We start from the raw sequence: 107,043 nt of genomic DNA, 5'->3' as shown, positions 1-107,043 counted from the left end.
ACCGTCTTCCTGTGATCACAAGTAGAAGGAGTGAAATACTCACTTTCACCCAATAAGACTGAAAGAAAGAAGACCTCCCCAAGCATTATCATAAAGTTTTTATTGATTCATAAGAGAAAAAAACCTCTCCTGCACACTCCCTGGTGTATATTTCTGAATAACAGATTCAGTATTAATAAACCTTAAAGCTGGTAAAACAACAGTGAAACCTCCACTGAGATTCACGATTAAGAAATCAAGACAAATACGATTATATTACTGACATCAGGATTATTGAATCATGTTGATAAGACAACTCTTTCTAAACAAAAGCAGTGATGGCTCCTTAAAAAAAGTAGAACTAGAGAAGAAAATGGGGCTGTAATGAGAACGCTGGCTCATATTCAGCTCTGTGTGAGGCTCCGGGTTGGTCACGCCGGTCGCTGCCAGTTTCCATTACCTAGTGCAGAGTCCGAACCTGCTCCACTTGGGCTCAGAGTGCTCTGTTTGCACAAATGATCTTGGCACGCTAATGTCTCGAACACCTCACTCAACAAACACTGTGTCAAGGGAGCGGCCACAGAGTAACGTGTGTAATGGGGAGTTAGGATCACTTTGTTCATTGGCAAGGAAAACACGTCTTGTTTTCTCCAATCTTCCCTCGACCTTTATTGCTACCTCTGCCTCTTTTATTTTTTTCATGCATACAAACAACACAAAAAATGATTGATTCATTTTTTTGGACCAAATATTATCTAAAGATGGTGCTCATTCCTGATTTATTGCTGATCAGCCTTCTCCAACTGAAACCATTTTAATGAGAGGCATAAAAAATGTCTCCAGCTCACTTCATCAAAAAATACACTTTTTATGAGATATTTTAGTTGTTGTGTGCTTTTGTTTGCTTTGCTTGGCACAACACTGTTACCAGTACTCTGCAACCTGAAAAGTAGATTTTAGTCGCACTCAAACTGAATACTCAGGTAATCAATTTTGGGTAACACTTAACTTTTCAGATAATGATATTAAAAATAATATGACATAAATGTGACAATTAAATGCTCAGGCTAACAGAAGTACTGTTTACAGTTAGGTCCATATATATTTGGACACTGACACAAGTTTTGTTTTTCACCTGTTCAGTGAAACAGATTCCTGTTATAGTTATATAATAAACATGGACATAATGTGTAGACTCTCAGCTTTCATTTGAGGGTATCTACATTCAACTTGAATGACGGATTTAGGAGTTTCAGCTCCTTAACACGTGCCGCACTCTTTTTAAAGAGACCAAGAGACCACCTGACTCATGGGCAGGTGTGGGCAATTACTCCTTTATGTCATTATCAATTAAGCAGATAAAAGCCCTGGAGTTAATTTGAAGTGTGGTGCTTGCATTTTTAATATTTTGCTGTGAACAGACAACATGCAGTCAAAGGAGCTCTTCATGCAGATGAAACAAGCCATCCTTAAACTGTGAAAACAGAAAAAAAAAATCCATCTACAATATTAGGTGTGGCAAAATCTGCAGTTTGAGAAAGAAAGAAAGCAGAAAGCAGTGGTAGACTCAGCAATGCAAAAAGACCTGGGCATCCACAGAAGACAACAGTGGTGGATGATCGCAGAATCATTTCCATAGTGATGAGAAACCCCTTCACAACAGCCAAAGTGAACGACACTCTCCAGGAGGTAGATGTATCCATATCCAAGTCTACCATAAAGAGAAGACTGCATGAAAGTAAATACAAAGAGTTGACTGCAAGATGCAAGCAATGCATAAGCCTCAAGAATAGAAAGGCTAGATTGGACTAAAAAAAAAATCTTTAAAAAAAAAAGCCAGCACAGTTCTGGAAAAACATTTTGGACAGATGAAACCAAGATCAACCTCCACCAGAACGATGACAAGAAAAAAGTATGGAGAAGTCGTGGAACAGCTCATGATCCAAAGCATGCCACATCATCTGTAAAACACGGTGGAGGCAGTGCGATGGCTTGAGCATGCATGGCTGCAGGTGGCGCTGGGACACTAGTGTTTACTGATGATGTGACACAGGACAGAAGCAGCCGAGTGAACTCTGAGGTGTTCAGAGACATACTGTCTGCTCAAATGCAGTCAAACTGATTGGGCGGTGTTTCATAATACAGATGGACAACGACCCAAAACATGCAGCCAAAGAAACCCAGGAGTTTATTAAAGCAAAGAAGTTGAATATTATTGAACGGCCAAGTGAGTCACCTGATCTTAACCCAACTGAGCATGCATTTCACTTGTCGAAGACTAAACTTTGGACAGAAAGGCCCACAAACAAACAGCAACGGAAAGCTGCCGCAGTAGAGGCCTGTCAGAGTAATGAAAAGGAGCAAACTCAGCATCTGGTGATGTCCATGAGTTCAAGACTTCAGGCTGTCATTGCCAGCAAAGAGTTTTCAACCAAGTATTGGAGATGAACATTTTATTTTCACTTATTTGATTTGTCCAAATACTTTTGAGCCCTTGAAATGAAGGGATTGTGTCAAAAAAATGCTGTAGTTGCTCACATTTTTATGCAATCTTTTTGTTTAATACACTGAGTTAAAGATGAGATTCTGCACATTTGTTTAATTTACAATTCAATGTGGTAATGTACAGAAACAAAATTATTATTGTATAGTGGGGGCTAAATATAGTTATATAAGTGAAAGAAAAGCTTTGAAAATCTCTTCTTTTTGGTAATATCAGTAATGATGTTGCATTGGTTACCATAGTTAATCTAGTCAGAAAAGACTGGAAAAGTATAGAATGTATCAAAGAGGGTTGGCTCTGTATTGTGGGACACAACTATAACTACATATCTGTTGTTGTTGTTTTTTTCTTTAAAATATGTAGTGCAATATTAAACGTCATTCCTGCTCTCAGTTTCATGTATACTTGAGGAAATTTATAGTGTTTTCAACGAGGATGTTGGTGACACCGAGTTAAACCACAAATGAAGACCCTGGAGTTTAGTTGCAGCTTGTTTAATTGTCTCCATGAACATGTGGTGAAAACTGAAATGACAGAAAATAAACTCCATCTCAACAGGCAGAAGCATGTTTACATCAATAAAGTGCATTACTCTCACTAAAACATTCATGTTAGCAAATACACATTAATATCCAAAGTTATCTGTACAAACTGTCATATAAAGTAACTTACGGCGTTCCGGCCTGATAATTCGGAGTAGATGGCATTAGATTACATCTCCATACTGCCTTTAGCATGAGCCTGTTTCTCAGCAAAACCGAGCGCTTGACCCAAACCGGAAGTGCTCGACCGGAACCGGAAGTGCCCCGCCAGAACGGGAAATACATTTTAGCGATATTTTCCTTTTAACTAAAACGTATGTAAAGCATGAATTATTCATTTTAACAACACATTAATTTTTTTAATGGCAAATCTTTTTAGAATTATTTATTTCAAATTTATGAACCTATTTATTCAGAGAAACGCCTTAAGGGCAACACAAAATTAAACCAAGATTCGTTAAAAGATCAACAGATCTGAGGTGCCGGTAGGTTTTTGACTTTATTTTGTACTTGGTGGGAAGAGAGTTTGTTTGAAATCTGAATATATTTGTCAGAAGTGTGCTAACATGTTATTGTTCTGCAAATTTTGTGAAACAGATAAGTAGATCTTGGAACTTTTGTGTGACAAAGAAACCCCCGAGGGATAGATGAAACAGAAAACCAGCGAGAAGAAAAAGCCAAATACCAAAAAGATCTTTCTTTTCTGACTTTATGTATCTCAGCTTCTCCATGTTTCTTACTTCTAACTCTTTCTTTGATCCCATGTCTTTTGAGTAGACACACACACGCAATGCACGGGTCCAGTGTGTATTGCGTGTGCGTGAGCGAGTGCCGTGCATGCCTGCTCTGTAAGGCCAGTTGAACAACAAGATATCCCCCAGGAATCTCCAAACATGGCATCATGAATTTTTCAACACCGACATTCGCCATCTGCACCTCGACCAACACACACATGCACAAGCGTGCACACACGAGCACACACATCCCGATCCAGCATTCCTCGCACGCATACGTGCATCTGCTCTCTTTCAGTCCATCTCACCTCTCTCTCTTCCTCTGTGTGTTTTTGAACACTCTGCATCTGGTCGGAAGAACCCCTGCCAGTACATTTCACACTTACATAATGTATCCTACTGTCAGAATCTTTAAGAAGAGACGGAGAGAGGTGAGAGAGGAAGGAACAAAAAGAAGGAAAGAGAACAGAGCAACGGGGAGAGGTATTGATATTCCTGTTTGATTAGTATTATCGATAATGCAACAAACCATTTTTCCAGTCCAATGAGGCACGATGCAGAATTCGAGGCCGAGCTGAGAGTTGGACGAGGGAAAGCTTTGATATGCAGGATGTATATGGAGCAGCATGCCGAGATGGAAAACAAAACACAGCGATTGTGTTGTACTGCTGGATAAATGACCAACTATCACAAAGTAAAGAGCTGCATGACTTTATTTTCCTGGTGTCAGTGGAAATGATCAAGAAAAGAAAAATGCAGAGGCACAAATGAAATACGTTCTGCTGGAAGCGTTAGCTCGGCGGGGAACTGTTTTTGTGTCCTTGACTTTGAAATGACATACGTGCCTTTATTAAACCTTTTTTTTTTAAGTTAATCTATTATGTGTGTTTGTTCAAGTGTTTGTTTCAGACTGTGCAAGTGTATATAATCAGTCTACATTCAAGCTAGCACCTCTGTGAAGCCGTACTTTGGCTCAGCTGTGAATGTCGTCGGCATGCTAACATGGTGATGGTGTTGAAATGGTTCCAATGCTGCGTTTGATATATTAAAAGCCCCATTAGCTAATCGCCACAAAACATAAAGGCAACAGGAATGCTATTTGTTTGGAGAGTAACCATTAAAAAAAAACCCTAAAAAAACGAAGTACTGAATGAATTAAAGCTTGAGAGCTCATTTCATGGCTATCCACCAAATAGCTGTGAATATGTAGAGCAGTTTCTCTCCAAACCACAAATGTCAGCTCTTGACGAGAAGTCAAGGGATCACCACAGGCGGAGGGCTTCATCTCTGGGGACCTCAAGTATGAAAATTCAGTGACGATCCACCCACAGCGGCTTTTTCAGTCTGGACGAAACTGGCTGAGAGAGCTGACAGAGCAGTGCTGCCATCCATAGAGCCACGCTGCCAGCTTGGCTAAAAAAGTAAGAGTAAATATTGCTATATGCATTCAGGAGAGACACAAGCAGGTCTGAGTGCGAGATGATGACAATAATGGTGGAAGGGGAGAAGGTATTTTGTTTGCTGGAGTCTGCCTCAGTCCAAATTAGTCACAGAATTGGCTCACGCAAAGCAGTCTGATCCCAGGACAGTCTACTACAGCCTGGAGGGTGTGAACACGCATGCCACACATGCACACACACAAACTGAGTTGTGCAAACACATCTGCATAGGTAACAGCTCTCGTAGCACAAACACAAGCGTTCTCACCGGGTGTCCAGTTTGTAGTCCACGTGTTTCTGAACAATCAAACATTTTTTGTAATTTTTCCTCTGTGCATCACCACAGACAAAATCCTCTGAATGCTTTGCCTTGTTTCCTGTGAATGAAGTGAGGACTTTCAGCTTTAATTCAAGGGATTTAACAAAAAAATTAGTATTCACTTTTTACAGGAACCATTTTCTACACAGTCCCCCATTTTTCAGATGCTCATGGGTAACTGGAAAAACTAATATGATTATGATGATATAAGGGTGTTTTGTAAAGATTAGACGAAAATCATTTGAAGTCTCAAACCCACAAACATCACTAGATGTTTGTGGGTTTGAGACCACAATGTATGTGGCTACAATGTAGCTGCCATCACCAGTGTGTGAATGTGTGTGTGAATGGGTGGATGACTGGATATGTAAAGCGCTTTGGGGTCCTTAGGGACTAGTAAAGCGCTATACAAATACAGGCCATTTACCATTTAGATCCTCTGCTGGGCCACCTTCAGTTGCTGCTTATTTGTGGGTCTTTCTGCTTCGGTTTTATCTTCAGTAACTGAACATCTGCTGGTTCAGGTGACCGACTTTGCCACTGAAGAATATCCCGTTTCTTTACCTTGAGAAACTCTGGAGTTGCTTTTGCACTGTGAGCGAATGAGCAGCGATTATAGACCTGCTCGCTTCAGAATTCATCCTGCAGTCACGTCATTAGAAAACACTGGTGAACAGATTTTACTGGCAGCTTTAAGTGCACACACTGTAACACTGGCTCCACTGTGTTTGACAGATGATGTCGTATGCTTCAGATCGTCTTGGTTTCATCTGCCCAAAGTTTCCAAAACTGTTCCAGCTGTTTATTGGCAAAGTTTAATCTGACCTTCCTGATCTTGAGTCTAACTCTCTGTATTTACAGTAATGAAGGTGTCCCTACCTGTCCGAGAGTGTTCCTGACCAGGCTGGATGGTGTGAACTGGCCTCCCCAGTTGAACTGACTTCACTTGGGGTCTCACATTCAACATGACAAGGAAAAGCTATAGAATACAAATTCAAAACTTTGAACCAATTCAAAATCTTTTATTTGCATCATTTGTCTTGAAATAATAAGAGTATCTGCCTCACCTGGCCATGAAGCTGACTATTAGTCCACTGTCCAATTAGATTTGAGATACTGATAATGTTAAAAATGTTAAAAGCCCTTTCACTAGCTGGGTCCACGTCCTCATTTTAGGTTTTACAGCTTTCAGTAGGTAAAAGTGAATGCTTTGACATGACTTGAGCTGCAGTTTGGGGAAGGCCTCGAAGGGGAGTGGAGATGGCTCCTGGGCCTGGCAGATCCCCATGCACTAAATAGAAATGAAGAAGCTAAAGAATTGAGAACGAAGAGGGAGGCAGGGTGGGGAACGTAAATGAGAATGAACAGCTGGCAGAACTGGGGGAACCTATATAGATGACAACCGGAAGGAGCGTGTTTGGAGGCGTGGTCCTGCTCCTGAAATCCCGATAGATAATCTCCAATAAATTAAAGCTGAAAGTATGTGTACAGTATGCACATGCATACATACCAGTTATGCATACTATATCATCATATTTTGGGAAAAAACATGCTGCAAACACATTACAGCTTATCAGATGTGGAGATAGCTGATACAAACCTTTTACTACACTTATTGCATCCACCTGTGGTGAGTGTGCGTCAGTGGCCTGACGTGACCAATCACACACACGAACAATATAGAAACAGGTCGTAGAAATGTCATGACTCCCCCTTCTTCTGAGATGCACAGGTGGAAAGCACGGAGTCCCCTCTCCTTTTATGTCCTTTCACGTCCCCAGATGCTGATCCCCATCGTCTGGATATTTGCCGTGTTTCCTGCTGAGCTGACCTTCAGGTGAACAGTCCATTAAGAGACATAAGGACTTCTGAGTAAATGAAAAATTAACCAGACAAACTAAGGATAGCATTAAGTGTTGTTTGGAGGAACTGCATTGTATTGTACCACTGACCTCTAAGGCCTGTTGCATTCACTGTAGGACCACACCCAGTTTTACTGCTACGTGTTGGTGATGATCAGCTGAAGTCACCACAAGATTATCTCCTGGCTGCATCTTTTTTTTTTTTCCCTTTCTGTTTTTGAAGCAAACTTGTCACAGTAAGATTTCCTGAACCAGACAAGTTTAATGTTCCTGGGGAATTATGCCGATGTTTGAGAACTTTGAACCTCTGAATTCAATACCAGTGTGCAGTGCAGGGTACAGGAAGCGGTGCATCCAGCTTTCATGCAAAAAAAACCAAAGTTTGCCTCCTGTTACAGGCGGGCAAAACGTTTGATCTGAACATCCGTGTACTGGAGATATTATTAGAGAAAGACACAGCACTCAAGGAATTCTGCAACAGCAAAGATGATGGTAGAAATAATCTGATCTGACTGGCGATTCCATACACGCTGTCTTCATGCCTAGCTGACTATTGAATTTGAAGCTAATTTAGACAGTTCTTCAAAACAACTTCCTAAAAAAGTGGGCAAAGTGGTTTTGTTTCATTTAAGATCTAATGTGCCGGAATGCAAATCTTGCCCCATAGAGATGCACACATGCACATCACACAGAAGTGACACAGTTCTTTCCTGCAGCAAGGAGCAGGAAATAAGTTGGACGAAGATAATTATGGCACAGAGTGTTGCTGCACATATTCCACACAACCAGCCAGGAAGTCACACTGATCTTGCAGAAACATACACAGTCACACCCAAACACGTCAATACACGCACAAGCACGCACTCACACACATGCACAGATCCTTTCACAGTATAGCCCAATGTTTGCACTACCAGGTCAGGAGATCACATGTGTTTGCAGGCACTCAGGGGCCTGTAACCCACCGCAGGTATATGTACATGGCAGTTTTATTCGCACTGTGTGTCTGTGTGTGTGTGTGTAGGGGTCTGCTAGTAACGCATGTCGGCACATTCCCCTGTTTGTGTGTGCCAGTGTGTGAATAGGCGTCTATTTATCCGGCATCAACCACACCAGAGCTTCTCCAGACTCCCACATCACAGGGATAGGGTTTCTCCTTGTGCCGTTTCCTATTACTGAATAGATTAGTCAGTGCAGATCTGCAGATCGCTTCCCTGACTGACAGCTGTGTGTGTGTGTATGAAATCATTTAAACAAAACAGAAAACATCAGAATTGAATAGAAGATTCGAAGAAACGAACTCTAAGTCAATCAGTTAACTTCTTTTTTTTTACCGCTGCGTCTCATAGTTGACATCAGCAAGTAAAGTCTACTTACTCCTGATCTTGATCCTCCACCATGTCCTTGGCAACAATTAGGTTCAGTCTGCAACTGAAACATCTGATAGACCCGACCCGAATACCTTGAAGTTTGATTAGAAAAACAGTAAAGTTTCACAGTCATAAAAGCAGAATAAGGACCAGCAAAAAAAGCAAAGAAATGAATTAAATAGAACGCACTTTAAATCTTACTAAAACTAACTAATATTACTAAAACTACTGAAAAGATACATGCACAAGCTTTTTAAATGAGGCTCTGCAGCCACAGTTCGAAGTTTTTCTTCTTCCTCTTCGCCTCCTGCCTGACACCTCCAACTTTGTCCAGTATTTGTGAGTTTGATAAATCAGTAATTCTAAAATGGACATCGGTGTGGACGTCTTTGTATATGTTTATATGCGCCTTTAAACCCTGAATCGAATAGAAGACTGATGGACAACAAAAGAACTTTCATCAAAGCTACAAAGGAGTTTGATTTCCATTTCACTTCTAATAATCTGAAACAGCAATGATAAATGTCATGGTTATGGTGCTTGACATTTCTAAAGAGCAAGCGTTTGTTTCCAGACAAACAATGTGGGTATAAACCTACTGCAGAAGACGCAGAGATGCCAGTTGCTCTATTGACGTCCTACAGCAGGTGACGCAGCCACACGTGCGCTCCGAGCCAAAGACAAGGATTCGCATTCAAAGAAAATGTACTGCGGTGTGGAGTGCACTTCCCTCTAAACATCACTGTCTTTGGTGACCTCTTGGTTCTCCAGCATCCGTGTTCCCTTTAATGAGTAGGTACAGACAGACCCTTTTACTGCATTTCACTGCCACACATTGACAGTTTCCTCTGTAGCCTGTCCATAAAGCTTTATGCAGCCTTCCACACACCTAAAGACAAGACAGCGAGTACAATGGCACTCAGCAGCTTTTTATTTTTACCCTGCAGTGCAGAGTTGTAAAATGTGGTCCGTGAAGGGAGTCATCATGCCGGAGCGTGTTTTGTTGAGACACACCAAATTTGCACAGTATCGCTCTGGAGGTGCACGCAAGAGCTCAGTGTGTGTATGTGTGTGTGTCTGCACGCATGCACTGCATACAACGACGTATAGAACGTGCCACAAACAGCAGTAACTACGGAACTAGAAAATCATGTGTGTGTGTGTGAGTTTATACACTATGTGTGTGCGAGTTGCATCTTTAAAGATATAGAAATTATTTTACACAAAAAGCAAGACAGAAAGAGCTGGGAAAACACATCGGGCATGAAAGCCAGACGCTGCAGGTTGTTTGTCATATCCGACTCGTTTTATGTGTTTAGGTTAGGGTTGTTCCACATGAATGTTTACTTATTTTAATTTTTAAGTGTTTGAAGTGGAATAAAGGAGCAAGAAAAAAAAGGCTTTAATTTCGTGCTGGACTTAACTGCATGTGAGGTGTGTGTGTGTGTGTGTGTGTGTGTGTGTGTGTGTGTGTGTGTGTGTGTGTGTGTGTGTGTGTGTGTGTACAGTATCCTGTGTGAGAGACCGTGTGTGTGTGCAGTAGAAATAGCGGGATTGAAATTAACGGCAGAATTTACTGAGCATTTATGTAGCGTGACTGACAGGGTGCGTGTGTGTTTGTGCGCGCGCGCAGAATAATTGGAACTTCAATGCCCACAATCCCCACAGACTCGTCGGCTACCCCCCTCCCCGCCGCCGCCGCCGCCGCCACCACCGCCCACACCCATTCAATGGCCAAGCTGCACCACGATTGGCCCGCTCTCCTCATGACATCAGGACCCAACGTGGGGTTCCCTGAAGGCAATTGGTTAAAACAGGGAGACCCTCCCTCCAATCAGAACGCGGAGAGAGCCCCCAGTCAGAGCTGAGCTTTTAAGGTGGAACCGAAGTGTTGGGGTGTGAGGGATGTGGGGGGCGGTCCTTTTCTACAGTCTAAATTGAGATGTGTTAGCATGAAACTCGAGTTTCCCTCACCTTTACGGCGTGTTGTTACCTAACTAATAGGTGATCTTATTTGAATGTAAGTGTATTCAGTGTATTCAGCCACTGGACATTTTTAGTTCAGGCGTCGTGTAAAAATGCCGCCACTGCTAATTTGTCGATATTTTAACTGTCATTAGGTACCATAGTTAAGTTGGCTGCACTAAGTTTTGGTTGCTAACTCTATGACAGGTTTTTGTCTCATTGTGTAGTGTTAGGTTGTAGTACTGGTTATTTTCCATTATAGACCATGAGAGGACCATGTTTATCCCATGATAAACATGAGCCTGATCTCGCTCTGCTAGAAATGATTACCACACATATAAACAGTGTATAAATCATCTGTTGCTGCTATTTAGGGCTTTGGAAGCTGAGATCATAGTGTCATTGTTGTATCTCATCATGTGACTTTTTGCATCAGTCTGAAGGCGCTGACTCAAAGGCAAAGGTCAGTCAGAACACACTCCTACGCATGCGTTTGATATCCATAGAGAAACTGTGGGTTGTCCAGGGTTTCACCAGTCCAGCATTTCAAATTGGCAAAAGTATTTCTTTCTTGTGATTTTCTGTGTTAGAAGACATTCAGTTAAGGCTCTAACATGAGATGAGTAGGCTCTCTGTGTATCCCAGATAATATCAGTTGTTGTACACTAACAGATTATGCCTCTATGAATGTCACTGATGGACCTGCTGGACTTGGTACTGTGATGTGACTTGGTCCTTTTGGGCTAGTGCACCCTCATAAACCAGTTTAGCCCATATAGCGTTGCGTTAAAATCAGGTCGGCACTATAAATGCTTTGAACCGATCTGTACTGATGTCTGCATCTGTCTGTGTGTTTGCATGCTTAGCTATCTGTCTCTCTTAAACCCAATGTGAGGAGTCGGGGGAGTAATTACCTGCATAATCCATTCTAGAAAATTAGATAATGCTGATTAGTACAATGGGCTACATGGGGAATAGTGGTGGGCATCACTGAATGACAGTATGTGTGTGTCTGTGTGAAAGAGAACGCTAAGAAAAAAGCTATTTAGAAAGAGGAGAGAGGGAAATCAGAGGGAAAAATGTGTTTCCTCACTAAATGATAGCTTAAGCAGACTTAAAAGTTTTTTTATTTTGTTTTGTGCTTCCCTCTCTCAGAAGTTTCCTCAGGTGACCTGTCCACCTCTAGTCCTGCTCGGATTAATTGTTTGGATGTGAATAATCCGGATGCGTAGATTTGATGAAGAAGGTGATGCGCTTCTTTCTTAACCTTTGGGCTGCTGTTGCTTGATTGCACTCATGATTTCCATTATGTCTCAAACTCTGCTCGATGCTTCAAGTGTAAATTTATGGAGAATGAACTGAGAGAGTAAGGACAATTTCAAACACTGAAAATATAAGAGCTTCTGCAAGTTCTCTGTCCATTCATCCATTTTCTTAACCAGTTATTCAATTCAGGGTTGTGAAGGTGTGGAGCCTATCCAGACTTTTAAAAGACAAGAGGCAGGGCACACGCTGGACAAGTCGCCACTTCATCACTGAGCTAACGCAGAGAGACGGACAACTGTTCACACTCACATTCACACTTATGGCCAATTTAGACAAGCAAGCTAACAGGCATGTCTTTGGGCTGTGGGAGGGAAAACATGCAAACTCCACACAGATCTTTGGTTCATGTTACAGCTTAAATTTTGTATTATTTCCCATTGGTTAGTTAGCAATAGTAAGCAGAAAGGGGTCACTTTCAGAGTAGAAGTCATCCAGTATTATAGTGGGTAGAAATGCTTTTTAAAAATCTGGGCTTTTATTTTGAAAGGCATATGTATTGCGATATAACAGACATGAGACCACTAACCATAAGACATTAACTTGTCGGCTATTTTGGACATGTGACAGTCATGGCGGGAGTCAGTCAGTCGCACAGGCCTAGAGACTGGTCGTGAGGGGAAAAAGGAGTATGGCTGCGAATGGTTGCTGGCAGTCACTGGAAAAATGGTTGGTAAAGCTCCAGTCACACAGGCCGGTTACACCCCCCCATTTTTCTCTAGTGATCCACCTGTTGCTCTAGAAGGGGAACAGATAGGCAAAAACCTCGTTGTTTGCTTGTATGCTAGTCACAGACTAGTCTGCAAACACTGTCCAGCTTTTCTCTGAGCTGTTAGCTGTAAAGAGCAACGCACAACAGAAATGGGGACTGTTTGCCTTGAAATTAAAAGTTGGGCTTTTTGATACATTGATAGTACATTTCATGGTACTTATGGAGTATATGCAGACAAACATGAAAAACTACAGACAACCATGGCAATCACTAGCAGGATTTGAGTGCAGCACATTCTTTGCAACCACTTTTTCCAACTAAAGCCAGCAACCGCCAGGAACCACTGCTAACCAATCGGGGGAATAGACATTTACACCATTTAACCCTATAGAAATTAAAACAAATTTCATTAGAGTAATAAAGTGGCACTAGCGTTTCGAATAGCTAGCTAAACATAACAACAGTACTTAATCTACCCATGTTTTTTTTCCCTAACCCGTATTTGGGGGGCATCCTTGTGTTTTTGCCCCCGACCATTATTCTGTCCTTTAAATGACTGCTGGATAATATGTAGGAAACATATTTTATCACTTTTAAATTTAAAGAGTTGACATCAAATTATTTCCCTTTTTTTGGTGAAACAAAACACGAAGAGTTAAGATGAATGAAAGACAGAACATATGAAATGGATCCTATTTCTTCTTTTTTGTTGATTTGAAATCAGTTACCTTCCAAAATGATCTGAAATCAATTCCAGTAAGACAGCTAACAACTGAAATAATTCATTTATCATAACAACAGATTGGTGTGTAACATCAAGGCTCATCACTCCCCACAAATATGCTTTATATTAAATTAGGGAGTGACGAGTACAATCCCCCTGGAGCTCACAGGTGGATCCTGGGGTGATGGAGGGGTTTTAAACAGCAGGCGGTGAAGTCAGATGGGCGTTTTGTTGGGCGAGACGGTAAATTTTGCAGCTTAAATAGATAAATATCCAAATTCGGATGGTGTGTTTGTATATGACGTAAGGTGGCAGGGAAGTAAGTGTGCATGATGCATTGCAGCTTGCCTGAACTAGCTTGCAGGCTTCTCACCATTAATCAACAGATTGCAATTAACAGCAGAAATGTCTGGCCTCATCACCACCACAGCTGCCCGTCATAAATGTATAGTCTGCTGAAATTAACTGTAGAGCCTGGCTTAGTTTCAGTCAAATGACAAATCAAACATTTGAACAAATGTAGAACAATGCATTTCAGAGCGCACTGACAGCAGATTACTCCAGGATCTATAGTGTGTGGTAATAGGCTGTATTGGATAATAGGATGTCTGTATGTGGCCTTAATTTAGTATTTAGTATTTATTTATTTATTGTCATTGTCAAGAACAATGAAATTGCGTTTGGGGCTTCCATACAACCCAAAAAAAAAAGAAGAAAATAATAAATACCCCTTAAAACCCAAGTGTACATATTTAACCCAGTGTGACTCCAATGCAATAAGACAATCCTTAGCAATAATGTTCGTAGAAATTCAGACAAAGACCTGAGAAACATGACAAAATACAACAATGCAACCCATTCAATATTATTGTACTGTGAGATATGATATCAGATATGATAGTTATCTATTTAAGAAAGAGGGGGGGGGGCAGGAGGGGGAAGAGAATAAAGATATGATGCACCAATGCAGACCAGTTCATTGCTATTAAGAAGTTGGATATGGTTATTGTCCGTGAGAGGGGGGCAGAGAGTTCAGGAGCCTCACAGCCTGTGGATACAGGCTGTTGGCCAGTCTGGATGTTCTGGCCTGTATAGACCTGTACCTTCTCCCTGAGGGCAGCAGATGGAAAAGGTGGCGCGCAGGGTGATGTTGGTCCCGCAGGATACTGTGCACCCTCCTCAGACAGCGAGTGGGGAAGATATTACTGATCTCTGGCAGACTTGTTCCAATAATTCTGCCAGCTTCTTTCACCACCCGCTGGAGTGCTTGCTGATCGGCCTTGGTGCAGCTGGGGAACCACACTAGAAATCCATACGTCAGAACGCTGCTGATGGCACAGTTGTAGAAGTTCAACATCAGAGATCTGGGAATGTGTGCGCTCCGCAGTCTCCTCAGGTAGTAGAGGCGCTGTTGGGCCTTCCGTACAACTGAGGTGATATGGTTGCCCCAGGACAGGTCCTCGGTCACAGTTACCCCCAAGAATTTAAAACTGCTCACCCTCTCCACCGCCTCACTGCCAATGAAGAGAGGCAGATGGTTGTTATGACCCCTCTTCCGGAAATCTACAATGATCTCCTTGGTCTTTTTGGTGTTTAAGACCAAGTTATTGTCGTGGCACCATGACTCTAGTTGTTGCACCTCTGTCCTATAGTTTGTCTCATCATTGTTGGATATAAGTCCGAGCACTGTAGTGTCATCTGCAAACTTAACAATGAGATTGGACGCGCAGGAGGAAATACAGTCATGGGTGAAGAGAGTGTATAGCAGAGGGCTCAGAACACACCCCTGAGGGGCACCGGTGTTGACCACAAGGGTGGAAGAGGTGTTCTTACCCACTCTGACACTCTGTCTACGGTTAGTGAGGAAGTCCACAATCCAGTTGCACAGAGAGGAGTTAAGTCCCAGTTGGTGGAGTTTGGGACGGAGTTTGTATGGCCAGATGGTATTAAAAGCTGAGCTGTAGTCTACAAAGAGGAGCCGTGCATAGGTGTTCCTGTGTTCCAAGTGCTTCAGTAATGTGTGCAGCACTGTGGCGATCGCATCCTCGGTTGACCGGTTCTCCCTGTATGCAAACTGGTGCGAGTCCAGGGATGGTGGAAAAGCAGCTCTGATGTGTTTAATGACCAGTCTCTCCAGGCATTTGGCGGGAATGGGGGTGAGTGCCACAGGTCTGAAATCGTTCAGACATGTGACATTTGACTGTTTTGGGATGGGAACGATGGTTGCTGCTTTGAAACAGGATGGTACCAGTGAACAGGACAACGAGGTGTTATATATAGAGGTGAAGACGTCCGCCAGGTCCGCAGCACAGTCTTTTAGCACCCGGCCCAGCACTCCATCCGGCCCGGCCGCCTTCCTGGTGTTAATGCTCCGGAACACACGCCTCAGCTCATGAGTGCTCAGGACCGGAGCAGGGTCGGTTGAGGGGAGAGGGGACAGGACAGGGTCGGTGTTCTCCCTGTCAAAACGGGCATAAAAGAGATTTAGATCCTCAGCCAGAGTAGAACTGTCGGCTGAGGGTGATGGTGTTCTTCTTTTGTAGTCCGTGATAGCCCTGATGCCCTCCCAGACCTGCCTTGGGTTTGTGTTGTTCTCAAACCTGGCCTCGATACGCCTCCTGTGCTGCTGCTTGGCAGTCTTGATGCCTTAATTGAAGCTCTGGAGCTGCCCTCTGGCTAACCCACTAGTTATCCAATGCAGTTTCTGTCTTACTGGAAACCCTCCACGGATGCCAAGACCGACTGTCCGATTCTACAGCGCCGGATTAATGGCTGTTTGATCAAGTTCAAAGGCAGAGCTGCTCTGGATAAACTCATTATAAACTGCGCCAAAAGACGGCTTGGCCACACTGTCGTACTGTACGTGGAAAGGCTTTAAATACCAGGTCTTAGTTGGTCCAGGTCCATTCTGGGCAGTCCTGTAAATAACAGGTGCGCTGGAGCCAAGAGTCAAAAGTAGGCAGGGAGACATTTTTATCTTGCTCTAGCTTGGATATTTCTGGTGCGTTACGCTGGTAATCCTCCAGTTACTCGACGTGTTGATTTAGATGGCGTCTTTGGCGGGAAGTGGACGTAACTGTAGCGTTCCTGCTCTGAAGTTTTGACAAATGTGGCCATAATTATCCATTTTAATTCAGAAGTCTCTGCAGGTGGCACGTCTAGTTGTTTATTCCAGCTGAGTGTTCTCGTTAAGGTGCAAGTTCTGACAAATAGTCTGTTTTTTAAACTAAATCTTAATGCCAACGTGTTTTTTTAAATAATATACTGTGAGTTTCTGTTCACCTTAAGAAACCCATGGAGAAACAATAGATCAGAATTCAGAACCACCAAAAACAGTTCTGAGCAGATTATTTTTAAAAAGGGGCGTATGTGTTGTGTTTAGAGTTTTAGGCCCGTTGTAGAACATGATAAGGCTCTTGCTGTCTGCACCTTTAGTGTGGTAGCCCTGGAAAACTTTATCATTATGAAGTGTACGCCAAGCCCTTCTTCCACCCTTCTTCCAGGTGAACCAGAAAGCAATATGAGACACCTCACTGGGTTGTATCCTTGTATCCCAGCCCGTGCTTTCATATTTAATCATTACTGCAAACACGCTCACAGCCTTTAGACATAAACGTGATAACTTTACCGTTACAGTGCGTACTTCCGTGGCACTCTTCTGTGTTAGAGAGGCTGTAGGAGCAAATGTATGCGGTCTGAACTCCTGGATGCAGTGCTTCTCAGGCCTTTGAGGTGTGAGGAGTCACATTGGTAGCAATCTTCAGCGCAGCCTGAGTGTGTTTACACCTGGATTTGTGCGCGAATAGGTGTGATTGGATTGCTGTCGCATCGTCCATGCCGCATTTTAATGCGAGGTGCAAACTGCCTAATAAACTTATCACTGTAATTGTTGTGTGTGGTTGGTGCTGCACATCGAGTTTGTCCGCATAGCTGTCGAGCGTTTTGTGTGTTTGAATCTCGATTCATATCAGTTTGAGCCCGACTCTTTGTGCATGACTGATTGCTTTGTGTGTCTGACCACAATTGAAAAGAGATCCATCTCTCGCCTCTCTCTCTTGCTGCCCCTCTGTGTGCGACTGGGTGTCTCTATCTACTCAGTTCCACCTTAAGAGGAGCTTTAGCAGGCTGTCGTGTTTGTGTTGAAGCCAACAGGCACAATATATTACAGTCTAGGGCTTGCTGCTGAAAAGCCCGCTGGATCCTCCACTGACCTGCTGTTCTTTCCTGCTTTCCTCTTGCATTTTTTTTCCACATTTAGATTAAAAACAAAGCTCTCACTCTCTCTCTCACACACACTCTCACTCCCGTCCCCTCCTCCTTCTCCTCCTCCTCCTTTTTCTTCTTCTTCTTCTTCTTCTTCTTCTTATCCTCCTTCTTTTCTGCGGCAGCAGTCAAGGCAGAGGCTTCAGTGTGTCACAGAGAGGGCGAAGAGGAGGAAAAAGCAGAGAAGAAGACTATTTGATCGAGCTGAGTGTTTGTTTACGTTTGTGTGTTTCGCCATTGGACGGCTGGGTGAAGGGGCAGGAGGAGAAGAGGGGCGAAGAGTAGGAGAAGTGGAAGAGGGGAGCTTGTCTGGATGAAATTCTCTGTGTCATGTCACTACGTGTGGACCCTGACTGATCACAGGGTGAGGAGAAGGCTGAGAGACGCTAAGGAGGAGAAACTGAGACTTTCACTGTGGAAAGGACAAGAGAGGAGGAGGAGGTAAAGTCCGCTGCTCCGTTTTGTCATGATATTATCGGATGAAGGAATTGACAGACTTCTTCTTCAGTTGTGCGTCAAGAGGAATATGCAGTAAAAGATAAATATATATATATACATATATAGGGAGAGAGCGCGCGAGAAAAAGCAAAGAAGAACAGAAGAGTAAAGACTGCTGCGTTCAACCCTGCCAAGGAGCAGGAACTGGACTTATTGACTGGTGAGAGTGTGCGGGGGTTTGTGTGTGCGTGTGTGTGGCTGTGTAACCGGTGGAGGGCAGAGGAGTGGAGGGCCAGGGGACTAACCTGGCCATCAAACGGACTGGCAGCCTCTCCTCTCCTGGGATCATGTACCCTCAGGGCAGGCATCCGGTATGTACCTCCTTATGTCTTTTTTACCTGTCTGTCTCTGTCTCCCTTTTTATGTCTCCGATTGCATTGTCACTTTTTTTTTCTTCAGTATGTCTCTTATCTTGCGTCTTTCTGATTTCATTTTTCTTTTTTTAATTTCCTGCTGGTCTTTCCTTACGTCCCTCCTCTTCTCAACTCTCACCTTGTTTATGTGTCTGTGTCCTTCTGTCTGTCTTTTTCTGTCCCTCCTCCTTAGTTTTACTGTAACATGAGGAGTGAGACGTGATGGGAGGGGAGGGGGATGTTTGGGCTAAGAGATTCCCTGTTATGCACACACACACACACACACACACACACACACACACACACACACACACACACACACACACACACACACACACATAGACATAGGCCATTTAATTTATAGTTAAATTCTACTTAATTCATTTCCATTACAACTACGAAAGGTCGTGAGTGCACAAGTACTTCCCCTTAATACCTCTTTAAAATCCCTCCTTCAGTTTCACCCTCCACCACCAGTAAGAATTCGCCGTTAATTTACCTGCCGGGGTAAAATAAAGGTTAAATACGTAGACTAAAAAGCACAGAAGGATGAATGACAGCTTAGGCTCAGTTTGGCTTAGGCCATTCGTTTCACAAGGGCCCTGGTCTGGTTGCTATAATCAGATTTGGTTGTCAGTCTCTTTGTATCTGCTACAAATGGGTCAGTGGCCACTTTGCCTCACAGTCAGCCAGCAAGCCAACCACTCAGTCAGTCAGCCAGCCATCCAACCAGCCAGCCAGCTATCACACAGAATTATGAATGACATTTCCACAAGAGGAAGGCATGAGGAATCAATTATACGTACAGAGAGAATGCTAATAAGGCAGCAGCGGGAAAAGAAGGGAGAAAAAGACGCTGGAAGAAACAGAGGAGTAAATACAAATGGAGAAAGTGAAAGATGTAAGAGCGAAGAAGGAGGAGGGGGGGCAAAAAAGGCTAGAAAGAATTCTTTAAAAAGGCACGGCTGGGGGTGGAAAGAGAAATGAAAATGAATGAGAGATGCGAAAGAAGAATAGAGCGCGAACATTCCTCTGTTCTCTCCTTTAGAGACGAATCAGAAAGCTTCCTGCTGCGATGCTCTGCCTTTCTGATAAAGTTCAATGCCAGATTGAGCCAACTCCAACCGATCAATAGTCTCCATCTCGCTCTTTCTGTCTCTCTCCCGTCTTTCTCCTCCTCTCTCGCTTCTTCCTCTGCGGCCCTCCTCTGCCAGACGAACTTTATTTCTGGTGTTGCTGTGAAATGTGATCTGTGGAGAGGTGCGAGGGTGCAAAGAACGGTTACGTGTGTGCGCGCATGTGTGTGGTTGTCTGAGTTTTCATGCGCTTGTGTTTGTAGACACTGTGTGAGTGTGCTCATATGCATATACACATGTGCTCAGTTCAGACTTACTTATAATTTGTACTCTTAGCTTTTTAGCAGTCCGTCAGCTTTTCCACATGCAGGAATGCTAAATATTATTATTTTTCCCTGTTTTCATACTAGTTTGTTGTTTAGATACTTGAATTGTGCCTATGTGAATGGGAAAAGGTTGTAATAGGTATAAATATATACTCCCTTCAATAACATCAAGCAGGTTTCTAGGAATGAGCTTACATTTAAAAAGTGTGTTTCTAGTTTAGAGGCAGATTTCCCTTTTTTTCAGTCAAACATTAGTTTCCATTCATTTAAAAGAGGCTTGAAAGTTGCACGAGTCAGATCATCTCTGACAGTAATCGCTGTATTGCCTTAATTGTTTGTGGTAAAGAAACACTTCTGTGTTGCTGTCTTTTTACACGGATCCCCATCAAACATTCTCCTCAAAAACTAGTCGACTGCATCAAACAGCTGATGAGTGTCACTGGTAAATGCAATCAGAAGACAAACTGTAAGGAATGTGAAAGTAAAGTACGAGCTGTGTGTGTTTTTGATCACACCACAACAGTTTACGAAATCTGTGTGAAACCTGCGTTACCAAGAGCTGATAATGTAACTTTGAATGGTTTCATGTCACGACCAAGTTAGGTTATGAAGTATAACTTATTTGAAAGTTTGTCTGAAGATGTCTTAAATATACTTGATTTCTTCATCTAAAGTGGTGGTTAAGTCATGATTGATGATGTGATTTTTCCTCTTCAGTCTGACATGTCGGTTTAATTCCCAACAGGCTGCCTTGAATGTGACATGTTCCGACCCATGCCTATTTGGAAGTGATGTCTTCAGATTAATGGATAAAACGAGGATGCAAGGCTTGAACTGCATCATTACTGTTGTTGTCATTTTAATTGTTTTTGGAAAAGTCAGACTTTGTTCTGGTTCTCTGGTGGGAAAGGGTTAAAAACTGAGGGTTGATTTGCCAGGCGAGCAGAGCTGTAATTGGTTCCACTGGATTTTTGTGGCAAGCGTTATCAGAACTGTGTGTACAATTTTGTGTGTGTGTGTGTGTGTGTGTGTGTGTGTGTGTGTGTGTGTGTGTGTGTGTGTGTGTGTGTGAGAGGGGGGGGGGTTTGTGCGAGGTGTGTTTCTGTTTAATGTGTGTTTTGCAGCGCGTGTGCTTTTTCTTTTAGGTGTCTATTTCCTTTTAGTGCTTTGCGAGTGTGCGCATATTTGTATTAGCTGTGTGTGAGTGTGTGTCGCCTTGTTTGTTGACTTAGATGTGTGTTTCTCAGTGTGCATTTCTCCAGTGTAAGGTTCAGTGCTGTCTTACGTGCGTTTGTGTGTAACCATATGCATGTGCTTGGCTGTAATGCTGTTAGTTTTTATTTATCAGTTAAATGCTCAAGAACCCCTCGTTCTTTCTGTTTATTTATTTTTATGGTTCACGTTTGTTTACTTGCTGCACATGGAATTTGGGACCAATCAGACAGCTCTATGCCAGTATTGCAGGGTGGATATGAACCCCCAAACTTTTGCATGTGTGTGTGCTTGATTTGGAAGTGGAAGTGCAAAAGGAGAGCCGTGGCGGTGTGTGTGGATGTGTGTGTATGTGCCTACAACAGTAACAATAAATATTGTCCCAGTTCGACCTCGACTGCTGCTGTGAATGTACAAGGCCTTGATTGGCTGCCACACCCCAGTGAGCCAGGGGGAGGGAAAGAAGGGGCGAAAGGGAGAGATTTCCAGTTTATTTTCACGGTTAACAGAGATGTCAGGGACTCCTAGCTTGTAGAGGGGATCATGATTAGACTCAAACTGAAATATACACGCGTACTTATCTTCTACGTCATTATATACAGTGTATTTCACAGCCACACAAACTCTCTGCACGTTTCTTTAAAGGTGCAGAATCTACACATTTTGGCTGTGTGTTCACCTTAAGCTGCTTCCCTGTGTGTGTGCTACAAATTCTTCCTTGGATCCCACATTTGCGAAGACTCTAGTGTGGAGGACAGAAGCATATGCAATTAGAAGAGAAAGAGCAAAGCATGGTCGAGCCAGGAAGAGAAAGGTGTTGAATTTTCCACAATTGTAATAATAAAAGGTTGCAAAAAAAATACTGGAGATATTTAACCACATCTATCATGATGTTACAGTTATTAAATTGTTCAATATTTGCCTTTCAATGAGTTTCCAGACAAGTAAAGGGGAAAATGTTTGTTGCAGAACTTAAAATGTACAGTCATCTCTGTGCATGTATGAAATGAGCTTGCTTCTCCTGTGGCCATGAACAGACTGACAAACTAATTGCAATAGACGGCCACAGAAAGTACGTATGACTCAGTAATGAGGCGAGAGACGCCGAAGTGTTTCTGTGCAACTTAAACTCGTTTGATGAGTGTGTGTCAGACTAGTTGAGATGACTTCATTGCGTTGGCAGTAATTAAGTAATTGTTAGTTTGTTCTGCAGACATACAAATATGCAGCGTTTGCTTTCACATGCACACACTGGCCCTGCCATTTCTTCTTCTTCTTTTTTGCCAGCTGTGTTGGGTAGTTTGTTTTTTTCCAAACATTTGTGGCTGTAATGACATCTACGTATGGTAAACAGCACAGAGGATTGCTGTAACCTCCCACAGATGACATTCTCGCCTCCTCCCGAGACATTGTCCTTGTGTTGTTTACATTTAATTTCATTCAGCATTTCAGAGGCAACCTTCTAAATGGCAAAAAGTCAAGCAACAACAATACAGCTGCAGTGAGACGACCCGCAGGATAAGCAAAAAGTCAAACAACTAACCAAGCAGCTACTCCTGATCAGCCATCAGCAGCCACCCAGATTAAGGCTCCTCTCTGATTAAAAACAGGCCTTTTTTCATCCTCAAATCCTGCGTTCTGTGTTCTTTTCTTTGCCATTAAAAGAAATGATCAGAGCGAGGCTTGGATCGAGTCCAGAGACTCATTTAGCTGCCAATCTTTCCCTTATTTGTAATCCACCTCTGGCTTAACGGCTGACTGGTGAGCTGCAGCTTTAACTGGCTTGCTTTCTGACTGACTGGTAACTAGTGGACTGACGGGCTGATTCAATGTCTATTTCACTTTCGGGCTACTGGAACACTGACTGACATTGATTAGATCTTATTGATACAAGCAGCGCATTTGATTTAGCTTGCAGTTGTGTTTTGTTAAGTTTTTTTTAATTGATCCTCCTCTCGATTGCTGAAAAAATATTTTTTTTGTTCTTTATTAGCATCCACCCAGCTGGGTTATTATCTCAGAGTGAGCTGAAGCTTTACTACAATGAAATTGAAATAATTATTGTACCACGTCAGGGTTTTTCCTCGCTCAGAATGTGCCTCCGGGGAGCGACTGTGCACTTGAGCGCAATTGGTCTGTGTATAATTCTGGGACAAAGTCTTTGTTACCTGAGTTAACAGAAGTTTATAGAGTTTAAAAGAAATAAGCTTGACTATATCAAACTGTCCAAATTTTTAGTACTGATGATTTTTCATATGGAAGACCAAAATATCCCAGATAGATGAAAGGAATTTCAAGCTTGAAGAATGCAATTCTGATGCATTAGATGATTTTTGTGCCGGTTCTCAGCCGGAAACAGTCTTGATTCAAATTCTTACCGACTGTAGCTGTTTCTGAACCTCATGGAGGAGTATGTGAAAATCCAAATGTCCTACTCAGTCAGACCCCGGCATTAAACAGCCTAATCCAAAGGCTGTGTAATGACCAATTGCGCTGATTTGTGCCATTGTGAAAATGCTGCGGTTAAAAATCTGCACGCTCCTTTCAGGCGCTTTCTTCGACTAAACCACACTGAGAGTCTCCAGTAGGGGGAATGCATCTGAAGTGGATTTTCTCCTGCTGTGTGATACGTGTGAGACAAAACCGCTTCAGACAATGTCCCAACCCGTTTTCCCTAAACTGTCCGGACTGCATCTCCTTAAGTGTTAGTTTGTTAAGATTTAAGCTTTTAAAGGCTTGAAAAACCAAATAACTGTTAATAGCAAAAGATGTCCCCGAGTTCTCAGCACAAAGAAAGAGCCAGAACCTCTAAACGGGACTGTTGGATGAGTGTTTTTCTCTTAGTAATAAATACTTTTGAGTGGAAATGCAGGGACAGACTTACAAAAATGAAACTCTGAGGGCTTCATAAAAACCTTGCTGATATGTAGGTACGTTACATTACCATCCTTCCCTTAAGCCTCTATGTTTAGCTTTTCATCCACACACAGCCTAAACCAAGGAGCTGTTCCTGATGTTACTGCTCACTTCAGCAGACACAAATACTCAAGCTCACACATATGCAGGCGTGCGCACAGCACACACACACACATATACACACATGCACAAGGGGCACTGACACTCCTCTGCCACACTTGGCATTTCTCATCTATTCGTGTGCCTTTTTTCCTAAATATTTCACCAGCCAATTATTATTTCATGTGCTATCTGAATGTGTCTCTGCTTGTCTCAGACAGACACACAGGGGAAGGGGGGAAAAAAGAGGGAGCAGGAAGGATGAGTAAAGAGCGACAGAAGAGAAGAAGGAGGGAAGAATGAGCCTGAACGGCAAGCGAAAGGGCACGAAAAAGAAAAACAAAAGAGAAAAGTGTTCTGTGGGTGTTTTGGTTGAATGAATGCGTCCATGCATAGGCATGCCTGCTTATACCGTGCGAATACTTATGTGATGGTGGAAAGTGTGCCAGGGGCTAAACAGATAGGTGGAGGAGACAAGCAGACAGAAAGAATCATTTCATTCCCAGACCTGAATCTGTTTCACAGTTGCCTCTCGTGCAGCAGCTATCGGTGCTGGAAGAACAGGCAGCAGCTTGAACAGAAGACAGACAGGCAGAGAGACTGACACAGACGCAGGCTGACCTGATACCTGGCAATTTAAAAAAATAACTGAAAAAGTACAGAAAACAGACGTGAATTGAATAGTTGGAAAAAGTATTCATGCGCAAATTCACAGTCTTTAATACTTTTCCCACAAAAAACGAGTGCCCGTGTGTGTACCCTGACATTGACTAGTGACATTTACTGAATGACAGTTTGTAAAGGCTACATGAGATTTGACGATGCTGAGTTTTTCACCTAAGAAATGATTAAATTAATTAAAACACCAGAGTAATGTGTGTCTTTATTCTGTTTGTAGTATCCACACTCAAATTGATGCTGGCACCAAACATGGGTGGCGTGATTCACGTCCCGCAGTTGGTTTTTCTTTTATTTTGACTGATATGATGGTGCAAGGTAGTTTGTTTGCGCCTGATGGAAATAAGCAGGCATAGAAACAATGCAGGATTTCAATTATTTAAGAAACTGCTTTGTAAATATTTTATGATATTTCTGAAGAAGCAGATCATGCAAATCCACCAATTTTACTGCGGATTGGAGTTGCTCATTCTTACTCGCTCACCTCCAGAGTGTCCCAGTTCAAGCTGGAGGTCAACATCAACCTTCAGAAAGTCACGACACCAGCCCACCGAAACTTGGCCTCACCTAGAAAATCTGTCAGGGCTGAGGGTCGTTATGTCCTTACAGCCCTTGCAGTCAAACTCCTGACAGGTGGATCAGTTGACAGACAGGTAATAGTTGCGTCCAGCAGGTGGGTCCCTCCCCCGTGCCGTCTCGTGACACGGTAAAATAGGCTTCAACCACCACTCCCCTCCCCTCGCTTCCTACCATATACATAATCCTTCCTAATTCTCTGCTTACCCGTGCCAGCTCGTCCAAATTGTGATTGACTGCTGGCCCACATGGTGCATGTGTGTGTGTGTTTATGCACAAGTGACCTTTATTTCTCTTCCTCTCCCCTCTTCCACCTCCACCTCCTAGATTAACTGGATCAGTTTTGGGTTTCAGGATCCCCTATTTCCCACGTGTGGGACTAATAAAGGTTATCTTATCTTATCTTATCTTATCTTATCTTATCTTATCTTATCTTATCTTATCTTATCTTATCTTATCTTATGCTGGATGATATGGTGCTCTCTCTGAAATGCACACACGCACACAGACACACACAGTCACACATAAAAACATGGGAGGCGTTAGGCTGTTTTTTGGCTCATCGTGACGCCCTACTGGACCCCTAACAGTCTGGTCTGCCATCTGTCACAATATAGGAGAGAAGGCTCACACATACACTCAAACAACAGTGTTTGTTTGGTGTACATAGAGCATTGCTTGCTGATGCTTCTCTCGCAGAAGTTCAATCTTACTCTTACTGGCTTAAGTGTCCTTGAGTAAGACACTAAGTCTCCTGTTATTACATTTAAGCATGAACTATTTTCATTCCAGCTTCCCATGCTGGTCTCTTCATTCTGACAGAAAGAGCTCAGCGCAAGCGTGGAATATTTCTCCTTTTGCCTCGGGACCTTATAACTTTTTTTTGTTGTATTTTTCATTTCCTTTTTCGTGCATAAGAAGCTTTATCGCTCCAGGCTCTTTGAAACTCATTCAAAAAGGTGCAACTGGCAAATCAAAAGTAAGACATTTTTCGAGTTTTTGTCCAGCAGATGAAAGGATTCAGGTCTCTCTCATTAGCGCGCAGCACAGGACGCCGTGGCGACACCAACGGTTGTGACTCGCAGATCTCTTGTATAATCCCAATCTGTGACTATGGGCTTTATTATGTGACTTAGTGCTGCTGAGCCAGCAGCACTTTGTCTGTGTGCTCATGTGTGCATGGCAGCAGATGGTAGAAGCAGTATTACCACAGGCCGACGGACAGGGTAGAGAGACCGGGCTGTGTTGACTACAGCAAACACAGCATCTCTCTCTCTTTTACCCGGTCGGTCTGAGTCTGTGTCTCTCTCTCCCTATGTCCTCTTCCCCTCGCCTCAGTGTCAGACGGATGAATGGCTGGCTATCTCTCTCAGTCAGCAGCCACACCACTTTTTCATCATCTGTCTCTCTGTTCGTTCTTTCATTCCTCTGGAAGAATGTCAGACTAGTCTATCACACCCTCCATCCCTCAATCCATCCACCCCTCTGTCTGTCAGATGAGTATCTATCTTTCTTCTGACCCCCCCCCCCCCCCCCCCCCCCCCCCAAATCAATCCATCCCTCTGTCCCTACCCTCCCTGTGTGAGTTTGTGCGTCGTTTGTGTGGCACTGTGTACTTAAATTGTGAACCTACATGCACAGTGTATGTTTGTTTATGTGTTTTTCAATAAGCTTATGCTGTGTGTGTGTGTGTGTGCCAGATCATGGTCTGCAAGCCCCCCCTCCCGACACACACACTCCCGCCTCTCCTCCCCCACTGGGTGTCTGTGGTGGGGATCTGTTGGCAGACACCATCATGTATCCCATCTATGCCCTCCCTTATACGCGCGCACACACACACCCTGGGGGTTTGTGTGTATTGCGTCCGTCCACCCATCTAGACGTCCCCACCATGCCTGCCTCAGTTCAGTTAAGCTCGGGCTCAGCTTGGCTCCCCGGATTAATTACTGGGTAACCCACCGCGTCTTTGACCTCCACCGTCGGACTAATTGAAATCTAATTGAATTGTGCTTGTCTAGACTAATGAAGAGCCACCACTGAAACCGCCAATCTTTTAGCCGTGGCTGTTGCCCGATAGCCACCCAACTGCGCCATAGCGACAGCACCAGTCTGCTCATTCTGATTGGATGGATGACTGCACAGAAGGACGCGTGGATAGGTATAGAGACAAACAATAGTTGATTTGGATAACCAAAGCAACCAAAAGAAAGCTATGAAATAAATATGATATCAACAAACTTTAACAAGGGCGTATTAGCCTCTGCTTAATAACCACCGTTAGCCTTTTGCTCCTGCAGTGCAGCCCTGAACTTTTAAAACTTACGGTACTTGACAAAGGTGCAAATGTTTGATGCAATCTGACTGGACATTAGCTGGTACCTCCTTGGTACGAAGTCCGTGTGATTTCAGATTGCAGAATGTCAGGACGGAGCTAATTTTCTGGTGCATTTACCACTAGTGTACAGCAGAGCTCACCTAAACCAAACAAAGCAAACGTGTCCGAAATAGGCAGCTATGTGTGATTCTCTCAAAATTGTCCCTAGTGCAAGTGTGATAGTTGTGATACAGGCAGAAAAGATGTTGGCATTGAGTTATGCACCTGTAGGACAGCGGAAGACTTAGCTCAGTTTACACTTCTGCGCGCCTGTGTTGCTCTGCAGTCTCCCTGACGAAATGCTACTTGGCGCTTCTCTTCAAGTTGATCCGTTTTCCTACAGTTGATTGGGAAAAATTGTGGCTGCAGGCTGCAACGACGTGACGTGCTGTTACTTTTATAGCAAGACGCACATCGGGTTACAACACAGGCTTTTGGGTTTTTGTGCAGCATAGATACAACACAGAAGCATAAATTCCCCTTTAGTCTCCAAACACTACAGGAATCTGGCTTCTGTCCTCAACTGCCATGCTCTTGGCTTTGGTGGGGGGGCTCATGGTCACAGCGGGGATTATTTGCAGCCTGGAAGCAGATGAGTTGTCCTTGTCAAAGGAATTTAAAGGGGATAGTGGTGAGACTGCACTCTGACAGGTCATAAGAAGTGCGAGCCTAGCAGACTGCCAGGTGCCAGTCTGCTAGGCTCGCAGTGAGCGTCATAATACAGAAAAATTAATCAGTCTAAATTCGGAGGAAGTAGGAGAAGAATGGAAAAAAAAAAACTGGTGTCTTCTTACATAAAAATGTCCTCCGAGGATTGACAGTGTCATTAAAAACACGCTCGTGCTCTTCCGCGTACTCCAGCCCCATCCCCAAACAAAACAACTTCTGCATCGAAAAACATCAACACTGGCCTCGTTTCTCAAACTTTGCGAAGACTATGGAGAAGCAGGGCTGCTGTCGAAAGCGTTTTAGACAGGCACGGAGGGCTGGTGGTGGGGGACCCTTGGGAGATGCTTGTTTTGTTGGGCCTTCTTTGGCTTTTAGCAGGTGAGAGACGATGCCGTGATTCCCTATAAGTTATTCATTTGATGTTTCCTCCCTTCTCAGCTCTTTGTAGGCTGGAATACATTAGCAGCCTGCCAGAGTGAAGAGGATGCTAATGTGGAAGCGAGGGAGAGCGAGAGGAGAGGAAGAAAGGATAGGGGGGCAGTGGAGAGAAGGAGGCAGAGTCATTAGAGGAGGAGGAGAACAGAGAGAGAGAGGACAAGGCTTTTATGATGTGTGGGAAGGGGAAGTGACCTTCCCTCTCACTTTCATCTTGGCTTTTTTTCCTCCTCGTGCATTGCTCCCTCACACACAAAAACACACAAACACACTTACAGTTTCTCGCACACACTCCAGTATGCAGGTTCACATGCACCTGCACATTTACAGCAGTGCTTACAGTCTGCTCTCGAACAGGCACACACACATTCACACCTCTCTATCTGTTTTTCAACCACTCTTTGTTCTGTTTTCTCCCCTGTGCAGGTCCCCTTGCAACCTGGCCAGTCTTTCAAGTTCACAGTCCTGGAAACTCTGGACCGAATCAAGGAGGAATTCCAATTCCTCCAGGCTCAGTATCACAGGTACCCAAAACACATTACACAAATCCATTTGTGCATGCGTGCAGATACACAAATTTATTTAAAAACATAAATATTGTTGGGAAACGAAACAAGCTTCCTGAAGAAGCTTGAAACCAGTAACGCTCTTCTAGTCTTAATATAGAAACAACAAATTGTAATTCAGTTCAAATAATAAAGATAGAATGGCTGCACATGTGTCCTTTAATCTTTATAAGGAAATATGGGATGCCTGTCATACCAAATTCTTTCTCTTTAGCTGTCTCTACATAAGTTTCAGTCTAATAGGCATCCGTTTACACTAATTTGGGGAGAAATATGCTATCATTGTGTCTGTCCGTATCAACCTTAACACGATATTAATAAGAAATAAATATATCACATCTAATTTTAAAATACTGCATTTTTTTTCAACAGTATAACTGAGTTTCCAACATAAAAAAAGAAAGTTAGGTAATTCAGGTCTTTTATTTTTAACTGCTGGAGGTGACTGATCAGCTTATCACGGCTGGTTGACCTGAAATGACCTCAGCTAATAGAGATAAAGAGTTAGGTTAAAAAATAAAAGCCTCTTTCTCACACCTCAGCGGGCAGGTTGAACAGCCTGCTGTGATACATTAACAGTAATTCACTGCAGGGTGTGGTGGATCTGTGCAAAACACACACATATCTACAAAATCAAAGAGCATCACTAACGCCTTTCATAATAATGACCCACTGGAACTTTCTTCGTTTAATCACTGTTGATTCGTTTTAAAACCACGCACTCTAAATATCTGTCACGTCTAGAAACGATAACAATAATAAAAATGCAGAGCAAATGTGCAGTTTAAGCAGAATTGAAAAAACGTTGCACTTGGTAGCACCGAATCGGACACCTTCCCACACACGTGTTGTTTCTGTGGTGAACTGCAGTCAAGAATGAGAGACGCCCTTCTGGCTGTTGCTGCTATAAAGGTGAACATTTTCTGTGCTACTTTAAGCAGACCTTAGACCTTAAATAGTATTTTTTTTGGCATGTATGGCATAGCAACCTAAACTATGTCCTGAGTCCTGTGTAAATTATTTCACTGGATTCAAGTAAACCATTTCATTCATGTGTTTGTGCTTTTTCTCACCCTCATGCAGCCTGAAGCTGGAGTGTGAGAAGCTGGCCAGTGAGAAGACTGAGATGCAGAGGCACTACATCATGGTGAGTCCAGTCACATCTTTACCAAAGCTATATGTTAATTGACTAGTCTGACCAGGGCTCTCGGCTCTCTGAGAGGAGTCTGCTGGGTTAAAATCAAATAGATGGTATATATCGAGGGAAGTATCTTAAATACCAATAACAGCAGAACACGCTTGCACATTTGCACAATAGTCTTTGCTATCGAGAGTTTTTCTCACACGCCGTTTATCTCGCTCTCTCATACCTGCCTCCGTATCTCTCGCCATATTTTATTCCTCATTCAGACCTTTTATATTGTCTTTTTCTTTGGCTCTTCTTTTTCTCTGTTTTCTCCCGTGTGCTAACAGCCTGAGCTCCTCGTGTCGGTGTGTCTGCGCGACTAAAGGCTCACATGTATCGTAAGCCTTCGTCTGTGGTACAAAACCCACACAGAGCCGACCAGAATACGATATGCACCATCTGCTAAGCTGCTCGCATTTCATAAACCTGGGAGAGCAGGCAGGATCAGGGCCGTAAGCTAGATAGACACACAGATGGAGAGACATAAAGAGGGAGAGAGAGAGAAGAGAAGCAGACTGGCAGATAGACTGACAAAAGAGAGAGAAAGGTAGAGAGAGAGAGCACTAAACAGGCAAACTGGCAGACAGACAGATGGATGTAGATGGCCACAGACAGGCAGGAGATCAGCAGATAAACACACACCCACACCCACACAGACACCCACCCACACACAGGATGTACAGGGTACTCGTTCATTCATCCATACTTGCACACGACCTTGTTCCTCTGTCCTTACGAGGACCTGATACAAGTGCATGCCAAATGCTGTAACACATGCATTTCTCCAAATAAAACAAAATTCCTTTTTTTTAAAAATAAAAGAGCATAAGAACACTCTCTAGCAGTTGCTATTCTTATTACGTACAGTAGTTTGGTAAGGCCTGACAGCCTCTGATCGCTAAGGAAATAGTGTAATTCCTGACCAGCTGGAGAGGTGTTGTTAGGGGTTGCTAGCTGTCGCTAGGTTAAATTAGTCGCAGAGACTGCGCTACATATAAATGGTAAATGGCCTGTTTTGTATAGCGCTTTTACTAGTCCCCCCTAGGAACCCCAAAGCGCTTTACACACCCAGTCATCCACACATTCACACACTGGTGGAGGCAAGCTACAGTTGTAGCCACAGCTGCCCTGGGGCAGACTAAAAACCTCCATGCAAGTGCTTTGGTCGTAAGCACAACGAAACAACCTGTAGAGTGCATGGAAGATGAAAACTAGTCTGCAAACTGGAAATGAAAGTAAAAGAAGAAGAAAATGCGCCATTGTTCAGCTCACTGCACTTGGGTGGCTTACTGCTGTGACCCTTACTTCCGTCCAGTGTCTCCTAATAGTTCTTTCAGCTAATATAGCATGTTTGGACAATTGTGTGATTGAAGTCACTGAAACTGTTTTCACGCATGCACTGCAACCCTGAACATTTCTGGGCGATACGTGAGAGCACAACTGCCTCGTGCTGTTGGATCAGACGTAAGCCAGTCAACCTGTGAGCCAGAGTCTGCGTGATGTCATTTTGTACCGATGTGCAAATAACACAGATAGTAGTACAGTGTTCCCCTCCTGCACGCACCATCCAGGCTGCTGCCAAATGACACAGAATACTTCCAGTTGTGCCAGCGCGTCTGAAGCAGGCTATATCCTGCTGTGAGAAAGAACAACTGTGGAAAATAGCCAACCTCATTATCTCAAAATTGGCTTGAGTTCATGTGTGAAAATGTCTTGAGATAACACGCTGATTGTACAATTCTTTTGTCTAACAAATATTTTAGTTTCACGAGAAGAAGACTGAGTGTTTCACCAGCAGATTTGCATGTTGCTCAGGTCGCTCACTCAGGTTATAATGACATCTTTAAAACGACTGGAACAGAAATCCGCTGTGCTGCTTGCAATCTAAGTGGCTGTTCAGCAAAAGGTATGCAAGCTCATATTAAAGTTATTTATTATTCACTTATTCTGATTTACAATTGAGTTATAACAGAATTTCTGATTTCACTTAATTGTATTTCCATGATTTGTCACTTACTCCCAATACGGGAGCCTTTTCATTACATTTTAAAGTTATTGCATTTTCTGGCAGCTGCATAAACACTATAAAACTTTAAATTAATGGCATACTGCATATCAATAAATTCAAGCAACTGGATGACAAAATGCTGATTGAGGATTCCAAACAACACAAAAGCATGTGCATTAAAGATGAAAGGTTGTCAAACTGACCTCATTATAAAGTTTTTAATGTGCTTCTCATTATAAAAATCAAGAAGATGCATGCGCACATAAATATGGTGCGGTACAATGTGGACAACTTGAGCAATTCAGGCACTCCCCATTTTAGCTTCACACATTTACTGTGGGGAAGAAAAAGCTTAGATAAACATCCGTCTTCCCCAGTGTAAATCTTCACCACCCTTTCTTATACAATAGGGGCAGCGGCATGCCAGAACAGATACATTTCCGTGTCTTTCAATAGTCAGCGGGATTTAATCGAACTTGTGCATATCATATGTCACAACCTCTGTGACCGCTGTGGATGGAGGAGGAATGACACACAGTATCCGCTGCTGTGTGTTTAAACACGGGGCTTTAACGGCTGCCTTTTGCAGGAGGTCAGGGAGCTGCAGATGCTGATGACATACCCATATAGGTTAGCATAGCAGAGCGTTAGCACCGCAGGCTATAATATTTGAACAAGGGCTCACTGTATTGTAGTGGATGGCTAACGCAGTGTAATGCTACTTCATAGGCATGGCTCAGAAATGAGAGGGAGGGAAAGAGGGAGAGAAAATGAGAGAGAGAAGAAAGAGAGGCTCAAAGGGAAAGATAGCTTGAGAGAAAAAAAGGCTCAGAGAGTGTCAGACAGAAAAAAAAAACAGGGAGCTGCTGAGGGAGGAAGGGATACAAAAGGAGGCAGAGATAAAGAGAATAAAAGAGGAGAGGGAGAGAGACGAGAGAGAAAGAGTGTGAAAAAAAGCTGAAAAGGAATGAGAGAGAAGAAATGAGAAAGAGGGATACCAGGGGACGGAAAGATGGAGACTGAGGAAAAAGATGCTGCGAAGGGATGAAATGGACAGAAAGGGAGAGAGAGAAAAAGAGTATGCAACACAGAGTGCGAGAGAAAGAGATAGCGATGTGTTTGTGTGTGTGGTTGGGGGGGGGCGTGAAATGAGAGGGCGAGAGAGATGGAGAAGGAGAGAGAGGGTGCACGCACAGACACGTAAATAATGTGAAGCAACAACGGACTCGCTGCGCCCACAGAGGAGATAACCCAGAAGGCTATATTTAGCTCGTTAGGCCTGTCATCCACACTGAGGCCTGTTTCCACAGGCTGGGGCTCTGCGCACCATGCTGCACTGCTCCTGCCTTTACTATTCATCAGTTTTAAGCTCTTTAAATACCAGGGTGAGGGGTTGGAAAGTAGGAAGGTAGTTACACATAACTGGAGCGCGTGTAAGTTCTTGTAAACTGTAAAAGCTTTACATTCAAGATGACATGACAGTTAAGAAACATATACTTTGTGCCTAAAGGTGGGAGGTCTGGGTGTCTCTTCGGCATCAGAAAGCCTGCTGCTTGTTTCATACAGGCAGTCACTTTAGAGCGGTTAAAAAAAAAAGTATACTGGTTAAAAAAAGACATGCAAGTTGAAATACGCTTCAGTCTTTGTTTTAAATTGCTTTCCTAGTAAACCATTTTAGTAAACCTCAAAAATATTCTGTGAGTACTTTTTGGTTCCCGTTGATTTGGTTTTAGAATCAGTCAGTCGGTAATTTGTTTCCTGAACACGAACGAACCACATCAGAAATGTTTCCGTTTACTGCATTCTCAAGCCAATAGTCTCACACCACAAAAAAGATGAAAATAATAGTGTTTGCACAACACGCCATCATGCCACGATTGAGTCAACCCAGGTCGGGCTGTTGCTGCGTGCTCGCATGTCCGTGGGAGCGCCATCTCTGATCTGATTGTTCTTGGCTCTACCTGCACTTGTCCCTACCTGCACTTGTCCCATTTTCGGAGCAGCATCTTGCTCTGCGGTCGTTTCAGCAGGACAGCGCCCACCCACAAAGTACCAAAATAGCTTGCGTAGCCAGACTTCAGTCCTGATATGTATCTTATTGAGCATGCCTGGGACATGCTGGGCTGACATGTTCATCAGAGGCAGTAACGATGCAACGTACAGCTACAGGCGGCACTCACTGAGGAATGCAGAGCAATTCCTCAACAGCAGATGCGGATACTTGAGAAGTTCATGCGCAGATGGGTGACTGCTTGTATCACATCCAGGGGGGGCATACCTCGTATCAAACATCTTGCACATATAAATTTTTCTAGTGGTGGTCTATAACATGTATTTACATTACTTTTTTTGCCTGCTATAATGTCTTTACCCAGCATGTGGTGGCGTTGCTTGATTGGCCATTCCTCTGGTAACTTCTCAGAACTGCAGCATTTGTGCATTTATCACAAATGAACCGGTGTTATGATTTTTGCTTTGGGACATGTTGAAAACAGGTGTTAACTGAGCTGCTGGTGTACGAAATTACATTTGAAGGACAGTTTTTTTATGTGGAAAACCACAAATAACTCCTTTATTCTTGTAAACACGAATTCTTTTATTCAGTTTAATCACAGTGTGGTTGGGAATTGCAGGTTTTACAAATCACATTTCTTTATATTAATCATCTTTAGGCTAATGATAATTGCTAAATGGAGGTAATAGTGCTGAGAAATACTAATTGACTAATAGCAATAGACTGGAAATGCCCCGTGTTCAAACTATTTGAGAGAATGAGGCACAAACAAATCAACACGAAAAATAAACTGAAGTTAGAAAGTAGCTGTAGTGTGTGTGTGTACACAGAAGGTGCAAGTTTCACTGTGCTGCTAGCTCTCTCCTTATGGCATTAAACTTTTGGGGAGATGCTTTTTCCACACATTTACCACTTTAATTCTATAGTTGGCAATGGGTACGTTTTACACATTTCACGCTTCAAGAGATGATGCCATAACCCCCTCAAATTGCTCCTGTTTGTGGCGTGTTGCCGCAGTAAAATAACACAGCCAGGTTTGGATGTAGTATATTTCTATGTTTAGCAGAGCGAGTCTCTGTAGCTCTTTGGATGGGATATATGTTTTATGTTGGCTAAGCTACTGGGCCGGCTCACTGGCAACGTGCACACACACACATGCGCACACACAGACAAACATCAAGACGTGCACATTAAGTGTCTGTGGGAGTCTTGCTCTTATCCGGCAGTTGCATTTATAATTCATGGCTCTCAGATTTCACTGCTCTCCTGGAATTCCACTGTGTATTTTTAAATAAGGTTACATTGTAGCCCTGGTTAATCAGCGGGCGTAGACATGTCGGTCACATGCTCGCACGGTGCGCAAGCGAGACTTCCACCTGAAGAGCTGCGTTCGCCCAGCGTGGCCTGAGGTTGGATCTCGCAAAGAACAGATGAAAGAGCGCGAGGCTCAGAGGAATTTGAAAGGAAAGGAGTGATAAAGTTGTTTTCTTGCGTCATAAAACTTCCAAAGTCACCTACGGTTTAACCTCTTGTTTTAACCTCTCCTCTCTCTCCTTCCTTCATGGCTCTAGGCAACATGAGGGTAAGAGAGTGGGATGCTTGTGGGCCTAAGATTGGAAAAAACTCCTTGATGATGATTTTATGGCTGAAAGTTTTACAGTCAGTTCTAAGTCAGTTTTGCCCTCGTCTTCTCCATTTTCTTTTCTTTGTAGGAGTTAATGCCTTCAGAAGCCTTTTTTTTCTGCACAGAGAATTGCCTTTGCTGCAGCTCTCCTCTCATCTCTACTGTCAAACACAAGACAAAACTCTTACAGAGGGGTGGACTGCCCAGCCCCTTTAATATAGAGTTTAAAAAAGACATGTCTACTGGAGGGTGACAGCTCGCAGTTGGGAATCACATTAGGTGGCCTCTCCATCACTGCGTTTGTGTCTATGTGTGTAAGTGAGGTACAGTGGAGCTGCAGGGGTCTAGGGTTAATGAAGAGCCATGCTGCTGGCAAGAGACAAAATATTGTTGCATTACGTTTCATGATAAAAAACAATCGCAGGATGAAGCGCTTGGTATGAAATTATATATTTTATAATTGTGTTTTCCCTTCCTGTACGAGGGGACTGCGAACAATAGAGCTGTCATCATTTCAAGCTACCGTTGAAACATAAAGCGATGATTTTAAAAAATTCAAAGTGCCTTAAGTGTCAAACAGCAAGTGGAGACTCGGGATTCGAAGCCAAAGCATTCGTTTCATAATTCAAGAAGCCTAAAAATTAGACTGAACATGGCAAATACTGTAGTCACTACAAATTTTACACAGGCGATTCTTAATGCAGATATCTAATCAGCCAATCACACGGCAGCAACTTGATGCATTTAAAGCATGTAGACCTCGTCAAGATGTTCTGCTGAAGTTCAAACGGAGCGTCAGAATGAGGAAGAAAGTTGATTTATGTGGCTTTGAATGTCGCTTTATAGTCGTGTCGGAGTTTACAGAGACTGGTTTGAAAAAGAGAAAATATCCAGTGAGTGGCAGCTCAAAAAGCCGTGTTGAGAATGAGCGTTTCGAGCTGACAATACGGCAACAGTAACTCAAATAACTGCCTTTTACATCTAAGGTATGCAGAAAAGCATCTGAGGGTACACTTTGCATGGGCTCACCAAAACTGGACAACAGAAGGTCTTGATTTCTTTGAATGGTAGGGTCAGAATTAGTGTAAACAACATGAAAGCGTGGCTCCATGCTGCCTTGTATCAACAGTTTAGTCTGCCGCTGGTAGTGTAACGATGTGGTGATTTTTATTTTAGCTAACCGTGTCCCTGTTGGTACCAACTGAGGATCATTTAAGTGCCACAGCTTAGCTGAGTACTCTAACTGATCAAGTCCGTGCCTTTATTACCAAAAGGGAAGTGTAACCATCTTCTGATTGCTGCTTCCTGCAGGATTACTGTCAAAAAGCTCAAACAAAACCAGTTTCTTGAACATGACAGTGAGTTCACTGCGCTCAAATGTCCTCCTCAGTAACCAGATCGCAATCCAGTAGAGCACCTTTGGGATGTGGTGAAACAGGAGATTCCCATCGTGGATGTGCAGCTGACAGCAGCTGTGTGATGATATCATGTCAATAAGTACCAAAAATCTGAGGAGTGTTTACATCATCTTGTTGAATCCGTGCCACAAAGAGCTGAGACCGTTTTAAAGGCAAAATAGGGTCAAACCCAGTACGAGCAAGGAGTAACTAAGAATAACGTGAGCAGTGATTATAGCTTATTGTTTTAGTGCATGCTAAGCTTTTGTGGACAATAATGCAACAGTGAAAGACGTGGTTACTCATATTATATCCTCAATAGGCCTTGTTTGATGTTACACACCTGCTTTTTGTGAAACTGATCAACAAGTCTGACAGTATCAATAGATAACTTCAAAACTAAGCTAAGCCTCCTCTAGTGGCTGTAGGCTAGCATTACACCTCCTGCTGTTTTATGGCAACTTTTTGAAAAGCTTTTACTGCAGAAGTTTGCATTTTAAGGATTAGTTGGCATTCATTACATTAATATCAAAACTTAGAAACATCATGCTACTCAATTTTCCAATTTAAAACGATTAAAAGAAAACTGAGATAGAAAAAACCCACTGGTTGGTCACAGTAGTAAATAAGTAACATTTAATACTATTGGTATTTCATTTCTTACATAATTTATTACCTAGAAAGCTTACATTAATGGGGTTTCTTTTAGAATCACGGTGTGTATCAGGCTTTTCATGCTTTTGCTCATGTTTTGTCTCATGCAGTCATTTTCTGGAGCATTGTGAGGATGTGTTTGTGCATGGTTTCTCTGTCTTAGTTTGTGTGCGTGTGTGTGTGCAAGTATATATCTGTGTGCATTGTCCGTTCAGCCCCTCAGGCAGGGACTATGTGTGTGTTAGTGTGTGTGTGTGTGGATTAATGCAGTGCTCTCAGCCTCTTACTCCACTCCCAGCTCATCTGTCTGATTCAGGATGACACACTGTGTTCTCTTCAGCAACATTACAGTCACAGACTGCTTAGGAAAGGGGGGCGGTGGAGGATGTAGAGAAAAGGAAGGAGGGCGTATAGAAGCAATGAGAGAGAGATGGGGACAGTGAGATAGATAGAAAAAGGGGTGAATAAAACTGAGATGAAAGAGAAATATGAGAAAGAGGCCACAAGGGCATTGGCAGAGAGAGAGAGAGAGAGGGAGGGGAAAAAACAGAGCAAGGACACTGCTGAAGAGAGAGGGACGGAGAGAAACCCAGAAAAGGAAGAAAGTGCAGATTTTTCTACACGAGGATGATGGAGGAGGGTTCAGAAAAAGAGAAATGAGAAGAATCAGTTGGAAGTAAAAAATAAATAAAAGTGATGTGTGATAGGAGGAAGGCACAGGGCAGAACCCGAAAAGGGATCGGACCGTGCTAAGCTAAATGTTGCCCCACCATCCACGAGTGGGAGTTGGCCAGGCAGGGATTTAAGCATGGCCAGATGTAGGGAAGGATTGAGTCCGTTTTAAGAATCTTAAACCTGTCTGAACTGTCTGGAGCGAAGTAAACAAACAAGATAGGAGTATTCATAAAGACCGAGCGAGTCTCTGTTGCAGAACATACTGTACACATGTGTTTAAGGATAGAAACCCCTGAAATTCAAGGTCAGTTATCCGGCTGTTGTTGTGACTCTCTTTCTCTGATGAAACTGGCTGCAAGAGAAGCTGCAGTGAAACTGGATGTCGGCTGTGACTGATTTAGTCGTCACCCGCTGACAGGACACAACAGAAAGTCAGCGTCTGCTAACATAACCTCCGATGTGGGTTAGCACAGCGTGCTAATAAATGTTTTAACATTGGCGGTATGTGTGTGTGTCCAAGTGCGTGTGCGTGGGCGGGCAGATGAAAGAGACAAGCTCGCCCGAGAGACATCGGTGAACAATGCTTTTGTTAAGGCTTTTTCACACACACACACACACACACACACACACACACACACACACACACACACACACACACACACACATGAATGTCCCATTTAGATAAATCACCTTGGATTAGACCCACTTCCTAAAGCTCATTTTAAAGTCTGCCAGCGTTCTTTGCAGAATGCATAGAGGAGATAGAGGGGAAGAGAGAGAGAGAGTCTGGCACTGTTGTCTGACACTCTCTCAGCACCATGAGGGTGGAGGGAGGGAGGGCGGGCAGAGTGGGGGAACGAAAGAGCAAACACTCCCTGAAGAATGGAAGAGTGGAAAGGAGGAGGGAAACACAAGAGCGAGGGAAGAAAGAAGCAGGGAGAGGGAGAGCATTTCATTGAGAGAAATGCAGGAATGCTTTTTGTCTGTTTGTGCCCCGATGATGACAGTGCAGTCCGTATGTTATTAGCAGGAGATGGATGCTAGATATGAAGTGTGTTCAGAAGAGTGGGATGTTACAGTTCGATCAGATAAACAAGAATTACACTGCTACCTCATTTATCTAAAGTAACCCGCCTGCTGAACTGACATAATGAGCCGAAAAGCAAGCAGAAAATGAAGGAGTGATAATGGAGTGAGTGAGATGTAGACTCAACATGAGTATACAAGTATTTCCTCTCTCCCTCTCTCTCTGTTTTTGTCTTCTTCTTTTTATGTTTGGCTACACTGGGAATTGAAAACATTTTTAAGGATTCGCAGATTTTATTCTCCTCAGCTGTATGGGTGAAAAGCTTCACTTTAAGGAAAAAAGAAAAATTGCACACAAGTCAAAGAATTAAGATTTTGCTTTCTTTTCGAAAGGATAAAAAAGACTTCAGATTTGTAGAAAAGTAATAGTTTGCAGATGCAACTAAGTGTTTAATTAAATTAAACTTGCTCCAGTCTGTTACAGTTTTTCTCAAATGTTAAAACACAAAAGCCAATCCTGTAACCCAAATGACCAGTAGTCTAAACACATTTACTAAATGTAGCCACCATATTCCAGTACCATAAACACATGTCACATGAAGACACAATTCACAAAACACAACCCTCTGTACTCATAAATCTAAACACATTTTTCCTTGCTAAAACACATGTTGCAAAACAACTCTGCTCATATCCTCAAATGAAAGCCCATGTGATGCAAAATGCTTGCCACAGTCACCAATCTTTGAACACAGGGAACACACCTGGCGTCATTCACTACACACGATGACTCAAAATTGAAGACACTTGTTGCTAATGCTGTACCCACATGTAAAAGCAAGTTCAGAGTGCACAGTATGCTGAAGATTCCAAACAAACACAATGGATGAAGGCAGAGTCAGGGGAAGAGGAATTTGATGCAGAGGAGGGAGAAGAGCTGGCCCTGGAAGAAGAGGAGCAGGCCAATGAGGAAGAGGAGTTCAAATGAGAGGAGGAAGAGGAGCGACCAACGAGGAAGAGGAGAAGGCCAACATGGGAGAGGAGAAGGTCCAGGAGGGAGAGCAAGACAACCTCGCACCATCATTACGGACGAGATGCGAGCAACAGCTCAGCGACATGATGCCGCACAGTGATTGTGGTGTGTGTGGTGTGAATAACGTAAATAAAAAAACTTCACACCCTGTTCATGTTTTCAAGATTACTGTTGTGTGCAATAGATTCTGTTTTTGCATTGAGTTGTGTTACAGTAGTGTACGTACATGCAGGATTTTCTATAGATTTATACTACTCATATGAAACTCACAAATCTAAATGCCTAATCCTCTGCAGAGATCTACGACGATCCGTTACTGTATAGTTTCTAAAATATGCATTGGCAGTTATGAAACAAAGAACCTTCTCACAAATTGAGCATTGTGTTTTCAATTGTTTTGCTGTAGTGTGTAATGCTGTGTATAGTGTTTACAGTTTTGACAGCTTCGAGCTGCTCTCTTGGTGTGGGAGTTTGAGTTTTGCAGTGGGAAGGTGTGGTTGTGTTTATGTAGCTTTAGAGAAGGGTGTTGTGTTTGGACATTGGGGGACCTGGTGGTAACGTTTGTGAAATGTGTTTTAGCATTTGAGAAAAACTGTAATTCATTCCTGTTCAGTTTACTTCCAGTAGAGGTCAGTTTTCATATTAAATCAAGCCAGTATCTTAGAAGCAAAGTTGCCTTTCCATTCACAAAGAAAATACTTTCATGGAATATTATTAAATTTACTCAGTCTGTGCCAAAACTAATATATATAAAAGATGGATGTAGCCACTGTGAAGTCACTTACGGGTTAGCGAAATCCTGGCTCAAAGCCTCGGGCCGAGCAATTTGGCTGTCGACACCTTGGTGTTTTGACACCGGACGTGACGAGTGAGGAGAGGATCTGACTGAGAAGCCGCGGTGCTACAATCGGAGGTGTAATGGCCGTTAGAAAGAGTGCAGATTTCTTTGTTTGCACACATGCTGCTAAAATCAATCTCTTAATTCCGAGATAATAAAATTGCATGTTAATACAGTATTTATCAAATTTTGGCTTCAAAACAAAATGAAGCAAAAAATAAAAACAACCCAGTTTGTTACCCAAACTATTCTGCAAACAATAATTATGTATTATTGTTCACGTTACCTTGGGGGGTTGATGACAATTTCGCTTTTACCGAGGTGAACTTGTTGTTTTGTGTTAGTGTTGCTAATGGATTGCACCTGTGTTGTCCGTTTTTCATGTTTTGTGCATGCGTGTCTATAATTTTGCGAACGCACAAGAGCACATTTAGGTTAATGCAGCCATGGACACCGATAACAATGTCTGCATCACATAAGACGCTCTCATTAAATGTCATTTGGCGATGGATTCACTTTAATCTAAGAGCGCTGTGAATGCCTCTGTGGCTATGTGCTCATGCCAATTTCAGTCTGTTCTAAAAATAGAAAATATACATAACCCAAGTAGATTAGTCTCACTTTCCCAAGCTCTCTGTTTGTGTCCTTACAGTTCCCATTATCTTCAGATGAAGCTTCACTGTCTGTTACAAATACACACACCACAGTACACGTGCGCACTTCTCTGTCTCTGCTCGCTGGGTGGGCAGTGCTGGGTGTTCTTGGTAAGTGATGTCAGCCGGTTGGCTTAATGCCCCTCTGCCAGGCTTAACATACCACACACATACACAAACACACATGCTCATCCAGCGCATGTGCCTTGCACTGTGTGCGACACACACACACACACACATGCCCACAAAGCCTGCATACACCATAGATCTTACACTGAGTGCTGAATGAGATTGCAGTGGCACAACAGAGGGATTATATAAGGCAGAAGAGCAGGCATCAGTGGGTGTAATTGGAGGTTGGAGGGGCAAGCAGTTAAGAGGAGATGAACTTATTAAAAACAGGACTACAACAGACAAAACATACTGTAGTACAACAATTTCAACTGTTCAGACAGAAGCGTTATTAGTCATATTGTGCAGTCATAGTGCAGCTGTTATCCCCGCCTACTGTAGGGGACCGTGTGGTGCATCTGTTACTACTGGAGTGCATATGCACAATGCAGTCCCACGTTGTGATATAATTTTCCATCTTCAGTTCTACAGACTATAGTTAAACATATTTGCGAAGTGGTTGACTTTAGTATTATCAAAACAAAGACATTAATAGTGGTCTGTACTGTAAGTGCCAATCACGTTCGTTTTAAATCAAACTCAGCTTTTAACTGCTTCAACAGACCAGGCTCCCATAGGGTGCTGTCGCTGCCGCTCTGCAGAGATCGCACAAAGAGTACAATAGTCACTTTACTGCTGTCTGGCCAACTCCCACTGGACAACTGTTACTACATTTCAGGCTCCTCTTTTGTGCCTCTTCAAAGGAAACCCTGGCTGAGACAAGTTTTGGACCAGTCATTTTACAGTTTAAAGAGCCTATTTCTATTTGGAGCAAGTTACCAGTGTAAATCAGCGATGCTCTAAAAGATACGCTGGCTTGTGGCTTGTGTCCCATTCAGCTCTTAGCTTCTTATCATCTCTTGGTGTTTAAAATCCTGCAGATTTCTATGTGTGGGAATTCCTGTTTTATTTTCTTTATACTGACTTAGATTTAAGTCCTAGTAGTTTATATTTGGCATGCACACCATACTGAATAATTATTTGCTGCTTACGGAGGTTTTCCTTCCCCTGTACTCGTTCCTAAAATGTTTAAAGGTAATCCGTGCGTTCATGTCTTTTCTAATGAGCCAGGAGTGGTAGAAACATTTTAAACAGTGCACTCAAAGTATGAAAAAAGTAAAAGAAACCCTGTAAGACCCAAACACCCTGCAAAATTCAGATTTTTTTGGAACTGAGATGTTTACTAACCCTTATAACAAAATCCACAATTTTTGTTTTTGCTATATCATGTTGTGTATGATATATTTATTACATCGCATTTGATACATTGGGTGTTTTTGGCAACTTTTTGTTAACAACAATGTTAATTTTAGACAAAAAAAAAGAGTTTTGTCCATAACAAGTATTGATCATGTTGCTGAGATAGAGGTCTCAGAAACTCATGTATCAAATATGATACAAAGGGCATTATTTGTGGGGTCAGATATCCTTATAGGGCAGCACGGTGGTGAGCAGTTAGTGGGATCGGGTAAATGGATGGTTGTAGATTGCCCGTATGTGTGAATCTTTGTGCTAGCCTGGCGACAGGTTAACGATCTGTTCAGGGTGTACCCCGCCTCTTGCACTGTAGTAGCTGAGATAGACTTCAGGTTTTGAAAGTTTTAGCCACTTTTCCTACAAATCAATAAAAAGTTGAAAAAATTTATGCTTTCCTGTTAGTTTTGGGCACCAAAACAACCCTAATTTAGGAAAAGATCATGGTGTGGTTTAAAATAGACCTTTTCATTTTGCTTGGTTCCTCAAGTGACGAGTCTCATCCCTACAGTATGCCCCCGGCAACTGCCTTTATTATAAAAATACTACATTTTAAACCGTGGACCAACATAGCTATTACATGTTTTGCTTTTGGTCTCATGCAAGCTAAAAAACATATTAATGAGAATGTGAGCAATCACAGTTGCTCATACCCTGTAATACTGCAAAAAGAAATTTTAGGCTGTGGCTTTTCTCAGTGTGTCTGATTTTCATGTGGATGTTAAAGCACCAACCGGTCCTAACCTGCGATGAACACAGGGGGCAGAAATCCTCTGTCAGCCAAAAGCACAAATAGTGATACTTACAGATACCTACAGGGATACAGTACATAGATCCAAAAACAACTGCACATACATTTATGCAAATAAAGCCAAAACACTGACAGGAAAAATCAGTATCCATAATAAGAAAAGTACCAAATGTGATATTCTGTATCATGCAATATAGTGAGTGATCAAATATACACATTAAAAAGCTATAAATGCATATAAAAAGCAATCCATTAGATGACCCTACATAACTAAATTGTTTATCATAGGGCCTGTGGTAAGACATAAAGACCTCTTAATGAGCACAACAATAATTCCTCATTTCATCCCGGAAGATATACTATTTGCACAGATTTCTGCTTTGTGCTGTTCCACTGCAAGATTTTGCTTCTGCCCAGTTTTATCTGTAACTTTTTCTTGATCTCAGTTCTCCCGCTACAGTGGAAAAGCTGCAGGTTAGCTTGATTTCAAAGTTTTAAATGTGAGAGAGTTTATCGAGCTCTGAACTTTCCCTGTCATTAAAGGCTCATTTTTAAAATCCGTTAGCTGTGGCTGTCTTTATTTATTTTTTCCACTTTACTGTAGGCCGTTTGCACATGGGTACCCTGCCTTTTGCATAACGTACAACTGTACAATCAGCTACTTCGTATAAGTCCAGACTGGAGTGTCCTTGCAAAGGTCGGCTGCTGAAGTGATCTGGCAAGGTTGTATTCAAATATAGGAGCCCCAGTTGTAGCACTCAGCTATTTGTGTAATGGGAAAAATGTTGATTACTACTTTTTTTTTTGTAAAAGAGGAAGATGTAAGAGAGGAGGGAAGGAAAGAGTAATGACAGGTAGTGAGGCTGATGGCAGCGATGGAGGGAGAATTAATAAAGAGAGACAGACAGGAATCGAGTTAAAACGATGGGATGAGCTGAGGGGAGGTGTAATGATGGAGAAGAGAGAAGCTGAGGATAGATGGAGAGAGGGGGAGAACAAAGAGAGATGTCACATGTCCTTTATGTTGAGAGGGGCTGGAAAGGGAGACACCTTCATGCAAAGACCTACTCACATGTGTTTGTGTGCATTTGCTTTCAGCAAAGTTTGTTTGCATTTTCACAGGTGAACGAGATCGCAAGATTGCATCTGCTTTTGTGCACATGACTTCTTTTTCTTTCTTTCCTTTTTTTTGGCCAGAAATGGAAAGAATAGAGAACTAAATACACAGCGGAGGTGAGCTCGACAGAGGGAGAGAAAGGAGAAAATGTAGATATAGCACTCAACAAGGACGAGAGCGGACAAAATACACAAAGCAAGGGAGCCAAGTAGAAAATGGCAATAGAGCGCGAGAGCATGAAGCGGGGCGAGAACATAAAGGAGAGGGATGATTGATAGAAATTACTAAAAGGGGGAAAGAAAGGCTAAGAGAGTGTAAGGGATGGAAACAAAAATGATACGGCAGATAGATAAAACAAGGGGGGAGGGATAAAAGAGTGTAATGGGGAGAGGGAAAGAAGGTCAGAGAAATGAACGAAAAGGATAATTGGCCAGAAAAACAGAAAAGGCTTTGGCAGCTGAGAGCGAGAGAGGATGCAAGGGAGGAAGAAGGTGACAAAGGAGAGACGGGACAAAAGGGTGACAACAGAGGGAGTCAGGTTTGGTCGTGGTGGGGCACAAAGATGACTTATGGTGATCTCGACTCCTGCAGTTTAAAAAAAAAAAAAATCCATTTCAACCTCTTTCTAAGATGTTTTACAGTAATGATGTCACTCTGTGTCTGCCATCGTTCCTGGCAAGCCAGTAATAATTCATACAGCCACTAGAGGCCCTGATGGGTAAATTGTACTGATGTGCCAATGTGATTTTCTATGCGTTGATTAAGGACGATCTGTCAACTCACAGTGGTGTCTTTTCCCCAAATAATAGCTATATTTTATGGAATGGAATCACTTTTATATAAATGAAAAGGTAAATTCTTTATTTATAAAGGTGGCCACTCATTTCTGAACTAGAGCAAAAATACCAAGAATTTCACACATGCACAGACGAAAAGCTTAATGACGGAAATACTGACACACCGAAGCAGCAAAATGTGCCACAGCATATCACTACCTGAGGGGAAAACCAGGGAAACTGTACCGAGCTTCTTCAAAAGTCCTCCTTTTGCTTTTGATCTTTAGTCGTTCTTGCAGTACGCTAGTATGTAACCCTGCAATATTGTAAATATATTGTAGTAATGCAAAAACTGCTTGTTTTTTAAAACACTGTTCTTATTCTTCTTTACATTTTCCGAGTATGTAATTTGAATTCGAGATGGATAGGTGAGTCCATGGGTAGAGACAGATAAAGGCAAAGATACAGAGTTCAGTAAAATGAGACAGGAAATAGAAAAATACACTGAAATGGAGAGTGAAAGAACATCTGACAGCTAGGAAAAAAAGGGAAGGGAATAAGTAGAGAGCAGCATGAGAGAAAAGATGGACTGACAACCCCTTAAAAGATAGAGATTGGAGTGAGAGGGAGGGACTGAATGAGGCGGGGAATAAATGGAGAGAAGAGAGAGCGATCGAGTGAAAATGAGCAAGAGAATACCGAGAGTGGGGGGGAAGAGAGAGAGCCGTGTCTCACTCTCATCAGTCAGAGCGTTGCTCATCCACCGGCAGAGGATGCCTTTGTCACCATGACGGATCCTCGCTGTCTGTGTGCCGCTCGCCGCCAACACCATTACAGAACATTACTGATGTACACACAGAAACACACAGAGGAGAGAGAGACATATTTAGGAAGGGAACACATGCAGTGGTGATAGCACACGGCATTTAATAAGAAGAGGCGCAGGTATTGTGTCAAACATACAAAGGAACACAAAACATACTCACTCAGGACAGGAGCCTGACATGCGCTGGTATTGATATGTTGTGTTATTGACCTCTTTAGATCTTGTTTTGATGTGATATGTGCACATTATGCACAACACGGCTAAAGCTGATAATAGTTTCTATGGTAGTCGGTCTGTTAGTTAAATAATAAGTCATTTAGTCCAGAAAACGGAGTAAAACGATGCAATAATTATTTGCATATAAATGCAGAAGACACAAGTTATTTAATCATTAAAATATTGCAAATGATTGACAGTCAGCTGAATCCATCATTAATCAGTTCGATAGCTTAAGCTTTTAGCTGGATAATGACATCTGATTGGAGGCGTTACATCTTGTGTCCCACATCAAGGGAAGCAGTGACGCTTTGCGGGCTCCTGTTTTTCTCTGTTAAAAAAGGGCCTTTGAAATTGGCAAAAAGCAGGAAGAAGGCGTACATTCATTTTTTTTTCTCGTGGCCACACTGTCTGCATTTACACCTCACCTGTGTGCTCACAATACCAGCTTCCAGATGTGGTTTGGCCAAGGTTGTAGCAATCCAGTTGCATTGTGTTGTGCGTGCATTTACGCCATGCATTGCCAGATGTTTTTTACTTAAAATACCCGGACAGATATTTCATGGTAATCCAAGGTGTGGAAAGAGATTTTGTGCCTGTAGAGTATTTGACACACAGACTATACACACACCGAGCACAATATGTTCACAGTAAGCATTCACAGAGTCTTATTATTTGGATACAACGCATAGCTGTTCGTGCGCATAAAACCAACATCCACACAAACTGTGAGAGAAAACAACATGCAGTTAACACACACAAGCACACTCATAATGTCATGCTCATTTGGCAGCTGTGCACAAATAGTCAAACTGTTAAAAGGAAGAAACCCTGACACACGCACGACACGCGCGCACATACAAATGCTCGTGTAACACTGAGACGAAAATATCTCATTACCTCCACGTAGACAGACACGCACTTGTTGTGCATCCCATGTGCGCTCTTCATCTTTTCCGTCTTTTGGCGCGCTCGTTTTCTTTCTGTCGTTAAAACCGCAGTGACAAACAGCAGCATATGCGGCTGTACCGAGCAACAGCTGTTCAATGGGAGATTTTGTGTAAGAATGAATGTTAACGTGGGCTGTGAATAAAATGCTAACAAAGCTCCGTGTGTCTCTGTGTGTGTGTCTCCGCAGTACTATGAGATGTCCTACGGTCTCAACATTGAGATGCACAAGCAGGTAAGAAACTCTGCATGTAGTATGATTGGATTTCTTCCAACCTCCAGGTAGTTGCTGTGTGTTTGGTTGCCGTTCATATGTGTACAGAGTAATGTGGCTGGGTTTAAACTGTATTTTCTTGCGACCTCTATGTATGCAAACAAATAGGACACTTATTGGTTAAATGTATGGTTGTAATGCTGGTTAATGCATACCACCACCACTTCAAAATGTACTTTGCATATAAATACACACAAATATTTCTCTTGACTGAATTTTTGCATGATATTAGTATTCTGATAATGTATATATTTGGAAGGCATTGGGGTATTTTGTGGTTAGGAGTGTGTTCACACATCTTGGTTAATTTGTTCCCGTATTTTAAATGATTTTGTGCACACGCTTTGGTTTATTCGTGTGCTTGTAAATGGAGAGCCTGCACAGCAGATTAGCCTTTCTCCCCAAAGCATTAGGTGAACTCTGCCTGCTACTTAGTACAGAGTTGTTAAAATACAAGCACCGTCTGTTTCCTAGAGTAGTAAAGCACACAGCAAGCTACAGTCAAGTGTTTGTGAAGTGATTATGCTGACGCTACTCTGACTGAAGATATCGGACATTTTTGTATTATCTCGGGGCTCTTTGCAGATGGTCCACGTAAATTTGTCCTGCTGGGGTCGCACGTAGAAATTTCAGTAAGCCTCATCCAGCTGACCTACTGTCAGAGTCAGTTTGCAAAAAACACCCAAACCAAGCGAAACCTTTTATCCATTTATCTTTTTCTCCTACTACTATTATTGCTCTTTAAAACTGCAATGAAAGCAATAACTAAATATATGTAGCTCCCAGCTGTGTTTCTGTAGATAGGTTATGAATAAGAAAATTTAGCTGGGTACCATTTATAAGGCATATGATGTTAGTTATGCTCTTCCTTGTGTTTTAACTCCACAAAGGACTATAATGGTGCAGCACGGTTATAGAAAACCCAGCTGCTGGATTCAGACTGGCTGCAGTAGAAGGAGTGAAATATGCATTAATAAAGTTCAATAATTTGATTAAGAGTTCAAATACTCCACGGCCATGTTGGAGTTTAATTTCAGAACCTCACAGCTGCTCTGTCACTAGTAAATGAGTAAAAAGTGGCCTTGAAAGATTTTTCGCTCTATGGTTACTGACAGGCTCCATAGACGGAGTGATCCCAGTTTTTCCTCCTCATTTATGAAGACTAATAATCAGCCCAAACGTAGCAAGTTGTTTCAAAAGGCTGAAATTTTAGTAAAGGTCACTGCCCAACATTTCAGTTTGGAGCTGCAGCGATTCATCGAGTAACTTAATAACTTAAAAGTTTTGCTTTGATACTTTAAAACCGCGACTCTGCAGCGCTCAGTTCTCACTGTGTAACAGTTTAACGTGTCTGTCTGCACACACAGTGTTTACACACAAGGCTGATATCAGGGGTCCTACTATCACTGCAGTATGCAGGGGTGAGCCTGAAGGGGGGCATGAGGTGTACTACACCATGTTTATTTTAAGGCTTTAGTAACATTACTTTTGCACATGTAGTTAATATAAAATATAGGAAACACATACACATGAACATACACCAACTCTACGTATAAATATTGTCCGTATTTTATTTTATGGCTTTGTGTCGGTCCTATGTATAACTATTCTATTTAACATCACTGTACTTGTGATTGTTTATTTATTTTTGCGTTTTTAAAAAAAGTTTTCTTTAAAAAAAGATTTTAATATGGCAATTAAATACAACGAAAGAGTTTAGTATTTGTGGACAGATGTTGGACACATTGCAGTTTCTCAAATGAAAACCAGTGAGTGCTTCGTTTTTTCCTCTTTGACTAACTAATAACTAGTGTCGCTCATGAATAAGACAAAAGTATTTTATGAGATCACTTGATTCATTGGAAAATTGATGGAATACTCAATATACCTGTGCATGCATCAAAAGCAAGCGCTGCAATCTCTGTATGAATGAAAAAGTCATCGGTTATCTCAAAATTATGATAACCTATGAATGTGTATTTGTGTGCATGTTTTGCTTGATCATTATAAAGCAAAACAAAGAATAATGTGTGCAAATGAAAGAAGATATAATTACTCGTGAGAGACAGCTGACCGGCACAAAACGGTGACCTTAGCAATGATGAATGTATGTTATACAAAACTGGTATTGACAGATTGAAGACAGGTGACACTAGCTCAATAAGGATTAGCTATAATCTGCAGCATGTGATATGATCAGGGTGTAAAAATCATTCCCCATGGTTCTCCTACACTGTAAAGAATACCATGTAGAGAGTAGTGTAAATTGTGCAGCGTTTCCACTTGTCCTTGCTGAGACTGGGTGTTCCTGTATGAAGACGTGTCTAATGAGCAGTGTGTGCTCTCAGGAGCCAGTGACTGCTTGAATTCCCACACTTGCTGCTAATTTGCTGTCTGTGTCACGTTACAGGAGAGAACAACAGTCAAACCGCACGTAGAAAGACGTGCAGACAGTGAGATAAATGTCTTGGCAGACGGACAGACGTTGAGACCTGAAAGCTGTTTTTTTCTCCGTGTTGATAGAATTATTATCCGTGATTATCCACCTTAAAGACATTTCCTTTAAGAAGCCTGCATTTTCCCCCCACCTCCCTCTCTGTATATCTATCAATCTATCTGCGTCATGCTAACTCTCTCCCTCGCTCTCTGACTTAGACACTGTCATGGAAGAAAAGACAAGAGGGGTTTATTATTTTCACGTTTCACAATGGGCTCTCAACCTGCCTGTTATAGCCTTTCAGAAGGAAGCTCATTGTTTGAAATAATCTCCAAAACGCCTTTAAATGAAAGCCTCTGCACTTCAACCTCGTAATCATCGTGTCATTTAGCCATCAAGGCAATTATAGCGCAAAGACATCCAACAATGGCTCCACATGTCGAGTACTGTGTACATATGTGCTCCAAATCCTCTGCTGGGTGTCGTTAGCAAAGAGAAAACACATGTTTAGGGGCAAACGGGGCATATGTATCGATTGATCTGAATCAGCTGTCTTAATTTGAGTCGAGATCTTTGTGTAAAGCATCCATCAAAAACACTGCATCGCATTCTGTTGTTGCACTAGAACTTCCTCTTAAATCACGTTGTGAGCGAACAGAGTGCAGCACAATACGTCTCTTTCCTTTGGTGAAGTAAGGATGTGTTGTGGATTGCCTCTTATGTTGTAGTGTTTTTGAAAACTACAGTTATACTTCAGCAGCCTATTCAGTGTTTGAGGTAGGTGAGACTGCCCATTTTTTAAAACTGTAACACAGAAATGAAGCTATCGTCACCTCGCTGAAAGTTCATCAGCTTGGTTCCTGTTTTCTTGTAGATTTTTTTAGGCCTACAGTCTGCATATCAGATACGTACTTAGATTAGTGATATTTAAGACATTATGTAACATGCTTGTGAGGCACCTTCATGCTAATTCAAATCCAGCCTCCACATCTTCATTAAAAATCATTATTCTGGTCTGCTATCATACATTATCTGTTTTTCCAGTGCACAATTTCTGCTTTCAAATATAAAACTAACACTATCACGCAAACACTCAGAGTTTAATGGATGCACTGGGGGCAATTTGAGGTTAAGTCTCTTTCCCAAGTACGCTCTAACATGCATAGTCTTCCAAAATTTAGCATATTTCTTTCTACCCTTCCTCAGCCTTACAGTGGACACTACTACATGGCACAACTACTGAGGAGCAACGATCAGAAAGAGTGGAAGACTGCAAGAGATGAAAAAAAAAAAAACAAGAAGGGGGGCTAGAGTTGAAAGAGATCGCAGTACTGTGAAGGTTTTGTGTTAGCAACCATTTATTTCATAGAGGAACAATTCGAACTACAGTAGGATAGAGAATGATATAATGATATGTCAGCTTTTATTAGTCCAACTGGTGAATTAAATATTTAAATAATAATACTTGAAACAAATACGGTAAAGCCAACCACTGAAATGCAATTATCTTTGCTTTCCTTGACATTTAATGCTACCCCCCTTTTAAATGTATTTTGGGTAAACCAAACGAAACGCAGTGAAAGTTTTATGTTAATCACAAAAAGGGAAACTATTACTCAGCAGGAAGGGAGAATAGATAAAGAGAGGCAGAGCGAGTGGGGAGAGAGAAATGTGGCTGGCAGCAAAAGCCAGGCAGAACTGGACTGTCAGCTTTTGTCGCCAAAAAAGAAGAAATGGACTCGGTGCTGGCTGCACCTCTGAGAGATGAAGAGAGAGGAGGAGGGCGAGGAGGAGGATGATAGGTGGGGAGGATGACAAAGAGAGACCAAAGGAGAAGTGAGTGAGGAAAATAGGAGGAGTGGAAGGAGAGATGGGAAGAAAAGATAGAATGACAGGAGGAGACCAAAGAGCCGGAGTGGGGCATATGAGAGTGAAAAAGAGAGAAAGTAATGAAGAAGAAACGGTCTGGTGTCAGGAACCAGCGAACGAGGCTGCGAGAAGAGCTAGCAGCCAGAATATGAGAGCGAGGAAAGGTGGAAACAATTTATGATTGAGCAGCGGGAAGGAGAAGTGCATATGTGCAGAAAGAAGGAGGGCGGTTAAAAGGGATGGGATAAGATGTAGGAGAATCGGCGTGAGAGGAAATGTGAAGCAGATAGCAAAAGAGTACGCACGGTATCACGAGTAGAAAAGGAAACAGAGAAGCCCAATTTGACAGAAATAGAATAAAAAGAAGGTGGTGGAAGGGAAAGTGGTCTAGCACGGAAAATTAGGGAAGTACTGTAAAAATGGCATCAAAAAGAGAGAAGATGTAAGAATTTTTGAGAGAAAAGAAAGTGGACACAGTCATTGCACAGAACGAGAGGTTGTGGAGGATGTTACAAAGGGAGAAGGGCTATAAAAGTGAGTGGAAGAGTTTGAAAAAGTAAGATCATTTATAAAATTGGGGACTGAAGACATAAAAGTACAAGTGCACGTAGAAAAAGACTGTCAGAGTATGGGAGATAGGGAAACTTTAAAAAAATGGCAGGGAGAGCCGATGTTGGAAAAAGTGTGAGAGCAGTGATGAGAAGGAGAATAGGAGAGAGAGATTAATTGAACGGATGAAAGAGGAGAGGGTAAACAGGAAGGATGGAGCCTCAGAAAAGACAGATAAAGACCTCATAGAATAGATGAGGGGAGGGGGAGCGACAGAGATGAAAATGAGAGCAATGGGGGGAATGGGAAAGAAAAAAAGTGGGAGAGCAGAAATAGGGAGACATAGAGAGAAACAGAGACATCAAGAGAGGGAGGGGGGCTTTGAGCTGCAGCATGAAATAATGAATCATGAATAGATTTAACAGTATCTGCTCTTATTTCCTCTCCACACACCCCCACCCACCCTCCAGCTTCCTCCTAACATCCTGTCGAGATCACTGCTATTGCCTCTCTCTTTCTCTTTCTCCAGCGCACGCTCTGTCATTATCTGTGGCAGGGCCATCTCATGTCCTGGCATTAATTGAGCTGTAACAGTCATCTCTTGCCTTTCTACCCTTCCTTTGAGTCTCTTTTGATTTTTTTTCTCCCCTCATCTCTCTCTTTTCTGTTCTTTTACAATTTAATTTTCACATTTCTTTAAATTTCACACCGCTTTTTTTTTATCTCTGCGCTTCTTTCTTTCACTCTCTTCCTCGTTCTTTCTTTCTGCTCCGATGGTAGCATCTCCCTCCTCTTAGGCTGTATGGATACACTGACATGCATGCACACACGCACACCATCACATTATCTCACTTCCATTATCATATCATATATATATATACTAGCTGTATCCCCAGGAGGAGCGAGGGAGGCTGTGAGAACTTTACGCTGCTCTCCGTGGTTATTCTGTATTCATTGATATAGCACTTTTGGGGCTTGAGTAGTTATTGCCTGTACCCCCTGCTGTGCACAACATGTATATTCAGTATATTTTGTAATTCATCCATAAACTGTGAGCTCAGAGTTGTTGGCAGAGGGAAGCTTACAGATGCAATAGTGTGCTGTATGTCTTGAGATGTGTTTTGAACAGACTGAAACCTGTTTTGTATTGATGCTTAATTCTGGAAGCAGATTGATAAGTTGGTGGGATGGAAGCTGTGTTAGACTCGTTTCCCACAAGAGCACAGTGCAGTCTGGGAGACTGTGAAAATGTGAAAGGCAGGAGGTTAATAAGATAGAGCCAATACTTGTTTGCTGTAGCAAAAAGACAATCGCAGCAGAACTAACCAGCAGCTTAAGATTCATAACTACGGTGAGCATTACACGCATTATCGGTACTTAGCAGACAAAAAGCTTCACAGGTTAGAAGTTCACGGTTTGATTATGATGACGTGAATACAAATATTTACTAAAATAGTCACAAGAACAACCTGGACAGACACAGTCTCAGTCGATAAAAGTGTCATTTTGAACGGATGTCGTGTATTTGAACTGAACCGGAGCGAAAAAGAGCAATACTGGCAGTAACGTGACACGCCACCATTTCACAAGCAATATACTATTGTTCCTTCAATTCATTGTTCATCAAAAATGACTGACTTGAACACAAGATGATACTTGCATCCCATCTTATATGATTTACAGGATGGGATGTAAGTAACGGGAGACAGACGCCCTCTCTACTTTTGAGATTAGCTGTAAAAATGTCTTGTGTGTCTTTGTCCTGCCTCTCTCCCCTTACTCATAACCAGTCACGGCAGATTCCTGTGATTGTCACTATAATGACTTACTGGAACTCCTACTGGAACTCAGCCATCATTCATTTCACCAGTCCTTTCCCCGCTATGCTGAGTCAAAATGTCTGCAAAGACCAGAATTCTAATCAACCAGTGAGTGAAACCGTCTATTTGACGGATCATTAATTGTTGAAGAAGCTGTAATGTAAAGTGGCACAAACATTAGCTGTGCAACTCGAACATAAAGCACATCAATCTTTGCGTGCTGGTATGCTGAGGTGTATACAGGAGTGTATCACTGAAATGCCAGTAAACCTGTGATACCTACATAGGTGGTCGATGGTGCTAGGTGCAGAGAAACGCCCCGCCTCCTAAACAGACTGCATCTTCTGCACTATAAGCTGGCTAACTGAGACTATTTTGGGGGTTGAAAATGACAACATATTCATGTATCTTTCCTCTATTTTGTAGTACAGCATTGAACGGTGCATCCTCACAGTTTCAGTGGTAATATGCAATTTCAGCAGTAGGCTCTATTGCTTCTTTGCTGGGGTTCTGTCCCCTTGAAAACCCAGGGGGTCTGCAGGGGCTGTGGCAGCATTTCAGTAACTGCCTGGGTAAGTGTTTCTGTATGACTGGATCGGGATCTGACAGTGCCTCGCAAAAAAAAAAAAGAAGCTCAGATGACTTCCAGGATTCAGCCTTAGACTGCCTCTATATCTTCACCTCCTTCCTAACAAAAATAAACTCCACACATTAGTGTCTAAATTATACCTGGAAAGGAAGCAGGAGTGGATGAAACGCACATGGCCTAAGCTTATGTTGCATCATGTAGCCGCTCTCCTCCCTAACAGTCACTCCACAATCTTATCACTGGAAACAGGAAAATCCTGCCTTTGACTCCAATTTGGGAGACTTGATCTCGTTAATTCATTATGATTATGCATGTACAATGATCGCTGCTTTTAGGTGTGTATAAATGTCTGCCTGATTTATTTAGAAATCAATATCCTAAGGAAGCAAATAGCAGCCTTTATGAGTCAAGCTTGCGTGGTCGGCTGATTGAAATCCGTGATTTTTACATAAGGATCAACACTGAGCCGTGACAACAATTTTAACCAGTTTGACGTTTGAAAAATTATTCACACTGGGAAGCTGGGGTTGAAACTGCTTATTTGTTTGCATTTAAACAGCCTGATAGAACGCGATGCTACGACACAAGGCTACTGGGCAGCAAGGGCAGTTAATTAGGGATTAAACAGCAGGAAATTGGAGGAAAGTGTGAAGTTAAAAGCCGGGTCACAGCTGAATTTTTATAATGGTGCATACAATACATTGCTTTCATGGCAGAACACATGCATTTACCAACTCGTCTTTTTCTTACAAATACCTGTATTTTGCTTTCTGGTTACACTCACACGCAGTGTAACCCTACAGTGTGATGTTTGCAAGCCTTTAACAGCAGTTTTAAAAGACGTCTGCACCAAACTCATTAAATATTGAGGTCAGTTTAACTAAGTAGTGTTTATTAGCAACAAATAAGCACCTGTTTTATCCTATAGGATAAAACCTGTTTTGCACCTGTTTTATCCTATAGGATAAAACAGGTGCTTCCTCTTTTCTGCGTGACTACATGTATGTTACAACCATGTTACAAGCAAGTAAAAATAAATCTGCATTATATACCTGTCATATAAGTGGCCCTGCCATTAAATTCCTCCACTGTCAGATATGTTTTGAAATATCCTCTGTAATAATTTTACAGGTTAAGAGGCAGAAAAGGTGGCCAAGTGGTGAGCGAGAGCATCCCATTAGTGAAAGGTGTCAGTGTGTCCTTGAGCTGGAGTGAACCCCTGGCTGGTTACTAATTTTAAGCCATTTAGGATAATAACAGCGTGAGATAAAAGCTTTAAAATTAGTAGCTGGGAATTGGGGAAACCAAACCTAAAACCTCAAATACTTATTAAAATATAAAAATTACACAGTAGACCGACGGCCAGCGTCTTTCCAGTCATCTTTCCGAAGTTTGGTTCCTGAACTTCAGGATGAGACTCAGTGAAATAAATACTCGGCACGAAGGGGACGCTACGTTATTTCAGCACACATTTCCCCTCAATAAAGAGCAGCGTCGGTAAGAATGCCAGATTCCCGCACTATATATGGCATATTATAAGAATCAGCGATGCATACATATATATAGCCTTTACATAGTGTTTCAGGATTCTAGTTAAAGAGATTGTGTGGTGCACAGAGCAGGCAGGATATTATAGGAGGCTGTGTTTGATAGTCAGGATGCTCAGCAGCCAGACTGTTTCCCCTGTGGACTCCTGAGGACAGATGAAGCAGCTGGCTGTCCTTCCTTCCTGTTCCCTCCTTTCATTTCACCACCACACATATGAGGCCGAGGGTGTGGGAGTGTGTGTGTGCGAGCGTGTGTGTGTGTAGGCGCGCTTTTGTGTGAGAGAAAACAGCGAGTTTCCCAGTCATTTTTGTACTCCCATTTATGTGGCGGGTTATGTTATAAAGTAAACAATTTTATATTTCTCAGCAGTGAAAGAATAAAAAAACGAGCCGAGTAGTGGTGGGAAAACCTGAGAAAAAGACAGGAAAGAGGCTGAGCAGAGAAATAAACAGAGAAGATGAATAAAACAGAAATGGGGACTAAGGAAGATTAAGAGAGAGTACAAGCAGGAGAGAGAGATCACACGGGAGAATATTTATCTGCTTGCGTCGTGTAAAAAATTGTGTGCATGCGCTCATCCTCCAGCCTAATTAGCCCGGGCTGTCTGGCCTTTTTATGCATGTGTTTGTACACATGCGTGTGTGTGTGTGTGTGGTATATTTGGCTGAAGTTGTGACCTGAATCCTCATCTCAATGGGGAGAGGGAAGAGTGAACGAGAAGGAGAAAAAAAGGGGGGAGAGTGTGAGCAGGAGATGCCTTCATATCATCTCAGCGCTTTGGTTCATAATAGGATTGGGCTTCCCTCTCTTTTCCTCCTTTTTTCCCCTTCTTCTGTCTCACTCTTTCAATCTCCTGTGCCTCAGATTTTTTTTCTTTCATTTTCACCACCCAGTCAGTGCATAATCCCATGGTTGCGGTTAGATTTTTATTTAAAGTGGTTTTATTTGAAGGGCTGGATTAAGATGAGGCTGGATATGTGGGTCAGCTGAAACAAGCTTTGGAGAGGTCAAATGACTGTTTGTGTGTTTGTGTGTCTGTGTGCGTGCGCGCGTCTGTGTTTGGACTCTCTTTGATAGTGGTGGTATAAGCAGTCTCCTCTTTTAACATGTTAGCATCTGTGCCCTGTGTGTGTGCGCGCGCATGTGCAAAGCTTTGATGTCTCACACTCTCTTTCCTTATCTCTCTCTCTCTCTCTTCAAACCGTGTGTGTGTTTGCTTTTGTATACATGTGTTGCAGAGCTCATTTGTGAATAATGAAGCATAGACAGCGAGAGCTGGCTAGTTTGATATAGCCCTTTAGGAATGATAGAGTAGAAGTTGAGAGAAAAAGAAACACAGTGAAAAAGAAAAAGAAAGATGAGTTGAAAGATAAAAGCATGTGATTAAATTCCCAGGGAGCTAGCCTTTTAAGATAAGATAAGATAAGATAAGATAACCTTTATTAGCGTAATAGCTTTGTCACATTGGCAGAGGATCTCTGGTTGCTTCACAGACTATATTGCCTATAATTCTGTGTGTGTGTCTGTGTGTGTTTTGACATGTGCATATATATTTGAAAGGGCTGTATGTTGTGCCAGCGACCTGTGCTTGAACTGGAATAAATAAGCTGGCTAAATTCGGAAGACACAGTTGTAGTTTTCACTATAGATAACATATTCTGGTGTTTGCTTCATGTTTCTTGCTTCACGTTGTTTTGTTTAAAGACATTCTTGTAGCACAATGAGTGAGACGTTGATTTTAAATACCAAAGTAATAATAAAAGTATGATATTTCTGTGTTCCACTATCTTTCACTCATCATGAAGTTCACATTTTAAAATCCTTTTGTATACTTTTACAATTTTAAATAACTTGGCGCCTAGTTACCTTACTGACCTCATCGACTTGTATCGCCCCAAGAGAGCACAGATCCTCTAACCAACTGCTCTTAGTGCAACCAAGGCCCAGACGAAAGACTAGAGGGAACTGAGCTTTTGCAATTGCCGCACCCAAACCGAACTATTGATGTTCACACATCCGAATCCATACAATCATTTAAATTGTGCTTAAAAACTCACTTGTTTAATCTAGTTCGGACTTCCACCCGGTCTGCATTTGTGCTACATAACTGTAACTGTTACTGTAACTATAACTGTTTTTGTTATCTTTTGTTGTAACCTGCGTTCCGGCACTTGTGTGAAGCACTTTGATGAACACAGGTCCTTTTTAAATGTGCTATAGAAATAAACTTTGATTGATTGACATTTGTTATTTTGGAGGTAATGATTCAACCGATTTTAAATGAATTGCAAAGAAATTTGCTTCAGAAGTGCAACTAGACAAATTGATAAAAGGATGAAGAATTTAAGTACTGTCAAGTTAAACTGCTAAACATCAACACGTTAGCATGTTGATATAAACATTTAGCGTAAAGCATGGCTGTGTCTTTGTACTGAATTCGATTTCCTTCAGCACCACGGCTAGACTCTAAAGTTTAAGTAAAGTAGAAAAGTCAAGCAAAACGAATTCAAAGTTTGTCTGTGAAGTGATTGTTGTTATACTGACTAATACCGCTATAGGCAAGCTCATAAGTCTTGGCAAGACTGTTCTGATTTTCTGTTGTCCAATTTTGGTGAGCCTGTGTGAATCGTAGCCTCAGGTTCCTGCTCTTTGGTGTCTGAAGTGATACCTGCTGTGGTCTTCTGCTGCTGTAGCCCATCTGCTTCAAGGTTTGACATGTTGGCGGTTCAGAGATGCTCTTCTGCTGGTTGTAACAAGTGGTGTTTTCAGTTACTGTTGCCTTCTCTGACCTCTGACATCAACAAGGCAGTTAAGAACTGCTTCTCATTGAGTAGTTTCTCAGTTTTGGCCATTCTTCATAAACCCTAGACGTAGTTGTGGAGAAAAATCACAGTAGATCAGCAGTTTCTGAAATATTCACACACGTCTGTCTGTCAACGACAACCATGCAATGTTTAAAAGTCACCTTTTCTCCCCCATCCTAAATGCACTGAGTTGCTGCCATGAGTTTGGCTGATTGAAGAGTTGCGCTAACAAGCACCTGAACAGGCATACCTAATAAAGTGGCTGGTGCGTGTATAGAGTGACTGTTAAGCAGATGCTGAAAAAATAAAAAGGCTAAATCTAAGAAACTGTGTCCCACACCATAGAGCATATGTTTCAGCATCTCACAGACCCGGCAACAATGAGATACATAAAAGCAACATTCATTAGCGTATATGTAGGTGTCGGTGTGTGTGATGCGCACGTCTTTGAATGCCTTTTCATGCGTGCATACTCTGCAGCCAGCTTTGCTACTCTGGCTACTTTGTGTCTGATTGCATTGTGGATGACATGGGTTTGAAGCCGTATGCAGTCTGTCAATGCAAGCTGGTGAGCTGGCACAGTGTGAATATGACTAATAGCTTAGTGTATAATGGAGTCAGAGAGCGCAAGATCTAGAAAACTATCAAATTTCAACCACAATTGCAAGGCAGAGATTTTGAATCTCATTGTCACAGGCTTGTGTGTGTGTGTGTGTGTGTGTGTGTTTGTGTGTTTGTGTATTTCAGAAGCATAGAGGGTGTAAGGACCGTGCATCTGTGCGTCTCGAAATTATCTATGTGCCTTTTGTGTGAAGTTTTTGCAAGTACATGTTTCGTACTGTGTGGCACCTCCATGTATGATTGGATACGTGTGTTCATGAGAAAGTCGAAGTGAGCTGTCTGTCTGTATTTTTTATTCTAAATGATTCTGCTGCCCGCTCCGCTGCCTATCTCGCATTGGTTCTGCACTGAAGGTTGAATCTGTGCCTGTGTGTATGTGCTGGAGCAAGTGTGCGGGTGTCGGTCCCATGCTGTGAGGCTGCTTGCTCTGCACACAGCTCTGTGTATGCGTGCTCCTATGTTCTGTTTAGATTGGTTTTCTGTGTGCTCTTGTTGCTCGGTCCGTGTGTATGTGCGTGCACAAATGCTCGCGGTGGCTTTTGTGTGCGTACTTGTGGGCTCAGTTGCGATATGCACAATTCCGAGGGTGCGTGCATGCTCGTATGTGTGTCGTTTTGGTGTATGTGTCTGTGTGTTTTGGTGCCCCCCTCCCTCTTTCTTTCTCTGTTTCCCTTCCTCTCCTTCCAGAATAGTGGGGCCATCAATCAGAGGCAAGGGGGATAGAGGAAGGGAGTGAAGGGTGGAGGAGGCGAAGTGGAGGAAAGGAGCTGGCTGGGTGCCAGGGAAGAGGAGCTGGCACGCTGCCCAGAGGAGAGAGAGAGGAGAGAGAAAATAGGAGGGTAGAGGGAGACTCTGGGAGAGAGAAACAGGGCAGAGAGATGGAGCAAGAAGGGGAGAGAAATGAGAGAGAATAAGAAGAAGGGCAGAGAGAGAGCAAAAGAGCAGAGCCAAGTGCACCGAGGGAAAACAGAGGGAGAGAGCAAGAGAGACACCGTGGAAGTGGGGAAAAATGAGCCAGCAGAATAGATAAAGAAGAAGGCTGATTGCTTGGAGAAAAAGAGGAAATATGGGGAGGAGGTGGGGGGGGTACTGAAAGGGAGGAAGTGGGAATGGTTGTTCTCACCGAACAGCGATGTGTCTGCCACCCCAATCAGTGGGTGATTAGTACGTCATTGGCTACAAATATTTACCATAACCCTCAAAAGTCACCACACTGCTGCTCGTAATGATACCAACTTAGACTTAGTTCCTCCTGCGCTGGATGGCGGATTGGGCGGCAAGGGATCGCCAACGAGGTCGGTTTGCAGCCACATCTTCAGCCTCGTCCCATGAAAGATCGACCGCTTTCAGGTCCTCAATGAATGACCATCTCCATGTCTGTTTTGGTCGTCCGTGGCTCCGTGACCCCTTGGCGGGTCTCCACAACATGGCTATCTCCGGTAATCGTTTCCGATGTTGGCGAAGAACGTGACCGGCGAAATGGAATCGTCGCTCCAATACCATGTCCGCTAGCGGTCGTGAGGCAGTGTGCTCGTTGGTAACTCGATACGAAATCTTGAGAATCCGTCGGAGGCTGTGCTGTTGGAAAACATTCAGTCGTCGGATAATTGTTGCCGTCGACAACGTTTCACTCGCATAGATAGCCATCGGTACAACTATCGTATTGAACAAATGGACTTTAGATGATATCGAGATGGTGGTCGATCTCCAAACCGGTTTCAAGTTGCGCATGGCCGATGCTGCCTTTCCGAGCCGACAGGCAATGTCCTTCTCCGAGCCACCGTCCGGTGTTATCACACTGCCCAGATACGTGAACTGATCGACTTCATCAAGCGGGCAATGGCCGAAGAGTACCGGAGTATCGGACGAGTACCGGAGTCCGATACTCTGATGCCAAACGATGATGATTAAAATGTGTTTAGTATTACATAATATTATAAATTTTGAGGATTTTCTCTTTTTTTTAAATAAACTGGATCTTTTACTTTATCAATTACTGGTTTCTGTTATCTTGTGTTGGAAGTAGAGAGTGTATTTGAATGATTATGAGTCCACTCGCAAAACGCATACGCTTGCAAAAACTTGCACAAATGTATACGATGCTTTTAGAACAACTTTAGTGCCATGAACGCAGTAAGATGAGCTTTCACTGTGATTTACAAATACTATGAGCCACCACTTGTATAAATTACGAAGGTCAGAAGCTCATTACTCTTTCTGTCACCACAGAACAGTTTTGTAAAACCTTTTATATCGATGTGAAAATGACTGGATATTCTGTTTTCAGTAGCATCATCTGCCACGCTCACTGTGGAATGCATTCAATTTAAAGTTGCCCGTTGCCTTCGGTGCTCCACTCTTCCTTTTTCCAACCAGTAACTATTCCAGCAACAAGCAAGAGGGGGAGCAAAGAACAGAAACGGAATAGGAGCTAAGAGAGGTGGCAGAGATTTTTGTTAGGAGCAATTAGAGCGAGTAGAGGGGTATCACTCACACACTTATGCACACACACACGCACGCACACACAGACACACAAAGCTGGCTTGCTCAGCCATAGTGGGACTCAGAGGCTGGCACAGCTGGCAGTGCCAGAGCACACTGGGCACCATCTTCCTCTTCCCGTGCCAATCTCAACCCATGCTCATCACATTCAAATTCACCAAGCTTTATTGGCAAGACGAAGGCGGTCAGTGTTGCTCGCTGTCATGCTGAGAGACCAAATTGAATGCTGATCTTTCACAGGGAAGTGGCTTCCCCATTGTTCCAGCTCAAGTTTACTTTAATGTCAAAAGTGAAAATGTGTGTGCTCGGAGAAATGGGACTTTCAGTTTAGCCCTTCATTTGAGTTTCTCTGCATTTAGTCTTCGTCGCTTTGTCTGGCGATATGTTGAAGCTACACAGGATGAAAAAAACACAAGATGCTTTGCCATTCTAAGCAAACAGCTGCGTGCAGATTGTAACACGTAACGCGTAACACAACCTCCCTACGAAACAAACTTTGGCTTTGTCAGAGCAAAGCCAAACTCTTGCACTTTTTTTTTTTTTAAGAAAATTGCATAGGCAGATACGCCATCATTCTGCAGTTGCTTATCTTGTGAGTGTTATAATTTTCTTTTTAGAGTACACACAGCCTCATCTTCCCACCTGTCTGGACTATTTCTACTTCAGTTAGTCATTTTCAGCATTTTCCAGAATGCATTTTGACAGCCTTCATAGAACAGACAGGAACATGTTGCGTTTATCGTGTGGGTTAAATATGTGGGTGGACGGAGAGCAGCAGATAGCAATTGCAAAGTAAGTGCGGGAGAATGAGGTTTTTTTTTTTTACAGTCAAACTCTAAGAATTACACCTCTAACTCAAAGCGTCACTCTTGCCTCTGCATTATGGTCCACTGAGCCGAATGCTGGTGTGGAAACTGTCCCTCCTGCCTGTCTTTGGAGTTCCTCCTGACTGACAGCTGAATGTGGGTCCAAAATGTTGGGTCAAGGACAGTTTATTGGCATGTATGTCTGACTTGCATTCAGATTTTTAATCATGATGTCAAATCATGTGCTGCTGACCACTTTAAAGAGAAACATCAGCTCAACACATCTGTCTTTTTATAGACTAAACTCTTCACTTCTGCTGAATTGCAGAGATATCATCATGCTGGATGTCATGTTTCTGACAGTCTTTGATGTGACTTAGTACAGTGTGCTGTGTCTAGGGTACTGACATTTTTTTTTAGTGGTTTCACGTAGATATTTATGTATTTTACAATATGTGGTATATAATCGATGCGGAATATACCTGCATAAGCCTGGTAATTGCATAGTTGTTTTAGATTTGAGAGGATTGCATCCTGTCAGCGATGAAAAGCCTAGGTGTGCTTCTACTGAGTGAGCTTGTCTGTTACATGAAGACACCGTCATACATGGAGCATGTGTGTTTTTATGCCTGTGGCTCGAACAGTCCTCAGGAACAGACTGTCTTTGTCCCAGCATTCCTTCTTCTTCCTTGTCTTCATTTCTTTCAATTTCCCTTCCTCTGTCAGTCTGTTTATTCTGGAGACTGTTTTGGTAGATTTTTGCCCTTGTGATTGAAAAGCTATTCCCTCACCTATATTTTCTCTCTGTTTCATCTGAAGCTTTTTTCTCTGTCTCGCTGTCTGACTCCATGCCAGCTGGCAGGGTATCTGCCCTCAGGTGTTTATTGACCAGTCCCTTGCTTTCCTTTGTATCTATCCATCCATTCATCCCTCCATCCAGCCAGTCTTTGCCAGTCCTCCCCGGTGGCTGTGCTTCGGTTGGACAGTGGAACGACAGTGTGCTGTGTTGTTTCTGAGACCCGGCCCGGCTCAGGCTGCTTCAGCAAGCTCGCTTTCGTCCAGTTGTAAAACCCATCAGTTATTGGTATCTTGTGCTTATAATACCTACTGTCTCTCAGGCATAACGTGGAGTTTGTTTGTTTATGATCTTCTCTTTAACTTTTGTTTTTTATCTTTCCAGTAAAGTTTGTTTGTATGTCGTAAGATCAAAGTTATGGGGACAGTAAATAAGAGTGGCTTCATAGACCAACCATGTTCAGGTCAGTCCCTTCAGATTGTATTTGGTTATCGGACATATGGTTAAACATCAGTACTGTCAGATCGGTTTCCTACTGGCCAAACTGAACCAGGTCATCTGAATTGATCTGATGGCTGAGCACAACCTGTTGCATGATAAGCGGCAATCTGGCATAGTTGCAAAGATAATTAATGGAGGAGAACATTGAACACTGAAGTGTACTGAACTATACCCTGCATAATTAGCAAAAACTCAGTGAGAAGTGGTTGTGAACCATCTCACAAATTACAAAATGACAGTTAATCCTCAAACATGTGTCCACTTAGAGCAATTTGTGGATCAAACTGTTCCCAGAGTGTGATCTTTTTTAATTCATAAGAACTTGTTTCCTATTTCTAAAGCTGTTCGTGTCAACTCAGAGCAACAACAGATATACGGTACTGTGCAACAGTCTTGAGCCACCCATTATTGCTTTACATTTTGCTTCCAAGCAGCCAGACTTTCTTCTAATGTTTTACTGAGGCCTTGAGGAATAGTTCTTCAGGCCATCTGAAAGTCTTTCAAGATTTTTCTTTTGACATTTGCTGCTTTTTTTCTCTCATTTTCACTCCCGAAATTGAGGAAGAGTCCTTGTACCGGACTATGTTCAAGGAAATGTTTTCTTAACACTGACCCGTGAATTATTCAAGCGTAAACAAGTCACCTAACTCCAGGGATGAACCACTTTAAATTCTGTCTCTAGTGTCTTTGTTACTAGCACAACACATCATTTTTTCCCATTTCTTTAGTTGAATCTAAATGCCATGTTTGACTGGCATAAATGATATTTTTACACCAACAAGGTGATTCCCAAAGAGCTATTAGCTGAAAACATGGCACATCTCAGCAATTTGAAATTTCTTTTTTTAACATTATCAGGAAAGAAGTACAACAATAGTCCCACAGACAATGCAAATGCTGTAAAAGCATACTTGGATAGAAAAAAACACAGTGGAACACAAACGGTTATAGGCTGGCCTTCCTCGAGCGCAGACCCGAAGCAGTGTGGGATCATCTTTACAGCGAATGGAATAAAAAGCAGCCAACATCCAAGGAAGAGCTTTGAATGACCTTCAAGAAGCTATTGCTGACGACTACCTAAAGAAATTACAAGAAAGCTTGACTAAGAGAGTTCAGGCTGTGTTAAAGAAGTAAAGATTGGCAGAACTGTACAAATGCTCATGTTTCAATATTTCCCTGCTTCTATTACGAGTGCTTTGATTTATTTCCATCTGCGATCTAGTTGGACAGATTGAACGAGCAACAGGCTAAAGTATAGTCAAGCAGACTGACCAAGGTTTCAGAAGAACAGATACCACTTGAATACAGAAGAACGACTCCCTTGAGTTTAATGTAGTAAAAGTTTCACATTGGCAGCAGGCGGATAATATACTTCCAGTTATAAAAAATATATTCAGGTTTGCCAAGTTCTTCTTTCTAACTCTTTGTGGTCCTCACATACATACAGACACGCATGCTTTATAGAAATACACCAAAGGAGCTGAGGCACAGTCATCTACACATGAATGCATAGGTTTACACACGCATGAAGCTGTGTCTGTCCTTGGAACTGAGCCGGGTGTCTGGTGCTAATTGTTTACGAAGCCTCGTTGAGAGTAACCGAAAGGCTGGTTGAATGGTGCGTGTCTCTGAGAGCCTTTGTATGATGGCATACACAGCCCCGTCAGTCCTGCGCTGCCCTCCATTGCCACGTCTGCTGTCTTTTATCTATTCCTCTTCAACGCCTCTAAGTGCCAGCAACATGTGTTAGTGAGGATGAAGTGATGCAGAGAGAAAGAGAGACTGAAAGCAGGACGGGCAGATGGAGGAAAAAGGGGGGAAAAATAAGACTGTTGGAGAAAAATCACCAAAAACATGAGAGCGACTGATGTTATAGAGGAAGAATAAGAGCAGCTGAGGGAAAAAGAGGGCCGACAGATTATAAAAGAGAGGAAATAATATAGAAAAATAGAAAGATGGGGAAATAGACAAAGAGAGCAACTGAGGGGAGGGAGATGAGAGAGGAAGAGAGAGGGGGAGAGGGATGGGAGGAAGAGGATGAATAGGGTAATAATGGCTCAGTGTGAGAGCTGTTGTAGAAAAAGAGAGAACGGCTGAGTGAAGAAGAGAACAAAATGAGGCTGAGGGCACTCAGACAGATAGAATTAGACACACCGCAGAGGTTCACTGTGCGTGTGTGTTTGTGTGCAAGGCTGAGAGGGAGTGTGCTTTTGTTTCTGTGTGTTTGTGTGCACTGGTGTAGAGTGTGTGTGTGTGTGTGTGTGTGTGTGTGTGTGTGTGTGTGTGTGTGTGTGTGTGGGCAGCAGTTTTCTTAGGAAGGGCACTATTGCTGCTGGTGTGAATGATGGATGGAGGATAAGGGGACCAAGAAAAAGCATTTTCGTGAATTTTCACAGTTTTCGGAAATGGACAAACATAATAACATGAAATAGCCGGCTGAGACAGGTGGAGAGCTCGGGAGGAATCTTCTGAGGTTTTCGGCTCTCTGTGAATGTTCGTATGTTTATTGTTGGATCGTGAGGACAAGCTGAGTGAAACTAGTGTGAAGGTGCTAAAAGACCCAAATGATGAGCGTAGCTCTAATGCTGCCTCCATCCCACCACCTCTGCTGTTCGCTCACACAATCCCCCACATGTTTCTTCTCTCAGTCTCACAGAAATGTCACTGACAGAACTTCTTGCTCATTAAGAAGGTGTTTAAATGCAACAAAGGCTTAATGTGCTGTAGAGGTGTATCATATGCTCTGTGCTCATTGTGTACTTATGATCCTGCAATATGCAACATGATTATATATCCCCTACTACTCTCTCCTTCTGTCTCTCACTCTCATTTCTCTCTCTTTCCATCACAGGCGGAGATTGTCAAGCGTCTCAGTGCCATCTGTGCTCAGATCATCCCTTTCCTCTCTCAAGAGGTAAGTGTTACTACAGCCAGAGACATTTACACATGCACAAGCAACATGCTGGCACAAAAAAGGGGAGAAAACCACTCATACCTCAGACACTTCCTCACAGAATATCAGAAATCATATACTGGATACAGCAGCGGTCCCCAACTTTTTTTGCACCACGGACCAGTTTATGCCCGACAATATTTTACGGACCGGCCTTTAAGGTGTCGCAGATAAATACAACAAAATAAAACTAGTACCGGTACCGAAAAAAAGAAGATTTATTCATAACACACGTGAAAAGACCCAGGAAAACCGAGTTAACGATAAAAACGATAACAAAATAATGCTGAAAACCGATAAAACCCCTGAAAACCACACATTTCACACCTGAGCCGCAACTCTCGCGGCCCGGTACCAAACGACTCACGGACCGAGGCCCGAGGGTTGGGGACCGCTGGCATACAGGACATTTAACAGTTGAAGAATTTAAATACTAATCCTGATTTGCTACACAGATGTTAATTCATCCAAATCCTTTACATTTTAAAGTAAGCATATTGATAATGGAACGTTAACTTTCAGTGGAATGTTGTCACTTGGACAGAATTCTGTATTATATACAGTTAGATCCATAATTTGTTGGATAAAAACATTTAGTGTTGCCTCTGAGTCCCACAGTTTCAGGCTTAATGTCAACTGGACAATGTTGCATTTGTATTTCACTTTATTTTCACTGTAATTTTGCCAGTGAATAATTCCACCATCGGGCTGAAAAAGCAAAATAAACCGAGAGAAAGCAAAAACTTTACGAGTGGCCAAATCTACAATTTGGTTTATTCTTAAAAATAAGGACTCCACTGACCAGCTCAGCTTTTTTAACAGCAAATCTGTGAGAAAAGTTGGAGGCAATGTTACGGCTGCCAGTAGAACCATGTCAGTAGTGTTTACTGATGATGTGAATGGAAAATGAACCAAAGCAGACTGAAAAAACAACCCAAGAGTTTATCAATGAAAAGAAAATGGGTACTTTTTAAAGGCAAAAAGTGATTCACTTGTTCTCAAACCAATAGACCACGCTTTTCAGGTATTTAATACAAATCTTAAGGCAAAGAACCGACAAACAAGAAGCAACTAAAAGCAGCTGCAGTAAAAGTCTAGTTGAGCATCCTGAGGTAGGAAACACAGCATTGATGTTCATGGGTTCTAGACTTTTTGCTTCTGAAAATGTGGAACTGTCTATAAAAATATCAGTAAATACTAAACAGTTGAATATTTCTTTCTTTTTTAACGACTTGAATTAAAGCTGAAAGCCTGCACTTCAATCATGTCTTGAGTGTTTGATTTTAAATCCAATGCGGCGGTGCACAGAGGCGGCATTATTAAAAACGGTCTCCAACAAATTATTGATCTGGCTCTGTTAGGCGAACACAACAACTGGCTAATTTTTAAGATAAATAAATCAAACCAACAATAATATATAACAATAACAATTTCACAGTTAGTGTAGCAGATGTGATTGATACTTCTACATTTCTGACTTGAAGGGGCCACCATGTCATGTTACAGTCAGCTAATATTTGCTACTATTATTATTATTATTTAATGTAATGCCCCATGGTGAAAACAAGGTATTACAGTCATATGCATTGTATGTGTTTCTGGGGTTATTTACTAATGAACTATCCAATAGCGAATGGCGCTGATAACATAATAAATCTCACAACTTTCAGTGTAACTGGAGACAAAGCAGAAGTCTTTAGCATAGACGCAGCTATACAGCACATCATGAAGTAAGCTCTCTGACTACTCTAAGTTAAATACATACTTTTTTTAAGAGCTTCAGGGCCTCTTATCATTCAGAAACATTATCACCATTCCTGCACGAGTGTTTTGCTTCATTAATTGCTCCTTAAAGCCGTAATTTAATTTGTATGTGCTTAGAGGAGCAGAATTATTGATGATATATTGTTACATTGTTGCTCTGACTTTGGGCGAGACAACAAAACAGATTAAATGAGAGGAAACCATTTTTATAGTTTAATTCTACTGCGTCAGTGTGATTTTTACTGTACATTTGTGTGTGCGTGGAGGGTTTTTTGTGCAGGTGTGTACATTGTGTAAATACAAACCTGCAGACACCCTCCTTTTTTTTGTCTCCAAGTGTGAGTGTACACTGAGTGCGCTACCTGGAGACAGCAAGGTCACAGCTTTGTCAGTTTGATCAATATTGACACTGTGTGTATTCTGTGTGTAGGTGTGCAACAGCGGCACACACATGTATGTTTGAGTTTGTGCGACTGATTACATTGGGATTTTGTTCAAACAGAGCTGAGGTTTTCGTTAGCCTTGCTCTCGGTGTGTGTGAATGCGCACGTATCTGTACGTGTCTGGCTACAGTGTGTGCGCTTCCGTTTTTTTGTGACGTTCTCTCAATGTTTGTGTTGTGTGAATGCATGGTTGCCCCATCCAGACCATCTTATTTGCACTACCTGTACCGGCTTTGGATGGAGGCAGCAGCGTTTCTCTAGCTTGTTTAATGTAAAAGTCCCCGTTGTGTCATTACTGAGTGTACATGCAATATACTCTACATCACATTATGCTTACAGTATATATCCCAGTACACACCGTGGATGATTATGCACTGTAATATGTCTTTCTTTCACTTTCTCCCTTTATGTGTATGTGTAGCACCAGCAACAGGTGGTCCAAGCTGTGGAGAGGGCCAAGCAGGTCACTATGGCTGAACTCAACGCCATCATCGGGGTGAGTCACCTTGATTCATCAACACAGAGGAACTAAGAATGATGGGAATTAAATTATTATTCATTCTTAATGTCTATAAATACAAACGTCTGTGATGAGCAGTCCTGTGAAAATGATTCAGTAGCTTGCAGAACCACCTTTAACAGCAGTAACTTTCCATTTTTCTCACATCCTTATGGAGAAGTTTTGCCCCCCCCCCCCCCCCCCCCTTCTTTACAACTTCACTTCACCTCATTGAGATTTGCGGGCATCTGTTTATGCACAGCTCTCTTAAGGTCCCGTATCAGCATTTCGATCAGGTTGAGGTCTGGACTTGGACTCCACTGCAACACAGTCATTCTTTTCTTTTGCAGTGATCCTGCTGTTTGCTTCCTCTTGAGAAACATCAGGTGGTCACCCAAAAAGTTGATTCACAATACTTTGAATACTAACTTATTAGACTTATCAGAGTATTTTTGCATCACCAAAAGCACGCCCTTGCACATTTGGCTATATTGTCCTGAGTATGCATGTGCCCCACTGCACATTAGGGCTGCCACGATTAGTCGACTAGTCACGACTGATTTAATAGTTGACACGCCGTTTGAAGCTTTGTAAGATCACAAAAGACTCAGGAATAAGTAGTAGGATTTAAGAGTGTAATAACGGACTGAAACAGAAGATGGCAGCACTGCATGTACAAGGATGCCAGTTGCCATTAAACCCCAAAGAAGAAGAAGTAGCTCTGTCCCAGAATTCATAGCGCAGCCCAGCTCAGTTTCCAACAATGGCGGCAGCTGGTTAGTTTTAATATTACTCTTATTACTCTTTCTGGGTCACAAAATAAACGTTTAACATATTTTCAGGCGAGAATGTAGCTGTGTAAAACTTAAATATCTGCTCAGTTTATCAAGACACCACATATTTTCAAAAGCGCTCCAACGTTTTCAGAGACGTCTGTTACCCACTAGCTCGATAGCTAGCCGGGGGCAAGGCTAACTAGAGCCCGTGAGAACACCAGACTCTGGGCAAATCGTTTTCAAACCCACCGCCGTCTGTCGCTACTCAGGTTAAACATACATAAGTCACTTAAATGTTATTGTTTGGCTTTTTTTAGAAGTGTATTTATTCCTGAGTAAATCGGTTTGGCTGAAGTTATAGTTTGTCCTGTTATATTTTAGATAGCAAGGAGTTTATTAAACTTCACCCAAACAATGCAAAACTATCATCTTGTCTTTATTTTTAGTTAGCACATACCTTAAACACTTAAAGCTGTAAGCTAATGATAGTTATATAAGAGCAGATGCATGCTGGTGCAATAAGCTGTAGTTTTACGTCCAATGGATGCATGATCTGATTAGTCGACTAATCCCAAAAATAATTGGTGACTAGTCGACTATCAAAATAATTGTTTGTGGCAGCCCTATTGCACATATATGTACGTTTCCTCATTTCACCGTGAGATGATATTGGTCGCATCTAACCGGCGATGCCCTCATCATTTTTCATTGCAGCGGCAGCTTAAACCAAACTAAACGCTCGCCGTTAACGTGTGGGAGCTGTGGCGCCAGCATCGTTCTCCTCCTCTTCTCCACCACTGTTGTGGAGCTATGTTTAGCTCACAGGTGCTTCCTCAAATTTGAAGGGGGGAGCTTTTCGCAGCTGACAGACACTTTACACCTGGGCACAGTTTGCATTTCCCTGTGATCTTCCTGCCATTTTCACCCACAGACTTAAAATAATGTGGATACTTCCAAAACATAAAGGCTTTCATCGCTGCCATCTTACTTGCAGAGCTACATGCACAGCGAGACCATTTGGCAAATGTTGATCATGTGAGCGGAAGGTCAGCGAGTAGAAGAGGTCAGATTGAACAGGAATGGTTTATTAATCTGAAGATTTGACACAACTAAATAATGAGTTGCCTGAATCATCAATTCAAGAACTTTACCAATGCTCATATTGTGCATATGATCTGCTTGTCTGTATATACATATATATGTACGCACAGAGAGACACAGTGATGCTCCTGAGTGCTGCAGTAGATGGGGCTTTCCACAGCTTGTCAGAGCACTGATCACATTACTGTCTACTTAAGGCCCTTTGTTCCTCCCAGCACTACAAACACTGCTGTCTCTAAGGTGTGTGTGCTTTTGTGTGTGTATGTGTGTCTAATACACCGGCTTGACAAAACAGCACACAAAAACACATCATAATGCTCCCCTCAGGATAATAGCCTTTCTTTATCTGTAGCTGCTCCTTTGCTCTCCTCTCTCTCTCCTCATTTTTCTCCATCTCTCTTTTTTTCTTGCCTTCGTCATTTTCTTTCTGGATTTTCCCCACAATCTTTTATCGTTCTCTCCATCTTACATCGGCCGTGTCCTCATTTCTTCTCTGCCATCATTTTTTTTCTCTTACCTTTTATTCTCCCTGCTGCACACTTGCCTTCCCTTTCTTCCTGCACTCATTTACTCTTTCCCCTGTTCATGTAATTCTCCTTCACTTTTCATTGCTTCCTATGTTATTTCCTTCTGTTTCTCCTCATCATTTGCTCTGTGACTCAAACATTTTCATCCTTCCCTTTAATCCTCCCTGTGTTTTCCCATGGCCCCTTTTCTACCTTTTTCTTCTCCTTTATAATAAATCCCATTGCCTCGATATCTCACTCTTCTATTCACTTCTTGGTTTCATTCTCAACTGCCTTTGCTTCCTGGGTGTATCATGATCATTCAATTTCATTCTGCCTTTCTTTCCTTGTCCTCTTTCCCATCCTTGGTCTCCATCCTTTCACCTGTTAATCCTCTAATCACTTTCACATCCTGTCCACTTTCATCTTAACATCCTTCTTCACCGTTTGGCTCTCCATGTGTGTTTTATTTAATTCGCCTTCTCCCTTTCTCATGTTTTTCCTCAATTCTTTTTCCAACCACAACACTGCCTTCCCCCTCACTTCACTTCTCCCGTTTTTCATTCCCTTTTCTTCTTTACCTTGTCTTTTCTAACCACACACTCCCTTGTATCTCACCCTCCCTCCCCTTACTCCTTACCTCCCCGCTACTTTCTTTCCCTGTGGCCACAGCAGCAGCAGCTCCAGCACCTGTCTCACCACGCCCCTGGCATCCCCCTGACGCCACACCCATCAGGGCTGTCCCTGGGCGCAGGGGGCTCAGGACTGCTGGCACTGACGGGGGCTTTGGGGGTCTCAGCCCACCTTGCCTCCAAAGATGAGCGCAACCACCTGGACCCTGAACATCTCAGAGGTAAAGAAGCGTTTATCCTCTTCGTTCTCAGTTTTGACTGTAAAATCAGGATTATGTGTTTTGGTAGAGTATTTGTCATGAGGATATTCTGAGTGAGCAGCTAGAATAAAAGACTGTGACTTTGAGCAGCGTTAGTCTTTTCTACTATTGAAACCGGCTGCCTTTACTTGCACTCACACTCATCAGAACATCTTGTTTCTTAATGTGGACGTTTTTACCCCTAAAAATCCCTCCAGCCCTGAAGTGTACCACGGTTGTTCCACAGTGAGAATCAGTGTACTTGTTTTTGTTTCAGGTTTACACAAAGTGCTTGATCGATGATGAAATCAATGACAGTATTGAACATTTTGAGCAGATTTGGTTAGCTAGTTCTGTACATGTGAGGCTGAGGGAAAGGCTGAGGGAAACGGCGCGTGCACCTATCGAATGTCAAACGCGCAGAGATGATTTTTTGCTTCCTAAAATGTGTCTGTTTTCCAACATTTGCATTTCTGATTTTTGTCTTTAATTGGCTTCATTTGTCATCCTAGAATCGGCGGATAGTAACTCGTGACAGCTGCAGAATAAGAAAAAGATCATTTTTTATCATTTTTAACCACACAAAATGTAGTCAAAAATGCAAAGCAGCACTATACATCATCTCTGACAGGCAGCTGCTTTGTAATTTGTCCAGGAACTCACCTTTTGGACTCAGTTTGAACTTTCCTGTTTCGATTGCTGTCTTACCATGACCAGATGTATTCATGGCCTTTCTGTAAATGCAGGAGAAACGCTCTCTCCCTATGAACTTCCTTTCACCCCGATAGAATATCTTATCTTTGTGCAGTTTTTCCGGCAGCGAGCCAAGAGAGACTTTCTCATGAATAAACTGAGAGCTAGAAAGAAAAATGGAAGGAATCGGTGAGAACAGAAACAGGGGAAAGATAAAGAGGTCACTGTGTTCGTATTGTCACGTTAAGCATCTGTGTAAGAGCTTATGCATGTCTGCAGCTGTGTGTGTTTCTGTTCTTACATATGAGACGAAGAATGAGGGAAAAGATGGTGAGCGTTGATGGCAGCAGGGGAAGACAGCGAGCTTTGTCTGCTTGGAGAAGAGAGAGAGGGAAAGATAGAGAGGATAGAGGAGGCTGGAGTCGGGCACAATAGTGGGTTTGTATCTTTATTAGACAGAAGTCGTCGTAGTTCAGCCTAACCTTGGCTGACTGGGGACTGTTGTTGTTGTTATCGGCACTGACGTCAAACTTTCTCTCTTCTCCCCATTTTCCCTTCTTCATCGCTCTCTTCTTTTTCTCTGCTCGGTTTTCTTTCCTTCCCTTTCTCTGCCCCAACCCAGAGGGAGCGCCCAGCAGGGTGAGTAGTGTTGCATGTGTGTACCTTGATGTAAGTGTTTTGTACGCCCACGTTTCACCGTGTGCACGCGCGTGTGTGACAGTGATAAACTGAGAGAAATGGAGATGCGCCGCAAAGTGGCCTCTAAAAAAGGCAGTGTTTTGCTGGAGCTCAGCCAGGAGTAGCACTGCTCAACACCGGCACAATAGCAGCTCATCACCATCAACCTTGAGCTTCTCAAGGTTTTCCACATTATACTAACGTCTGAGCTCGCTGCATTCGACCGTTATCTGGAGGAGCCTACGAACTGAGTTAATGGACTGTTTCTTTATCAGCGCCACAAATATTCGGGTAATCTACAACATATACAGAACATGAGGAAGGATTATATCTGAGTTAATGTTAAATGCTGCCCAAAATACCCCAAAATAAGAAATGCAAGTAAAACCGCTAAATAGTGGCCGTGAATCGCCAAATATTCCTGAACAGCAGATCCAACAGCGATTAGATGCTTCAGAGTCGAAACTATCCTTAGTTAATATTAAACCTAATGTGCAAAAGTGCCGTCGTCACCATGAAGTGAAATCGCTGCACCAGAAAATCAAAATGCTGTTCACCATGAATGGATGAACAGTTCAAAGGCTTATGGAGTTTCTAGCCTGCAGGAAGTAATGTAATGTTTGAACTAGGGCTGCCACGATTAGTCGACTAGTCACGATTACGTCGACTATCAAAATCGTCGACGACTGATTTAATAGTCGACGCGTCGTTTGAAGCTTTGTAAGATCACAAAAGACGCAGGAATAAGTGGCAGGATTTAAGAGTGTAATAACGGACTGAAACAGAAGATGGCAGCATTGCATGTACAAGGATGTCAGCTACCGTTAAACCCCGAAGAAGAAGAAGAAGAAGCAGCTGTGTCCCAGAATTCATAGCGCGGCCCAGCGCAGTTTCCAACAATGGCGGCAGCTGGTTAGTTTTAATATTACTCTTATTCTTCTTTCTGGGTCACAAAATAAACGTTTAACATATTTTCAGGCGAGAATGTAGCTGTGTAAACCTCAAATATCGGCTCAGTTTATCAGGACACCACATATTTTCAAAAGCGCTCCGACGTTTTCAGAGACGTCTGTTACCCACTAGCTCGTTAGCGAGCCGGGGGCGAGGCTCACTAGAGCCGTGAGAACACCGGACTCCCCGCAAATCGTTTTCAAACCCACCGCTGTCTTTCGCTACTCAGGTTGAATATATATGAGTCACTTAGATAACTTAAAATGTTATTGTTTGGCTTTTTTTTTTAGTATTTTATTTGTTCCTGAGTAAATCAGTTTGTCTGAGATTAAAGTTATAGTTTTTACACAGCTGAATAAACATCAAGCAGACAGCTGATTATCAGAAGTGTGAGATGCTCCAGAATATACTCCGGTGTCCTGTTATATTTTAGATAGCAAGGAGTTTATTAAACTCCACCGAAACAATCTGAAAACTTCATTAAAATTTAATAAACTATCATCTTGTCTTTATTTTTAGTTAGCACATACCTTAAACACTTAAAGCTGTAAGCTAATGATAGTTATATAAGAGCAGATGCTGCTGGTGCAATAAGCTGTAGTTTTACGTCTAATGGATGATGATCTGATTAGTCGACTAATCGCAAAAATAATCGGTGACTAGTCGACTATCAAAATAATCGTTTGTGGCAGCCCTAGTTTGAACACATGTTGCTCTAAGAGCAAAAATGATCAGTTTACCAGCCCGGTTCCAAAAAAAGTTGGGCTGTTGTGCAGAATGGAAATAAAAACAGAATGTGTTGATGTCCAAATCTGAAAAAGATGTTTTATTAACAGCAGAACATAGGAAACATGAGTGGATGCATGGTGGACGCAACATGTTTCAAAAACTTTGAGATAAAATGAACCAGATGCCAGAAGATTATTCGACATGAAACAAAAAATATAAGAAGTTTGGGTTAGTTAGTTTGTTCGGGTTTGTGGTTGTTTGACAGTTTTTACATGTACAGTAACTTATTCTGAGTTTCATTGGGCACAATAAGAATAAACCAAAGTGACACAGATGACATTACAGTAGCTGTCTTTTCTTTAAGGTGACATTTCACTACAGCACTGACCTGTTGGAGTTTTTCCATCAGAAGCAGCAAAATTATTTGTATGAAAACTGAAAAAGAAACTAAAGAGAAGAAACTTGAAACTGGGTGGAGGGGAGAATGTGCTGGCAGCGGTGGGGTGTTGTTAAAAATACCAACAAGTCTTTCTTCTAGCTTTATTGTGAAATAAAAATGATTTAGGGCCGCTGCTGACTTTACTTTCCCTCGCTCTTTCTGCAGTGAAAACCTTAGCATAATTTAACTGCGAGCACAATGCCGATTGTTAAGCACCAAGAAAATATTTCTCTCATGAGCGGAGGTTTCTGCTGAACTTAGCCAAGCATTACCGCATTTGGGGAAGAAAGGGAGGAGGAGGAGGATGCATATCAATTGACATTTATCAGAGAGCCCCACGCTGGCAAAAACAAGTTTGAATTTGAAATGGAGGGGGGGGGAAAAGGGACAGCGAGAGGAAGTGAACAGAAGAGGAGAAAAAAGGCGGAAAAGAATGACACGAGGGAAATTTGCGGAGCTGCACTGAGGTCCATTGTGCAGCCTCTTCTCTCGTGTGTTGTGCTCCTTCCTGCCGTTCCCGTGGGCTCCTTCCTGTGTGACTCACTCGTGTGTTAAACCCTCGCTGTTCTTGTCCTCCCCACGGGGGGACAGAGAATGACAAGTGGCCCTCGCCGAACCTCCGGCCCTTGCCCCAGTCCTAAAACAACACAATGCTTTGATCGGATTTTCAGAGTGCTGAGCACCAGGAAAGGCTTGTAAATATACCTGCACAGCTTTATTGGCCAATAATGAGACTCATATTTTACATGAAGACTGCTGTGTCGAGGGAGAGCAGTAATTAGCTTTATAGGCTGGCCTGTGCGCCGCTATGACCGTGTCTTAACCTGTGCTTGTGTTTTTCTGTGTGTGTTTACTTTGCTGTGTTTGATCATTTGCAAGTGTGACGTGAATCTGCGTGTCATGCCCTGGGCGGTCGTTACCTGTGCTTTTGCTGTGAGGTCGTGTTCACGCGTTCATACTTTTGATTGTGTTCCTGTCTTTTCTTTTCCCCCAGAGTAAGTCGGTGTCATCCACAGACAGCCAGCCAAATGAAGAGCGTCAAGGCCCATCAGGAGGTTACGCCTCCTCGCAGGGAGGAGCTGAGGCCAAGAGAAGGCGCTGTGACGACAAAGAGTCTCTCCCGCCACATTCCTACGTATGTGTTTGTTACCTTCACCAATGTTATTAAGGGTTGGTTCAGTAGTGAAGGACTGAGGGGGCTGCGTAGGTGGTGAATCTCAGATCAGATACAGAACTGGATCCAAGTGTTTTTTGGGAGGATTCTTTTCCATTCTTTCAGAATTTCTTCACAAAAAGCATATCGACATAAAATTTAAAAAAAATGTATATATAGTCTTGATGTTCTTAAAAAAATTGCAGTGACCCAGATTCAGATGTCCTACACCAGGGGTGTCCAACTCCAGGCCTCAAGAGCCAGTGTCCAGCAACACAGCTGATTTAAATGCTTAAATTACCTCCTCAACATGTCTTGAAGTTCTCCAGATGCCTGGTAATGAACGAATTATTTGATTCAGGCGTGTTGACCCAGGGTGGTATCTTAAACCTGCGGGACACCGGCCCTCGAGGCCTGGAGTTGGACACGGTGTGGACACAATCTCGGACCCAATCCAAGCATGTTGCAGTGGGAATTTTCAACCTTGGTGACAGGAAGTGTGTTATGTGACTTTGTGCTTATAATCTGAGCCTGAAACGATGCCACTGAGAAAAATAAAATGCAGCAGCGGAGGTAACAACCAACGGGAGGAATCATAAAAGTTACATGTAAACTAACAACTTTTGTTCTTTATATCAACCAAAGATGTCTGTCTGATGTGTGGTTGTGTGTGTCTGTATGACATTGCCTATGACATTACGGGCCACCCGGGGGTCGGGGGCCCGTGGCCAATTAGAGTCGTGTTTGGTTTGGATGGGTCCAGTGGGGAAGAGCAAGCAGCCAGAGGCGATGTAATGCCAGAAGAGAGATGGCCAAGGCAGATAGCTGTAATGAATTAGATGGCTGTGTGTTTGCAGTCTGGAGGATTGATTGACACCGGGAGTCTGTCTGTGCAAGACGGCCTCCAGTTAAGTCAGTTTGGCATCAGCAGCAACAGTCCAAATCTTCCCATTAGTTCAGAAAGAGAACAAGCATAGAGAGCTTCCACTTTCTGAATATTTTTCCTCTCTTTCCGTCTGTCGAGCCGAATTACGCCTCCCATTTCTCTCTGTTTGCCTTTTCCTATTCTATATCTTTCTCTGTCTCTTTACCACTGTTTCTCAGTTCCTCTTGCTTTTTCGCTCACGCTCCACGCTCTACTTCTTGTTTCCTTTTCATTTTTATTCCATCTGTATTATTTTCTGCCCTTTTTTCCCCCCCTTGAACTTTTTTCTCGTCCCTCCTCACCATCATTTCCACACTCTCTCTCTCGTTTCATCTCTTGCTGTTTTTTTTGTGTGTGTGTTTTTGGTTTTTGTTCCAGGAAGGAGGTTGTAGACATTGTCCTGTTTTGGCTCTGCATAATAAGGCACTGATGTCACTCCACACTGATGTCAATAGGAATATCAGGCCATGATCACATCAAAGCGCTGTTGCCATGGTGACTAAGTGCCATCGTTCTCACCCCAGAAAAAAAAAGGAGAGAGAGATGGAGAGATGGCTAGACGAAGAGGGGAAAAATGTGCTGTGTGTGTGTGTGCGTATGACTGAGATCAAAAAATCTTTGTAGAGGGGGATGTTTGGTGAGAATATATGATATACAATATCTCTGTGTTAAATGTTGCATGGACGGTGGACAGAGATCGAAAGGAAGCAAAGAGCAGCCAGTGATATTGATATATCGATCTGTGTGCGCACTTGTGTGTCTTTATTATTTAACTTCTCCATGTACACACGCAGCATATTGTATCTCTGTGCTGGTGACTGAGGAGGGAAAAAAAGCTGTTTTATCTTAATGGATCTTGAAAAATCATGTTTTCCCCTTTCTTCTATCTTCTTTGCTCCTCAGGACAGCGATGGAGACAAGAGCGAAGACAATCTTGTAGTGGATGTCTCCAATGAGGTGAGACGCCAGTCTTTCTAAATGATTTTGACAGCACCTTGATGTGGCTGTTATCAGCAGGTTTTCATGAACGCATATATGTAAAAGAGGTCGCTTGTAGTGATGAATCCACAGAGAATTGTCACTTGACTCTGCTTTTCCACCTCCACTCTGTGGAGCTTTTTAGAAAATTGTCTGCTAATTTTTTTTCCCTTCATGTTCATCTTCATAGGCTGTATATAAGATGGATATAGATTCTGTGTGTCAATATAGAAGCCAGATAGAGCTGCATTATCTTTAAAGGCCACCAGGGGGCAATAGCTGTGGTCGCAGAAAGATTTATTGTCTGTGGGGAAAACGGCTCTCTGCCGGGACTTTGGCAAACACATTGCTTCTCAGTTTATGGCCTCTATCACTCATTTTGGTTCCCACTGAATAAAACATAAGACCTGCTCATTACCAAATGGCAAACAGCAAAAGTTAGCGGCTGGCTTCTGAATTTAGCGGCTAGAGTCCGAAATCTCTTTCACAAGTTAGCAGTCAAAAGAGCCAGAATCACAGTAATGAAGAAAATATCTTTAATTGGTAATATTAATGAATGCATGGTGGTGGATGACAGTTCATTATACGGGATTTACAGAATTTTTTCTTCACTTTCTTGCCAGTCAAAACTGGTAGAGCGCACACAACGACCAAACTCTGAAAGACCACTGGTTTCTTATTAATAGAAGTTCAGTCTAATTTGTGAGTGACCTATCAGGAAAATACAGACTGAGCTCTGTGCAACAAGTACTTAACATTTGTTAATAGTCAAATCTAATTAAACATCTCAGAGAAATGAAATTTAATTTTTTTTATAATTTTTTATATTTTCTTCAAAATATTTTGCTGTTTAAGAGTCATTGAAAGCATTCTTTATCCAACACAAGCTCTGTGACACAGAGGTGCAGCCACACGTGAATAAAGCATGAGTCCAACATTGGAAGGACCAGTGTTGCTCAGGGAGCCTACTGCCACCTCCTCATAACCCTGCGTTTGTATGTGTGTGTGTGTGTGTGTGTGTGTGTGTGTGTGTGTGTGTGTGTGTGTGTGTGTGTGTGTGTATATATATATATAAACATTAACAGCATAATTGGCCAAGGAATAAGAAAGACTTCATATTATTAATATTAATTTGACTTGATTATTTCATTATTTTTGGTTTGTTTATTATCATTTGATTAAAATGTTGCACTCCAGTTATTACTTTGTTCAGACTAATAGAGTAATCCTTTTATTTAAAAGTAGTTTTTGTGTTGTAAAACATGTTCACCAAGATATTCATTTTACGTTTTACCTTTGAAACATCAGATTTTTTTTGCATTTTCATAAGAAAAATTTAAAATTTGTCAAAGTCTAAACATCTTTGCATTTCAGTGATTTCTGTTTGCTTGCTTTAAAAAAATATTGTCCATCTGGAGTAACCTTGGTGTGTGTGTTTGTGCATGCGCGCGCGCGTGTGTGTGTGTGTGTGTGTGTGTGTGGGGTGCATCTGTGAAATGTAAAACGAGTCAGCAGGTATGTAGCTAGTTCAGCTTTCTGCTGCAGCTTCCTTGTAAATAGGAAGAGCTCCTATGTAAGCTCATTATCAGCTGCCACTGTTTATGCTTTCTTCTCGTGAACCAAGTCTGTACACACACACACACACACACACACACACACACACACACACGCGCGGTACTCACCTATTTCTTCTCATTTACCTCTTCTGTGTACATTTGCATCCTGTAGCTTCTGTTCTTCCATCTCTCCACTTTTCTCTCACTCATTCTTTTCCACTCTTCTTACCCCGCTCCACCTCCTTCTTTCCACCTCCTTCCTCTCATTAGATAACTGCAGTCGGCTTCATTTAATATATGCAAAGCCGTTTATGCCCCTGGAATATTTTAGTTCTTTAAATACTTCACGCAGTGTACCAAAATATGTTTCATCTAAAGCCTTCTGTATTTTGATATTGCACACAAAAGCAGAACCAGCCTCTTGTGTGATTTGGAAACTGGTACAAAAGCATAGAGGAGAAAAAAATTTGACAAAAGTGGGTAATGGAAGAAAAAGGGGAGGGAAGTGTGTGTGTGTGTGTGTGTGTGTGTGTGTGTGTGTGTGTGTGTGTGCTAGAGAGACAACCTACATGCATAGGTTTAAACATACATGTAAGCTTGTGAGTACGTGTTTGCCTGCAATTAGCAGATGAATATGTGTGTGTGTGTGTCTGTGGCTTTTTAGTATTTAGTATTTATTTATTTATTGTCATTGTCAAGAACAATGAAATTGCGTTTGGGGCTTCCATACAACCCAAAAAAAAAGAAGAAAATAATAAATACCCCTTAAAACCCAAGTGTACATATTTAACCCAGTGTGACTCCAATGCAATAAGACAATCCTTAGCAATAATGTTCGTAGAAATTCAGACAAAGACCTGAGAAACATGACAAAATACAACAATGCAACCCATTCAATATTATTGTACTGTGAGATATGATATCAGATATGATAGTTATCTATTTAAGAAAGAGGGGGGGGGGCAGGAGGGGGAAGAGAATAAAGATATGATGCACCAATGCAGACCAGTTCATTGCTATTAAGAAGTTGGATATGGTTATTGTCCGTGAGAGGGGGGCAGAGAGTTCAGGAGCCTCACAGCCTGTGGATACAGGCTGTTGGCCAGTCTGGATGTTCTGGCCTGTATAGACCTGTACCTTCTCCCTGAGGGCAGCAGATGGAAAAGGTGGCGCGCAGGGTGATGTTGGTCCCGCAGGATACTGTGCACCCTCCTCAGACAGCGAGTGGGGAAGATATTACTGATCTCTGGCAGACTTGTTCCAATAATTCTGCCAGCTTCTTTCACCACCCGCTGGAGTGCTTGCTGATCGGCCTTGGTGCAGCTGGGGAACCACACTAGAAATCCATACGTCAGAACGCTGCTGATGGCACAGTTGTAGAAGTTCAACATCAGAGATCTGGGAATGTGTGCGCTCCGCAGTCTCCTCAGGTAGTAGAGGCGCTGTTGGGCCTTCCGTACAACTGAGGCTTGGAGTAGAGGATGTTATTTGTGTGCGTGTGCGTGTATAAGCACTAAAACGTCTGTGCTGATCACTGTGACCCAGAGAGAAGTGCTGACACCAGCACTTTGCTCTGGGGGAGGCAATGCTGGCTCAACAGCGGCTCCAGCCAGTGATGAAAGCATCCGTAACAGCAACATTATCTCCAGGTCCACACACTACTGCATCAGCAACACCGACAACCTCTGCTGCTTCATGTGGTGTTTCCTGAGCTCTCTCTCCCTTTATAATCCAAATAAACTCAGTGACAACAGAGTTGCTGTTGGCTTCATTAGGCTACTTAAAAATGAGAAGTAAGTTAAGTGCAGATGAGGATCTGCTATCTCAGGAAAACACACATTTGTCTTTTAGAAGTAATGGTAACTGTAGTAATTAAATAAAACTTGAAATAAAGGTCAAGACAAAGCTTGAAGCTGTCACTAAGAGCGACAGCGTTAATGAAGCCCCAGGTACCCCAGCAAAAATATTTTACTGGCACTATTGTTGGCCTGCTGTCAATAAGCATCCTGTCATCTGTGCTACTTATCATCTTTTAGCATTATTAATTGTTAAGTACTAAGAAGTTGATCCTGGAATTGACTTGGTTAAAGATTGCTCTGTTCTTCCAGTCTGTTCGGTCCCGGTACGGTTCTGGAGTGACAGAAGTTCGGGAGATTTTTGTTTGTTTGTTCGATTTTTCCTTTTCTTTTTTCCTGACGGCCTTTTGGCTGACCAACTGATCTCCAGGGCTGTGTGCATAAGGCCTCAGCTCGCCTCTTTGGTTAACGATGTGCACTTCTGATTCACTGAGATGTTTCACTGTCAAAAAGAAAGGCTTAAAATTCAACGTAATTTTTAAAGATAAACCGCCCAGCCGACCCCTCGGAGTATCTTTTAATGCAACTATGACACTCAACTATCATTCAGAGCACTTTTTCACACGTGCACGTTGGCTTCAAAAAGACATGTATACATATATTGGTAAAATTGTTATAGAAGAACTGCAGAAATGAGGACGAAGGTCACATCCTGAAAGACAATATGCCACAGTGGAAGAATGCAGCGCTTTGAAGATCAGGATAGAAAGAGAACAAAGAAAGCATTGTGCGATCAGAAATAAGATCTCTTTTATACTCATGTAGAACATTAAATATTTTCTCACCTCTCTTTGTCGCTCAGGAGCCTAACTCTCCCGCAGGCAGCCCTCCTCACTCACCCCATGGGAATGGGTTAGACCGGGCCCCCACTCTGAGGAAAGAGCTTCCAGGGTCCTCGAGCACAGGAGAGGCACCGTCCACGCCAAACCCCCGCAGCCCAACCACAGGCAAAGCCAAGGACCCTGGACAGGTAAGATAAACAGTTGCTATAAAAATCCCTACTTTGCTTACAAAGCACTGTAATTTTTAACATTTCCAGTAGAAAATCTCTTCACTTTTTACCCTTAGGCCATTCATTGCTGGCGTATATTACGCTATCATATAGTTTTGCTCTGGGGTTATAAAAAAGCTCACACATTACTTATTTATGCACACTAAATGGCTCTGATACAAAACAAAAGTTTTGTTTTTTTTTCACACCGAGAATGTTTAAGCAGTGCATTCTGGAGGTTACTGCGACAGATCGGCCATGTTCCTTTTTTCCCCACTTTCTTTTTTATTGTTTGACATCTCTGCAGATGGATAAGTCCCAGTCCCCGTTGTCTAAGTCTGGCACCCCGTCCCCATCCCACCGTGAGGCCCTTACCCCAGGAACACCAGGAGCTCCTGGTCCCAGCACCTCCTGCCTTCGCCTAGTCAGCAAAGCAGCAACCAGTGCAGATCCCCTTGGTGAGACTCTCCTGACTGACTGACAAGCCTGCTGTAATTTAAATCTAAAATAACTGGTTATTATAATTTCACTGTAGATAAAGGCCCTCTCTGTTACTAAGCTATGGTGACACTGTTTTTTAGTATTTGTAAATTGTACAGATCATCACAGTACCACTGCCCTTGACTTTCAAACTGAGCTGCTTTACTGCAGGTCTTTTTCATACAACCAATTGGGTCAAATCAATCTTTTAATTCAGGCTTTGTACCCAGCTGACCTCTGCCCTTCATGCATTTTAACCTCTTATCCCACTTTTTTCATTTCCACATTTGTTTATACTTATATACTGAATAATCTTGCTTACTCTACGGTTTTGTTGCAAATTTGCTTAATATGATCAAAGCAAAGTTGATATACTTAATAATGTGGATGCAGTGTGGATTTGAGCGCTTCTTGGTCTGGTGTCAAACTCGGTGTATAAACAAAGTTTAGTGTAAAGAAACATTTTCCATTCTTCTCAGTCCCTCTGTGACTGTGTCTGTGCTTGTATACTGTGCATTGTTCTTCCCTTCATCCCATCCTTCAATTCCTCCTTCCTCTTTCCCTCCCTCCCTAGCTCTCCGCAGTCCCATGTCTGTGCCCCCCGGTTCATACCCGGCTCATTTTGGCGTGGTGTCCCACGCAGGACTGAATGGGGAGCTGGCCAGCCCAGGAGGCTTCGGAGGGGCTCTGACTCTCTCCCCGCAAATCAGCGCCGCGGCCAGCGCGTACTCCAGAAGCCCCATGGTGTGTAAAGGCCAAATTTATCTTCTCTGTCAAGCTCTGATTTATTGTTCAGATGCAAACTTTTGACTTTTGTAGCACTGTTCAAAAACTTGATGAATCACTTCTGCGCCATCAACTGCATTCGTTATATACTCGAAGCCGTCACATTTACATCCTCAAGTTCACTTTCATATAGTGCTACAGTCATAGAGAAGAGAAACTTTACTACAAAGAGTCTTGCCTTGATGGATTGCATCTATGTTACATATCAGGAAACGTGGGTGAACAAGAAGGAGCTGAAAGAGTCCAGTTAAAGTCTGATGTAGAAGAATAAATTCGTCCCTTCTAATCGCTTTACATTGCAACTATTTTTATTTATTTGGAAAATAGATTCTACTGGATAACTTCTTGCACCTTTGGATGATAATTGGAAATCATTCTGAATCTTTAAAGTAGCCTTTGCCAGTCTGTCACTTTTTTGTTCACGCTTTACTTTCCACCAGGTGGCGTATGACTCTCGGTCTCACCTAAGGGCCCCGGGGCTGCCCTCCTCTCTCCCTGGTTCCTCTGGTGGCAAGCCGTAAGTCAGAGCTTCTATCGCGCACTAAAACAAGCCCAGATTAGACGATGCTCAAGCGTGAAGAGAGATAAAATATAATGATTCAATGTGCTGCAAATTTTATCTGAAGCTGAGTCTTTTTCTGTTTTGCAATTAAAACCATCTACAGTTTTGAGGCACGTGTAATAGCATTAGTATTGTATTTATTTTGCATGGATGTGCTGTATAATTGAATGAAGCAGTTACATTTTTAATCTTATTTTTAGCTGATGGTGCTTATAGAACAGCAGAAAAGGACAACGACACAACAGGAACATACTTCAAATATTAGCTCAGTGATAACCCACAAATATTTGCCTTGGATGGGAATCAGGATGAACTGTAGCTGCTCCTCTTTGTGTTTTTAAAAGAAAATAGAGAGCATTTCAAAGATGTCCATGAACCTTTTTTGATGTCTGAAATGCTGGTGTGATTTTTAAATGTCCCGGCACCTACTCAGACAAATTTGCAGACTGAGGAATTGTGTTGTTTTTGTCATTCATTGCAGAGTGGCAATTCATTCTTGCGGCGCTAATTTGAAATCATAAAGCAGCCTCGCTACAGTATCGATCAGCCATTAGCAAAGCCACGCTGACTCTGCCCTGTAATATAATCTGCCATTATGCATTCCTGCCCGTAGCTACGGTGAGCCCAGTAATTGCCAGAGTTCGGGGAAATACTGCTGGAGTTTCAAGGCTATTATGGTGTTGTCACACGTCACACTGCCCACTGACATATTTGTGGTCATTAATGAGTTGTGTGTATTTACCCCTAGCACTCTGCTTTTACTTGCTCGCTAACTGATTGATTGATTTTCATCTTCTCTCTCTTGTCTTCATAGCACCTAGGAGTCCAATTTTAGTTTGTTTTTTAGCTGTTGCTCTTTCTGCCTGACTGTATTGATTTATTTTCCCTCCTCTCTCTATCCCTTCTCAGCGCCTATTCGTTCCACGTGAGCGCGGACGGCCAGATGCAGCCCGTGCCCTTTCCTCCCGACGCTCTGCTGGGTCCGGGAATCCCTCGTCACGCCCGTCAGATCCACACCCTGAGCCACGGAGAGGTGGTGTGTGCCGTCACCATCAGCACCTCAACTCGTCACGTGTACACCGGAGGGAAGGGCTGCGTCAAGGTGTGGGACATCAGCCAACCAGGAAGCAAGAACCCCATGGCCCAGCTGGACTGTCTGGTGAGACGTGAAAGAAAATGAGGCACACACAAGTATTAAAAAATTGAGAAGAGTACTCTCGTAACCACTCGCACGTGAATCCATGAAAACCAGTGCATGCATCCACAGAGCAGATTTGTTTTTACTGACCATGTCGTGTTTCCTCTTCCACTTTGGTAACAGACATTAAAACGTCCACATTAATTTCCTGAATGTCCCTAGTGTTGCCATCTGTCCTGTAAAGCCTCACGCACTTTCCCCCCCCTCCTTGATCAAGTTACAACAGCCGTAATCTGACTGGTTTCTTTATCTTGTCAAATCAGAACAGGGATAACTACATCCGCTCCTGTAAAATCCTCCCAGACGGACGAACCTTGATTGTTGGAGGAGAGGCCAGCACGTTGTCAATCTGGGATTTGGCCACGCCAACTCCCCGCATCAAGGCGGAGCTGACGTCGTCCGCTCCCGCCTGCTACGCTCTGGCCATCTCCCCTGACAACAAGGTCTGCTTTTCCTGCTGCAGCGACGGCAACATCGTCGTCTGGGACCTTCACAACCAGACGCTCGTCAGGTAAGAAGGACCTCTGCAGGTAGACTGTAGTGAGACGAGAGCAGAAAGAGAAAGGTGAGAAAAAGAAGGTAGAATATTTCAGATGGAGGAAGGGAAGATAAAATATGTAAGAAGAGAAAGCGAGTGAGAAATTGTTGCAGTCTGTGGCTTCTTTAACTAACACCAAGGTCAGGTGCAAACAAAAGGGATAATCTAGCCATAGGGGATGTGAAGAGGATAAAACAGCTCTGTTTTAGCAAAGCTGGGCTTAAATAAAAAGGAAATGAGATGCGGAACACTGTCGGTTCTACGGGGAGGCAAGAATTAAAACATATTTAATCTGACACCTCTACCAGGAAAGAAGCAGAGAAACAACAGGGAGGCAGAGTCCGCTTTGCTTGTGTATTCAAAGGGCTTCCAGTTCGGTTCTTAGACCCTCTTTTGTGCGTGTTTGCGTGGTCGTTGTCCCGGCAGGCAGTTCCAGGGCCACACGGACGGAGCGAGCTGCATCGATATCTCCAACGACGGCACCAAGCTGTGGACGGGAGGGCTGGACAACACAGTCCGCTGCTGGGACCTCCGAGAGGGACGCCAGCTGCAGCAACACGATTTCACTTCACAGGTGTGCGCGCACACACACAGACACACACAGACACACACACAGTAATCATATTCTGCTCACGCTTTTTAACATGTTGATACAGGTACAGCACTTAAATGGTAATAGATCCCTAATATTGCATCTGTAATAAGATTCACCTCAATAAGGGATCGTGCACAGTAAATACAACAATAATCTACACACACACACACATTTTGTCTCTCATTCACTATTCACTGTGACGACAGGACTACAGCTGACCACTGGTGTCAAATGAGTTTCGATCCACAGTATAATGACTTTCTCTGTCTGCCATCTGAGGTCTGTTTAGTTCACTCTATATTTAGCTCGTTTATATCACTCCACTCTTTCATTTTTCCTTTTCCCTACTTTCCACCTCTGATCTTTTGTTGTCCCATCATCTTTATCTCTTCTCTTTAATATCCTCCGATCCCTAATTTTAAGTTCTTTTATCTGTCCTCCCTACTTCCTTCCTTTGTTCTCTTCTAATCAACCTTATCTTCTTTCCCGCCCCTCATGTTGTTTTTCTTTTCACTTTTTTAAAAATAACTTCTGCGCCCTTGCTGTTGTCGCTTCTAATCCTTCTGTGTTGCCCCTCATTTTGCTTTCTGCTTTGCTTTATTCATCTTCTTTCTCCCTCTTTGTCTCCAGATCTTCTCTCTGGGCTACTGTCCGACAGGCGAGTGGTTGGCTGTGGGAATGGAGAGCAGTAACGTGGAAGTCCTCCATGTCTCCAAACCGGACAAATATCAGCTGCACCTGCACGAGAGCTGCGTTCTCTCCCTCAAGTTCGCCTACTGCGGTACAAACACAAGCACTTTATTCCGTTCCTAAATCGATTGAATTCCAGCCACTGACCGACATGTGTCCGTCTTCTCCACGCTCTTGCTTTGTAGTTTGTTTTTCCCCTTTAGTTACTCCTTTCTCGTTGATTAACATGTGTTACTGTTGCTTTGTTGTTTCAGGGAAGTGGTTTGTGAGTACAGGAAAAGACAATCTGTTGAATGCATGGAGGACACCTTATGGAGCTAGTATTTTCCAGGTGAGAGATAAGCACCGATGACTGGCTCTGATGACGTGTGTGTGTGTGTGTGTGTGTGTGTGTGTGTGTGTGTGTGTGTGATATGTCTTTTGTCAGTGTGCCATAGGGAGAGAGTCTCTGCAACACAGAGCCTTTAAGGCAAAAGAGAGAGAGATGACAGGGTTCAAAGGGAGAGAGCGTGATAAACCTCTATTTTTTTTTCACTTTCAGATTTGTTGATCCAAGGTGACTTGTGGAGATTTATCAGATGGTGCAGACTGACGCGCACACACAAACACACACAGTGAATCAAAACACGACAAACACCATCTTTCCATTTCGTTCAGTTGCTTCGTTGGAGGAAATGTTGAAACATGAATATGCAGAGAATATTTTTAGCTGAGCGAGTACATCTGGGTGTGAATGAAACTCGAGAGACGAAGGCACATTTAAGCTGAGCAGTGTGTGTGTGTGTGTGTGTGTGTGTGTGTGTGTGTGTGTGTGTAAAACAGTGTGGTTGTCATATTTCTGTAAGCTACAGTGGGCAGCAGGGTTGGCGGCTCCCGTCTTTCCCCGTGGACTGAAAGGAGAATACCGGCTATCTTGCTTTGTTATCCAAATGCCAAATGTTCCTCCTGCCAAACAGCTCCCTCCTGTCACTGTGTTAAACAGAGCTGCTCTCTCTCTCTCGCTCCTCTTCATCGCTGTCCTCCTTGCCTCTTTTCAAAGCGCCGTTTCGCTCTTGTCTTATTTTTCCTCTCTGTTTGTTGTTGTCCTCCCTCCCTCTGCTCATTTTTATCTTTTCCTCCAAATCTGCCTGGATCTACTTTCTTCTTTGACCTTGTCCTTTTTATTACTGTCCTTTGCTTTCATCGCCTTCCTTTATTTTATTTCCTGTTTCCGCCCTCTTTCTCCTCATGCTCGCTTTCATTCACGTCCTTTAGCTGGTGTGTGGCATCACTCTCTTTGTTTGCTTTCTCTCAAGGGAAACTGGAAAAGGACAAAGGTCATAAAGAGTACAATCCAATCAAGATATGCAGACTGAAAGAAAACAGATGGAACAGTCCGATGAGTCTCGAGTTCAGAAAGTTTAATGAGGGCGACTTTTGTGCAGTGCAAAAAGTTGTTCTCTTAAATCAGTGAGATTAGAGAAGCGACTATTTGCGGTGCACAGGGAGAACACAGGCATCCACTTGTTTCACTGTCCAGCCGGTATTCACACCATGAAGGTTTCCCCTCTTCCTTTTTTCAGCTTTTATTGAGCTGTTTTTCGCACCGAAATGCCAAACATGCTCTCATCCTTTCAGCGGTATTGGCTCAACAAAACAAGCTGTGTTATCATTCTGAAATGTTGCTTTTTATAAATGTTCATTCTCCCTGCTATAAATTTTAAATATGACAGTTAAATGGCACATTAGCTGAAAATCTGTGCTGCCAGGTACATGCCACCGTGTTCACGTCACATGGTAGCATGCAGCTTCACATTTTCAATCACAAAGATGTTTTTTTTATATACAAGTTCTTAAATAATGATACTTATTTTTAGCTCGTTCACTTCGTAACTAATGTGTTACCGAACATTTTAGGCTAAAAGATGAATCAAATAAACCCTGTGACTCTTTTTCCAGAAAGCAGACAGTGTGAAAAAGACAAAAGTCACAGACATCCAAAAAGTAAATCAGAGTTTTAAGTTTCTCTGGGTTTTTCAATGTCTTCTTTACTTTTCTCATCTTCAAACTCATCCTTTAACCTGTCACTGCCCCCCCCTCCTGCTATCTTGTTATAGTTTGAGGATTCCTGTGTGAAATGGCCTCTCACCAGTGCCCTGATGATTGACAGCCCCGCTGAGCTTGTAGCGAGGAAAGGAGGAGAGGGCAGAGAAGTTTAGAGAGGGAGAGGAGGAGTCGACACGAGAGCTGGGGCCTGAGTGAAAGGGGAGCCTAAGAGGATAGAGAGCGGTGGTGGAGGAGGAGGAGAGTCTGGGAGGAAAGGGAGGAAGATAAATGATGATGGAACAGTAGGGGGGAAAGGAGGTGAAAGGGGGAGGTGGGGTTTAGAAGTAGCTTTAGATCATCTAAAGCCAGGTGCCCAGGTCTGGCTTTGGGATACAGGGGGGGAAAAGAGAGCGAATAAAAGGGAAGGATTGTGCATTTTTCCAGTTGAGGCTACCAGGCTTATGCTGCTTAAAACCTGGAGTTAATGTGGCAGTGTCTCACACTGGAGCAGACGAATGAGTCAGCATCCTGGAGCTGTGGAGTTGTCTGTTTGGAAATAATTGCCGACTGTTTTGAAATGCAAATATGTCTTGTATGATTGAGTATTAAATGATGAGTCACATCTTTTCTAACATCTCTTTGTGTTCCTTTCTCTCCATCTGTCTTCATCCATTTATCATCACATCCCTCTTGCTTTCTCTCTCACCCCACCCCCCACCTCTCGAACACTCCCAGTCCAAGGAGTCTTCATCAGTGCTGAGCTGTGACGTCTCCCCAGACGACAAGTACATAGTAACTGGCTCTGGGGACAAGAAGGCCACGGTGTACGAGGTGGTGTACTGAGGGCCGGGACAAGATGGGAAGAGACAAGGTGGAGATTTTAGGGGCGGGACACTCTGCCAACCACTCCTGATCCTCATTACATCAGCAACAGCAGCACCTCCGTCTCAGTCGTCTTGAGTCCTCCTGACTCTTACCCCCAAAACATCACTCCCCCCCCTCTCTTTTTTTTTTGCTGTGATATAAGCTACTGTGGAAGCTCCCAAATGCCATCTCCCCTCCTCCGCCTTCCACTTTTAGCCCAAGGATGAGGCATGATAGCAGAGAGAGAGAGGCAGAATGGGGAGCAGCAAGATAAGAAGGACAAAGGAAAAGGGCGGTGGAGCATAAAGATAAAGTTTGGAGGAGAAAGAGGGAAAGATGAGGAGAAGAGAAAGAGTGAGTGCGGAAGGAAGAAATGAAAGGGAGGAAGAGGACGATGAGAAGGAGGAGGAGGGAGGCAGGGTAATTAGGGCTGTTTCCTGATTAAGAGCTCAGTGGAAGGGAGGCCCCCAGAGGAGGTGCGGAGCGGCACTGTGGGAGCGCCAGCCAGGAGCACTGATACCACACAATCGATTCATTAGCCAGACAGTGGAAGCCTTAATGAGGCTGACGCCGCAGCTCGATCTCCCCAGCGAGAGGTGTCAGGAGCTGGGGAATGATGACGCTCCGAGACGGAAGGGGGCTGCTTCAGATATCCACATACACTGACGTGAAACATAGACCTGCTAATACACACACACGCGCGCGCAGCATCAGGCTAGAATACACACACACTCGCTTCCACCCCCTTGAGGTACTCGTATGAAGAGAGAAACACACACAACACATAGAGCACCCAATTAAACATTCACTGCAGCGCTCCCCGTCTCACTGCTAATATCTATTTTATTTTGGTCTGACAAAGGCAGCGTCTAATGAGCAGCGGAGTCAATGGGATTCTCCCAGGGCCCAGAGACACAAACAGAGAACATCAGCCGAGCTGTTCATTCTAATTCCTCTGGATTGTTCTCCTGACACCGGGCGCTGCACTCACTCTCATTAAAGGCACTGTCAGCTAGATGAAGTAGCAGCACGCCAGCTTCACTGTAAGGCGGACGAGGGGGCAAATTAACACCACACGTTTACGCTATCATCAGCAGCCAACTAAGCAGCGACTAATCCGATTCCTTTCAAATTTTATGCAACTAGTTGCTGTTTTCATTTACAGACGAGATTACATGTTTATCAGAGTCATTATCTCCATCTCTGCCTGCCTGCTTACGTGCTAGTGTTCAAGTGCTCGGGCTAATTCTTGTTTCATAAGCTATTGATTTCTATTAACTGAGATGCTAAACACCTTAAAGAATTTTTTACATTTTCACTTGCTCACTGAGATTACGATTAGAAGATTTATGCCACTCTCATGTCTGTAAATTCGCCGCAAGCAGCCTTCCAATGTAGCTTGGCCAACAGACAGAAAACAGGTGCCCAAAAGAGCATTTTACTCTTTTAAGGGCGTACAAATCGGTTTTTATTGACAACATTTGATGCACTACACTAGCTGGCTTAAACACCTTACCGCTGTCAACTGCATGCTGAAGTTTCAGTGCAGCCAGAATAAAAATAGTTGAAATTACTTGTGTCAATATGTCACAAACAATGCAATCAGTATCGTCCATGAGTTCAGCTTCTTTTGGCCCGTTTATGCCAGACCGGTCGCTTTGCATGCAAACAGCTCCATACCACCGTGTAGGGGAGAGCAGCGTGTCGTGATTTATGAGCTGAATCATCATCACTATGCAAACACATTTTAATGACAGCTAAATCACTGTGATTTTTACTTTCCACTAATTAGTTAGAAACACAACTTTCAGCCTTTCTTATATTTTAAAATTGGGGTTTTTGGAGACCTGGGATTTTGGGTCAGCTTCTGTTGTGTGTTCAGGCTATAAATAAAACAGACGTGACAGTCAACACAAAAGGGTTCAGACATTTTTCAAAGTGCCTGTTTGTTAATTTAACACAAATCGCTAAACTTACAGGACAGAAACTACATATCAATCCTGTCAGGGTAGTATTGATCCAGTACCAATAGCAGCATTGGTATCGTTACTATGGCAACATTCAGAAAATAAAATAAATGCATAAATCAGAGTTGTTTTTTTTTCCAGAAAGCCTGATGTTTTCAAACTGTTGCAACATCTCCCTCTCTGTAGTGTGTGACTCTCCAAGCTTCTGTTACCAATATGTGCTTAAACCAGTGGTTAAAAACCAGCACAGGCGTAAAGTCAGTGAGCATAAATATGTCCTTACAAGCTGGAGACAGGTGCTTTTGGTGAATTTGGTTTGCATGCCATCAATAAAGTTTGGCCAGGTGCTTCCTCAGATTGGATGCGTTACCGTGGCCACCTTCACATTTAGCACCACAAATGTCACAGAGGGCGTCGTCTGCATATATCACATCAGATCGCTCAAACGCTGCTGAAGTCGAGGTTAATACTTTCTCCACTTTTCTGTTTGTGGGCTAAGCTTACTTGCGTATTAGTGGCCCTGACTAATAGCAGGCTAGTAAAACGATGATTCTCCCTGTTTTTCTTCTGTGGCTACACTGAGTATTAATCTATTCTGAAGTATTCTAGCACGTTGTACGGCTTTTACTTGGCTTTTTGTGGATAAACGCATGAGCATTGGAGATGCTGGTAAGGAGTTTTTAGGGGTTTTTCTTTACATTTCAGACAGAGTCAGGCTACCCGTTCTCGTTTCTGTGTACTAAGCTATCAGGCCTTGTAATTATTGTACAGACATGAGAGTACTATCAGTCTTTCTAATTCTTGTTATGACAGCAAATAAGAAAAATATCAAGCTACTTCTTTAAATATAATCCTTACTTTTGATTCCTACTTGTATCATATTCCAAACTGGCAGGCAAACTGTATATCGGAGCTCTCTGCTTCTGTAGAACATGCATCACCAATGTTTAGACTAAAAAGGCACATTTCAAGATTTTCTTTGATTACTCGTTAATTTCTGAATTTTTTTTTTTAATAGTGATTGCTTGTCTTATGTAATGATGTGTTTATGTATTGGGGTTGCCTATGATTATGGGGAGGAATGCACTCACACATGGAGACAGAATATCAAGAGGAACACAGGTGGGACTACTTTTTTGTCTTCTTTTTTAAATCAGGGTACCTTTTATCCTTGGTAATGGTGATGGGCAGAGGGTGTACAACATCAGCAATCCAGTGTAAAGAAAAAAAAGAGCTCCTCTGTCCACTCCTTGTTTTTATTATCCCCCTTTTTTTCCAAAGTGGTAGTGCGTGTATTTTAGTCTGTTTTCAGTCCTTACTGTGTAGTAATAAGCCGTTTCTGTTGAGTCTGTGGACCGTGTACAACAGGCGTTGGCTGCGACATGAAAATATAGATTTAGCCATTGATTGATCGATCGAGGTTCCACTTTTTATTGCATGTTTGTTGCATTAAAGCTCCACTGCTGGTAGAACAAAATCAATCTGGTTTCGTTCGGTAAATACAGCGAACGGTCTCACAGCCGCAGTTTTACACAAGAAAATCTTAGCGTGACAGTATGCAATCTAGCTCATCTGTATAAAATGTCAGCAGGACTCTTCCATGCTTCTTGCTGCAGCACTAATGCAGAATAGGAGATTTACGAGAGACTTCTGAGATGGCTTGTGTACCAGCCAGGAGTCAGAGATAATCTGTACAGTTTAATGCCTTTGCCTGCCTGTTTCCCTTTCTGCCTGACAGCCACAGGCAAATCTAAACAATATTCTCATACACAAGCTTGTAATCTACTCAAAATGATGCTGTATAATGGCTATGCATTGTATTTGATACTTTTCTTTAACAGTAGGTAACACGTCTCCCCTGCTTGTGCTTCTCTGTTCCAACAGTGTTCAAAACTTATTTTTCCCCCCATTTTACAAGTTCATGTAAAGTTTCTCTTTTAAAAAGCCAAGGAACTTCCTCCTTTTTTTCCTTTTTTTTAACTGGGTCTTCCCTCCTGAAGTGTTTTCCCACGTGCTGTAAAAGAAATACTATGTGTGAAAAATAAACCAAACTTGTGTTCATCCTTTCCAGTGTCTTCTGTGTCAATTATTCTACTATGGGGATGGCAGTGGGTGCTCTGCTTTTGGTGTAAATTTTAACATCTCTAGAAATGAGGCCAATGTGAAAAGTTCCCTAACATGCATCTCCTCTCTCTATTGTCTCTGTAACAGCCTCAAGTAACAGTGGTGAGAGCATGCTTTGTTGAAGATGGATAGCACTACCTAGATACACAGGGGACCGACTGCACTGTGGAGAAGAAAGCCAAATCCTAATGTGAGCCAAATATTAACTTTCATTTTAGCAGTTTTCGGGCTCGAGATTATCCCAGCTGTCGTAGGTTGAGAGGCGGTGAACACCCTGGACAGATTACTAGTCCATCACAGGGCCAACGCAGAGTCAGCCAACCATTCACACTGACATTCACACCTATAGGCAATTTTGAATCAGCCATTAACCAAACATGCATGTCTTTGGACTGTGGGAGGAAGCCACGCAGGCACAGGTAGAACAAACACAAAAGCCCCAGTCAGCCAGTAGGACCTTGCTGTGAGGTGCAAGTTTAACCACCAAAGAAACTGATTCCATTGTTTACCATAATCTCATTACTGTTTGCAGAACCTGTACGGCATGCGTACACATCACAGGTGAGCAGAGAGGAGTGCAGTGAAATGGTCTCGTCATGTAACTTTACACCATCTACTTATCTCCACTTTCTTATGATCGCTGTAAAACAACAGTGTGTCTTAAAGACAATCACTGTGGGCTGTGGAGGCGAATCATGGCAACTATATTAGGCATATCTATTCAACGACTCATTAATGCAGCTGCCTGATCAACCAATCACGCGGCACAAACTAAATGCATCTAGGCATGTAATCATGGGCAAGACGGTCTGAAGTCCAAACCGACCATCAGAATGGAGGAAAAGGTGATTTAAGTCTCTCTGAATGAGCCAAGGTTGTTGGTGCCAGATGAGATGGGCTGAGTGTTTCAGAAACTGCTGATCTACTGGGATTTTTACAACCATCCATCTCTGGGGTTTACAGAGAATGGTCCAAAAACGAGAAAGTATATAGTGAGCAGCAGTTCTCTGGGTGAAAATTTGCCAGTAGATAATGGCAGGACTGCTTCAAGCTGATAGGAAGGTAACAATAACTAAAATAACTACTTGCTATAACAATGACATGTAGGAGAGCATCTATGAATGCTTAACATGTCTAACCTGGAAGCAAATGGGCTACAGCAGCAGAAGACCACACCAGGTTCCACTTCTTTCAGCTAAGAACAGGTAACCGAGGCTATGATTCGCACAAGCTCACCAATATTGGACAACAGAAGGCTGGAAAAACACAAGTCTTGATTTCTGCTGGAACATTAAGATGGTAAGGTCAGCACTTGGCATAAACAACATGAAAAGTGTAACCTTGTACCGGCGGTTCAGGTTGGGGATGCTGGTGGAACAGTGTGTGAGAGAGATTTTTTGGCACACTTTGAGTCCTTTAGTTCCAAGTGAGCATTGTCTAAACACCACAGCTTACCCGAGAATTGCTGCTATCCATCCCTTCATGACCACAGTGCTAGTACAATAGTACATCATGTAGCAAATCCTTTTACACGGGTTTGTGTGGAAGCCATTGTAGTCAAATGGCTTCGACAGCCACCAGAACTCAATCTAATAGAGCAGTTTTTGGATTTAGTGGAATGAGAGATTTGCACTGTGGATGTGCAGCTGACAAATCTGCAACAGCTGTGTGATGCTGTCATGTCAATATAGACCAAAATCTCAGAGGAATGTTTCCAGGAATGTGTTGAATCTGTGCCACAAAGGGAAAAAAGAGTTCTGACTCTAAAGGCAGGTTGTAACCCTAATCATTGCTGCCGGTGGTGTGGGGTAATTTCTTTCTAGGAACTCAAGTGAGACAATAACCCTGAATTATTGGACTGAACTCTATCATATTGTGCAAAAACAGTATCAGACACAGGGCCATCACATGCTTTATCAAACTGACACTGTGTCCCGCTTTCTCAGACACTTTCATTTAAAACGTATTCAGCACATTTAAATTTTCATGTTCCTATCATTAAACTACCAGTAGGCTGCCTGTATTAGCCACTGGTTACAAAGACTATTTTCTTCACACGCATAAAACTGTCTGTCCTTGCTTAACATTTCAGTTTAGCACAAATGTTCATTGCCTGACAACATAACAGACCAAAAACAAGCCTGCGGAGGTTATAATCTGTCACCATACAGGTAACAAACAAATGCTGCAAACACATGGTGCTAAATCCAGCCAAGCAAGGTTCAATGCACAATTTAACCACATCAAAATATCACACACTGGTACACTGTCACTTCAGTCAACAGCAAGGCACAGAAGTAGAAAGAGGTTCATATTTGAGGTGGGTGGAGCGATTTAAATATCAACCGTATCAATACCAATGCTGGATCGATAGTAGTGCATTATGATTGATGATGGTTGGTTTCTGTCATCTAAGTTCAGTATGTAGCACATTATACTGTTTTAAACAGAGGTGTGGACTCGAGTCACATGACTTGGACTCGAGTCAGACTCAGTCATTAATTTTATGACTTTAGACTTGACTTGAAAAAATGTTCTAAGACTTGTGACTTGACTTGGACTTTTACACCAATGACTTGGGACTTGAATTGGACTTGAACCGGTTTACTTGAAAAGACTTGATATTTTACCCCAAATATAAAATTTAACATGCATATTATATAGAGATTGAAAATGTGACGTCATTCACGGGTAGAACCGCAAAGGATTCTGGGAACTCGTGGCAAGCGGTCAAGCGGTACTAGCGCACGCAGGCTTTCAATTAAAATCAGTTATACAGCGATAAAAAGAAACACAAAAATGTCAAGAAGCTGTTGTATTATTAACTGCAATAGCCGGTCGCATGACAGCCACGGGAAGCCGACGGGTAAAGAGATCGGTTGTTATCGGATTACGTCGTTGAGGAGAAATTGTTCGAGCCATGTTTCCGAAGTAACAAAGAGGCGACGGGTGTCCTGGATTGCAGCCATTCAAAGACCAATTATAACGTCCCAGAACACTCCAGCTCACAGGTTAGTCTGCTCCAAGCATTTACACGAAGGTCAGTGTTTTTTTTAGTAGTTAATACGTCATTTTCATAACATAATTGGTGATATAGGTTACAAGCAAGTCTGGCGCTGAACAGAAATTGTCGCGCTATGCTCCTTTATTTATTGTGCATAAATAGTGAATTGTCCTGACACAATATTGCGTTTCGCCTCTGTTATTATGGTACACTGACAAAAACATATACTTTTATTCACAGGATAAAACAGTTGTTTTGTATCACTAATTGCCCAGTACGATTACAGCATACAGTATTATTGTCACTGCTACATTTCTGTGATGCTACCAGAAATGATTTCCACTGCTAATTAATTACCGTTGAGCTCAAAGGTCCTATTAATAAACGGTTAACGAATGTGTATTTATGACGACGATTTGTGAGACTGGTAAACTTATGATACGTACGATGGTCTTTACTTTCTACACGGTGCATTTCAAGGTCCTGCACCCATCCGGCGGTAAACTGTACCTGGGCTTGTTGCAGTGACCGTAAGTTACTAAACTTCACGAGTGTATGCACTCACTCCAAGAAGCGTATAATTATAAATATGCATATAAATATGCTACGATGAGATAGCTGACTTCATCTAACTAGCAAATGTTGTCCAGGCTACGTTGGTGATACAGTTTTTTTTAATGTGTATGATATTTTTGTCATGCGATTTTAAAGCCGGTCCTACAACCGCATCCAAGAATAACATGCAGCTTATCTCAGAACTGTCGGTGAAAATTATTCTTGGAGCTAGGTTTAATTGAGCTGCATTTTAAAGAGGTGCAATTTCACAATTTGTGTATATTTTCTAAGTTCACTATTTTGTCATGTGTTGAGAAAAACACAGATTTAAAAATTACATGGTCTAATATTTACATTTAGCATAACTGCAACATTATTTTTTCATTTTTTTTTTTTAAAGACTCGAAAGGACTTGAAATTCAAAATTTCAGACTTGTGACTTGACTCGGACTTTTACACCAGTGACTTGAGACTCGACTCTGACTTGCCTGACATTACTTGAGACTTGACTTGAGACTTGAGGATAAAGACTTGAGACTTACTTGAGACTTGCAAAACAATGACTTGGTCCCACCTCTGGTTTTAAATAAACAATTGTTTTTGGAAATAAAAAATATACCTCAAACATGCACTATGACGTTTTTAACCCAAAGTCCTTTGGGGCATATTTAAATTCCTGGTCTTTTCTCCAAAAGCTGAAAGGTGGGCTTTGTCGTAAAAATCACAGTGATTTAGTGGTCATTAAAATGTGTTCAGAATATGCAAATTAATGATAATCAGAGATGGGCAGTAACGCGTTACTATTGCAAAAACGGTAATTAGATTACGTTACTTTCCCGTAGGAACGCTGCGTTACTGCGTTACTAAAACCGTGATTTTTTGTGAGAATGTCTCATGACAGTGACGTAAGCGAGTGCGACGTTGGTGACAACAGCTGTGTGCAGATCAACAATGGATCATATATGAGTGCGGGAGAGAGTATGAGTGTGCAGCGTTTAAAGCGTGGAAGTACTGACCTTACTTTGAGTTTGATTCCATAAAAAGTGACAAAAACATTAGTCTGTTGTGCGTGGGAAGAAAACTTCTTTTTACAGCGACAAAAACCCCTAAACTTCCGAGCAAGCACCGAGTGCGCAATGACGTAATGGGAAACTCAAGAGAAACTCGCGGATTCTTCCACTGACCGCGGCGCACCTGCACCAGGGTAAACCTCCGCCTACCCTGCTCCTGCTTTACAGGTGAAAATAGAGCAACAGGACCACTGAGTCTTTGACTTTATTTATTTTCTGCTGTGTTTTACTTGCATCTATTTGAAAGAGTGAGTGTTAACACACAAAAATCGAATTTCCCAGAGGAACCCACCCGAGGGATTAATAAAGTTCTATCTAATCTAAAAATATATATATATTTTATGTGCTGGAATGTGCAGAAAATAGGTTTAAATGTTAAACAAATTTCTTCCAGTCAGTGAATGTTGCATATAATTAAATTTTTGCTTGATGCATAAAGTTAAAAGATTAAAACTAATAAAACAAGTTTTAAAAAGGGACTTTTCCATTTGATTACATTTTGTATGATGGATTGTGCAGAAAAAGTAGAATTGGGCTGAAAGATCTATCACTTTATCACCTACTCAGGTTGTAAACCGTGTTTTTAAAAAGTAACTAAGTAACTAAGTAATTAATTACTTTTGAAAATAAGTAATCAGTAAAGTAACGGGATTACTTTTTGGGGGAACTAATCAGTAATTAGTTACTGATTACTTTTTTCAAGTAACTTGACCAACACTGATGATAATTAATTTCATAAACCATAAAACACTACTCTCCCATGCACAAATTTGCACTATGTACAGCTCTGGTGCTCTGGTGTCTTGCTCACCAGTTTTTGTAGAAGTGCCGTCTGTATCTCTCTTTCTCTTTCATGGTGGCCAAGTTTTTAAAACTCATATTCCAGACTTTACATTTATTTTCCACAGAGTCAGCTGGTATTTTTGTGCACAAGTGTTCTTTAGATAACTTCTTTTACAAATCTCACAGCAGCATTGTGAGAATGAATCTTTGCCACAATGATTCAAGGCCAGAGAAAAAGCAACTGAAGTTACCAGCTAGCTAATGTGCTGTTGGAAACTCTCTTGCAGTGTGTGCTTTCTGCAGATGGCTGCCCCTCTGAGGTTTCTTCCTGTTAAAAGGGACTTTTTCCTTCCTCCTCTCGCCAGTCATGTGATTGTTCCCTGTATTATTGTAGTGTCTTTACCTTACAATATAATATGTTTTTGTGATTAGGAACTTATAAATAAAATTGCATTGAATAAGCAAAAAAGGGGGAGGAAAAAGAAACAAAAGAAAGAAAGCATGGTGCTCAAAAGAGAAAGACATGAGCAGGACGACCACCATTACTGAGCATTTGAGCAGTGCTGTTAATGACTTTGCTGAACACAAAGCTCAAAAGTCAAAATTCTGAAGGGTGAGTGGTTTATGTGCTTGTAAAGGTTGAAACATTGTCACCGTGTGTGTGTGTGTGTGTGTGAGAGAGAAAGTGCTACAGTTGCTACAGTATAATATGGCTGTAAGCCCCCCCCCACAAATATCTGCCCCAAGGCCCTTCACACAGTTGCTCCGCTTGTGGATAACATGCTGTAATTCAACATGCAAAAGTCAAAAGGATGAATGGCTCCTGAATAGTAATACTGTTCAAGTACTATTAGTATTCAAGGGCTCAGGCTTACTTTGGCAGTTGTATAATTACAGCCTCACCTGATTGGTTAATTAAGTTTTTTTTTTTTTAACAAGGTAGCCGTTGCTTTTTACACAGTTTTTTTTTTTTTTTTTTTTACACAGTTTTTTTTTTACAGCCATGTCCTTAGTGAGAAATGGGGACGCGATAACAACAGCAGTTAAACACACTTTTTAAAATGAAAATGCCTCCACCCACTGTGACTTGAAATTATTATGAGATTATCTTCTTAGGTGTGATGAGTCGTGTGTATTTAAGGACAGAACTGAAGGGTGGCTGTAAGATAAAACACCATAACACACACACACACACACACACACACACACACACACAACCCTCCATGTTGCAGCCTGTGCAGCAGTTTCTTGCCCACTATGGGATACAGTGCCAGGTGCACAGAGCCAGGTCCATACCAGACAGCAGAGGCAGCGATGCCCGAGGATGTGCCAGCAGAGCACGGCTCTCCATCCATGCACCTCCAGTCCAAATGTATTCTCTCTGTTAGTTTAATAGTCTCTCGGAACTGCTACAACAAGCTTGCTGCTGGCTTGTTGTTAGCGTTGGCTAAGTGTGGTGTCTAGCTATTGGTCCATTACAAAAAGAAAAATCGACATGAAATGAAATCAGAAAATACAAAATGTTCTACTTTCAAACAGGTCTAAGCAGAAGTTTTTACATCACTCTGGTCTTCACACACATTATACATTACAAGTAAAAAGTGAAGGATGATTGGACCAAATCTTGCCAGTAATGCTTTCTGGTTGTTCTTCTGGTTGTTGACTCAGAACATCATTAAATTGCATTGAATTCATAGAGGTGGTCATAGACAAAATAGTGCTGTCCTCCTCTCTGCCCCATGCATACAGAATTCTATAATGGAGATTTTATATATATTTTAAACTTTGAGGAATCTCCTCCGCCTAAATGGAGTGGCTGCCATAGATGCAGGAAACATGCAATTTATGTTTTGTTCCCTAAAACTCTGCATCAGACCCAAATGAAAGGCATCAATCAACTCTATAAGAAAACACTATAAAACCAGCAGGGGCTTCAAATTCAGCTTTTAATTATCTTTAGGTTCATGAATGCTAGCACCAAATGACACCAGCAGTCACCTAAAATCTCTTTATGTTGTAAGGTAAAGACCCAACAAATAATACAGAGAATACCCCAACAATCAGATGGCCTCTGTGAGCAAGTACTTGGTGACAGTGGGAAGGAAAAACACTCTTATAACAGGAAGGAACCTCAAGGATGGGCAATCGCTGTGACCAGTTGTTGGTGAGGGGAGGGAGACGGGACAAAGGACACACTGTGGAAGAATATGTCCACTCTCTTCTACAACAATCCCTCCCTTTAATGTAAAATGATTCAAATGTAAAATCACTATGGAAGCAGACATTTAGTCTTGATGTTTGGATGCTGAAAGAAAAATCTGATTAACGAGAGAAAATTCATTCCCTCCGCCTCAGTTTTACCTGATTTGACGACAAACCTCTCTCTTCATCCCTTCATTCATTTTCTTCTGAAAAACGTTTTGCACACTAAACATGACGTTTGACCCGTGACAGTACAAAGACAAATTGATGCCACAATGTTTTGCATAACACGGACAATACACAGGAAAAAATTATTAAAAAACCAGGCACCCGCTGACCCTATTTGATGTGTTGGAGGTTCTTCAGGATTCTAAATAAGTTGCACGCATCAAATAAAGCAGATACCCAGGCTCATTTGCACACATTTCCATATGTGTCAACGTTTAAAAAGATCCCAGTACTTTGGGCCTAAATTTGAAGTACAAATGCCTTCCAAAGCTGTGTTTAATTGGCAGTCCGCATTCTCATTTATCTCTATTCAGTCTGGCAGTGTCAGCTCAGTGATACAACTAATGCCCAGAGCAGGTGAGAAATCCATTTTCCCTGAACACTTTCCGTTCTGCTCTAGCTTGCTGCCGCACCGTACAAAAGCCATAACTTTGTGGCAAATCAGTGCTGCGATCGCAGGCACTGAAGGGTTAAAACCTGCATTTCAATCCTGCTCAAACTGAAATTAAATGAAGCTAAATGCAGCATTATCCACAAGTATGCCAACAACCCTACACTCCAGACAGGAGATAAATGCTTCACTTGTTTTGTTTTTCTTTCCTCAGGTTCTCTTCTCACGCAGTTAAAGCTTTGTCTTGCCAGAACAGTCACCACGACACCCATAATCACTGAAGAACTCCCTCTTGGGCATTATTGCAATAATAACCCATCCCACAGTTTATTGTGCTGCAGATCACCTTTGTCTCATCACACTACAAGCTCACTCTGCACAAAAAAGAAAGAAAAAAACCCACACAACTGTAAGACGGCATTATTTACTGAGAGCGCCAGTCACAAAGGAGCTGTGAATCAGAGCTCGCTCATGCTGTGGGTTTGAATCCCAAGACGCTTTCTCACATGTCTGAAGATGCAGACTGGAGAAACACCGTATTCCCTTAGAACAGTGTGTGCACCCTCATTCAGATCCCTCATTTTTTTATATTTCTAAGATGCTTTCTGGCACCACGCTGAGAGCGCGCTTTTCTGGCTGTTAGGGTTTAAACAAATATTCAACAAATGGTTCATTTTAAATGTCCGAGCCAGACTTGCCGAGAGCCTGACTTGGGTTTGCAGTTAAAACCCCCCCCCCCCCCCCCCCCCCCAAAAAGCCAACAAATACACACACACACACACACACACTCCAAGAAAATTCACAGTCACAGATTACGTCTTTGGTTGCCTTTAGAGAACTTTATTTACATGTCCATATATAGCAAGGTTCAAGTTCATGATGCAGCTGTGAAACTACCTGTCTGTCTTTATGTGCCCTAACAGATACATTTAAAATAAAAAAAAATTTAAAAAACACACTTAATGCAGAGTGAGTGTCAATGATGTCCCGATACTGGAGAGTACTTGTTTGAGTTTAGTCTTCCGTCTGATTTTGGTTTCTATCAAACATCTTCAGAACACGTTTGTCTTTGTTCTTTTGAAAGAAACAGGAGGAAAAAACCAGTAAAACAACAAAGACAATGTGAGTCTCAGGACACCTTAGAGGACCGAGCCTTGTTCTTGTCATGTATGCACTAGAGATGATACAATCGTGTTGCTGCTTAAACTTAACCAGGAGCAAAAGAAAATAGCTGGAACCTCACGCCACATCGTCTCGCCATCTGCCATGCATCTGCCGCCCCGAGGAGTGGCTTGGTGCTGTGGACAGAGCTGGACCGGACCG

The 107,043-nt window shown here is 42.5% G+C and overlaps 1 protein-coding gene across 1 annotated transcript; it reads left to right on the top strand.

The window, feature by feature from the left end:
* Positions 1-17,655: 17,655 nt before the first annotated feature.
* Positions 17,656-97,420, top strand: tle2b (TLE family member 2, transcriptional corepressor b). The gene is made up of 20 exons (XM_085348774.1): positions 17,656-18,544; positions 29,374-29,471; positions 30,597-30,660; positions 48,871-48,915; positions 68,648-68,710; positions 71,378-71,452; positions 74,511-74,691; positions 76,025-76,041; positions 79,194-79,334; positions 81,181-81,234; positions 85,470-85,637; positions 85,966-86,116; positions 86,713-86,882; positions 87,365-87,441; positions 88,396-88,645; positions 88,948-89,195; positions 89,649-89,796; positions 90,448-90,598; positions 90,762-90,838; positions 93,268-97,420. Exons 1-20 carry the CDS (start codon positions 18,521-18,523, stop codon positions 93,373-93,375), a joined length of 2,310 nt encoding a protein of 769 aa, XP_085204900.1. The 5' UTR covers positions 17,656-18,520; the 3' UTR covers positions 93,376-97,420.
* The last annotated feature ends 9,623 nt before the right edge of the window (positions 97,421-107,043 follow it).

The sequence above is a fragment of the Diplotaxodon limnothrissa genome, linkage group LG23 (genome assembly GCF_057381915.1).
Source record: "Diplotaxodon limnothrissa isolate DT_005_m linkage group LG23, D_limnothrissa_male_GT1.1, whole genome shotgun sequence".
NCBI classification, from domain to species: domain Eukaryota; kingdom Metazoa; phylum Chordata; class Actinopteri; order Cichliformes; family Cichlidae; genus Diplotaxodon; species Diplotaxodon limnothrissa.
The sequence above is the reverse complement of the archived record's forward strand: the minus strand, read 5'-3'. Positions and strand labels throughout refer to the sequence as shown.

Coding starts and splice junctions, on each gene's coding strand:
- tle2b (XM_085348774.1), top strand. CDS start 18,521: ATGTACCCTCAGGGCAGGCATCCG. Junction 85,638..85,965: donor AAGCCAAGGACCCTGGACAG/GTAAGATAAACA, acceptor ACATCTCTGCAG/ATGGATAAGTCCCAGTCCCC. Junction 88,646..88,947: donor TGGCCCAGCTGGACTGTCTG/GTGAGACGTGAA, acceptor TTGTCAAATCAG/AACAGGGATAACTACATCCG.